The sequence below is a fragment of the Lycorma delicatula genome, chromosome 4 (assembly GCF_047948215.1).
Source record: "Lycorma delicatula isolate Av1 chromosome 4, ASM4794821v1, whole genome shotgun sequence".
NCBI classification, from domain to species: domain Eukaryota; kingdom Metazoa; phylum Arthropoda; class Insecta; order Hemiptera; family Fulgoridae; genus Lycorma; species Lycorma delicatula.
In genome coordinates this window covers 78,400,718-78,544,896 of record NC_134458.1, presented here as the reverse complement: position 1 = coordinate 78,544,896, position 144,179 = coordinate 78,400,718, and positions in this window count along the sequence as shown.

Sequence of the window (144,179 nt, the reverse complement as noted above, 5' to 3'; positions counted from 1 at the left end):
CTGTATGGGGCTCAGCTTTGGGCCGGCGTGACCAGATACGCTAAACACCGAGGCAAGCTCGACGCGATGCATAGAAGGTGCTGTTTAAGAATTATAGCTGCATACAGAACAGTTTCGAAAGAAGCGGCCAAGGTCCTGGCAGCGGTTATGCCGATCGATTTGACCTTGGGAACAAGGGCTTTTGCACCACAGGGATAAAAACAGTATATCATCTCAGATTGCAGAGGAGCCAATGGAGGTCTGGCAAGAGCATGGGACCAAGAGAATAAAGATCGGTGGACCCATAGTGTCATTGGCGATATCAAGAGCTGGTGCAGGAGAACGCATCGCTCGCTGGGATACAGCTTAACACAGTTGCTAGCGGACCATAGCGGTTACATCGGGCCTGGCTCCGATGCAACCGCGTAGATATGCTGAGGTGGTCAGCCAGTCCTCTAAGAAACCTGAACTTACAGATCATATCTGCAGAGATTCGGCCTGTATCACGCGGACCTCTGTCCTTAGTGAGCAGGAGACACGCTTTCACTTCATTTCTGCTATCCGTGTGTCGGCAGCAAGCGCAGGTAGATGTTGGATGCCCTGGGATTGGAAGACATGTTCCAGCCGGAAGATACGCAGCGCATTATGATGAAGGAAGCCGACGAATAGAATGCAGTCGAAAATTACGTGAAGATGGTGATAGATAAGCTGCATGCAAGTGAGGAGTTCCGCCAGTGAATGAGGCGTCGGAGGGTGTCGGGCTGGACAGGTCCGCGGCTGAGCGCCTAGAGGGCCCCAAGCATGTCCAGATCGTCCTAGTGCGGTGAGGTCGCGGGCACTCCGCATACCGGTATCTGACGGCGTCACTCTGCCGTTCAGAATTAATGCTTTATGAGCGGTCTCAGAGAGGGGAAGAAGAAAAGAGCCAACCATGGAAACAGAATAAAATTGGTAGTACTATCACAATAAAATATTTTAATAAGAATTGTCACCATGTACTACCATGATTTACAAGGAAGGTTTTAATTTTAATTACAAAGCATGAGATGATATAATAGATGTGTAATTTGTAATTTTAAACTGCTGATGATGAAGTGAATACCAGTGATGGCTAGTAACTATAATTAGTGGGGGTGCCGCTCCAGAAAGTTTTTTCTGGTACTTTTCAAGGCCAGTTAACGCTTTCAGTAAAATATAGGAACCGAAAAAAAGAATCAAATAGAATAGCTGGAAGCAATACGTATATTAAGATGTGTGTAGGGCGTTTTACGTAAAATCGTTACATATTAATAAATTTCTTTAAAATATAAACAACCTTTTGCCAGTAACTCCTGCAAACCTTTGCTCATTAAAGTTGATATACTTCGAAGACTTTGCAATTAAAGCATACTATATTGCTAAAAAAACTATACTGCCAAAAACTAAGAAACTAGTTGCTTAGTTTTTGTTGACAGTTTCCAAGATGTCCGCAAGGTAGTGGATTCCTTCTTTTCCAGTACTCCGAATTGTGACTATGAGATTCTAATAAATAATTTAAAAAAAAGCTATTTCAATATGAAATTAAGTGCGACTCCGAAAGTGCAAACTGTTATTTATCACGTAGCTCAATCCGGTAAGAGAAGTAATAATGGACATGGTTTCCGCAGCGAACAAGCAATGAAGAGTGTACATTATGATGTTCAAATGACGTGGAATAAATATACAGTGTTTTCTACTAACGCAGGCTATGGAAAACAGTTGTTAAAAGCTGTACAAGGATATAACAGTGTGCAAGTTTAAAATTGTAACTTTGTAAAAATTAGTGATATTAATTATTTTAGTGTTTTTATCTAAATATAAAATATTTCACACAAGATTATAAGATTGTTAGTTCATAAAGAAAAAAAAATACTGAAAATTCATTAAATCCTACAATATCAAGGGAAATACAAAAAAATACATATTTTTAATAGTTTAAAACGATTTTCTTAAAAAGTTGACGTGTAAAAGATTTTAATTTTTTTTTGGAAATTACTTCCGATGAACTCCCAAATCATATCAAGGAAAAAAATCGCTGGTGGTTGTTAGGTATATTTAAAGTTAGTTCAGGCCATAGGTGGAAACAGAATAAAATTGGTAGAACTACTACCACAATCAAATATTTTAATAAGAATCGTCACCATGTACTACCATGATGTACAAGGAAGGTTTTAATTTTAATTACAAAGCATGAGATGATATAATAGATGTGTAATTTGTAATTCTAAACTGCCGATGATCAAGTGAATACCAGTGGTGACTAGTAGCTAGTGGGGGTGCCGAGTTCGGACTGGCTTCCGCATTTGGTGGTCAAGGTGGCGATCCGGGATCAGCCGGAGGTCTTTCTGGAGGTGTTCAATACTTGTCTTATGGAAGATGCCTTTCCCGAGAGATGAAGTGGCGTATATAGTACCAGTGGCTGGTACTTGTGCAACAACCGGGAAGGGTCAGGCGCCCCCCTCTTCTTACCGGCCGCCGGCCAAGATGCTGGAGTGCATGCTCCAGCATAGAATATCCCAAGCAGTATGGGAGGGGGGCAGGCTCTCTGCAATCCATTATGGCTTTCGCAGGGGAAGGTCCACCATGAATGATGTAGCTGCTGTATGCGATGTGGCTGGGAGGGCCGTGAGAATTGGCCGGCGGGCAATGTGCGCCTTCGTTACTCTAGACGTGAGAAATGCAACCCACCGGGTTGGTCTATGGTTAACGCGTCTTCCCAAATCAGCTGATTTGGAAGTGGAAATTTACAGCGTTCAAGTCCTAGGAAATCCAGATATTTTTACATGGATTTGAATACTAGATCGTGGATACCGGTGTTCTTTGGTGGTTGGAGTTGAATTAATCACACATCTCAGGAATGGTCGAACTGAGAATATGCAAGACTAACACATCATTTACACTCATACATATCCTCATTCATTCTCTGAAGAATTATCTAAACTGTAGTTACCGGAGGCTAAACAGGAAAAAGAATAAAGAAGAAGAAGACGTGAGAAATGCAATTAAATGCGTTTCTCACGTCGCCATAATGCTGTCCTTAAGAGGATCACGAAATTCCCTCGTGTTTGCGTCGGATAATCCGATCTTACCACACAAGACGTTTGCTGGAGTACCGGGTACTAGCAGGAATAGTTGAGCGGATCTGTCAAAGAGGTGTGCCCCACGGGTCAGTCCTTGGGCCAACTCTCTGGAACCTGCTAAACGACGGGATATTCCGCCGGGCGTGACGATGGGGAATTATGCTGACGATCTCGCCTTGGAGGTCGAGACGAGGTGGTGCGGCGACAAACGACTGTATGGCTGGAGTAGGGCTGACGCTTGGCCCAGAGAAGAAGGAGGTGGTGGCTATATCCTCCGCAAAGAGACCGACATTGAAAATAACGCTACAGAACAGAAGGATCCTTTCGAGGCTGGCAATCAAACACCTCGGAATGTGGATCGACGCTAGGCTACGATTTGGCACGCATGCCGTATAAGCTACCAAAAAATCGGAGAGGATTATGGGACTAATTGCCGGCCTCCTTCTTAATAGCGGTAGACCGACGCAGCACCAGAGGAGACTGCTGCCCAGAGTGAGATGTAACACCCTGCTGTATGGGGCTCAGCTTTGGGCCGGCGTGACCAGATACGCTAAACACCGAGGCAAGCTCGACGCGATGCATAGAAGGTGCTGTTTAAGAATTATAGCTGCATACAGAACAGTTTCGAAAGAAGCGGCCGAGTCCTGGCAGCGGTTATGCCGATCGATTTGACCTTGGGAACAAGGGCTTTTGCACCACAGGGATAAAAACAGTATATCATCTCAGATTGCAGAGGAGCCAATGGAGGTCTGGCAAGAGCATGGAACCAAGAGAATAAAGATCGGTGGACCCATAGTGTCATTGGCGATATCAAGAGCTGGTGCAGGAGAACGCATCGCTCGCTGGGATACAGCTTAACACAGTTGCTAGCGGACCATAGCGGTTACATCGGGCCTGGCTTCGATGCAACCGCGTAGATATGCTGAGGTGGTCAGCCAGTCCTCTAAGAAACCTGAACTTACAGATCATATCTGCAGAGATTCGGCCTGTATCACGCGGACCTCTGTCCTTAGTGAGCAGGAGACACGCTTTCACTTCATTTCTGCTATCCGTGTGTCGGCAGCAAGCGCAGGTAGATGTTGGATGCCCTGGGATTGGAAGACATGTTCCGGCCGGAAGATACGCAGCGCATTATGATGAAGGAAGCCGACGAATAGAATGCAGTCGAAAATTACGTGAAGATGGTGATAGATAAGCTGCATGCAAGTGAGGAGTTCCGCCAGTGAATGAGGCGTCGGAGGGTGTCGGGCTGGACAGGTCCGCGGCTGAGCGCCTAGAGGGCCCCAAGCATGTCCAGATCGTCTTAGTGCGGTGAGGTCGCGGGCACTCCGCATACCGGTATCTGACGGCGTCACTCTGCCGTTCAGAATTAATGCTTTATGAGCGGTCTCTGAGAGGGGAAGAAGAAAAGAGCCAACCATGGAAACAGAATAAAATTGGTAGTACTATCACAATAAAATATTTTAATAAGAATTGTCACCATGTACTACCATGATTTACAAGGAAGGTTTTAATTTTAATTACAAAGCATGAGATGATATAATAGATGTGTAATTTGTAATTTTAAACTGCTGATGATGAAGTGAATACCAGTGATGGCTAGTAACTATAATTAGTGGGGGTGCCGCTCCAGAAAGTTTTTTCTGGTACTTTTCAAGGCCAGTTAACGCTTTCAGTAAAATATAGGAACCGAAAAAAAGAATCAAATAGAATAGCTGGAAGCAATACGTATATTAAGATGTGTGTAGGGCGTTTTACGTAAAATCGTTACATATTAATAAATTTCTTTAAAATATAAACAACCTTTTGCCAGTAACTCCTGCAAACCTTTGCTCATTAAAGTTGATATACTTCGAAGACTTTGCAATTAAAGCATACTATATTGCTAAAAAAACTATACTGCCAAAAACTAAGAAACTAGTTGCTTAGTTTTTGTTGACAGTTTCCAAGATGTCCGCAAGGTAGTGGATTCCTTCTTTTCCAGTACTCCGAATTGTGACTATGAGATTCTAATAAATAATTTAAAAAAAAGCTATTTCAATATGAAATTAAGTGCGACTCCGAAAGTGCAAACTGTTATTTATCACGTAGCTCAATCCGGTAAGAGAAGTAATAATGGACATGGTTTCCGCAGCGAACAAGCAATGAAGAGTGTACATTATGATGTTCAAATGACGTGGAATAAATATATAGTGTTTTCTACTAACGCAGGCTATGGAAAACAGTTGTTAAAAGCTGTACAAGGATACAACAGTGTGCAAGTTTAAAATTGGAACTTTGTAAAAATTAGTGATATTAATTATTTTAGTGTTTTTATCTAAATATAAAATATTTCACACAAGATTATAAGATTGTTAGTTCATAAAGAACAAAAAATACTGAAAATTCATTAAATCCTACAATATCAAGGGAAATACAAAAAAATACATATTTTAATAGTTTAAAACGATTTTCTTAAAAAGTTGACGTGTAAAAGATTTTAATTTTTTTTTGGAAATTACTTCCGATGAACTCCCAAATCATATCAAGGAAAAAAATCGCTGGTGGTTGTTAGGTATATTTAAAGTTAGTTCAGGCCATAGGTGGAAACAGAATAAAATTGGTAGAACTACTACCACAATCAAATATTTTAATAAGAATCGTCACCATGTACTACCATGATGTACAAGGAAGGTTTTAATTTTAATTACAAAGCATGAGATGATATAATAGATGTGTAATTTGTAATTCTAAACTGCCGATGATCAAGTGAATACCAGTGGTGACTAGTAGCTAGTGGGGTGCCGAGTTCGGACTGGCTTCCGCATTTGGTGGTCAAGGTGGCGATCCGGGTTCAGCCGGAGGTCTTTCTGGAGGTGTTCAATACTTGTCTTATGTAAGATGCCTTTCCCGAGAGATGAAGTGGCGTATATAGTACCAGTGGCTGGTACTTGTGCAACAACCGGGAAGGGTCAGGCGCCCCCCTCTTCTTACCGGCCGCCGGTCAAGATGCTGGAGTGCATGCTCCAGCATAGAATATCCCAAGCAGTATGGGAGGAGGGCAGGCTCTCTGCAATCCATTATGGCTTTCGCAGGGGAAGGTCCACCATGAATGATGTAGCTGCTGTATGCGATGTGGCTGGGAGGGCCGTGAGAATTGGCCGGCGGGCAATGTGCGCCTTCGTTACTCTAGACGTGAGAAATGCAACCCACCGGGTTGGTCTATGGTTAACGCGTCTTCCCAAATCAGCTGATTTGGAAGTGGAAATTTACAGCGTTCAAGTCCTAGGAAATCCAGATATTTTTACATGGATTTGAATACTAGATCGTGGATACCGGTGTTCTTTGGTGGTTGGAGTTGAATTAATCACACATCTCAGGAATGGTCGAACTGAGAATATGCAAGACTAACACATCATTTACACTCATACATATCCTCATTCATTCTCTGAAGAATTATCTAAACTGTAGTTACCGGAGGCTAAACAGGAAAAAGAATAAAGAAGAAGAAGACGTGAGAAATGCAATTAAATGCGTTTCTCACGTCGCCATAATGCTGTCCTTAAGAGGATCACGAAATTCCCTCGTGTTTGCGTCGGATAATCCGATCTTACCACACAAGACGTTTGCTGGAGTACCGGGTACTAGCAGGAATAGTTGAGCGGATCTGTCAAAGAGGTGTGCCCCACGGGTCAGTCCTTGGGCCAACTCTCTGGAACCTGCTAAACGACGGGATATTCCGCCGGGCGTGACGATGGGGAATTATGCTGACGATCTCGCCTTGGAGGTCGAGACGAGGTGGTGCGGCGACAAACGACTGTATGGCTGGAGTAGGGCTGACGCTTGGCCCAGAGAAGAAGGAGGTGGTGGCTATATCCTCCGCAAAGAGACCGACATTGAAAATAACGCTACAGAACAGAAGGATCCTTTCGAGGCTGGCAATCAAACACCTCGGAATGTGGATCGACGCTAGGCTACGATTTGGCACGCATGCCGTATAAGCTACCAAAAAATCGGAGAGGATTATGGGACTAATTGCCGGCCTCCTTCTTAATAGCGGTAGACCGACGCAGCACCAGAGGAGACTGCTGCCCAGAGTGAGATGTAACACCCTGCTGTATGGGGCTCAGCTTTGGGCCGGCGTGACCAGATACGCTAAACACCGAGGCAAGCTCGACGCGATGCATAGAAGGTGCTGTTTAAGAATTATAGCTGCATACAGAACAGTTTCGAAAGAAGCGGCCGAGGTCCTGGCAGCGGTTATGCCGATCGATTTGACCTTGGGAACAAGGGCTTTTGCACCACAGGGATAAAAACAGTATATCATCTCAGATTGCAGAGGAGCCAATGGAGGTCTGGCAAGAGCATGGGACCAAGAGAATAAAGATCGGTGGACCCATAGTGTCATTGGCGATATCAAGAGCTGGTGCAGGAGAACGCATCGCTCGCTGGGATACAGCTTAACACAGTTGCTAGCGGACCATAGCGGTTACATCGGGCCTGGCTTCGATGCAACCGCGTAGATATGCTGAGGTGGTCAGCCAGTCCTCTAAGAAACCTGAACTTACAGATCATATCTGCAGAGATTCGGCCTGTATCACGCGGACCTCTGTCCTTAGTGAGCAGGAGACACGCTTTCACTTCATTTCTGCTATCCGTGTGTCGGCAGCAAGCGCAGGTAGATGTTGGATGCCCTGGGATTGGAAGACATGTTCCGGCCGGAAGATACGCAGCGCATTATGATGAAGGAAGCCGACGAATAGAATGCAGTCGAAAATTACGTGAAGATGGTGATAGATAAGCTGCATGCAAGTGAGGAGTTCCGCCAGTGAATGAGGCGTCGGAGGGTGTCGGGCTGGACAGGTCCGCGGCTGAGCGCCTAGAGGGCCCCAAGCATGTCCAGATCGTCCTAGTGCGGTGAGGTCGCGGGCACTCCGCATACCGGTATGTGACGGCGTCACTCTCCCGTTCAGAATTAATGCTTTATGAGCGGTCTCTGAGAGGGGAAGAAGAAAAGAGCCAACCATGGAAACAGAATAAAATTGGTAGTACTATCACAATAAAATATTTTAATAAGAATTGTCACCATGTACTACCATGATTTACAAGGAAGGTTTTAATTTTAATTACAAAGCATGAGATGATATAATAGATGTGTAATTTGTAATTTTAAACTGCTGATGATGAAGTGAATACCAGTGATGGCTAGTAACTATAATTAGTGGGGGTGCCGCTCCAGAAAGTTTTTTCTGGTACTTTTCAAGGCCAGTTAACGCTTTCAGTAAAATATAGGAACCGAAAAAAAGAATCAAATAGAATAGCTGGAAGCAATACGTATATTAAGATGTGTGTAGGGCGTTTTACGTAAAATCGTTACATATTAATAAATTTCTTTAAAATATAAACAACCTTTTGCCAGTAACTCCTGCAAACCTTTGCTCATTAAAGTTGATATACTTCGAAGACTTTGCAATTAAAGCATACTATATTGCTAAAAAAACTATACTGCCAAAAACTAAGAAACTAGTTGCTTAGTTTTTGTTGACAGTTTCCAAGATGTCCGCAAGGTAGTGGATTCCTTCTTTTCCAGTACTCCGAATTGTGACTATGAGATTCTAATAAATAATTTAAAAAAAAGCTATTTCAATATGAAATTAAGTGCGACTCCGAAAGTGCAAACTGTTATTTATCACGTAGCTCAATCCGGTAAGAGAAGTAATAATGGACATGGTTTCCGCAGCGAACAAGCAATGAAGAGTGTACATTATGATGTTCAAATGACGTGGAATAAATATATAGTGTTTTCTACTAACGCAGGCTATGGAAAACAGTTGTTAAAAGCTGTACAAGGATACAACAGTGTGCAAGTTTAAAATTGGAACTTTGTAAAAATTAGTGATATTAATTATTTTAGTGTTTTTATCTAAATATTAAATATTTCACACAAGATTATAAGATTGTTAGTTCATAAAGAACAAAAAATACTGAAAATTCATTAAATCCTACAATATCAAGGGAAATACAAAAAAATACATATTTTAATAGTTTAAAACGATTTTCTTAAAAAGTTGACGTGTAAAAGATTTTAATTTTTTTTTGGAAATTACTTCCGATGAACTCCCAAATCATATCAAGGAAAAAAATCGCTGGTGGTTGTTAGGTATATTTAAAGTTAGTTCAGGCCATAGGTGGAAACAGAATAAAATTGGTAGAACTACTACCACAATCAAATATTTTAATAAGAATCGTCACCATGTACTACCATGATGTACAAGGAAGGTTTTAATTTTAATTACAAAGCATGAGATGATATAATAGATGTGTAATTTGTAATTCTAAACTGCCGATGACCAAGTGAATACCAGTGGTGACTAGTAGCTAGTGGGGTGCCGAGTTCGGACTGGCTTCCGCATTTGGTGGTCAAGGTGGCGATCCGGGTTCAGCCGGAGGTCTTTCTGGAGGTGTTCAATACTTGTCTTATGGAAGATGCCTTTCCCGAGAGATGAAGTGGCGTATATAGTACCAGTGGCTGGTACTTGTGCAACAACCGGGAAGGGTCAGGCGCCCCCCTCTTCTTACCGGCCGCCGGTCAAGATGCTGGAGTGCATGCTCCAGCATAGAATATCCCAAGCAGTATGGGAGGAGGGCAGGCTCTCTGCAATCCATTATGGCTTTCGCAGGGGAAGGTCCACCATGAATGATGTAGCTGCTGTATGCGATGTGGCTGGGAGGGCCGTGAGAATTGGCCGGCGGGCAATGTGCGCCTTCGTTACTCTAGACGTGAGAAATGCAACCCACCGGGTTGGTCTATGGTTAACGCGTCTTCCCAAATCAGCTGATTTGGAAGTGGAAATTTACAGCGTTCAAGTCCTAGGAAATCCAGATATTTTTACATGGATTTGAATACTAGATCGTGGATACCGGTGTTCTTTGGTGGTTGGAGTTGAATTAATCACACATCTCAGGAATGGTCGAACTGAGAATATGCAAGACTAACACATCATTTACACTCATACATATCCTCATTCATTCTCTGAAGAATTATCTAAACTGTAGTTACCGGAGGCTAAACAGGAAAAAGAATAAAGAAGAAGAAGACGTGAGAAATGCAATTAAATGCGTTTCTCACGTCGCCATAATGCTGTCCTTAAGAGGATCACGAAATTCCCTCGTGTTTGCGTCGGATAATCCGATCTTACCACACAAGACGTTTGCTGGAGTACCGGGTACTAGCAGGAATAGTTGAGCGGATCTGTCAAAGAGGTGTGCCCCACGGGTCAGTCCTTGGGCCAACTCTCTGGAACCTGCTAAACGACGGGATATTCCGCCGGGCGTGACGATGGGGAATTATGCTCACGATCTCGCCTTGGAGGTCGAGACGAGGTGGTGCGGCGACAAACGACTGTATGGCTGGAGTAGGGCTGACGCTTGGCCCAGAGAAGAAGGAGGTGGTGGCTATATCCTCCGCAAAGAGACCGACATTGAAAATAACGCTACAGAACAGAAGGATCCTTTCGAGGCTGGCAATCAAACACCTCGGAATGTGGATCGACGCTAGGCTACGATTTGGCACGCATGCCGTATAAGCTACCAAAAAATCGGAGAGGATTATGGGACTAATTGCCGGCCTCCTTCTTAATAGCGGTAGACCGACGCAGCACCAGAGGAGACTGCTGCCCAGAGTGAGATGTAACACCCTGCTGTATGGGGCTCAGCTTTGGGCCGGCGTGACCAGATACGCTAAACACCGAGGCAAGCTCGACGCGATGCATAGAAGGTGCTGTTTAAGAATTATAGCTGCATACAGAACAGTTTCGAAAGAAGCGGCCGAGGTCCTGGCAGCGGTTATGCCGATCGATTTGACCTTGGGAACAAGGGCTTTTGCACCACAGGGATAAAAACAGTATATCATCTCAGATTGCAGAGGAGCCAATGGAGGTCTGGCAAGAGCATGGGACCAAGAGAATAAAGATCGGTGGACCCATAGTGTCATTGGCGATATCAAGAGCTGGTGCAGGAGAACGCATCGCTCGCTGGGATACAGCTTAACACAGTTGCTAGCGGACCATAGCGGTTACATCGGGCCTGGCTTCGATGCAACCGCGTAGATATGCTGAGGTGGTCAGCCAGTCCTCTAAGAAACCTGAACTTACAGATCATATCTGCAGAGATTCGGCCTGTATCACGCGGACCTCTGTCCTTAGTGAGCAGGAGACACGCTTTCACTTCATTTCTGCTATCCGTGTGTCGGCAGCAAGCGCAGGTAGATGTTGGATGCCCTGGGATTGGAAGACATGTTCCGGCCGGAAGATACGCAGCGCATTATGATGAAGGAAGCCGACGAATAGAATGCAGTCGAAAATTACGTGAAGATGGTGATAGATAAGCTGCATGCAAGTGAGGAGTTCCGCCAGTGAATGAGGCGTCGGAGGGTGTCGGGCTGGACAGGTCCGCGGCTGAGCGCCTAGAGGGCCCCAAGCATGTCCAGATCGTCCTAGTGCGGTGAGGTCGCGGGCACTCCGCATACCGGTATGTGACGGCGTCACTCTCCCGTTCAGAATTAATGCTTTATGAGCGGTCTCTGAGAGGGGAAGAAGAAAAGAGCCAACCATGGAAACAGAATAAAATTGGTAGTACTATCACAATAAAATATTTTAATAAGAATTGTCACCATGTACTACCATGATTTACAAGGAAGGTTTTAATTTTAATTACAAAGCATGAGATGATATAATAGATGTGTAATTTGTAATTTTAAACTGCTGATGATGAAGTGAATACCAGTGATGGCTAGTAACTATAATTAGTGGGGGTGCCGCTCCAGAAAGTTTTTTCTGGTACTTTTCAAGGCCAGTTAACGCTTTCAGTAAAATATAGGAACCGAAAAAAAGAATCAAATAGAATAGCTGGAAGCAATACGTATATTAAGATGTGTGTAGGGCGTTTTACGTAAAATCGTTACATATTAATAAATTTCTTTAAAATATAAACAACCTTTTGCCAGTAACTCCTGCAAACCTTTGCTCATTAAAGTTGATATACTTCGAAGACTTTGCAATTAAAGCATACTATATTGCTAAAAAAACTATACTGCCAAAAACTAAGAAACTAGTTGCTTAGTTTTTGTTGACAGTTTCCAAGATGTCCGCAAGGTAGTGGATTCCTTCTTTTCCAGTACTCCGAATTGTGACTATGAGATTCTAATAAATAATTTAAAAAAAAGCTATTTCAATATGAAATTAAGTGCGACTCCGAAAGTGCAAACTGTTATTTATCACGTAGCTCAATCCGGTAAGAGAAGTAATAATGGACATGGTTTCCGCAGCGAACAAGCAATGAAGAGTGTACATTATGATGTTCAAATGACGTGGAATAAATATATAGTGTTTTCTACTAACGCAGGCTATGGAAAACAGTTGTTAAAAGCTGTACAAGGATACAACAGTGTGCAAGTTTAAAATTGGAACTTTGTAAAAATTAGTGATATTAATTATTTTAGTGTTTTTATCTAAATATAAAATATTTCACACAAGATTATAAGATTGTTAGTTCATAAAGAACAAAAAATACTGAAAATTCATTAAATCCTACAATATCAAGGGAAATACAAAAAAATACATATTTTAATAGTTTAAAACGATTTTCTTAAAAAGTTGACGTGTAAAAGATTTTAATTTTTTTTTGGAAATTACTTCCGATGAACTCCCAAATCATATCAAGGAAAAAAATCGCTGGTGGTTGTTAGGTATATTTAAAGTTAGTTCAGGCCATAGGTGGAAACAGAATAAAATTGGTAGAACTACTACCACAATCAAATATTTTAATAAGAATCGTCACCATGTACTACCATGATGTACAAGGAAGGTTTTAATTTTAATTACAAAGCATGAGATGATATAATAGATGTGTAATTTGTAATTCTAAACTGCCGATGATCAAGTGAATACCAGTGGTGACTAGTAGCTAGTGGGGTGCCGAGTTCGGACTGGCTTCCGCATTTGGTGGTCAAGGTGGCGATCCGGGTTCAGCCGGAGGTCTTTCTGGAGGTGTTCAATACTTGTCTTATGGAAGATGCCTTTCCCGAGAGATGAAGTGGCGTATATAGTACCAGTGGCTGGTACTTGTGCAACAACCGGGAAGGGTCAGGCGCCCCCCTCTTCTTACCGGCCGCCGGTCAAGATGCTGGAGTGCATGCTCCAGCATAGAATATCCCAAGCAGTATGGGAGGAGGGCAGGCTCTCTGCAATGCATTATGGCTTTCGCAGGGGAAGGTCCACCATGAATGATGTAGCTGCTGTATGCGATGTGGCTGGGAGGGCCGTGAGAATTGGCCGGCGGGCAATGTGCGCCTTCGTTACTCTAGACGTGAGAAATGCAACCCACCGGGTTGGTCTATGGTTAACGCGTCTTCCCAAATCAGCTGATTTGGAAGTGGAAATTTACAGCGTTCAAGTCCTAGGAAATCCAGATATTTTTACATGGATTTGAATACTAGATCGTGGATACCGGTGTTCTTTGGTGGTTGGAGTTGAATTAATCACACATCTCAGGAATGGTCGAACTGAGAATATGCAAGACTAACACATCATTTACACTCATACATATCCTCATTCATTCTCTGAAGAATTATCTAAACTGTAGTTACCGGAGGCTAAACAGGAAAAAGAATAAAGAAGAAGAAGACGTGAGAAATGCAATTAAATGCGTTTCTCACGTCGCCATAATGCTGTCCTTAAGAGGATCACGAAATTCCCTCGTGTTTGCGTCGGATAATCCGATCTTACCACACAAGACGTTTGCTGGAGTACCGGGTACTAGCAGGAATAGTTGAGCGGATCTGTCAAAGAGGTGTGCCCCACGGGTCAGTCCTTGGGCCAACTCTCTGGAACCTGCTAAACGACGGGATATTCCGCCGGGCGTGACGATGGGGAATTATGCTGACGATCTCGCCTTGGAGGTCGAGACGAGGTGGTGCGGCGACAAACGACTGTATGGCTGGAGTAGGGCTGACGCTTGGCCCAGAGAAGAAGGAGGTGGTGGCTATATCCTCCGCAAAGAGACCGACATTGAAAATAACGCTACAGAACAGAAGGATCCTTTCGAGGCTGGCAATCAAACACCTCGGAATGTGGATCGACGCTAGGCTACGATTTGGCACGCATGCCGTATAAGCTACCAAAAAATCGGAGAGGATTATGGGACTAATTGCCGGCCTCCTTCTTAATAGCGGTAGACCGACGCAGCACCAGAGGAGACTGCTGCCCAGAGTGAGATGTAACACCCTGCTGTATGGGGCTCAGCTTTGGGCCGGCGTGACCAGATACGCTAAACACCGAGGCAAGCTCGACGCGATGCATAGAAGGTGCTGTTTAAGAATTATAGCTGCATACAGAACAGTTTCGAAAGAAGCGGCCGAGGTCCTGGCAGCGGTTATGCCGATCGATTTGACCTTGGGAACAAGGGCTTTTGCACCACAGGGATAAAAACAGTATATCATCTCAGATTGCAGAGGAGCCAATGGAGGTCTGGCAAGAGCATGGGACCAAGAGAATAAAGATCGGTGGACCCATAGTGTCATTGGCGATATCAAGAGCTGGTGCAGGAGAACGCATCGCTCGCTGGGATACAGCTTAACACAGTTGCTAGCGGACCATAGCGGTTACATCGGGCCTGGCTTCGATGCAACCGCGTAGATATGCTGAGGTGGTCAGCCAGTCCTCTAAGAAACCTGAACTTACAGATCATATCTGCAGAGATTCGGCCTGTATCACGCGGACCTCTGTCCTTAGTGAGCAGGAGACACGCTTTCACTTCATTTCTGCTATCCGTGTGTCGGCAGCAAGCGCAGGTAGATGTTGGATGCCCTGGGATTGGAAGACATGTTCCGGCCGGAAGATACGCAGCGCATTATGATGAAGGAAGCCGACGAATAGAATGCAGTCGAAAATTACGTGAAGATGGTGATAGATAAGCTGCATGCAAGTGAGGAGTTCCGCCAGTGAATGAGGCGTCGGAGGGTGTCGGGCTGGACAGGTCCGCGGCTGAGCGCCTAGAGGGCCCCAAGCATGTCCAGATCGTCCTAGTGCGGTGAGGTCGCGGGCACTCCGCATACCGGTATGTGACGGCGTCACTCTCCCGTTCAGAATTAATGCTTTATGAGCGGTCTCTGAGAGGGGAAGAAGAAAAGAGCCAACCATGGAAACAGAATAAAATTGGTAGTACTATCACAATAAAATATTTTAATAAGAATTGTCACCATGTACTACCATGATTTACAAGGAAGGTTTTAATTTTAATTACAAAGCATGAGATGATATAATAGATGTGTAATTTGTAATTTTAAACTGCTGATGATGAAGTGAATACCAGTGATGGCTAGTAACTATAATTAGTGGGGGTGCCGCTCCAGAAAGTTTTTTCTGGTACTTTTCAAGGCCAGTTAACGCTTTCAGTAAAATATAGGAACCGAAAAAAAGAATCAAATAGAATAGCTGGAAGCAATACGTATATTAAGATGTGTGTAGGGCGTTTTACGTAAAATCGTTACATATTAATAAATTTCTTTAAAATATAAACAACCTTTTGCCAGTAACTCCTGCAAACCTTTGCTCATTAAAGTTGATATACTTCGAAGACTTTGCAATTAAAGCATACTATATTGCTAAAAAAACTATACTGCCAAAAACTAAGAAACTAGTTGCTTAGTTTTTGTTGACAGTTTCCAAGATGTCCGCAAGGTAGTGGATTCCTTCTTTTCCAGTACTCCGAATTGTGACTATGAGATTCTAATAAATAATTTAAAAAAAAGCTATTTCAATATGAAATTAAGTGCGACTCCGAAAGTGCAAACTGTTATTTATCACGTAGCTCAATCCGGTAAGAGAAGTAATAATGGACATGGTTTCCGCAGCGAACAAGCAATGAAGAGTGTACATTATGATGTTCAAATGACGTGGAATAAATATATAGTGTTTTCTACTAACGCAGGCTATGGAAAACAGTTGTTAAAAGCTGTACAAGGATACAACAGTGTGCAAGTTTAAAATTGGAACTTTGTAAAAATTAGTGATATTAATTATTTTAGTGTTTTTATCTAAATATAAAATATTTCACACAAGATTATAAGATTGTTAGTTCATAAAGAACAAAAAATACTGAAAATTCATTAAATCCTACAATATCAAGGGAAATACAAAAAAATACATATTTTAATAGTTTAAAACGATTTTCTTAAAAAGTTGACGTGTAAAAGATTTTAATTTTTTTTTGGAAATTACTTCCGATGAACTCCCAAATCATATCAAGGAAAAAAATCGCTGGTGGTTGTTAGGTATATTTAAAGTTAGTTCAGGCCATAGGTGGAAACAGAATAAAATTGGTAGAACTACTACCACAATCAAATATTTTAATAAGAATCGTCACCATGTACTACCATGATGTACAAGGAAGGTTTTAATTTTAATTACAAAGCATGAGATGATATAATAGATGTGTAATTTGTAATTCTAAACTGCCGATGATCAAGTGAATACCAGTGGTGACTAGTAGCTAGTGGGGTGCCGAGTTCGGACTGGCTTCCGCATTTGGTGGTCAAGGTGGCGATCCGGGTTCAGCCGGAGGTCTTTCTGGAGGTGTTCAATACTTGTCTTATGTAAGATGCCTTTCCCGAGAGATGAAGTGGCGTATATAGTACCAGTGGCTGGTACTTGTGCAACAACCGGGAAGGGTCAGGCGCCCCCCTCTTCTTACCGGCCGCCGGTCAAGATGCTGGAGTGCATGCTCCAGCATAGAATATCCCAAGCAGTATGGGAGGAGGGCAGGCTCTCTGCAATCCATTATGGCTTTCGCAGGGGAAGGTCCACCATGAATGATGTAGCTGCTGTATGCGATGTGGCTGGGAGGGCCGTGAGAATTGGCCGGCGGGCAATGTGCGCCTTCGTTACTCTAGACGTGAGAAATGCAACCCACCGGGTTGGTCTATGGTTAACGCGTCTTCCCAAATCAGCTGATTTGGAAGTGGAAATTTACAGCGTTCAAGTCCTAGGAAATCCAGATATTTTTACATGGATTTGAATACTAGATCGTGGATACCGGTGTTCTTTGGTGGTTGGAGTTGAATTAATCACACATCTCAGGAATGGTCGAACTGAGAATATGCAAGACTAACACATCATTTACACTCATACATATCCTCATTCATTCTCTGAAGAATTATCTAAACTGTAGTTACCGGAGGCTAAACAGGAAAAAGAATAAAGAAGAAGAAGACGTGAGAAATGCAATTAAATGCGTTTCTCACGTCGCCATAATGCTGTCCTTAAGAGGATCACGAAATTCCCTCGTGTTTGCGTCGGATAATCCGATCTTACCACACAAGACGTTTGCTGGAGTACCGGGTACTAGCAGGAATAGTTGAGCGGATCTGTCAAAGAGGTGTGCCCCACGGGTCAGTCCTTGGGCCAACTCTCTGGAACCTGCTAAACGACGGGATATTCCGCCGGGCGTGACGATGGGGAATTATGCTCACGATCTCGCCTTGGAGGTCGAGACGAGGTGGTGCGGCGACAAACGACTGTATGGCTGGAGTAGGGCTGACGCTTGGCCCAGAGAAGAAGGAGGTGGTGGCTATATCCTCCGCAAAGAGACCGACATTGAAAATAACGCTACAGAACAGAAGGATCCTTTCGAGGCTGGCAATCAAACACCTCGGAATGTGGATCGACGCTAGGCTACGATTTGGCACGCATGCCGTATAAGCTACCAAAAAATCGGAGAGGATTATGGGACTAATTGCCGGCCTCCTTCTTAATAGCGGTAGACCGACGCAGCACCAGAGGAGACTGCTGCCCAGAGTGAGATGTAACACCCTGCTGTATGGGGCTCAGCTTTGGGCCGGCGTGACCAGATACGCTAAACACCGAGGCAAGCTCGACGCGATGCATAGAAGGTGCTGTTTAAGAATTATAGCTGCATACAGAACAGTTTCGAAAGAAGCGGCCGAGGTACTGGCAGCGGTTATGCCGATCGATTTGACCTTGGGAACAAGGGCTTTTGCACCACAGGGATAAAAACAGTATATCATCTCAGATTGCAGAGGAGCCAATGGAGGTCTGGCAAGAGCATGGGACCAAGAGAATAAAGATCGGTGGACCCATAGTGTCATTGGCGATATCAAGAGCTGGTGCAGGAGAACGCATCGCTCGCTGGGATACAGCTTAACACAGTTGCTAGCGGACCATAGCGGTTACATCGGGCCTGGCTTCGATGCAACCGCGTAGATATGCTGAGGTGGTCAGCCAGTCCTCTAAGAAACCTGAACTTACAGATCATATCTGCAGAGATTCGGCCTGTATCACGCGGACCTCTGTCCTTAGTGAGCAGGAGACACGCTTTCACTTCATTTCTGCTATCCGTGTGTCGGCAGCAAGCGCAGGTAGATGTTGGATGCCCTGGGATTGGAAGACATGTTCCGGCCGGAAGATACGCAGCGCATTATGATGAAGGAAGCCGACGAATAGAATGCAGTCGAAAATTACGTGAAGATGGTGATAGATAAGCTGCATGCAAGTGAGGAGTTCCGCCAGTGAATGAGGCGTCGGAGGGTGTCGGGCTGGACAGGTCCGCGGCTGAGCGCCTAGAGGGCCCCAAGCATGTCCAGATCGTCCTAGTGCGGTGAGGTCGCGGGCACTCCGCATACCGGTATGTGACGGCGTCACTCTCCCGTTCAGAATTAATGCTTTATGAGCGGTCTCTGAGAGGGGAAGAAGAAAAGAGCCAACCATGGAAACAGAATAAAATTGGTAGTACTATCACAATAAAATATTTTAATAAGAATTGTCACCATGTACTACCATGATTTACAAGGAAGGTTTTAATTTTAATTACAAAGCATGAGATGATATAATAGATGTGTAATTTGTAATTTTAAACTGCTGATGATGAAGTGAATACCAGTGATGGCTAGTAACTATAATTAGTGGGGGTGCCGCTCCAGAAAGTTTTTTCTGGTACTTTTCAAGGCCAGTTAACGCTTTCAGTAAAATATAGGAACCGAAAAAAAGAATCAAATAGAATAGCTGGAAGCAATACGTATATTAAGATGTGTGTAGGGCGTTTTACGTAAAATCGTTACATATTAATAAATTTCTTTAAAATATAAACAACCTTTTGCCAGTAACTCCTGCAAACCTTTGCTCATTAAAGTTGATATACTTCGAAGACTTTGCAATTAAAGCATACTATATTGCTAAAAAAACTATACTGCCAAAAACTAAGAAACTAGTTGCTTAGTTTTTGTTGACAGTTTCCAAGATGTCCGCAAGGTAGTGGATTCCTTCTTTTCCAGTACTCCGAATTGTGACTATGAGATTCTAATAAATAATTTAAAAAAAAGCTATTTCAATATGAAATTAAGTGCGACTCCGAAAGTGCAAACTGTTATTTATCACGTAGCTCAATCCGGTAAGAGAAGTAATAATGGACATGGTTTCCGCAGCGAACAAGCAATGAAGAGTGTACATTATGATGTTCAAATGACGTGGAATAAATATATAGTGTTTTCTACTAACGCAGGCTATGGAAAACAGTTGTTAAAAGCTGTACAAGGATACAACAGTGTGCAAGTTTAAAATTGGAACTTTGTAAAAATTAGTGATATTAATTATTTTAGTGTTTTTATCTAAATATAAAATATTTCACACAAGATTATAAGATTGTTAGTTCATAAAGAACAAAAAATACTGAAAATTCATTAAATCCTACAATATCAAGGGAAATACAAAAAAATACATATTTTAATAGTTTAAAACGATTTTCTTAAATAGTTGACGTGTAAAAGATTTTAATTTTTTTTTGGAAATTACTTCCGATGAACTCCCAAATCATATCAAGGAAAAAAATCGCTGGTGGTTGTTAGGTATATTTAAAGTTAGTTCAGGCCATAGGTGGAAACAGAATAAAATTGGTAGAACTACTACCACAATCAAATATTTTAATAAGAATCGTCACCATGTACTACCATGATGTACAAGGAAGGTTTTAATTTTAATTACAAAGCATGAGATGATATAATAGATGTGTAATTTGTAATTCTAAACTGCCGATGATCAAGTGAATACCAGTGGTGACTAGTAGCTAGTGGGGTGCCGAGTTCGGACTGGCTTCCGCATTTGGTGGTCAAGGTGGCGATCCGGGTTCAGCCGGAGGTCTTTCTGGAGGTGTTCAATACTTGTCTTATGTAAGATGCCTTTCCCGAGAGATGAAGTGGCGTATATAGTACCAGTGGCTGGTACTTGTGCAACAACCGGGAAGGGTCAGGCGCCCCCCTCTTCTTACCGGCCGCCGGTCAAGATGCTGGAGTGCATGCTCCAGCATAGAATATCCCAAGCAGTATGGGAGGAGGGCAGGCTCTCTGCAATCCATTATGGCTTTCGCAGGGGAAGGTCCACCATGAATGATGTAGCTGCTGTATGCGATGTGGCTGGGAGGGCCGTGAGAATTGGCCGGCGGGCAATGTGCGCCTTCGTTACTCTAGACGTGAGAAATGCAACCCACCGGGTTGGTCTATGGTTAACGCGTCTTCCCAAATCAGCTGATTTGGAAGTGGAAATTTACAGCGTTCAAGTCCTAGGAAATCCAGATATTTTTACATGGATTTGAATACTAGATCGTGGATACCGGTGTTCTTTGGTGGTTGGAGTTGAATTAATCACACATCTCAGGAATGGTCGAACTGAGAATATGCAAGACTAACACATCATTTGCACTCATACATATCCTCATTCATTCTCTGACGAATTATCTAAACTGTAGTTACCGGAGGCTAAACAGGAAAACGAATAAAGAAGAAGAAGACGTGAGAAATGCAATTAAATGCGTTTCTCACGTCGCCATAATGCTGTCCTTAAGAGGATCACGAAATTCCCTCGTGTTTGCGTCGGATAATCCGATCTTACCACACAAGACGTTTGCTGGAGTACCGGGTACTAGCAGGAATAGTTGAGCGGATCTGTCAAAGAGGTGTGCCCCACGGGTCAGTCCTTGGGCCAACTCTCTGGAACCTGCTAAACGACGGGATATTCCGCCGGGCGTGACGATGGGGAATTATGCTCACGATCTCGCCTTGGATGTCGAGACGAGGTGGTGCGGCGACAAACGACTGTATGGCTGGAGTAGGGCTGACGCTTGGCCCAGAGAAGAAGGAGGTGGTGGCTATATCCTCCGCAAAGAGACCGACATTGAAAATAACGCTACAGAACAGAAGGATCCTTTCGAGGCTGGCAATCAAACACCTCGGAATGTGGATCGACGCTAGGCTACGATTTGGCACGCATGCCGTATAAGCTACCAAAAAATCGGAGAGGATTATGGGACTAATTGCCGGCCTCCTTCTTAATAGCGGTAGACCGACGCAGCACCAGAGGAGACTGCTGCCCAGAGTGAGATGTAACACCCTGCTGTATGGGGCTCAGCTTTGGGCCGGCGTGACCAGATACGCTAAACACCGAGGCAAGCTCGACGCGATGCATAGAAGGTGCTGTTTAAGAATTATAGCTGCATACAGAACAGTTTCGAAAGAAGCGGCCGAGGTCCTGGCAGCGGTTATGCCGATCGATTTGACCTTGGGAACAAGGGCTTTTGCACCACAGGGATAAAAACAGTATATCATCTCAGATTGCAGAGGAGCCAATGGAGGTCTGGCAAGAGCATGGGACCAAGAGAATAAAGATCGGTGGACCCATAGTGTCATTGGCGATATCAAGAGCTGGTGCAGGAGAACGCATCGCTCGCTGGGATACAGCTTAACACAGTTGCTAGCGGACCATAGCGGTTACATCGGGCCTGGCTTCGATGCAACCGCGTAGATATGCTGAGGTGGTCAGCCAGTCCTCTAAGAAACCTGAACTTACAGATCATATCTGCAGAGATTCGGCCTGTATCACGCGGACCTCTGTCCTTAGTGAGCAGGAGACACGCTTTCACTTCATTTCTGCTATCCGTGTGTCGGCAGCAAGCGCAGGTAGATGTTGGATGCCCTGGGATTGGAAGACATGTTCCGGCCGGAAGATACGCAGCGCATTATGATGAAGGAAGCCGACGAATAGAATGCAGTCGAAAATTACGTGAAGATGGTGATAGATAAGCTGCATGCAAGTGAGGAGTTCCGCCAGTGAATGAGGCGTCGGAGGGTGTCGGGCTGGACAGGTCCGCGGCTGAGCGCCTAGAGGGCCCCAAGCATGTCCAGATCGTCCTAGTGCGGTGAGGTCGCGGGCACTCCGCATACCGGTATGTGACGGCGTCACTCTCCCGTTCAGAATTAATGCTTTATGAGCGGTCTCTGAGAGGGGAAGAAGAAAAGAGCCAACCATGGAAACAGAATAAAATTGGTAGTACTATCACAATAAAATATTTTAATAAGAATTGTCACCATGTACTACCATGATTTACAAGGAAGGTTTTAATTTTAATTACAAAGCATGAGATGATATAATAGATGTGTAATTTGTAATTTTAAACTGCTGATGATGAAGTGAATACCAGTGATGGCTAGTAACTATAATTAGTGGGGGTGCCGCTCCAGAAAGTTTTTTCTGGTACTTTTCAAGGCCAGTTAACGCTTTCAGTAAAATATAGGAACCGAAAAAAAGAATCAAATAGAATAGCTGGAAGCAATACGTATATTAAGATGTGTGCAGGGCGTTTTACGTAAAATCGTTACATATTAATAAATTTCTTTAAAATATAAACAACCTTTTGCCAGTAACTCCTGCAAACCTTTGCTCATTAAAGTTGATATACTTCGAAGACTTTGCAATTAAAGCATACTATATTGCTAAAAAAACTATACTGCCAAAAACTAAGAAACTAGTTGCTTAGTTTTTGTTGACAGTTTCCAAGATGTCCGCAAGGTAGTGGATTCCTTCTTTTCCAGTACTCCGAATTGTGACTATGAGATTCTAATAAATAATTTAAAAAAAAGCTATTTCAATATGAAATTAAGTGCGACTCCGAAAGTGCAAACTGTTATTTATCACGTAGCTCAATCCGGTAAGAGAAGTAATAATGGACATGGTTTCCGCAGCGAACAAGCAATGAAGAGTGTACATTATGATGTTCAAATGACGTGGAATAAATATATAGTGTTTTCTACTAACGCAGGCTATGGAAAACAGTTGTTAAAAGCTGTACAAGGATACAACAGTGTGCAAGTTTAAAATTGGAACTTTGTAAAAATTAGTGATATTAATTATTTTAGTGTTTTTATCTAAATATAAAATATTTCACACAAGATTATAAGATTGTTAGTTCATAAAGAACAAAAAATACTGAAAATTCATTAAATCCTACAATATCAAGGGAAATACAAAAAAATACATATTTTAATAGTTTAAAACGATTTTCTTAAAAAGTTGACGTGTAAAAGATTTTAATTTTTTTTTGGAAATTACTTCCGATGAACTCCCAAATCATATCAAGGAAAAAAATCGCTGGTGGTTGTTAGGTATATTTAAAGTTAGTTCAGGCCATAGGTGGAAACAGAATAAAATTGGTAGAACTACTACCACAATCAAATATTTTAATAAGAATCGTCACCATGTACTACCATGATGTACAAGGAAGGTTTTAATTTTAATTACAAAGCATGAGATGATATAATAGATGTGTAATTTGTAATTCTAAACTGCCGATGATCAAGTGAATACCAGTGGTGACTAGTAGCTAGTGGGGTGCCGAGTTCGGACTGGCTTCCGCATTTGGTGGTCAAGGTGGCGATCCGGGTTCAGCCGGAGGTCTTTCTGGAGGTGTTCAATACTTGTCTTATGTAAGATGCCTTTCCCGAGAGATGAAGTGGCGTATATAGTACCAGTGGCTGGTACTTGTGCAACAACCGGGAAGGGTCAGGCGCCCCCCTCTTCTTACCGGCCGCCGGTCAAGATGCTGGAGTGCATGCTCCAGCATAGAATATCCCAAGCAGTATGGGAGGAGGGCAGGCTCTCTGCAATCCATTATGGCTTTCGCAGGGGAAGGTCCACCATGAATGATGTAGCTGCTGTATGCGATGTGGCTGGGAGGGCCGTGAGAATTGGCCGGCGGGCAATGTGCGCCTTCGTTACTCTAGACGTGAGAAATGCAACCCACCGGGTTGGTCTATGGTTAACGCGTCTTCCCAAATCAGCTGATTTGGAAGTGGAAATTTACAGCGTTCAAGTCCTAGGAAATCCAGATATTTTTACATGGATTTGAATACTAGATCGTGGATACCGGTGTTCTTTGGTGGTTGGAGTTGAATTAATCACACATCTCAGGAATGGTCGAACTGAGAATATGCAAGACTAACACATCATTTACACTCATACATATCCTCATTCATTCTCTGAAGAATTATCTAAACTGTAGTTACCGGAGGCTAAACAGGAAAAAGAATAAAGAAGAAGAAGACGTGAGAAATGCAATTAAATGCGTTTCTCACGTCGCCATAATGCTGTCCTTAAGAGGATCACGAAATTCCCTCGTGTTTGCGTCGGATAATCCGATCTTACCACACAAGACGTTTGCTGGAGTACCGGGTACTAGCAGGAATAGTTGAGCGGATCTGTCAAAGAGGTGTGCCCCACGGGTCAGTCCTTGGGCCAACTCTCTGGAACCTGCTAAACGACGGGATATTCCGCCGGGCGTGACGATGGGGAATTATGCTCACGATCTCGCCTTGGAGGTCGAGACGAGGTGGTGCGGCGACAAACGACTGTATGGCTGGAGTAGGGCTGACGCTTGGCCCAGAGAAGAAGGAGGTGGTGGCTATATCCTCCGCAAAGAGACCGACATTGAAAATAACGCTACAGAACAGAAGGATCCTTTCGAGGCTGGCAATCAAACACCTCGGAATGTGGATCGACGCTAGGCTACGATTTGGCACGCATGCCGTATAAGCTACCAAAAAATCGGAGAGGATTATGGGACTAATTGCCGGCCTCCTTCTTAATAGCGGTAGACCGACGCAGCACCAGAGGAGACTGCTGCCCAGAGTGAGATGTAACACCCTGCTGTATGGGGCTCAGCTTTGGGCCGGCGTGACCAGATACGCTAAACACCGAGGCAAGCTCGACGCGATGCATAGAAGGTGCTGTTTAAGAATTATAGCTGCATACAGAACAGTTTCGAAAGAAGCGGCCGAGGTACTGGCAGCGGTTATGCCGATCGATTTGACCTTGGGAACAAGGGCTTTTGCACCACAGGGATAAAAACAGTATATCATCTCAGATTGCAGAGGAGCCAATGGAGGTCTGGCAAGAGCATGGGACCAAGAGAATAAAGATCGGTGGACCCATAGTGTCATTGGCGATATCAAGAGCTGGTGCAGGAGAACGCATCGCTCGCTGGGATACAGCTTAACACAGTTGCTAGCGGACCATAGCGGTTACATCGGGCCTGGCTTCGATGCAACCGCGTAGATATGCTGAGGTGGTCAGCCAGTCCTCTAAGAAACCTGAACTTACAGATCATATCTGCAGAGATTCGGCCTGTATCACGCGGACCTCTGTCCTTAGTGAGCAGGAGACACGCTTTCACTTCATTTCTGCTATCCGTGTGTCGGCAGCAAGCGCAGGTAGATGTTGGATGCCCTGGGATTGGAAGACATGTTCCGGCCGGAAGATACGCAGCGCATTATGATGAAGGAAGCCGACGAATAGAATGCAGTCGAAAATTACGTGAAGATGGTGATAGATAAGCTGCATGCAAGTGAGGAGTTCCGCCAGTGAATGAGGCGTCGGAGGGTGTCGGGCTGGACAGGTCCGCGGCTGAGCGCCTAGAGGGCCCCAAGCATGTCCAGATCGTCCTAGTGCGGTGAGGTCGCGGGCACTCCGCATACCGGTATGTGACGGCGTCACTCTCCCGTTCAGAATTAATGCTTTATGAGCGGTCTCTGAGAGGGGAAGAAGAAAAGAGCCAACCATGGAAACAGAATAAAATTGGTAGTACTATCACAATAAAATATTTTAATAAGAATTGTCACCATGTACTACCATGATTTACAAGGAAGGTTTTAATTTTAATTACAAAGCATGAGATGATATAATAGATGTGTAATTTGTAATTTTAAACTGCTGATGATGAAGTGAATACCAGTGATGGCTAGTAACTATAATTAGTGGGGGTGCCGCTCCAGAAAGTTTTTTCTGGTACTTTTCAAGGCCAGTTAACGCTTTCAGTAAAATATAGGAACCGAAAAAAAGAATCAAATAGAATAGCTGGAAGCAATACGTATATTAAGATGTGTGTAGGGCGTTTTACGTAAAATCGTTACATATTAATAAATTTCTTTAAAATATAAACAACCTTTTGCCAGTAACTCCTGCAAACCTTTGCTCATTAAAGTTGATATACTTCGAAGACTTTGCAATTAAAGCATACTATATTGCTAAAAAAATTATACTGCCAAAAACTAAGAAACTAGTTGCTTAGTTTTTGTTGACAGTTTCCAAGATGTCCGCAAGGTAGTGGATTCCTTCTTTTCCAGTACTCCGAATTGTGACTATGAGATTCTAATAAATAATTTAAAAAAAAGCTATTTCAATATGAAATTAAGTGCGACTCCGAAAGTGCAAACTGTTATTTATCACGTAGCTCAATCCGGTAAGAGAAGTAATAATGGACATGGTTTCCGCAGCGAACAAGCAATGAAGAGTGTACATTATGATGTTCAAATGACGTGGAATAAATATATAGTGTTTTCTACTAACGCAGGCTATGGAAAACAGTTGTTAAAAGCTGTACAAGGATACAACAGTGTGCAAGTTTAAAATTGGAACTTTGTAAAAATTAGTGATATTAATTATTTTAGTGTTTTTATCTAAATATAAAATATTTCACACAAGATTATAAGATTGTTAGTTCATAAAGAACAAAAAATACTGAAAATTCATTAAATCCTACAATATCAAGGGAAATACAAAAAAATACATATTTTAATAGTTTAAAACGATTTTCTTAAAAAGTTGACGTGTAAAAGATTTTAATTTTTTTTTGGAAATTACTTCCGATGAACTCCCAAATCATATCAAGGAAAAAAATCGCTGGTGGTTGTTAGGTATATTTAAAGTTAGTTCAGGCCATAGGTGGAAACAGAATAAAATTGGTAGAACTACTACCACAATCAAATATTTTAATAAGAATCGTCACCATGTACTACCATGATGTACAAGGAAGGTTTTAATTTTAATTACAAAGCATGAGATGATATAATAGATGTGTAATTTGTAATTCTAAACTGCCGATGATCAAGTGAATACCAGTGGTGACTAGTAGCTAGTGGGGTGCCGAGTTCGGACTGGCTTCCGCATTTGGTGGTCAAGGTGGCGATCCGGGTTCAGCCGGAGGTCTTTCTGGAGGTGTTCAATACTTGTCTTATGTAAGATGCCTTTCCCGAGAGATGAAGTGGCGTATATAGTACCAGTGGCTGGTACTTGTGCAACAACCGGGAAGGGTCAGGCGCCCCCCTCTTCTTACCGGCCGCCGGTCAAGATGCTGGAGTGCATGCTCCAGCATAGAATATCCCAAGCAGTATGGGAGGAGGGCAGGCTCTCTGCAATCCATTATGGCTTTCGCAGGGGAAGGTCCACCATGAATGATGTAGCTGCTGTATGCGATGTGGCTGGGAGGGCCGTGAGAATTGGCCGGCGGGCAATGTGCGCCTTCGTTACTCTAGACGTGAGAAATGCAACCCACCGGGTTGGTCTATGGTTAACGCGTCTTCCCAAATCAGCTGATTTGGAAGTGGAAATTTACAGCGTTCAAGTCCTAGGAAATCCAGATATTTTTACATGGATTTGAATACTAGATCGTGGATACCGGTGTTCTTTGGTGGTTGGAGTTGAATTAATCACACATCTCAGGAATGGTCGAACTGAGAATATGCAAGACTAACACATCATTTGCACTCATACATATCCTCATTCATTCTCTGACGAATTATCTAAACTGTAGTTACCGGAGGCTAAACAGGAAAACGAATAAAGAAGAAGAAGACGTGAGAAATGCAATTAAATGCGTTTCTCACGTCGCCATAATGCTGTCCTTAAGAGGATCACGAAATTCCCTCGTGTTTGCGTCGGATAATCCGATCTTACCACACAAGACGTTTGCTGGAGTACCGGGTACTAGCAGGAATAGTTGAGCGGATCTGTCAAAGAGGTGTGCCCCACGGGTCAGTCCTTGGGCCAACTCTCTGGAACCTGCTAAACGACGGGATATTCCGCCGGGCGTGACGATGGGGAATTATGCTCACGATCTCGCCTTGGATGTCGAGACGAGGTGGTGCGGCGACAAACGACTGTATGGCTGGAGTAGGGCTGACGCTTGGCCCAGAGAAGAAGGAGGTGGTGGCTATATCCTCCGCAAAGAGACCGACATTGAAAATAACGCTACAGAACAGAAGGATCCTTTCGAGGCTGGCAATCAAACACCTCGGAATGTGGATCGACGCTAGGCTACGATTTGGCACGCATGCCGTATAAGCTACCAAAAAATCGGAGAGGATTATGGGACTAATTGCCGGCCTCCTTCTTAATAGCGGTAGACCGACGCAGCACCAGAGGAGACTGCTGCCCAGAGTGAGATGTAACACCCTGCTGTATGGGGCTCAGCTTTGGGCCGGCGTGACCAGATACGCTAAACACCGAGGCAAGCTCGACGCGATGCATAGAAGGTGCTGTTTAAGAATTATAGCTGCATACAGAACAGTTTCGAAAGAAGCGGCCGAGGTCCTGGCAGCGGTTATGCCGATCGATTTGACCTTGGGAACAAGGGCTTTTGCACCACAGGGATAAAAACAGTATATCATCTCAGATTGCAGAGGAGCCAATGGAGGTCTGGCAAGAGCATGGGACCAAGAGAATAAAGATCGGTGGACCCATAGTGTCATTGGCGATATCAAGAGCTGGTGCAGGAGAACGCATCGCTCGCTGGGATACAGCTTAACACAGTTGCTAGCGGACCATAGCGGTTACATCGGGCCTGGCTTCGATGCAACCGCGTAGATATGCTGAGGTGGTCAGCCAGTCCTCTAAGAAACCTGAACTTACAGATCATATCTGCAGAGATTCGGCCTGTATCACGCGGACCTCTGTCCTTAGTGAGCAGGAGACACGCTTTCACTTCATTTCTGCTATCCGTGTGTCGGCAGCAAGCGCAGGTAGATGTTGGATGCCCTGGGATTGGAAGACATGTTCCGGCCGGAAGATACGCAGCGCATTATGATGAAGGAAGCCGACGAATAGAATGCAGTCGAAAATTACGTGAAGATGGTGATAGATAAGCTGCATGCAAGTGAGGAGTTCCGCCAGTGAATGAGGCGTCGGAGGGTGTCGGGCTGGACAGGTCCGCGGCTGAGCGCCTAGAGGGCCCCAAGCATGTCCAGATCGTCCTAGTGCGGTGAGGTCGCGGGCACTCCGCATACCGGTATGTGACGGCGTCACTCTCCCGTTCAGAATTAATGCTTTATGAGCGGTCTCTGAGAGGGGAAGAAGAAAAGAGCCAACCATGGAAACAGAATAAAATTGGTAGTACTATCACAATAAAATATTTTAATAAGAATTGTCACCATGTACTACCATGATTTACAAGGAAGGTTTTAATTTTAATTACAAAGCATGAGATGATATAATAGATGTGTAATTTGTAATTTTAAACTGCTGATGATGAAGTGAATACCAGTGATGGCTAGTAACTATAATTAGTGGGGGTGCCGCTCCAGAAAGTTTTTTCTGGTACTTTTCAAGGCCAGTTAACGCTTTCAGTAAAATATAGGAACCGAAAAAAAGAATCAAATAGAATAGCTGGAAGCAATACGTATATTAAGATGTGTGCAGGGCGTTTTACGTAAAATCGTTACATATTAATAAATTTCTTTAAAATATAAACAACCTTTTGCCAGTAACTCCTGCAAACCTTTGCTCATTAAAGTTGATATACTTCGAAGACTTTGCAATTAAAGCATACTATATTGCTAAAAAAACTATACTGCCAAAAACTAAGAAACTAGTTGCTTAGTTTTTGTTGACAGTTTCCAAGATGTCCGCAAGGTAGTGGATTCCTTCTTTTCCAGTACTCCGAATTGTGACTATGAGATTCTAATAAATAATTTAAAAAAAAGCTATTTCAATATGAAATTAAGTGCGACTCCGAAAGTGCAAACTGTTATTTATCACGTAGCTCAATCCGGTAAGAGAAGTAATAATGGACATGGTTTCCGCAGCGAACAAGCAATGAAGAGTGTACATTATGATGTTCAAATGACGTGGAATAAATATATAGTGTTTTCTACTAACGCAGGCTATGGAAAACAGTTGGTAAAAGCTGTACAAGGATACAACAGTGTGCAAGTTTAAAATTGGAACTTTGTAAAAATTAGTGATATTAATTATTTTAGTGTTTTTATCTAAATATTAAATATTTCACACAAGATTATAAGATTGTTAGTTCATAAAGAACAAAAAATACTGAAAATTCATTAAATCCTACAATATCAAGGGAAATACAAAAAAATACATATTTTAATAGTTTAAAACGATTTTCTTAAAAAGTTGACGTGTAAAAGATTTTAATTTTTTTTTGGAAATTACTTCCGATGAACTCCCAAATCATATCAAGGAAAAAAATCGCTGGTGGTTGTTAGGTATATTTAAAGTTAGTTCAGGCCATAGGTGGAAACAGAATAAAATTGGTAGAACTACTACCACAATCAAATATTTTAATAAGAATCGTCACCATGTACTACCATGATGTACAAGGAAGGTTTTAATTTTAATTACAAAGCATGAGATGATATAATAGATGTGTAATTTGTAATTCTAAACTGCCGATGATCAAGTGAATACCAGTGGTGACTAGTAGCTAGTGGGGTGCCGAGTTCGGACTGGCTTCCGCATTTGGTGGTCAAGGTGGCGATCCGGGTTCAGCCGGAGGTCTTTCTGGAGGTGTTCAATACTTGTCTTATGTAAGATGCCTTTCCCGAGAGATGAAGTGGCGTATATAGTACCAGTGGCTGGTACTTGTGCAACAACCGGGAAGGGTCAGGCGCCCCCCTCTTCTTACCGGCCGCCGGCCAAGATGCTGGAGTGCATGCTCCAGCATAGAATATCCCAAGCAGTATGGGAGGGGGGCAGGCTCTCTGCAATCCATTATGGCTTTCGCAGGGGAAGGTCCACCATGAATGATGTAGCTGCTGTATGCGATGTGGCTGGGAGGGCCGTGAGAATTGGCCGGCGGGCAATGTTGTTAAGCACCCCAAGGCAACCAGCCTGCGCCTGTTAAGACATAGCATGGTCGCCTTGCAGTGCCGTGGCAGCAGTCTCTGCCCACCCTAACTGCCTCCTTACGGAGGATCTCCCGCCGGGGTCTTCTTCTCCGTCGGCCCTGCCGTGTTTGCCATGAGGCGGGAGATCGCCGCTAAGAGGCGCTCACCTTTCGCAAAAGGCTCCTCGACGTGGGGCCCGAATGAACGATTGCTGTCCGTCCACCCAGACCCCAAGGTATTTCGCCTTCCGCACCATTCTGATCTCTTCGCCGTCGATAGCCTAGCCAGACGAATATCTCGCAGTGGCCGCCTCCCGGCGAAGACGACAGCCTCTGACTTCTCTGGGGCTATCGACAGCCCGTGCGCAGCCATCCAAAAGTGAACTTGTCTTAGCGCCTCGTTCCCCTTTGTCTCGATCTCCCGCTCCGTCGCTCCTTTTATCAGCAGGGCCAGGTCATCCGCGAAGCCGACGACCTCTACCCCCTCGGGATACTGCTGCCGCAGCACTCCATCGTATGCGATGTTCCACAATAGCGGTCCCAAAACAGAACCCTGGGGGACCCCCGCTCTCATGTGGAACATCCGCTGTCCGGCATCAGTATCAGCGTACACTCTCCGGTCGCTCAAGTACTCCTTCATTATCCGTTGGAGCTGACCGGAGACACCTCTCTCCTCCAACGCCTGCCCGATGACCTCCCAAGGCAGGCTGTTGAAGGCGTTGCGTACGTCGAGCAACACCAGGGCCGGAATCTCCCTCGTCCTTCACGTTCCTCCTGCGGCATTGTCGACGAAATCCATCACGTCGCGTACTGCGTGGACCGCCGATTTTCCCTTTCGGAATCCGTATTGGCGGGGGGATAGCCCACCACCCGCCAATACTTCCGCCGTCAGCCGGCCCTCGACGATCCGTTCATAGACCTTGCCCAGTGTGCTAAGCAAGCACACTGGCCTGAATGCTCCGGGATCGTCCAGAGCGCGACCCGGCTTCGGCAGCAGAACCAGCCGCGCGACCTTCCAACACGCCGGAAAGGCGCCCCGCACGAAGGCACTGTTCAAGCAGTCCAGTACCAAGAGCGGGAACGCCTCCACAACCATGCGAGCCACTGCCCCCGGCACCCCATCCGGGCCCGGGCTCTTCTTGGTGTTAACTTTCGCAGCGGCTCCCTGAAGTTCTGGAAGGGAGATCCGTCTAACGTCGTCCATTGGCGCCACTCTCCACTCCACCGCAGGTAAACTGGGGAAGAGCGAGTCGACTATACCGCCGATCCTGTCGCTGGCTATGACCGGCAGCCTCCTCCCCAGCCTCTTGGTGACAAGCTTATATGCTTGCCCCCAAGGGTCATCTTGAAGCTGGGCGAGGAGTCTCTTCCACGCCTCGCTCTTCTCCTTCCGGATCTCCCGTTTCAGCCGGTTCCTCTCAGTTTTAAGGTCGCGCGCCAGATCCTCGACGTCGTCCCTCTCCCTTGCTTTACTCCTGTTTAGGCGACGCCTCAGACGCTGAATCCCTGCTCTCATCTCCCCGATCGCCGCGGTCCACCAGTACACTCGCTGCCGTGGGCTCCTCCCTGATGTTAATTCTGCTGTGCAGGCTTGCTGAACCGCCTCCATTAACCCAGCAGGGTCCGTTGGATAAACGTCTGCAAAACGGTTCGCAAGCCGCCGTCGTAGCCTCGGCAGTCGGCGCTCGTCGACAAGCCACATCCCCTGCCTCTCAACTGGTTGCGGGCCACCCAACTCGATCCACATTCCCCTGTGGTCGCTGCCCAGCTCCTCATTCAGCACCTCGCAGACCACCACTCGTTGAGCCGCCGTGTCCGATATGTAGACGTGGTCAAGGACTGACCCTCTGTTACCCCTCCAAAAGGTGGGGGTATCGTCGTTCAGGCTGATCAACCCGAGCGAGGCGGTTAGCTCTGCCAACTCCTCTCCCCGCTCGTCCGTCACTGCTCCTCCGACTTCGGCGACCTTCGCATTGAAGTCCCCCACTACGAGGGCGGGAACCCCAGCCCTCCTGATGTCGTCTCCAAGGTCGTTAAGGAACTCCACGTAGCCCTCCCACGTGGAGTTGGGGGAGATATAGCAACAGTATACATACATCTCCCCCACCCTTTCCCTAACGAACCCGTCTCCCGTGTGTTGATGGGAGACCGCGAATCTACCTGTGAGGTCCTTCAATGCCGTGTCCTCCCGCCGGTCGATCAGCCATCCCTTGTCCCTGACCACTCTTCCATTTGGCTCCGCCACCAGGGCGAAGTCCGCGCCTTTCTGCGAGGCAGCTTCCCACAGGAGATCGTGGACCAGTCCGCTCCGATTAGCATTAATGTAGAGGAGCTTCATTTTTTGTTGTTTGCTCCTCCACACTGCCGATCTCCCAGGCTATGCCCGAACTGTCCACACTTGCTGCAGGTTGGTTTCTCGCTGCAGTTCCGGCGTAAGTGGCCCGCTCCTCCGCAGTTGAAGCAGGACTTCGAACGATCCGGCCCCTTGCAGTCCGCTGCCCTGTGTCCCTGTTCCCCGCAGCGAAAGCACCAGGGTACGTCCTCCCACTGGAACACACGACACGACTGCCACCCGACGCGCAGCTTCCCTCGGGCGACGAGCTCCTCAGCTGCCCCTCTGGCGAGGACCACCGTTGCATTTTGGGCCTGCCCGTATGCCGGCCGCAACGAGGACACTCTGGTTGCCCAATGATCGTCCGTGGGCAACGCGTCCTTGACTGCTTGCAGTAGCTCTTCCTTCGTTACCTCGCAGTCAAGGCCCTTAACGGTGACCGCCCGCGGCCGGTTTCCTCTTCCTCCCGGGGTGATTTTAACCCCCTGGAGGCGCCCTTGAATACATTCGGAGAGGGCCTTAGCCTCTCCCGCCGTGTCAGTAACCTTGATTTCAAGGCCCTCCCCTTTCCCTTTCTTGGCGGAGACTACTGCCCCCGCAAGTTCACTTCCGGTCCCCGCCTTAACCTCTCGGAGCAGCTGAGCGTACGACAGTCCCTCCTTTTGGATGACGACTGTCTTCGTCGGTGTCGCCGGTTTAGATGGTATGTTAGCCGTCCTCCTGCGGCCTGGTTCCTCCTTGGCTGCATAGATGACCCGATGCACGCCGTCCCTCCTCGCCATGTACTCCTGAAGGCGCCGCACACAGCTCATCCCTTTTCCGGCAACCATCGCCACCGGAATCGCTCCACCTGCGACGCCCTCTATCTTCTGCAGGCCCTCGACGACGTGTCGAGCCATCTCTCCCATCGGCAACTCCAGGTCCACTGCCAAGACGAACGTCTCACTCAGAGTCCCATTCGCCTCCCCGAGCAAGACTTCCGCCCCCACCGAGTCCCGAAGTACACTCCCTGGCGTGACTTTGCGGTCGTTGAGCATCTTGCATATGCGCGGCGCCCTGTCGCATACGCCTCGCGCAAAGTCACCCTTTTTATTGCCGCCCAAGTCCAGCACCACGGCGACTCGCTGACCGGCTTCCTCCTCCGGAAACCCCTCCTTCACCTCGGTGAACCGGAAGCATTTCCCGGGCCATTTCCTGGAGACAAGGCCCGGAAGCTGCTCCGGTGCGACTCCCGTCTCCAGTTGCGCCTCAATCTCCTCTCCAGAGGCCTCAGCAACGTCCATGACACCCACCTCCGGCTCCGTCTGGGTTGCCATCTCGTTCGTTTCCTTGACAAGCAGGCCGTCCACCCTGTCCATTACAGCATCAACCTGCTTGTCGAGAATCCAAGCTGCCTCCTTGATTTCGCGCTTGGTGTTGGTATTTTCGCGAATCAAGGCCAACAGCTTATTCACCTCGTTCCTTAGATCCAAAAGATCTGGGTGCGACGCCCTTTGGCCCTCCTCCGCAGAGTCGTCGCTACCTGCACTCCGTATCCTCTTCCTCGGCATGCCGACGTGAAGTAGAGAAGGAGTCAGTAAAAAGAATGGAAGAGTAAGGGAAAAAAAAGAAAGAAATGCCTCTAGCGGGCGAACCGAAGGTGGGAGAAAAAAAGTGCGGGGAAAGAAAATGTTCTATATAAGAAGGGCAAACTTTTTGGGGGAGAGGGGCAGAAAAAAAAATTTTGGTCCGGGGGGGTGACAAAAATGCTCCCCGTGAAACTTGAGGGGGGGGGGTTCGGGGGGGGGGTCCGGCCTAGACCCAAAAGGGTTTGGGGCTAGGTGTCCCCTAGCCGGAGATATAGGGTAGGAAAGTTTACCCTATATAACTTCACTTGAAAAAAACTTAGAAAAATTTCGGCCACGTGTTTTCTTAAAAACTAAAAAACCCTATAACTAACTTTAAAATGGTCCAATCGCCATGAAATTTGAAACAGACACTTATCTAACACTATTCTAAAAGATCACGGTCTCAGATATCCTAAAAACTACGCTAAAAACTATATATAAATGCACACTGTTCTGGCGCCACGCGGCCACCGTATTTCAGACTAAAATGTTAATAACTCCACTATTTCTTATCCGATTTAAAAAATTTAAACACACATACACTCAGATTACTCCCAATTTTAATATTTAACACACAAAAAAACACAAGCACCCAGATTTCGCACAGAATTTAACATCAACACCAGAGCACATAAATGGCGTCTACACTGCTTCGAGATCCGTACTCGACTCGCCTTCGTTACTCTAGACGTGAGAAATGCAACCCACCGGGTTGGTCTATGGTTAACGCGTCTTCCCAAATCAGCTGATTTGGAAGTGGAAATTTACAGCGTTCAAGTCCTAGGAAATCCAGATATTTTTACATGGATTTGAATACTAGATCGTGGATACCGGTGTTCTTTGGTGGTTGGAGTTGAATTAATCACACATCTCAGGAATGGTCGAACTGAGAATATGCAAGACTAACACATCATTTACACTCATACATATCCTCATTCATTCATTCTCTGAAGAATTATCTAAACTGTAGTTACCGGAGGCTAAACAGGAAAAAGAATAAAGAAGAAGAAGACGTGAGAAATGCAATTAAATGCGTTTCTCACGTCGCCATAATGCTGTCCTTAAGAGGATCACGAAATTCCCTCGTGTTTGCGTCGGATAATCCGATCTTACCACACAAGACGTTTGCTGGAGTACCGGGTACTAGCAGGAATAGTTGAGCGGATCTGTCAAAGAGGTGTGCCCCACGGGTCAGTCCTTGGGCCAACTCTCTGGAACCTGCTAAACGACGGGATATTCCGCCGGGCGTGACGATGGGGAATTATGCTGACGATCTCGCCTTGGAGGTCGAGACGAGGTGGTGCGGCGACAAACGACTGTATGGCTGGAGTAGGGCTGACGCTTGGCCCAGAGAAGAAGGAGGTGGTGGCTATATCCTCCGCAAAGAGACCGACATTGAAAATAACGCTACAGAACAGAAGGATCCTTTCGAGGAAACACCTCGGAATGTGGATCGACGCTAGGCTACGATTTGGCACGCATGCCGTATAAGCTACCAAAAAATCGGAGAGGACTATGGGACTAATTGCCGGCCTCCTTCTTAATAGCGGTAGACCGACGCAGCACCAGAGGAGACTGCTGCCCAGAGTGAGATGTAACACCCTGCTGTATGGGGCTCAGCTTTGGGCCGGCGTGACCAGATACGCTAAACACCGAGGCAAGCTCGACGCGATGCATAGAAGGTGCTGTTTAAGAATTATAGCTGCATACAGAACAGTTTCGAAAGAAGCGGCCGAGGTCCTGGCAGCGGTTATGCCGATCGATTTGACCTTGGGAACAAGGGCTTTTGCACCACAGGGATAAAAACAGTATATCATCTCAGATTGCAGAGGAGCCAATGGAGGTCTGGCAAGAGCATGGGACCAAGAGAATAAAGATCGGTGGACCCATAGTGTCATTGGCGATACCAAGAGCTGGTGCAGGAGAACGCATCGCTCGCTGGGATACAGCTTAACACAGTTGCTAGCGGACCATAGCGGTTACATCGGGCCTGGCTCCGATGCAACCGCGTAGATATGCTGAGGTGGTCAGCCAGTCCTCTAAGAAACCTGAACTTACAGATCATATCTGCAGAGATTCGGCCTGTATCACGCGGACCTCTGTCCTTAGTGAGCAGGAGACACGCTTTCACTTCATTTCTGCTATCCGTGTGTCGGCAGCAAGCGCAGGTAGATGTTGGATGCCCTGGGATTGGAAGACATGTTCCGGCCGGAAGATACGCAGCGCATTATGATGAAGGAAGCCGACGAATAGAATGCAGTCGAAAATTACGTGAAGATGGTGATAGATAAGCTGCATGCAAGTGAGGAGTTCCGCCAGTGAATGAGGCGTCGGAGGGTGTCGGGCTGGACAGGTCCGCGGCTGAGCGCCTAGAGGGCCCCAAGCATGTCCAGATCGTCCTAGTGCGGTGAGGTCGCGGGCACTCCGCATACCGGTATGTGACGGCGTCACTCTCCCGTTCAGAATTAATGCTTTATGAGCGGTCTCAGAGAGGGGAAGAAGAAAAGAGCCAACCATGGAAACAGAATAAAATTGGTAGTACTATCACAATAAAATATTTTAATAAGAATTGTCACCATGTACTACCATGATTTACAAGGAAGGTTTTAATTTTAATTACAAAGCATGAGATGATATAATAGATGTGTAATTTGTAATTTTAAACTGCTGATGATGAAGTGAATACCAGTGATGGCTAGTAACTATAATTAGTGGGGGTGCCGCTCCAGAAAGTTTTTTCTGGTACTTTTCAAGGCCAGTTAACGCTTTCAGTAAAATATAGGAACCGAAAAAAAGAATCAAATAGAATAGCTGGAAGCAATACGTATATTAAGATGTGTGTAGGGCGTTTTACGTAAAATCGTTACATATTAATAAATTTCTTTAAAATATAAACAACCTTTTGCCAGTAACTCCTGCAAACCTTTGCTCATTAAAGTTGATATACTTCGAAGACTTTGCAATTAAAGCATACTATATTGCTAAAAAAACTATACTGCCAAAAACTAAGAAACTAGTTGCTTAGTTTTTGTTGACAGTTTCCAAGATGTCCGCAAGGTAGTGGATTCCTTCTTTTCCAGTACTCCGAATTGTGACTATGAGATTCTAATAAATAATTTAAAAAAAAGCTATTTCAATATGAAATTAAGTGCGACTCCGAAAGTGCAAACTGTTATTTATCACGTAGCTCAATCCGGTAAGAGAAGTAATAATGGACATGGTTTCCGCAGCGAACAAGCAATGAAGAGTGTACATTATGATGTTCAAATAACGTGGAATAAATATATAGTGTTTTCTACTAACGCAGGCTATGGAAAACAGTTGTTAAAAGCTGTACAAGGATACAACAGTGTGCAAGTTTAAAATTGGAACTTTGTAAAAATTAGTGATATTAATTATTTTAGTGTTTTTATCTAAATATAAAATATTTCACACAAGATTATAAGATTGTTAGTTCATAAAGAACAAAAAATACTGAAAATTCATTAAATCCTACAATATCAAGGGAAATACAAAAAAATACATATTTTAATAGTTTAAAACGATTTTCTTAAAAAGTTGACGTGTAAAAGATTTTAATTTTTTTTTGGAAATTACTTCCGATGAACTCCCAAATCATATCAAGGAAAAAAATCGCTGGTGGTTGTTAGGTATATTTAAAGTTAGTTCAGGCCATAGGTGGAAACAGAATAAAATTGGTAGAACTACTACCACAATCAAATATTTTAATAAGAATCGTCACCATGTACTACCATGATGTACAAGGAAGGTTTTAATTTTAATTACAAAGCATGAGATGATATAATAGATGTGTAATTTGTAATTCTAAACTGCCGATGATCAAGTGAATACCAGTGGTGACTAGTAGCTAGTGGGGTGCCGAGTTCGGACTGGCTTCCGCATTTGGTGGTCAAGGTGGCGATCCGGGTTCAGCCGGAGGTCTTTCTGGAGGTGTTCAATACTTGTCTTATGTAAGATGCCTTTCCCGAGAGATGAAGTGGCGTATATAGTACCAGTGGCTGGTACTTGTGCAACAACCGGGAAGGGTCAGGCGCCCCCCTCTTCTTACCGGCCGCCGGTCAAGATGCTGGAGTGCATGCTCCAGCATAGAATATCCCAAGCAGTATGGGAGGAGGGCAGGCTCTCTGCAATCCATTATGGCTTTCGCAGGGGAAGGTCCACCATGAATGATGTAGCTGCTGTATGCGATGTGGCTGGGAGGGCCGTGAGAATTGGCCGGCGGGCAATGTGCGCCTTCGTTACTCTAGACGTGAGAAATGCAACCCACCGGGTTGGTCTATGGTTAACGCGTCTTCCCAAATCAGCTGATTTGGAAGTGGAAATTTACAGCGTTCAAGTCCTAGGAAATCCAGATATTTTTACATGGATTTGAATACTAGATCGTGGATACCGGTGTTCTTTGGTGGTTGGAGTTGAATTAATCACACATCTCAGGAATGGTCGAACTGAGAATATGCAAGACTAACACATCATTTACACTCATACATATCCTCATTCATTCTCTGAAGAATTATCTAAACTGTAGTTACCGGAGGCTAAACAGGAAAAAGAATAAAGAAGAAGAAGACGTGAGAAATGCAATTAAATGCGTTTCTCACGTCGCCATAATGCTGTCCTTAAGAGGATCACGAAATTCCCTCGTGTTTGCGTCGGATAATCCGATCTTACCACACAAGACGTTTGCTGGAGTACCGGGTACTAGCAGGAATAGTTGAGCGGATCTGTCAAAGAGGTGTGCCCCACGGGTCAGTCCTTGGGCCAACTCTCTGGAACCTGCTAAACGACGGGATATTCCGCCGGGCGTGACGATGGGGAATTATGCTGACGATCTCGCCTTGGAGGTCGAGACGAGGTGGTGCGGCGACAAACGACTGTATGGCTGGAGTAGGGCTGACGCTTGGCCCAGAGAAGAAGGAGGTGGTGGCTATATCCTCCGCAAAGAGACCGACATTGAAAATAACGCTACAGAACAGAAGGATCCTTTCGAGGCTGGCAATCAAACACCTCGGAATGTGGATCGACGCTAGGCTACGATTTGGCACGCATGCCGTATAAGCTACCAAAAAATCGGAGAGGATTATGGGACTAATTGCCGGCCTCCTTCTTAATAGCGGTAGACCGACGCAGCACCAGAGGAGACTGCTGCCCAGAGTGAGATGTAACACCCTGCTGTATGGGGCTCAGCTTTGGGCCGGCGTGACCAGATACGCTAAACACCGAGGCAAGCTCGACGCGATGCATAGAAGGTGCTGTTTAAGAATTATAGCTGCATACAGAACAGTTTCGAAAGAAGCGGCCGAGTCCTGGCAGCGGTTATGCCGATCGATTTGACCTTGGGAACAAGGGCTTTTGCACCACAGGGATAAAAACAGTATATCATCTCAGATTGCAGAGGAGCCAATGGAGGTCTGGCAAGAGCATGGGACCAAGAGAATAAAGATCGGTGGACCCATAGTGTCATTGGCGATATCAAGAGCTGGTGCAGGAGAACGCATCGCTCGCTGGGATACAGCTTAACACAGTTGCTAGCGGACCATAGCGGTTACATCGGGCCTGGCTTCGATGCAACCGCGTAGATATGCTGAGGTGGTCAGCCAGTCCTCTAAGAAACCTGAACTTACAGATCATATCTGCAGAGATTCGGCCTGTATCACGCGGACCTCTGTCCTTAGTGAGCAGGAGACACGCTTTCACTTCATTTCTGCTATCCGTGTGTCGGCAGCAAGCGCAGGTAGATGTTGGATGCCCTGGGATTGGAAGACATGTTCCGGCCGGAAGATACGCAGCGCATTATGATGAAGGAAGCCGACGAATAGAATGCAGTCGAAAATTACGTGAAGATGGTGATAGATAAGCTGCATGCAAGTGAGGAGTTCCGCCAGTGAATGAGGCGTCGGAGGGTGTCGGGCTGGACAGGTCCGCGGCTGAGCGCCTAGAGGGCCCCAAGCATGTCCAGATCGTCCTAGTGCGGTGAGGTCGCGGGCACTCCGCATACCGGTATCTGACGGCGTCACTCTGCCGTTCAGAATTAATGCTTTATGAGCGGTCTCTGAGAGGGGAAGAAGAAAAGAGCCAACCATGGAAACAGAATAAAATTGGTAGTACTATCACAATAAAATATTTTAATAAGAATTGTCACCATGTACTACCATGATTTACAAGGAAGGTTTTAATTTTAATTACAAAGCATGAGATGATATAATAGATGTGTAATTTGTAATTTTAAACTGCTGATGATGAAGTGAATACCAGTGATGGCTAGTAACTATAATTAGTGGGGGTGCCGCTCCAGAAAGTTTTTTCTGGTACTTTTCAAGGCCAGTTAACGCTTTCAGTAAAATATAGGAACCGAAAAAAAGAATCAAATAGAATAGCTGGAAGCAATACGTATATTAAGATGTGTGTAGGGCGTTTTACGTAAAATCGTTACATATTAATAAATTTCTTTAAAATATAAACAACCTTTTGCCAGTAACTCCTGCAAACCTTTGCTCATTAAAGTTGATATACTTCGAAGACTTTGCAATTAAAGCATACTATATTGCTAAAAAAACTATACTGCCAAAAACTAAGAAACTAGTTGCTTAGATTTTGTTGACAGTTTCCAAGATGTCCGCAAGGTAGTGGATTCCTTCTTTTCCAGTACTCCGAATTGTGACTATGAGATTCTAATAAATAATTTAAAAAAAAGCTATTTCAATATGAAATTAAGTGCGACTCCGAAAGTGCAAACTGTTATTTATCACGTAGCTCAATCCGGTAAGAGAAGTAATAATGGACATGGTTTCCGCAGCGAACAAGCAATGAAGAGTGTACATTATGATGTTCAAATGACGTGGAATAAATATATAGTGTTTTCTACTAACGCAGGCTATGGAAAACAGTTGTTAAAAGCTGTACAAGGATACAACAGTGTGCAAGTTTAAAATTGGAACTTTGTAAAAATTAGTGATATTAATTATTTTAGTGTTTTTATCTAAATATAAAATATTTCACACAAGATTATAAGATTGTTAGTTCATAAAGAACAAAAAATACTGAAAATTCATTAAATCCTACAATATCAAGGGAAATACAAAAAAATACATATTTTAATAGTTTAAAACGATTTTCTTAAAAAGTTGACGTGTAAAAGATTTTAATTTTTTTTTGGAAATTACTTCCGATGAACTCCCAAATCATATCAAGGAAAAAAATCGCTGGTGGTTGTTAGGTATATTTAAAGTTAGTTCAGGCCATAGGTGGAAACAGAATAAAATTGGTAGAACTACTACCACAATCAAATATTTTAATAAGAATCGTCACCATGTACTACCATGATGTACAAGGAAGGTTTTAATTTTAATTACAAAGCATGAGATGATATAATAGATGTGTAATTTGTAATTCTAAACTGCCGATGATCAAGTGAATACCAGTGGTGACTAGTAGCTAGTGGGGTGCCGAGTTCGGACTGGCTTCCGCATTTGGTGGTCAAGGTGGCGATCCGGGTTCAGCCGGAGGTCTTTCTGGAGGTGTTCAATACTTGTCTTATGTAAGATGCCTTTCCCGAGAGATGAAGTGGCGTATATAGTACCAGTGGCTGGTACTTGTGCAACAACCGGGAAGGGTCAGGCGCCCCCCTCTTCTTACCGGCCGCCGGTCAAGATGCTGGAGTGCATGCTCCAGCATAGAATATCCCAAGCAGTATGGGAGGAGGGCAGGCTCTCTGCAATCCATTATGGCTTTCGCAGGGGAAGGTCCACCATGAATGATGTAGCTGCTGTATGCGATGTGGCTGGGAGGGCCGTGAGAATTGGCCGGCGGGCAATGTGCGCCTTCGTTACTCTAGACGTGAGAAATGCAACCCACCGGGTTGGTCTATGGTTAACGCGTCTTCCCAAATCAGCTGATTTGGAAGTGGAAATTTACAGCGTTCAAGTCCTAGGAAATCCAGATATTTTTACATGGATTTGAATACTAGATCGTGGATACCGGTGTTCTTTGGTGGTTGGAGTTGAATTAATCACACATCTCAGGAATGGTCGAACTGAGAATATGCAAGACTAACACATCATTTACACTCATACATATCCTCATTCATTCTCTGAAGAATTATCTAAACTGTAGTTACCGGAGGCTAAACAGGAAAAAGAATAAAGAAGAAGAAGACGTGAGAAATGCAATTAAATGCGTTTCTCACGTCGCCATAATGCTGTCCTTAAGAGGATCACGAAATTCCCTCGTGTTTGCGTCGGATAATCCGATCTTACCACACAAGACGTTTGCTGGAGTACCGGGTACTAGCAGGAATAGTTGAGCGGATCTGTCAAAGAGGTGTGCCCCACGGGTCAGTCCTTGGGCCAACTCTCTGGAACCTGCTAAACGACGGGATATTCCGCCGGGCGTGACGATGGGGAATTATGCTGACGATCTCGCCTTGGAGGTCGAGACGAGGTGGTGCGGCGACAAACGACTGTATGGCTGGAGTAGGGCTGACGCTTGGCCCAGAGAAGAAGGAGGTGGTGGCTATATCCTCCGCAAAGAGACCGACATTGAAAATAACGCTACAGAACAGAAGGATCCTTTCGAGGCTGGCAATCAAACACCTCGGAATGTGGATCGACGCTAGGCTACGATTTGGCACGCATGCCGTATAAGCTACCAAAAAATCGGAGAGGATTATGGGACTAATTGCCGGCCTCCTTCTTAATAGCGGTAGACCGACGCAGCACCAGAGGAGACTGCTGCCCAGAGTGAGATGTAACACCCTGCTGTATGGGGCTCAGCTTTGGGCCGGCGTGACCAGATACGCTAAACACCGAGGCAAGCTCGACGCGATGCATAGAAGGTGCTGTTTAAGAATTATAGCTGCATACAGAACAGTTTCGAAAGAAGCGGCCGAGTCCTGGCAGCGGTTATGCCGATCGATTTGACCTTGGGAACAAGGGCTTTTGCACCACAGGGATAAAAACAGTATATCATCTCAGATTGCAGAGGAGCCAATGGAGGTCTGGCAAGAGCATGGGACCAAGAGAATAAAGATCGGTGGACCCATAGTGTCATTGGCGATATCAAGAGCTGGTGCAGGAGAACGCATCGCTCGCTGGGATACAGCTTAACACAGTTGCTAGCGGACCATAGCGGTTACATCGGGCCTGGCTTCGATGCAACCGCGTAGATATGCTGAGGTGGTCAGCCAGTCCTCTAAGAAACCTGAACTTACAGATCATATCTGCAGAGATTCGGCCTGTATCACGCGGACCTCTGTCCTTAGTGAGCAGGAGACACGCTTTCACTTCATTTCTGCTATCCGTGTGTCGGCAGCAAGCGCAGGTAGATGTTGGATGCCCTGGGATTGGAAGACATGTTCCGGCCGGAAGATACGCAGCGCATTATGATGAAGGAAGCCGACGAATAGAATGCAGTCGAAAATTACGTGAAGATGGTGATAGATAAGCTGCATGCAAGTGAGGAGTTCCGCCAGTGAATGAGGCGTCGGAGGGTGTCGGGCTGGACAGGTCCGCGGCTGAGCGCCTAGAGGGCCCCAAGCATGTCCAGATCGTCCTAGTGCGGTGAGGTCGCGGGCACTCCGCATACCGGTATCTGACGGCGTCACTCTGCCGTTCAGAATTAATGCTTTATGAGCGGTCTCTGAGAGGGGAAGAAGAAAAGAGCCAACCATGGAAACAGAATAAAATTGGTAGTACTATCACAATAAAATATTTTAATAAGAATTGTCACCATGTACTACCATGATTTACAAGGAAGGTTTTAATTTTAATTACAAAGCATGAGATGATATAATAGATGTGTAATTTGTAATTTTAAACTGCTGATGATGAAGTGAATACCAGTGATGGCTAGTAACTATAATTAGTGGGGGTGCCGCTCCAGAAAGTTTTTTCTGGTACTTTTCAAGGCCAGTTAACGCTTTCAGTAAAATATAGGAACCGAAAAAAAGAATCAAATAGAATAGCTGGAAGCAATACGTATATTAAGATGTGTGTAGGGCGTTTTACGTAAAATCGTTACATATTAATAAATTTCTTTAAAATATAAACAACCTTTTGCCAGTAACTCCTGCAAACCTTTGCTCATTAAAGTTGATATACTTCGAAGACTTTGCAATTAAAGCATACTATATTGCTAAAAAAACTATACTGCCAAAAACTAAGAAACTAGTTGCTTAGTTTTTGTTGACAGTTTCCAAGATGTCCGCAAGGTAGTGGATTCCTTCTTTTCCAGTACTCCGAATTGTGACTATGAGATTCTAATAAATAATTTAAAAAAAAGCTATTTCAATATGAAATTAAGTGCGACTCCGAAAGTGCAAACTGTTATTTATCACGTAGCTCAATCCGGTAAGAGAAGTAATAATGGACATGGTTTCCGCAGCGAACAAGCAATGAAGAGTGTACATTATGATGTTCAAATGACGTGGAATAAATATATAGTGTTTTCTACTAACGCAGGCTATGGAAAACAGTTGTTAAAAGCTGTACAAGGATACAACAGTGTGCAAGTTTAAAATTGGAACTTTGTAAAAATTAGTGATATTAATTATTTTAGTGTTTTTATCTAAATATAAAATATTTCACACAAGATTATAAGATTGTTAGTTCATAAAGAACAAAAAATACTGAAAATTCATTAAATCCTACAATATCAAGGGAAATACAAAAAAATACATATTTTAATAGTTTAAAACGATTTTCTTAAAAAGTTGACGTGTAAAAGATTTTAATTTTTTTTTGGAAATTACTTCCGATGAACTCCCAAATCATATCAAGGAAAAAAATCGCTGGTGGTTGTTAGGTATATTTAAAGTTAGTTCAGGCCATAGGTGGAAACAGAATAAAATTGGTAGAACTACTACCACAATCAAATATTTTAATAAGAATCGTCACCATGTACTACCATGATGTACAAGGAAGGTTTTAATTTTAATTACAAAGCATGAGATGATATAATAGATGTGTAATTTGTAATTCTAAACTGCCGATGATCAAGTGAATACCAGTGGTGACTAGTAGCTAGTGGGGTGCCGAGTTCGGACTGGCTTCCGCATTTGGTGGTCAAGGTGGCGATCCGGGTTCAGCCGGAGGTCTTTCTGGAGGTGTTCAATACTTGTCTTATGTAAGATGCCTTTCCCGAGAGATGAAGTGGCGTATATAGTACCAGTGGCTGGTACTTGTGCAACAACCGGGAAGGGTCAGGCGCCCCCCTCTTCTTACCGGCCGCCGGTCAAGATGCTGGAGTGCATGCTCCAGCATAGAATATCCCAAGCAGTATGGGAGGAGGGCAGGCTCTCTGCAATCCATTATGGCTTTCGCAGGGGAAGGTCCACCATGAATGATGTAGCTGCTGTATGCGATGTGGCTGGGAGGGCCGTGAGAATTGGCCGGCGGGCAATGTGCGCCTTCGTTACTCTAGACGTGAGAAATGCAACCCACCGGGTTGGTCTATGGTTAACGCGTCTTCCCAAATCAGCTGATTTGGAAGTGGAAATTTACAGCGTTCAAGTCCTAGGAAATCCAGATATTTTTACATGGATTTGAATACTAGATCGTGGATACCGGTGTTCTTTGGTGGTTGGAGTTGAATTAATCACACATCTCAGGAATGGTCGAACTGAGAATATGCAAGACTAACACATCATTTACACTCATACATATCCTCATTCATTCTCTGAAGAATTATCTAAACTGTAGTTACCGGAGGCTAAACAGGAAAAAGAATAAAGAAGAAGAAGACGTGAGAAATGCAATTAAATGCGTTTCTCACGTCGCCATAATGCTGTCCTTAAGAGGATCACGAAATTCCCTCGTGTTTGCGTCGGATAATCCGATCTTACCACACAAGACGTTTGCTGGAGTACCGGGTACTAGCAGGAATAGTTGAGCGGATCTGTCAAAGAGGTGTGCCCCACGGGTCAGTCCTTGGGCCAACTCTCTGGAACCTGCTAAACGACGGGATATTCCGCCGGGCGTGACGATGGGGAATTATGCTGACGATCTCGCCTTGGAGGTCGAGACGAGGTGGTGCGGCGACAAACGACTGTATGGCTGGAGTAGGGCTGACGCTTGGCCCAGAGAAGAAGGAGGTGGTGGCTATATCCTCCGCAAAGAGACCGACATTGAAAATAACGCTACAGAACAGAAGGATCCTTTCGAGGCTGGCAATCAAACACCTCGGAATGTGGATCGACGCTAGGCTACGATTTGGCACGCATGCCGTATAAGCTACCAAAAAATCGGAGAGGATTATGGGACTAATTGCCGGCCTCCTTCTTAATAGCGGTAGACCGACGCAGCACCAGAGGAGACTGCTGCCCAGAGTGAGATGTAACACCCTGCTGTATGGGGCTCAGCTTTGGGCCGGCGTGACCAGATACGCTAAACACCGAGGCAAGCTCGACGCGATGCATAGAAGGTGCTGTTTAAGAATTATAGCTGCATACAGAACAGTTTCGAAAGAAGCGGCCGAGTCCTGGCAGCGGTTATGCCGATCGATTTGACCTTGGGAACAAGGGCTTTTGCACCACAGGGATAAAAACAGTATATCATCTCAGATTGCAGAGGAGCCAATGGAGGTCTGGCAAGAGCATGGGACCAAGAGAATAAAGATCGGTGGACCCATAGTGTCATTGGCGATATCAAGAGCTGGTGCAGGAGAACGCATCGCTCGCTGGGATACAGCTTAACACAGTTGCTAGCGGACCATAGCGGTTACATCGGGCCTGGCTTCGATGCAACCGCGTAGATATGCTGAGGTGGTCAGCCAGTCCTCTAAGAAACCTGAACTTACAGATCATATCTGCAGAGATTCGGCCTGTATCACGCGGACCTCTGTCCTTAGTGAGCAGGAGACACGCTTTCACTTCATTTCTGCTATCCGTGTGTCGGCAGCAAGCGCAGGTAGATGTTGGATGCCCTGGGATTGGAAGACATGTTCCGGCCGGAAGATACGCAGCGCATTATGATGAAGGAAGCCGACGAATAGAATGCAGTCGAAAATTACGTGAAGATGGTGATAGATAAGCTGCATGCAAGTGAGGAGTTCCGCCAGTGAATGAGGCGTCGGAGGGTGTCGGGCTGGACAGGTCCGCGGCTGAGCGCCTAGAGGGCCCCAAGCATGTCCAGATCGTCCTAGTGCGGTGAGGTCGCGGGCACTCCGCATACCGGTATCTGACGGCGTCACTCTGCCGTTCAGAATTAATGCTTTATGAGCGGTCTCTGAGAGGGGAAGAAGAAAAGAGCCAACCATGGAAACAGAATAAAATTGGTAGTACTATCACAATAAAATATTTTAATAAGAATTGTCACCATGTACTACCATGATTTACAAGGAAGGTTTTAATTTTAATTACAAAGCATGAGATGATATAATAGATGTGTAATTTGTAATTTTAAACTGCTGATGATGAAGTGAATACCAGTGATGGCTAGTAACTATAATTAGTGGGGGTGCCGCTCCAGAAAGTTTTTTCTGGTACTTTTCAAGGCCAGTTAACGCTTTCAGTAAAATATAGGAACCGAAAAAAAGAATCAAATAGAATAGCTGGAAGCAATACGTATATTAAGATGTGTGTAGGGCGTTTTACGTAAAATCGTTACATATTAATAAATTTCTTTAAAATATAAACAACCTTTTGCCAGTAACTCCTGCAAACCTTTGCTCATTAAAGTTGATATACTTCGAAGACTTTGCAATTAAAGCATACTATATTGCTAAAAAAACTATACTGCCAAAAACTAAGAAACTAGTTGCTTAGTTTTTGTTGACAGTTTCCAAGATGTCCGCAAGGTAGTGGATTCCTTCTTTTCCAGTACTCCGAATTGTGACTATGAGATTCTAATAAATAATTTAAAAAAAAGCTATTTCAATATGAAATTAAGTGCGACTCCGAAAGTGCAAACTGTTATTTATCACGTAGCTCAATCCGGTAAGAGAAGTAATAATGGACATGGTTTCCGCAGCGAACAAGCAATGAAGAGTGTACATTATGATGTTCAAATGACGTGGAATAAATATATAGTGTTTTCTACTAACGCAGGCTATGGAAAACAGTTGTTAAAAGCTGTACAAGGATACAACAGTGTGCAAGTTTAAAATTGGAACTTTGTAAAAATTAGTGATATTAATTATTTTAGTGTTTTTATCTAAATATAAAATATTTCACACAAGATTATAAGATTGTTAGTTCATAAAGAACAAAAAATACTGAAAATTCATTAAATCCTACAATATCAAGGGAAATACAAAAAAATACATATTTTAATAGTTTAAAACGATTTTCTTAAAAAGTTGACGTGTAAAAGATTTTAATTTTTTTTTGGAAATTACTTCCGATGAACTCCCAAATCATATCAAGGAAAAAAATCGCTGGTGGTTGTTAGGTATATTTAAAGTTAGTTCAGGCCATAGGTGGAAACAGAATAAAATTGGTAGAACTACTACCACAATCAAATATTTTAATAAGAATCGTCACCATGTACTACCATGATGTACAAGGAAGGTTTTAATTTTAATTACAAAGCATGAGATGATATAATAGATGTGTAATTTGTAATTCTAAACTGCCGATGATCAAGTGAATACCAGTGGTGACTAGTAGCTAGTGGGGTGCCGAGTTCGGACTGGCTTCCGCATTTGGTGGTCAAGGTGGCGATCCGGGTTCAGCCGGAGGTCTTTCTGGAGGTGTTCAATACTTGTCTTATGTAAGATGCCTTTCCCGAGAGATGAAGTGGCGTATATAGTACCAGTGGCTGGTACTTGTGCAACAACCGGGAAGGGTCAGGCGCCCCCCTCTTCTTACCGGCCGCCGGTCAAGATGCTGGAGTGCATGCTCCAGCATAGAATATCCCAAGCAGTATGGGAGGAGGGCAGGCTCTCTGCAATCCATTATGGCTTTCGCAGGGGAAGGTCCACCATGAATGATGTAGCTGCTGTATGCGATGTGGCTGGGAGGGCCGTGAGAATTGGCCGGCGGGCAATGTGCGCCTTCGTTACTCTAGACGTGAGAAATGCAACCCACCGGGTTGGTCTATGGTTAACGCGTCTTCCCAAATCAGCTGATTTGGAAGTGGAAATTTACAGCGTTCAAGTCCTAGGAAATCCAGATATTTTTACATGGATTTGAATACTAGATCGTGGATACCGGTGTTCTTTGGTGGTTGGAGTTGAATTAATCACACATCTCAGGAATGGTCGAACTGAGAATATGCAAGACTAACACATCATTTACACTCATACATATCCTCATTCATTCTCTGAAGAATTATCTAAACTGTAGTTACCGGAGGCTAAACAGGAAAAAGAATAAAGAAGAAGAAGACGTGAGAAATGCAATTAAATGCGTTTCTCACGTCGCCATAATGCTGTCCTTAAGAGGATCACGAAATTCCCTCGTGTTTGCGTCGGATAATCCGATCTTACCACACAAGACGTTTGCTGGAGTACCGGGTACTAGCAGGAATAGTTGAGCGGATCTGTCAAAGAGGTGTGCCCCACGGGTCAGTCCTTGGGCCAACTCTCTGGAACCTGCTAAACGACGGGATATTCCGCCGGGCGTGACGATGGGGAATTATGCTGACGATCTCGCCTTGGAGGTCGAGACGAGGTGGTGCGGCGACAAACGACTGTATGGCTGGAGTAGGGCTGACGCTTGGCCCAGAGAAGAAGGAGGTGGTGGCTATATCCTCCGCAAAGAGACCGACATTGAAAATAACGCTACAGAACAGAAGGATCCTTTCGAGGCTGGCAATCAAACACCTCGGAATGTGGATCGACGCTAGGCTACGATTTGGCACGCATGCCGTATAAGCTACCAAAAAATCGGAGAGGATTATGGGACTAATTGCCGGCCTCCTTCTTAATAGCGGTAGACCGACGCAGCACCAGAGGAGACTGCTGCCCAGAGTGAGATGTAACACCCTGCTGTATGGGGCTCAGCTTTGGGCCGGCGTGACCAGATACGCTAAACACCGAGGCAAGCTCGACGCGATGCATAGAAGGTGCTGTTTAAGAATTATAGCTGCATACAGAACAGTTTCGAAAGAAGCGGCCGAGTCCTGGCAGCGGTTATGCCGATCGATTTGACCTTGGGAACAAGGGCTTTTGCACCACAGGGATAAAAACAGTATATCATCTCAGATTGCAGAGGAGCCAATGGAGGTCTGGCAAGAGCATGGGACCAAGAGAATAAAGATCGGTGGACCCATAGTGTCATTGGCGATATCAAGAGCTGGTGCAGGAGAACGCATCGCTCGCTGGGATACAGCTTAACACAGTTGCTAGCGGACCATAGCGGTTACATCGGGCCTGGCTTCGATGCAACCGCGTAGATATGCTGAGGTGGTCAGCCAGTCCTCTAAGAAACCTGAACTTACAGATCATATCTGCAGAGATTCGGCCTGTATCACGCGGACCTCTGTCCTTAGTGAGCAGGAGACACGCTTTCACTTCATTTCTGCTATCCGTGTGTCGGCAGCAAGCGCAGGTAGATGTTGGATGCCCTGGGATTGGAAGACATGTTCCGGCCGGAAGATACGCAGCGCATTATGATGAAGGAAGCCGACGAATAGAATGCAGTCGAAAATTACGTGAAGATGGTGATAGATAAGCTGCATGCAAGTGAGGAGTTCCGCCAGTGAATGAGGCGTCGGAGGGTGTCGGGCTGGACAGGTCCGCGGCTGAGCGCCTAGAGGGCCCCAAGCATGTCCAGATCGTCCTAGTGCGGTGAGGTCGCGGGCACTCCGCATACCGGTATCTGACGGCGTCACTCTGCCGTTCAGAATTAATGCTTTATGAGCGGTCTCTGAGAGGGGAAGAAGAAAAGAGCCAACCATGGAAACAGAATAAAATTGGTAGTACTATCACAATAAAATATTTTAATAAGAATTGTCACCATGTACTACCATGATTTACAAGGAAGGTTTTAATTTTAATTACAAAGCATGAGATGATATAATAGATGTGTAATTTGTAATTTTAAACTGCTGATGATGAAGTGAATACCAGTGATGGCTAGTAACTATAATTAGTGGGGGTGCCGCTCCAGAAAGTTTTTTCTGGTACTTTTCAAGGCCAGTTAACGCTTTCAGTAAAATATAGGAACCGAAAAAAAGAATCAAATAGAATAGCTGGAAGCAATACGTATATTAAGATGTGTGTAGGGCGTTTTACGTAAAATCGTTACATATTAATAAATTTCTTTAAAATATAAACAACCTTTTGCCAGTAACTCCTGCAAACCTTTGCTCATTAAAGTTGATATACTTCGAAGACTTTGCAATTAAAGCATACTATATTGCTAAAAAAACTATACTGCCAAAAACTAAGAAACTAGTTGCTTAGTTTTTGTTGACAGTTTCCAAGATGTCCGCAAGGTAGTGGATTCCTTCTTTTCCAGTACTCCGAATTGTGACTATGAGATTCTAATAAATAATTTAAAAAAAAGCTATTTCAATATGAAATTAAGTGCGACTCCGAAAGTGCAAACTGTTATTTATCACGTAGCTCAATCCGGTAAGAGAAGTAATAATGGACATGGTTTCCGCAGCGAACAAGCAATGAAGAGTGTACATTATGATGTTCAAATGACGTGGAATAAATATATAGTGTTTTCTACTAACGCAGGCTATGGAAAACAGTTGTTAAAAGCTGTACAAGGATACAACAGTGTGCAAGTTTAAAATTGGAACTTTGTAAAAATTAGTGATATTAATTATTTTAGTGTTTTTATCTAAATATAAAATATTTCACACAAGATTATAAGATTGTTAGTTCATAAAGAACAAAAAATACTGAAAATTCATTAAATCCTACAATATCAAGGGAAATACAAAAAAATACATATTTTAATAGTTTAAAACGATTTTCTTAAAAAGTTGACGTGTAAAAGATTTTAATTTTTTTTTGGAAATTACTTCCGATGAACTCCCAAATCATATCAAGGAAAAAAATCGCTGGTGGTTGTTAGGTATATTTAAAGTTAGTTCAGGCCATAGGTGGAAACAGAATAAAATTGGTAGAACTACTACCACAATCAAATATTTTAATAAGAATCGTCACCATGTACTACCATGATGTACAAGGAAGGTTTTAATTTTAATTACAAAGCATGAGATGATATAATAGATGTGTAATTTGTAATTCTAAACTGCCGATGATCAAGTGAATACCAGTGGTGACTAGTAGCTAGTGGGGTGCCGAGTTCGGACTGGCTTCCGCATTTGGTGGTCAAGGTGGCGATCCGGGTTCAGCCGGAGGTCTTTCTGGAGGTGTTCAATACTTGTCTTATGTAAGATGCCTTTCCCGAGAGATGAAGTGGCGTATATAGTACCAGTGGCTGGTACTTGTGCAACAACCGGGAAGGGTCAGGCGCCCCCCTCTTCTTACCGGCCGCCGGTCAAGATGCTGGAGTGCATGCTCCAGCATAGAATATCCCAAGCAGTATGGGAGGAGGGCAGGCTCTCTGCAATCCATTATGGCTTTCGCAGGGGAAGGTCCACCATGAATGATGTAGCTGCTGTATGCGATGTGGCTGGGAGGGCCGTGAGAATTGGCCGGCGGGCAATGTGCGCCTTCGTTACTCTAGACGTGAGAAATGCAACCCACCGGGTTGGTCTATGGTTAACGCGTCTTCCCAAATCAGCTGATTTGGAAGTGGAAATTTACAGCGTTCAAGTCCTAGGAAATCCAGATATTTTTACATGGATTTGAATACTAGATCGTGGATACCGGTGTTCTTTGGTGGTTGGAGTTGAATTAATCACACATCTCAGGAATGGTCGAACTGAGAATATGCAAGACTAACACATCATTTACACTCATACATATCCTCATTCATTCTCTGAAGAATTATCTAAACTGTAGTTACCGGAGGCTAAACAGGAAAAAGAATAAAGAAGAAGAAGACGTGAGAAATGCAATTAAATGCGTTTCTCACGTCGCCATAATGCTGTCCTTAAGAGGATCACGAAATTCCCTCGTGTTTGCGTCGGATAATCCGATCTTACCACACAAGACGTTTGCTGGAGTACCGGGTACTAGCAGGAATAGTTGAGCGGATCTGTCAAAGAGGTGTGCCCCACGGGTCAGTCCTTGGGCCAACTCTCTGGAACCTGCTAAACGACGGGATATTCCGCCGGGCGTGACGATGGGGAATTATGCTCACGATCTCGCCTTGGAGGTCGAGACGAGGTGGTGCGGCGACAAACGACTGTATGGCTGGAGTAGGGCTGACGCTTGGCCCAGAGAAGAAGGAGGTGGTGGCTATATCCTCCGCAAAGAGACCGACATTGAAAATAACGCTACAGAACAGAAGGATCCTTTCGAGGCTGGCAATCAAACACCTCGGAATGTGGATCGACGCTAGGCTACGATTTGGCACGCATGCCGTATAAGCTACCAAAAAATCGGAGAGGATTATGGGACTAATTGCCGGCCTCCTTCTTAATAGCGGTAGACCGACGCAGCACCAGAGGAGACTGCTGCCCAGAGTGAGATGTAACACCCTGCTGTATGGGGCTCAGCTTTGGGCCGGCGTGACCAGATACGCTAAACACCGAGGCAAGCTCGACGCGATGCATAGAAGGTGCTGTTTAAGAATTATAGCTGCATACAGAACAGTTTCGAAAGAAGCGGCCGAGTCCTGGCAGCGGTTATGCCGATCGATTTGACCTTGGGAACAAGGGCTTTTGCACCACAGGGATAAAAACAGTATATCATCTCAGATTGCAGAGGAGCCAATGGAGGTCTGGCAAGAGCATGGGACCAAGAGAATAAAGATCGGTGGACCCATAGTGTCATTGGCGATATCAAGAGCTGGTGCAGGAGAACGCATCGCTCGCTGGGATACAGCTTAACACAGTTGCTAGCGGACCATAGCGGTTACATCGGGCCTGGCTTCGATGCAACCGCGTAGATATGCTGAGGTGGTCAGCCAGTCCTCTAAGAAACCTGAACTTACAGATCATATCTGCAGAGATTCGGCCTGTATCACGCGGACCTCTGTCCTTAGTGAGCAGGAGACACGCTTTCACTTCATTTCTGCTATCCGTGTGTCGGCAGCAAGCGCAGGTAGATGTTGGATGCCCTGGGATTGGAAGACATGTTCCGGCCGGAAGATACGCAGCGCATTATGATGAAGGAAGCCGACGAATAGAATGCAGTCGAAAATTACGTGAAGATGGTGATAGATAAGCTGCATGCAAGTGAGGAGTTCCGCCAGTGAATGAGGCGTCGGAGGGTGTCGGGCTGGACAGGTCCGCGGCTGAGCGCCTAGAGGGCCCCAAGCATGTCCAGATCGTCCTAGTGCGGTGAGGTCGCGGGCACTCCGCATACCGGTATCTGACGGCGTCACTCTGCCGTTCAGAATTAATGCTTTATGAGCGGTCTCTGAGAGGGGAAGAAGAAAAGAGCCAACCATGGAAACAGAATAAAATTGGTAGTACTATCACAATAAAATATTTTAATAAGAATTGTCACCATGTACTACCATGATTTACAAGGAAGGTTTTAATTTTAATTACAAAGCATGAGATGATATAATAGATGTGTAATTTGTAATTTTAAACTGCTGATGATGAAGTGAATACCAGTGATGGCTAGTAACTATAATTAGTGGGGGTGCCGCTCCAGAAAGTTTTTTCTGGTACTTTTCAAGGCCAGTTAACGCTTTCAGTAAAATATAGGAACCGAAAAAAAGAATCAAATAAGAATAGCTGGAAGCAATACGTATATTAAGATGTGTGTAGGGCGTTTTACGTAAAATCGTTACATATTAATAAATTTCTTTAAAATATAAACAACCTTTTGCCAGTAACTCCTGCAAACCTTTGCTCATTAAAGTTGATATACTTCGAAGACTTTGCAATTAAAGCATACTATATTGCTAAAAAAACTATACTGCCAAAAACTAAGAAACTAGTTGCTTAGTTTTTGTTGACAGTTTCCAAGATGTCCGCAAGGTAGTGGATTCCTTCTTTTCCAGTACTCCGAATTGTGACTATGAGATTCTAATAAATAATTTAAAAAAAAGCTATTTCAATATGAAATTAAGTGCGACTCCGAAAGTGCAAACTGTTATTTATCACGTAGCTCAATCCGGTAAGAGAAGTAATAATGGACATGGTTTCCGCAGCGAACAAGCAATGAAGAGTGTACATTATGATGTTCAAATGACGTGGAATAAATATATAGTGTTTTCTACTAACGCAGGCTATGGAAAACAGTTGTTAAAAGCTGTACAAGGATACAACAGTGTGCAAGTTTAAAATTGGAACTTTGTAAAAATTAGTGATATTAATTATTTTAGTGTTTTTATCTAAATATAAAATATTTCACACAAGATTATAAGATTGTTAGTTCATAAAGAACAAAAAATACTGAAAATTCATTAAATCCTACAATATCAAGGGAAATACAAAAAAATACATATTTTAATAGTTTAAAACGATTTTCTTAAAAAGTTGACGTGTAAAAGATTTTAATTTTTTTTTGGAAATTACTTCCGATGAACTCCCAAATCATATCAAGGAAAAAAATCGCTGGTGGTTGTTAGGTATATTTAAAGTTAGTTCAGGCCATAGGTGGAAACAGAATAAAATTGGTAGAACTACTACCACAATCAAATATTTTAATAAGAATCGTCACCATGTACTACCATGATGTACAAGGAAGGTTTTAATTTTAATTACAAAGCATGAGATGATATAATAGATGTGTAATTTGTAATTCTAAACTGCCGATGATCAAGTGAATACCAGTGGTGACTAGTAGCTAGTGGGGTGCCGAGTTCGGACTGGCTTCCGCTTTTGGTGGTCAAGGTGGCGATCCGGGTTCAGCCGGAGGTCTTTCTGGAGGTGTTCAATACTTGTCTTATGTAAGATGCCTCTCCCGAGAGATGAAGTGGCGTATATAGTACCAGTGGCTGGTACTTGTGCAACAACCGGGAAGGGTCAGGCGCCCCCCTCTTCTTACCGGCCGCCGGTCAAGATGCTGGAGTGCATGCTCCAGCATAGAATATCCCAAGCAGTATGGGAGGAGGGCAGGCAGGCTCTCTGCAATCCATTATGGCTTTCGCAGGGGAAGGTCCACCATGAATGCTGTAGCTGCTGTATGCGATGTGGCTGGGAGGGCCGTGAGAATTGGCCGGCGGGCAATGTGCGCCTTCGTTACTCTAGACGTGAGAAATGCAACCCACCGGGTTGGTCTATGGTTAACGCGTCTTCCCAAATCAGCTGATTTGGAAGTGGAAATTTACAGCGTTCAAGTCCTAGGAAATCCAGATATTTTTACATGGATTTGAATACTAGATCGTGGATACCGGTGTTCTTTGGTGGTTGGAGTTGAATTAATCACACATCTCAGGAATGGTCGAACTGAGAATATGCAAGACTAACACATCATTTGCACTCATACATATCCTCATTCATTCTCTGAAGAATTATCTAAACTGTAGTTACCGGAGGCTAAACAGGAAAAAGAATAAAGAAGAAGAAGACGTGAGAAATGCAATTAAATGCGTTTCTCACGTCGCCATAATGCTGTCCTTAAGAGGATCACGAAATTCCCTCGTGTTTGCGTCGGATAATCCGATCTTACCACACAAGACGTTTGCTGGAGTACCGGGTACTAGCAGGAATAGTTGAGCGGATCTGTCAAAGAGGTGTGCCCCACGGGTCAGTCCTTGGGCCAACTCTCTGGAACCTGCTAAACGACGGGATATTCCGCCGGGCGTGACGATGGGGAATTATGCTGACGATCTCGCCTTGGAGGTCGAGACGAGGTGGTGCGGCGACAAACGACTGTATGGCTGGAGTAGGGCTGACGCTTGGCCCAGAGAAGAAGGAGGTGGTGGCTATATCCTCCGCAAAGAGACCGACATTGAAAATAACGCTACAGAACAGAAGGATCCTTTCGAGGCTGGCAATCAAACACCTCGGAATGTGGATCGACGCTAGGCTACGATTTGGCACGCATGCCGTATAAGCTACCAAAAAATCGGAGAGGATTATGGGACTAATTGCCGGCCTCCTTCTTAATAGCGGTAGACCGACGCAGCACCAGAGGAGACTGCTGCCCAGAGTGAGATGTAACACCCTGCTGTATGGGGCTCAGCTTTGGGCCGGCGTGACCAGATACGCTAAACACCGAGGCAAGCTCGACGCGATGCATAGAAGGTGCTGTTTAAGAATTATAGCTGCATACAGAACAGTTTCGAAAGAAGCGGCCGAGTCCTGGCAGCGGTTATGCCGATCGATTTGACCTTGGGAACAAGGGCTTTTGCACCACAGGGATAAAAACAGTATATCATCTCAGATTGCAGAGGAGCCAATGGAGGTCTGGCAAGAGCATGGGACCAAGAGAATAAAGATCGGTGGACCCATAGTGTCATTGGCGATATCAAGAGCTGGTGCAGGAGAACGCATCGCTCGCTGGGATACAGCTTAACACAGTTGCTAGCGGACCATAGCGGTTACATCGGGCCTGGCTTCGATGCAACCGCGTAGATATGCTGAGGTGGTCAGCCAGTCCTCTAAGAAACCTGAACTTACAGATCATATCTGCAGAGATTCGGCCTGTATCACGCGGACCTCTGTCCTTAGTGAGCAGGAGACACGCTTTCACTTCATTTCTGCTATCCGTGTGTCGGCAGCAAGCGCAGGTAGATGTTGGATGCCCTGGGATTGGAAGACATGTTCCGGCCGGAAGATACGCAGCGCATTATGATGAAGGAAGCCGACGAATAGAATGCAGTCGAAAATTACGTGAAGATGGTGATAGATAAGCTGCATGCAAGTGAGGAGTTCCGCCAGTGAATGAGGCGTCGGAGGGTGTCGGGCTGGACAGGTCCGCGGCTGAGCGCCTAGAGGGCCCCAAGCATGTCCAGATCGTCCTAGTGCGGTGAGGTCGCGGGCACTCCGCATACCGGTATCTGACGGCGTCACTCTGCCGTTCAGAATTAATGCTTTATGAGCGGTCTCTGAGAGGGGAAGAAGAAAAGAGCCAACCATGGAAACAGAATAAAATTGGTAGTACTATCACAATAAAATATTTTAATAAGAATTGTCACCATGTACTACCATGATTTACAAGGAAGGTTTTAATTTTAATTACAAAGCATGAGATGATATAATAGATGTGTAATTTGTAATTTTAAACTGCTGATGATGAAGTGAATACCAGTGATGGCTAGTAACTATAATTAGTGGGGGTGCCGCTCCAGAAAGTTTTTTCTGGTACTTTTCAAGGCCAGTTAACGCTTTCAGTAAAATATAGGAACCGAAAAAAAGAATCAAATAAGAATAGCTGGAAGCAATACGTATATTAAGATGTGTGTAGGGCGTTTTACGTAAAATCGTTACATATTAATAAATTTCTTTAAAATATAAACAACCTTTTGCCAGTAACTCCTGCAAACCTTTGCTCATTAAAGTTGATATACTTCGAAGACTTTGCAATTAAAGCATACTATATTGCTAAAAAAACTATACTGCCAAAAACTAAGAAACTAGTTGCTTAGTTTTTGTTGACAGTTTCCAAGATGTCCGCAAGGTAGTGGATTCCTTCTTTTCCAGTACTCCGAATTGTGACTATGAGATTCTAATAAATAATTTAAAAAAAAGCTATTTCAATATGAAATTAAGTGCGACTCCGAAAGTGCAAACTGTTATTTATCACGTAGCTCAATCCGGTAAGAGAAGTAATAATGGACATGGTTTCCGCAGCGAACAAGCAATGAAGAGTGTACATTATGATGTTCAAATGACGTGGAATAAATATATAGTGTTTTCTACTAACGCAGGCTATGGAAAACAGTTGTTAAAAGCTGTACAAGGATACAACAGTGTGCAAGTTTAAAATTGGAACTTTGTAAAAATTAGTGATATTAATTATTTTAGTGTTTTTATCTAAATATAAAATATTTCACACAAGATTATAAGATTGTTAGTTCATAAAGAACAAAAAATACTGAAAATTCATTAAATCCTACAATATCAAGGGAAATACAAAAAAATACATATTTTAATAGTTTAAAACGATTTTCTTAAAAAGTTGACGTGTAAAAGATTTTAATTTTTTTTTGGAAATTACTTCCGATGAACTCCCAAATCATATCAAGGAAAAAAATCGCTGGTGGTTGTTAGGTATATTTAAAGTTAGTTCAGGCCATAGGTGGAAACAGAATAAAATTGGTAGAACTACTACCACAATCAAATATTTTAATAAGAATCGTCACCATGTACTACCATGATGTACAAGGAAGGTTTTAATTTTAATTACAAAGCATGAGATGATATAATAGATGTGTAATTTGTAATTCTAAACTGCCGATGATCAAGTGAATACCAGTGGTGACTAGTAGCTAGTGGGGTGCCGAGTTCGGACTGGCTTCCGCTTTTGGTGGTCAAGGTGGCGATCCGGGTTCAGCCGGAGGTCTTTCTGGAGGTGTTCAATACTTGTCTTATGTAAGATGCCTCTCCCGAGAGATGAAGTGGCGTATATAGTACCAGTGGCTGGTACTTGTGCAACAACCGGGAAGGGTCAGGCGCCCCCCTCTTCTTACCGGCCGCCGGTCAAGATGCTGGAGTGCATGCTCCAGCATAGAATATCCCAAGCAGTATGGGAGGAGGGCAGGCAGGCTCTCTGCAATCCATTATGGCTTTCGCAGGGGAAGGTCCACCATGAATGCTGTAGCTGCTGTATGCGATGTGGCTGGGAGGGCCGTGAGAATTGGCCGGCGGGCAATGTGCGCCTTCGTTACTCTAGACGTGAGAAATGCAACCCACCGGGTTGGTCTATGGTTAACGCGTCTTCCCAAATCAGCTGATTTGGAAGTGGAAATTTACAGCGTTCAAGTCCTAGGAAATCCAGATATTTTTACATGGATTTGAATACTAGATCGTGGATACCGGTGTTCTTTGGTGGTTGGAGTTGAATTAATCACACATCTCAGGAATGGTCGAACTGAGAATATGCAAGACTAACACATCATTTGCACTCATACATATCCTCATTCATTCTCTGAAGAATTATCTAAACTGTAGTTACCGGAGGCTAAACAGGAAAAAGAATAAAGAAGAAGAAGACGTGAGAAATGCAATTAAATGCGTTTCTCACGTCGCCATAATGCTGTCCTTAAGAGGATCACGAAATTCCCTCGTGTTTGCGTCGGATAATCCGATCTTACCACACAAGACGTTTGCTGGAGTACCGGGTACTAGCAGGAATAGTTGAGCGGATCTGTCAAAGAGGTGTGCCCCACGGGTCAGTCCTTGGGCCAACTCTCTGGAACCTGCTAAACGACGGGATATTCCGCCGGGCGTGACGATGGGGAATTATGCTGACGATCTCGCCTTGGAGGTTGAGACGAGGTGGTGCGGCGACAAACGACTGTATGGCTGGAGTAGGGCTGACGCTTGGCCCAGAGAAGAAGGAGGTGGTGGCTATATCCTCCGCAAAGAGACCGACATTGAAAATAACGCTACAGAACAGAAGGATCCTTTCGAGGCTGGCAATCAAACACCTCGGAATGTGGATCGACGCTAGGCTACGATTTGGCACGCATGCCGTATAAGCTACCAAAAAATCGGAGAGGATTATGGGACTAATTGCCGGCCTCCTTCTTAATAGCGGTAGACCGACGCAGCACCAGAGGAGACTGCTGCCCAGAGTGAGATGTAACACCCTGCTGTATGGGGCTTAGCTTTGGGCCGGCGTGACCAGATACGCTAAACACCGAGGCAAGCTCGACGCGATGCATAGAAGGTGCTGTTTAAGAATTATAGCTGCATACAGAACAGTTTCGAAAGAAGCGGCCGAGGTCCTGGCAGCGGTTATGCCGATCGATTTGACCTTGGGAACAAGGGCTTTTGCACCACAGGGATAAAAACAGTATATCATCTCAGATTGCAGAGGAGCCAATGGAGGTCTGGCAAGAGCATGGGACCAAGAGAATAAAGATCGGTGGACCCATAGTGTCATTGGCGATATCAAGAGCTGGTGCAGGAGAACGCATCGCTCGCTGGGATACAGCTTAACACAGTTGCTAGCGGACCATAGCGGTTACATCGGGCCTGGCTTCGATGCAACCGCGTAGATATGCTGAGGTGGTCAGCCAGTCCTCTAAGAAACCTGAACTTACAGATCATATCTGCAGAGATTCGGCCTGTATCACGCGGACCTCTGTCCTTAGTGAGCAGGAGACACGCTTTCACTTCATTTCTGCTATCCGTGTGTCGGCAGCAAGCGCAGGTAGATGTTGGATGCCCTGGGATTGGAAGACATGTTCCGGCCGGAAGATACGCAGCGCATTATGATGAAGGAAGCCGACGAATAGAATGCAGTCGAAAATTACGTGAAGATGGTGATAGATAAGCTGCATGCAAGTGAGGAGTTCCGCCAGTGAATGAGGCGTCGGAGGGTGTCGGGCTGGACAGGTCCGCGGCTGAGCGCCTAGAGGGCCCCAAGCATGTCCAGATCGTCCTAGTGCGGTGAGGTCGCGGGCACTCCGCATACCGGTATCTGACGGCGTCACTCTGCCGTTCAGAATTAATGCTTTATGAGCGGTCTCTGAGAGGGGAAGAAGAAAAGAGCCAACCATGGAAACAGAATAAAATTGGTAGTACTATCACAATAAAATATTTTAATAAGAATTGTCACCATGTACTACCATGATTTACAAGGAAGGTTTTAATTTTAATTACAAAGCATGAGATGATATAATAGATGTGTAATTTGTAATTTTAAACTGCTGATGATGAAGTGAATACCAGTGATGGCTAGTAACTATAATTAGTGGGGGTGCCGCTCCAGAAAGTTTTTTCTGGTACTTTTCAAGGCCAGTTAACGCTTTCAGTAAAATATAGGAACCGAAAAAAAGAATCAAATAAGAATAGCTGGAAGCAATACGTATATTAAGATGTGTGTAGGGCGTTTTACGTAAAATCGTTACATATTAATAAATTTCTTTAAAATATAAACAACCTTTTGCCAGTAACTCCTGCAAACCTTTGCTCATTAAAGTTGATATACTTCGAAGACTTTGCAATTAAAGCATACTATATTGCTAAAAAAACTATACTGCCAAAAACTAAGAAACTAGTTGCTTAGTTTTTGTTGACAGTTTCCAAGATGTCCGCAAGGTAGTGGATTCCTTCTTTTCCAGTACTCCGAATTGTGACTATGAGATTCTAATAAATAATTTAAAAAAAAGCTATTTCAATATGAAATTAAGTGCGACTCCGAAAGTGCAAACTGTTATTTATCACGTAGCTCAATCCGGTAAGAGAAGTAATAATGGACATGGTTTCCGCAGCGAACAAGCAATGAAGAGTGTACATTATGATGTTCAAATGACGTGGAATAAATATATAGTGTTTTCTACTAACGCAGGCTATGGAAAACAGTTGTTAAAAGCTGTACAAGGATACAACAGTGTGCAAGTTTAAAATTGGAACTTTGTAAAAATTAGTGATATTAATTATTTTAGTGTTTTTATCTAAATATAAAATATTTCACACAAGATTATAAGATTGTTAGTTCATAAAGAACAAAAAATACTGAAAATTCATTAAATCCTACAATATCAAGGGAAATACAAAAAAATACATATTTTAATAGTTTAAAACGATTTTCTTAAAAAGTTGACGTGTAAAAGATTTTAATTTTTTTTTGGAAATTACTTCCGATGAACTCCCAAATCATATCAAGGAAAAAAATCGCTGGTGGTTGTTAGGTATATTTAAAGTTAGTTCAGGCCATAGGTGGAAACAGAATAAAATTGGTAGAACTACTACCACAATCAAATATTTTAATAAGAATCGTCACCATGTACTACCATGATGTACAAGGAAGGTTTTAATTTTAATTACAAAGCATGAGATGATATAATAGATGTGTAATTTGTAATTCTAAACTGCCGATGATCAAGTGAATACCAGTGGTGACTAGTAGCTAGTGGGGTGCCGAGTTCGGACTGGCTTCCGCTTTTGGTGGTCAAGGTGGCGATCCGGGTTCAGCCGGAGGTCTTTCTGGAGGTGTTCAATACTTGTCTTATGTAAGATGCCTCTCCCGAGAGATGAAGTGGCGTATATAGTACCAGTGGCTGGTACTTGTGCAACAACCGGGAAGGGTCAGGCGCCCCCCTCTTCTTACCGGCCGCCGGTCAAGATGCTGGAGTGCATGCTCCAGCATAGAATATCCCAAGCAGTATGGGAGGAGGGCAGGCAGGCTCTCTGCAATCCATTATGGCTTTCGCAGGGGAAGGTCCACCATGAATGCTGTAGCTGCTCTATGCGATGTGGCTGGGAGGGCCGTGAGAATTGGCCGGCGGGCAATGTGCGCCTTCGTTACTCTAGACGTGAGAAATGCAACCCACCGGGTTGGTCTATGGTTAACGCGTCTTCCCAAATCAGCTGATTTGGAAGTGGAAATTTACAGCGTTCAAGTCCTAGGAAATCCAGATATTTTTACATGGATTTGAATACTAGATCGTGGATACCGGTGTTCTTTGGTGGTTGGAGTTGAATTAATCACACATCTCAGGAATGGTCGAACTGAGAATATGCAAGACTAACACATCATTTGCACTCATACATATCCTCATTCATTCTCTGAAGAATTATCTAAACTGTAGTTACCGGAGGCTAAACAGGAAAAAGAATAAAGAAGAAGAAGACGTGAGAAATGCAATTAAATGCGTTTCTCACGTCGCCATAATGCTGTCCTTAAGAGGATCACGAAATTCCCTCGTGTTTGCGTCGGATAATCCGATCTTACCACACAAGACGTTTGCTGGAGTACCGGGTACTAGCAGGAATAGTTGAGCGGATCTGTCAAAGAGGTGTGCCCCACGGGTCAGTCCTTGGGCCAACTCTCTGGAACCTGCTAAACGACGGGATATTCCGCCGGGCGTGACGATGGGGAATTATGCTGACGATCTCGCCTTGGAGGTCGAGACGAGGTGGTGCGGCGACAAACGACTGTATGGCTGGAGTAGGGCTGACGCTTGGCCCAGAGAAGAAGGAGGTGGTGGCTATATCCTCCGCAAAGAGACCGACATTGAAAATAACGCTACAGAACAGAAGGATCCTTTCGAGGCTGGCAATCAAACACCTCGGAATGTGGATCGACGCTAGGCTACGATTTGGCACGCATGCCGTATAAGCTACCAAAAAATCGGAGAGGATTATGGGACTAATTGCCGGCCTCCTTCTTAATAGCGGTAGACCGACGCAGCACCAGAGGAGACTGCTGCCCAGAGTGAGATGTAACACCCTGCTGTATGGGGCTTAGCTTTGGGCCGGCGTGACCAGATACGCTAAACACCGAGGCAAGCTCGACGCGATGCATAGAAGGTGCTGTTTAAGAATTATAGCTGCATACAGAACAGTTTCGAAAGAAGCGGCCGAGGTCCTGGCAGCGGTTATGCCGATCGATTTGACCTTGGGAACAAGGGCTTTTGCACCACAGGGATAAAAACAGTATATCATCTCAGATTGCAGAGGAGCCAATGGAGGTCTGGCAAGAGCATGGGACCAAGAGAATAAAGATCGGTGGACCCATAGTGTCATTGGCGATATCAAGAGCTGGTGCAGGAGAACGCATCGCTCGCTGGGATACAGCTTAACACAGTTGCTAGCGGACCATAGCGGTTACATCGGGCCTGGCTTCGATGCAACCGCGTAGATATGCTGAGGTGGTCAGCCAGTCCTCTAAGAAACCTGAACTTACAGATCATATCTGCAGAGATTCGGCCTGTATCACGCGGACCTCTGTCCTTAGTGAGCAGGAGACACGCTTTCACTTCATTTCTGCTATCCGTGTGTCGGCAGCAAGCGCAGGTAGATGTTGGATGCCCTGGGATTGGAAGACATGTTCCGGCCGGAAGATACGCAGCGCATTATGATGAAGGAAGCCGACGAATAGAATGCAGTCGAAAATTACGTGAAGATGGTGATAGATAAGCTGCATGCAAGTGAGGAGTTCCGCCAGTGAATGAGGCGTCGGAGGGTGTCGGGCTGGACAGGTCCGCGGCTGAGCGCCTAGAGGGCCCCAAGCATGTCCAGATCGTCCTAGTGCGGTGAGGTCGCGGGCACTCCGCATACCGGTATCTGACGGCGTCACTCTGCCGTTCAGAATTAATGCTTTATGAGCGGTCTCTGAGAGGGGAAGAAGAAAAGAGCCAACCATGGAAACAGAATAAAATTGGTAGTACTATCACAATAAAATATTTTAATAAGAATTGTCACCATGTACTACCATGATTTACAAGGAAGGTTTTAATTTTAATTACAAAGCATGAGATGATATAATAGATGTGTAATTTGTAATTTTAAACTGCTGATGATGAAGTGAATACCAGTGATGGCTAGTAACTATAATTAGTGGGGGTGCCGCTCCAGAAAGTTTTTTCTGGTACTTTTCAAGGCCAGTTAACGCTTTCAGTAAAATATAGGAACCGAAAAAAAGAATCAAATAAGAATAGCTGGAAGCAATACGTATATTAAGATGTGTGTAGGGCGTTTTACGTAAAATCGTTACATATTAATAAATTTCTTTAAAATATAAACAACCTTTTGCCAGTAACTCCTGCAAACCTTTGCTCATTAAAGTTGATATACTTCGAAGACTTTGCAATTAAAGCATACTATATTGCTAAAAAAACTATACTGCCAAAAACTAAGAAACTAGTTGCTTAGTTTTTGTTGACAGTTTCCAAGATGTCCGCAAGGTAGTGGATTCCTTCTTTTCCAGTACTCCGAATTGTGACTATGAGATTCTAATAAATAATTTAAAAAAAAGCTATTTCAATATGAAATTAAGTGCGACTCCGAAAGTGCAAACTGTTATTTATCACGTAGCTCAATCCGGTAAGAGAAGTAATAATGGACATGGTTTCCGCAGCGAACAAGCAATGAAGAGTGTACATTATGATGTTCAAATGACGTGGAATAAATATATAGTGTTTTCTACTAACGCAGGCTATGGAAAACAGTTGTTAAAAGCTGTACAAGGATACAACAGTGTGCAAGTTTAAAATTGGAACTTTGTAAAAATTAGTGATATTAATTATTTTAGTGTTTTTATCTAAATATAAAATATTTCACACAAGATTATAAGATTGTTAGTTCATAAAGAACAAAAAATACTGAAAATTCATTAAATCCTACAATATCAAGGGAAATACAAAAAAATACATATTTTAATAGTTTAAAACGATTTTCTTAAAAAGTTGACGTGTAAAAGATTTTAATTTTTTTTTGGAAATTACTTCCGATGAACTCCCAAATCATATCAAGGAAAAAAATCGCTGGTGGTTGTTAGGTATATTTAAAGTTAGTTCAGGCCATAGGTGGAAACAGAATAAAATTGGTAGAACTACTACCACAATCAAATATTTTAATAAGAATCGTCACCATGTACTACCATGATGTACAAGGAAGGTTTTAATTTTAATTACAAAGCATGAGATGATATAATAGATGTGTAATTTGTAATTCTAAACTGCCGATGATCAAGTGAATACCAGTGGTGACTAGTAGCTAGTGGGGTGCCGAGTTCGGACTGGCTTCCGCTTTTGGTGGTCAAGGTGGCGATCCGGGTTCAGCCGGAGGTCTTTCTGGAGGTGTTCAATACTTGTCTTATGTAAGATGCCTCTCCCGAGAGATGAAGTGGCGTATATAGTACCAGTGGCTGGTACTTGTGCAACAACCGGGAAGGGTCAGGCGCCCCCCTCTTCTTACCGGCCGCCGGTCAAGATGCTGGAGTGCATGCTCCAGCATAGAATATCCCAAGCAGTATGGGAGGAGGGCAGGCAGGCTCTCTGCAATCCATTATGGCTTTCGCAGGGGAAGGTCCACCATGAATGCTGTAGCTGCTGTATGCGATGTGGCTGGGAGGGCCGTGAGAATTGGCCGGCGGGCAATGTGCGCCTTCGTTACTCTAGACGTGAGAAATGCAACCCACCGGGTTGGTCTATGGTTAACGCGTCTTCCCAAATCAGCTGATTTGGAAGTGGAAATTTACAGCGTTCAAGTCCTAGGAAATCCAGATATTTTTACATGGATTTGAATACTAGATCGTGGATACCGGTGTTCTTTGGTGGTTGGAGTTGAATTAATCACACATCTCAGGAATGGTCGAACTGAGAATATGCAAGACTAACACATCATTTGCACTCATACATATCCTCATTCATTCTCTGAAGAATTATCTAAACTGTAGTTACCGGAGGCTAAACAGGAAAAAGAATAAAGAAGAAGAAGACGTGAGAAATGCAATTAAATGCGTTTCTCACGTCGCCATAATGCTGTCCTTAAGAGGATCACGAAATTCCCTCGTGTTTGCGTCGGATAATCCGATCTTACCACACAAGACGTTTGCTGGAGTACCGGGTACTAGCAGGAATAGTTGAGCGGATCTGTCAAAGAGGTGTGCCCCACGGGTCAGTCCTTGGGCCAACTCTCTGGAACCTGCTAAACGACGGGATATTCCGCCGGGCGTGACGATGGGGAATTATGCTGACGATCTCGCCTTGGAGGTCGAGACGAGGTGGTGCGGCGACAAACGACTGTATGGCTGGAGTAGGGCTGACGCTTGGCCCAGAGAAGAAGGAGGTGGTGGCTATATCCTCCGCAAAGAGACCGACATTGAAAATAACGCTACAGAACAGAAGGATCCTTTCGAGGCTGGCAATCAAACACCTCGGAATGTGGATCGACGCTAGGCTACGATTTGGCACGCATGCCGTATAAGCTACCAAAAAATCGGAGAGGATTATGGGACTAATTGCCGGCCTCCTTCTTAATAGCGGTAGACCGACGCAGCACCAGAGGAGACTGCTGCCCAGAGTGAGATGTAACACCCTGCTGTATGGGGCTTAGCTTTGGGCCGGCGTGACCAGATACGCTAAACACCGAGGCAAGCTCGACGCGATGCATAGAAGGTGCTGTTTAAGAATTATAGCTGCATACAGAACAGTTTCGAAAGAAGCGGCCGAGGTCCTGGCAGCGGTTATGCCGATCGATTTGACCTTGGGAACAAGGGCTTTTGCACCACAGGGATAAAAACAGTATATCATCTCAGATTGCAGAGGAGCCAATGGAGGTCTGGCAAGAGCATGGGACCAAGAGAATAAAGATCGGTGGACCCATAGTGTCATTGGCGATATCAAGAGCTGGTGCAGGAGAACGCATCGCTCGCTGGGATACAGCTTAACACAGTTGCTAGCGGACCATAGCGGTTACATCGGGCCTGGCTTCGATGCAACCGCGTAGATATGCTGAGGTGGTCAGCCAGTCCTCTAAGAAACCTGAACTTACAGATCATATCTGCAGAGATTCGGCCTGTATCACGCGGACCTCTGTCCTTAGTGAGCAGGAGACACGCTTTCACTTCATTTCTGCTATCCGTGTGTCGGCAGCAAGCGCAGGTAGATGTTGGATGCCCTGGGATTGGAAGACATGTTCCGGCCGGAAGATACGCAGCGCATTATGATGAAGGAAGCCGACGAATAGAATGCAGTCGAAAATTACGTGAAGATGGTGATAGATAAGCTGCATGCAAGTGAGGAGTTCCGCCAGTGAATGAGGCGTCGGAGGGTGTCGGGCTGGACAGGTCCGCGGCTGAGCGCCTAGAGGGCCCCAAGCATGTCCAGATCGTCCTAGTGCGGTGAGGTCGCGGGCACTCCGCATACCGGTATCTGACGGCGTCACTCTGCCGTTCAGAATTAATGCTTTATGAGCGGTCTCTGAGAGGGGAAGAAGAAAAGAGCCAACCATGGAAACAGAATAAAATTGGTAGTACTATCACAATAAAATATTTTAATAAGAATTGTCACCATGTACTACCATGATTTACAAGGAAGGTTTTAATTTTAATTACAAAGCATGAGATGATATAATAGATGTGTAATTTGTAATTTTAAACTGCTGATGATGAAGTGAATACCAGTGATGGCTAGTAACTATAATTAGTGGGGGTGCCGCTCCAGAAAGTTTTTTCTGGTACTTTTCAAGGCCAGTTAACGCTTTCAGTAAAATATAGGAACCGAAAAAAAGAATCAAATAAGAATAGCTGGAAGCAATACGTATATTAAGATGTGTGTAGGGCGTTTTACGTAAAATCGTTACATATTAATAAATTTCTTTAAAATATAAACAACCTTTTGCCAGTAACTCCTGCAAACCTTTGCTCATTAAAGTTGATATACTTCGAAGACTTTGCAATTAAAGCATACTATATTGCTAAAAAAACTATACTGCCAAAAACTAAGAAACTAGTTGCTTAGTTTTTGTTGACAGTTTCCAAGATGTCCGCAAGGTAGTGGATTCCTTCTTTTCCAGTACTCCGAATTGTGACTATGAGATTCTAATAAATAATTTAAAAAAAAGCTATTTCAATATGAAATTAAGTGCGACTCCGAAAGTGCAAACTGTTATTTATCACGTAGCTCAATCCGGTAAGAGAAGTAATAATGGACATGGTTTCCGCAGCGAACAAGCAATGAAGAGTGTACATTATGATGTTCAAATGACGTGGAATAAATATATAGTGTTTTCTACTAACGCAGGCTATGGAAAACAGTTGTTAAAAGCTGTACAAGGATACAACAGTGTGCAAGTTTAAAATTGGAACTTTGTAAAAATTAGTGATATTAATTATTTTAGTGTTTTTATCTAAATATAAAATATTTCACACAAGATTATAAGATTGTTAGTTCATAAAGAACAAAAAATACTGAAAATTCATTAAATCCTACAATATCAAGGGAAATACAAAAAAATACATATTTTAATAGTTTAAAACGATTTTCTTAAAAAGTTGACGTGTAAAAGATTTTAATTTTTTTTTGGAAATTACTTCCGATGAACTCCCAAATCATATCAAGGAAAAAAATCGCTGGTGGTTGTTAGGTATATTTAAAGTTAGTTCAGGCCATAGGTGGAAACAGAATAAAATTGGTAGAACTACTACCACAATCAAATATTTTAATAAGAATCGTCACCATGTACTACCATGATGTACAAGGAAGGTTTTAATTTTAATTACAAAGCATGAGATGATATAATAGATGTGTAATTTGTAATTCTAAACTGCCGATGATCAAGTGAATACCAGTGGTGACTAGTAGCTAGTGGGGTGCCGAGTTCGGACTGGCTTCCGCATTTGGTGGTCAAGGTGGCGATCCGGGTTCAGCCGGAGGTCTTTCTGGAGGTGTTCAATACTTGTCTTATGTAAGATGCCTTTCCCGAGAGATGAAGTGGCGTATATAGTACCAGTGGCTGGTACTTGTGCAACAACCGGGAAGGGTCAGGCGCCCCCCTCTTCTTACCGGCCGCCGGTCAAGATGCTGGAGTGCATGCTCCAGCATAGAATATCCCAAGCAGTATGGGAGGAGGGCAGGCTCTCTGCAATCCATTATGGCTTTCGCAGGGGAAGGTCCACCATGAATGATGTAGCTGCTGTATGCGATGTGGCTGGGAGGGCCGTGAGAATTGGCCGGCGGGCAATGTGCGCCTTCGTTACTCTAGACGTGAGAAATGCAACCCACCGGGTTGGTCTATGGTTAACGCGTCTTCCCAAATCAGCTGATTTGGAAGTGGAAATTTACAGCGTTCAAGTCCTAGGAAATCCAGATATTTTTACATGGATTTGAATACTAGATCGTGGATACCGGTGTTCTTTGGTGGTTGGAGTTGAATTAATCGCACATCTCAGGAATGGTCGAACTGAGAATATGCAAGACTAACACATCATTTACACTCATACATATCCTCATTCATTCTCTGAAGAATTATCTAAACTGTAGTTACCGGAGGCTAAACAGGAAAAAGAATAAAGAAGAAGAAGACGTGAGAAATGCAATTAAATGCGTTTCTCACGTCGCCATAATGCTGTCCTTAAGAGGATCACGAAATTCCCTCGTGTTTGCGTCGGATAATCCGATCTTACCACACAAGACGTTTGCTGGAGTACCGGGTACTAGCAGGAATAGTTGAGCGGATCTGTCAAAGAGGTGTGCCCCACGGGTCAGTCCTTGGGCCAACTCTCTGGAACCTGCTAAACGACGGGATATTCCGCCGGGCGTGACGATGGGGAATTATGCTGACGATCTCGCCTTGGAGGTCGAGACGAGGTGGTGCGGCGACAAACGACTGTATGGCTGGAGTAGGGCTGACGCTTGGCCCAGAGAAGAAGGAGGTGGTGGCTATATCCTCCGCAAAGAGACCGACATTGAAAATAACGCTACAGAACAGAAGGATCCTTTCGAGGCTGGCAATCAAACACCTCGGAATGTGGATCGACGCTAGGCTACGATTTGGCACGCATGCCGTATAAGCTACCAAAAAATCGGAGAGGATTATGGGACTAATTGCCGGCCTCCTTCTTAATAGCGGTAGACCGACGCAGCACCAGAGGAGACTGCTGCCCAGAGTGAGATGTAACACCCTGCTGTATGGGGCTCAGCTTTGGGCCGGCGTGACCAGATACGCTAAACACCGAGGCAAGCTCGACGCGATGCATAGAAGGTGCTGTTTAAGAATTATAGCTGCATACAGAACAGTTTCGAAAGAAGCGGCCGAGTCCTGGCAGCGGTTATGCCGATCGATTTGACCTTGGGAACAAGGGCTTTTGCACCACAGGGATAAAAACAGTATATCATCTCAGATTGCAGAGGAGCCAATGGAGGTCTGGCAAGAGCATGGAACCAAGATAATAAAGATCGGTGGACCCATAGTGTCATTGGCGATATCAAGAGCTGGTGCAGGAGAACGCATCGCTCGCTGGGATACAGCTTAACACAGTTGCTAGCGGACCATAGCGGTTACATCGGGCCTGGCTTCGATGCAACCGCGTAGATATGCTGAGGTGGTCAGCCAGTCCTCTAAGAAACCTGAACTTACAGATCATATCTGCAGAGATTCGGCCTGTATCACGCGGACCTCTGTCCTTAGTGAGCAGGAGACACGCTTTCACTTCATTTCTGCTATCCGTGTGTCGGCAGCAAGCGCAGGTAGATGTTGGATGCCCTGGGATTGGAAGACATGTTCCGGCCGGAAGATACGCAGCGCATTATGATGAAGGAAGCCGACGAATAGAATGCAGTCGAAAATTACGTGAAGATGGTGATAGATAAGCTGCATGCAAGTGAGGAGTTCCGCCAGTGAATGAGGCGTCGGAGGGTGTCGGGCTGGACAGGTCCGCGGCTGAGCGCCTAGAGGGCCCCAAGCATGTCCAGATCGTCCTAGTGCGGTGAGGTCGCGGGCACTCCGCATACCGGTATCTGACGGCGTCACTCTGCCGTTCAGAATTAATGCTTTATGAGCGGTCTCTGAGAGGGGAAGAAGAAAAGAGCCAACCATGGAAACAGAATAAAATTGGTAGTACTATCACAATAAAATATTTTAATAAGAATTGTCACCATGTACTACCATGATTTACAAGGAAGGTTTTAATTTTAATTACAAAGCATGAGATGATATAATAGATGTGTAATTTGTAATTTTAAACTGCTGATGATGAAGTGAATACCAGTGATGGCTAGTAACTATAATTAGTGGGGGTGCCGCTCCAGAAAGTTTTTTCTGGTACTTTTCAAGGCCAGTTAACGCTTTCAGTAAAATATAGGAACCGAAAAAAAGAATCAAATAAGAATAGCTGGAAGCAATACGTATATTAAGATGTGTGTAGGGCGTTTTACGTAAAATCGTTACATATTAATAAATTTCTTTAAAATATAAACAACCTTTTGCCAGTAACTCCTGCAAACCTTTGCTCATTAAAGTTGATATACTTCGAAGACTTTGCAATTAAAGCATACTATATTGCTAAAAAAACTATACTGCCAAAAACTAAGAAACTAGTTGCTTAGTTTTTGTTGACAGTTTCCAAGATGTCCGCAAGGTAGTGGATTCCTTCTTTTCCAGTACTCCGAATTGTGACTATGAGATTCTAATAAATAATTTAAAAAAAAGCTATTTCAATATGAAATTAAGTGCGACTCCGAAAGTGCAAACTGTTATTTATCACGTAGCTCAATCCGGTAAGAGAAGTAATAATGGACATGGTTTCCGCAGCGAACAAGCAATGAAGAGTGTACATTATGATGTTCAAATGACGTGGAATAAATATATAGTGTTTTCTACTAACGCAGGCTATGGAAAACAGTTGTTAAAAGCTGTACAAGGATACAACAGTGTGCAAGTTTAAAATTGGAACTTTGTAAAAATTAGTGATATTAATTATTTTAGTGTTTTTATCTAAATATAAAATATTTCACACAAGATTATAAGATTGTTAGTTCATAAAGAACAAAAAATACTGAAAATTCATTAAATCCTACAATATCAAGGGAAATACAAAAAAATACATATTTTAATAGTTTAAAACGATTTTCTTAAAAAGTTGACGTGTAAAAGATTTTAATTTTTTTTTGGAAATTACTTCCGATGAACTCCCAAATCATATCAAGGAAAAAAATCGCTGGTGGTTGTTAGGTATATTTAAAGTTAGTTCAGGCCATAGGTGGAAACAGAATAAAATTGGTAGAACTACTACCACAATCAAATATTTTAATAAGAATCGTCACCATGTACTACCATGATGTACAAGGAAGGTTTTAATTTTAATTACAAAGCATGAGATGATATAATAGATGTGTAATTTGTAATTCTAAACTGCCGATGATCAAGTGAATACCAGTGGTGACTAGTAGCTAGTGGGGTGCCGAGTTCGGACTGGCTTCCGCATTTGGTGGTCAAGGTGGCGATCCGGGTTCAGCCGGAGGTCTTTCTGGAGGTGTTCAATACTTGTCTTATGTAAGATGCCTTTCCCGAGAGATGAAGTGGCGTATATAGTACCAGTGGCTGGTACTTGTGCAACAACCGGGAAGGGTCAGGCGCCCCCCTCTTCTTACCGGCCGCCGGTCAAGATGCTGGAGTGCATGCTCCAGCATAGAATATCCCAAGCAGTATGGGAGGAGGGCAGGCTCTCTGCAATCCATTATGGCTTTCGCAGGGGAAGGTCCACCATGAATGATGTAGCTGCTGTATGCGATGTGGCTGGGAGGGCCGTGAGAATTGGCCGGCGGGCAATGTGCGCCTTCGTTACTCTAGACGTGAGAAATGCAACCCACCGGGTTGGTCTATGGTTAACGCGTCTTCCCAAATCAGCTGATTTGGAAGTGGAAATTTACAGCGTTCAAGTCCTAGGAAATCCAGATATTTTTACATGGATTTGAATACTAGATCGTGGATACCGGTGTTCTTTGGTGGTTGGAGTTGAATTAATCGCACATCTCAGGAATGGTCGAACTGAGAATATGCAAGACTAACACATCATTTACACTCATACATATCCTCATTCATTCTCTGAAGAATTATCTAAACTGTAGTTACCGGAGGCTAAACAGGAAAAAGAATAAAGAAGAAGAAGACGTGAGAAATGCAATTAAATGCGTTTCTCACGTCGCCATAATGCTGTCCTTAAGAGGATCACGAAATTCCCTCGTGTTTGCGTCGGATAATCCGATCTTACCACACAAGACGTTTGCTGGAGTACCGGGTACTAGCAGGAATAGTTGAGCGGATCTGTCAAAGAGGTGTGCCCCACGGGTCAGTCCTTGGGCCAACTCTCTGGAACCTGCTAAACGACGGGATATTCCGCCGGGCGTGACGATGGGGAATTATGCTGACGATCTCGCCTTGGAGGTCGAGACGAGGTGGTGCGGCGACAAACGACTGTATGGCTGGAGTAGGGCTGACGCTTGGCCCAGAGAAGAAGGAGGTGGTGGCTATATCCTCCGCAAAGAGACCGACATTGAAAATAACGCTACAGAACAGAAGGATCCTTTCGAGGCTGGCAATCAAACACCTCGGAATGTGGATCGACGCTAGGCTACGATTTGGCACGCATGCCGTATAAGCTACCAAAAAATCGGAGAGGATTATGGGACTAATTGCCGGCCTCCTTCTTAATAGCGGTAGACCGACGCAGCACCAGAGGAGACTGCTGCCCAGAGTGAGATGTAACACCCTGCTGTATGGGGCTCAGCTTTGGGCCGGCGTGACCAGATACGCTAAACACCGAGGCAAGCTCGACGCGATGCATAGAAGGTGCTGTTTAAGAATTATAGCTGCATACAGAACAGTTTCGAAAGAAGCGGCCGAGGTCCTGGCAGCGGTTATGCCGATCGATTTGACCTTGGGAACAAGGGCTTTTGCACCACAGGGATAAAAACAGTATATCATCTCAGATTGCAGAGGAGCCAATGGAGGTCTGGCAAGAGCATGGGACCAAGAGAATAAAGATCGGTGGACCCATAGTGTCATTGGCGATATCAAGAGCTGGTGCAGGAGAACGCATCGCTCGCTGGGATACAGCTTAACACAGTTGCTAGCGGACCATAGCGGTTACATCGGGCCTGGCTTCGATGCAACCGCGTAGATATGCTGAGGTGGTCAGCCAGTCCTCTAAGAAACCTGAACTTACAGATCATATCTGCAGAGATTCGGCCTGTATCACGCGGACCTCTGTCCTTAGTGAGCAGGAGACACGCTTTCACTTCATTTCTGCTATCCGTGTGTCGGCAGCAAGCGCAGGTAGATGTTGGATGCCCTGGGATTGGAAGACATGTTCCGGCCGGAAGATACGCAGCGCATTATGATGAAGGAAGCCGACGAATAGAATGCAGTCGAAAATTACGTGAAGATGGTGATAGATAAGCTGCATGCAAGTGAGGAGTTCCGCCAGTGAATGAGGCGTCGGAGGGTGTCGGGCTGGACAGGTCCGCGGCTGAGCGCCTAGAGGGCCCCAAGCATGTCCAGATCGTCCTAGTGCGGTGAGGTCGCGGGCACTCCGCATACCGGTATGTGACGGCGTCACTCTCCCGTTCAGAATTAATGCTTTATGAGCGGTCTCTGAGAGGGGAAGAAGAAAAGAGCCAACCATGGAAACAGAATAAAATTGGTAGTACTATCACAATAAAATATTTTAATAAGAATTGTCACCATGTACTACCATGATTTACAAGGAAGGTTTTAATTTTAATTACAAAGCATGAGATGATATAATAGATGTGTAATTTGTAATTTTAAACTGCTGATGATGAAGTGAATACCAGTGATGGCTAGTAACTATAATTAGTGGGGGTGCCGCTCCAGAAAGTTTTTTCTGGTACTTTTCAAGGCCAGTTAACGCTTTCAGTAAAATATAGGAACCGAAAAAAAGAATCAAATAGAATAGCTGGAAGCAATACGTATATTAAGATGTGTGTAGGGCGTTTTACGTAAAATCGTTACATATTAATAAATTTCTTTAAAATATAAGCAACCTTTTGCCAGTAACTCCTGCAAACCTTTGCTCATTAAAGTTGATATACTTCGAAGACTTTGCAATTAAAGCATACTATATTGCTAAAAAAACTATACTGCCAAAAACTAAGAAACTAGTTGCTTAGTTTTTGTTGACAGTTTCCAAGATGTCCGCAAGGTAGTGGATTCCTTCTTTTCCAGTACTCCGAATTGTGACTATGAGATTCTAATAAATAATTTAAAAAAAAGCTATTTCAATATGAAATTAAGTGCGACTCCGAAAGTGCAAACTGTTATTTATCACGTAGCTCAATCCGGTAAGAGAAGTAATAATGGACATGGTTTCCGCAGCGAACAAGCAATGAAGAGTGTACATTATGATGTTCAAATGACGTGGAATAAATATATAGTGTTTTCTACTAACGCAGGCTATGGAAAACAGTTGTTAAAAGCTGTACAAGGATACAACAGTGTGCAAGTTTAAAATTGGAACTTTGTAAAAATTAGTGATATTAATTATTTTAGTGTTTTTATCTAAATATTAAATATTTCACACAAGATTATAAGATTGTTAGTTCATAAAGAACAAAAAATACTGAAAATTCATTAAATCCTACAATATCAAGGGAAATACAAAAAAATACATATTTTAATAGTTTAAAACGATTTTCTTAAAAAGTTGACGTGTAAAAGATTTTAATTTTTTTTTGGAAATTACTTCCGATGAACTCCCAAATCATATCAAGGAAAAAAATCGCTGGTGGTTGTTAGGTATATTTAAAGTTAGTTCAGGCCATAGGTGGAAACAGAATAAAATTGGTAGAACTACTACCACAATCAAATATTTTAATAAGAATCGTCACCATGTACTACCATGATGTACAAGGAAGGTTTTAATTTTAATTACAAAGCATGAGATGATATAATAGATGTGTAATTTGTAATTCTAAACTGCCGATGACCAAGTGAATACCAGTGGTGACTAGTAGCTAGTGGGGTGCCGAGTTCGGACTGGCTTCCGCATTTGGTGGTCAAGGTGGCGATCCGGGTTCAGCCGGAGGTCTTTCTGGAGGTGTTCAATACTTGTCTTATGGAAGATGCCTTTCCCGAGAGATGAAGTGGCGTATATAGTACCAGTGGCTGGTACTTGTGCAACAACCGGGAAGGGTCAGGCGCCCCCCTCTTCTTACCGGCCGCCGGTCAAGATGCTGGAGTGCATGCTCCAGCATAGAATATCCCAAGCAGTATGGGAGGAGGGCAGGCTCTCTGCAATCCATTATGGCTTTCGCAGGGGAAGGTCCACCATGAATGATGTAGCTGCTGTATGCGATGTGGCTGGGAGGGCCGTGAGAATTGGCCGGCGGGCAATGTGCGCCTTCGTTACTCTAGACGTGAGAAATGCAACCCACCGGGTTGGTCTATGGTTAACGCGTCTTCCCAAATCAGCTGATTTGGAAGTGGAAATTTACAGCGTTCAAGTCCTAGGAAATCCAGATATTTTTACATGGATTTGAATACTAGATCGTGGATACCGGTGTTCTTTGGTGGTTGGAGTTGAATTAATCACACATCTCAGGAATGGTCGAACTGAGAATATGCAAGACTAACACATCATTTACACTCATACATATCCTCATTCATTCTCTGAAGAATTATCTAAACTGTAGTTACCGGAGGCTAAACAGGAAAAAGAATAAAGAAGAAGAAGACGTGAGAAATGCAATTAAATGCGTTTCTCACGTCGCCATAATGCTGTCCTTAAGAGGATCACGAAATTCCCTCGTGTTTGCGTCGGATAATCCGATCTTACCACACAAGACGTTTGCTGGAGTACCGGGTACTAGCAGGAATAGTTGAGCGGATCTGTCAAAGAGGTGTGCCCCACGGGTCAGTCCTTGGGCCAACTCTCTGGAACCTGCTAAACGACGGGATATTCCGCCGGGCGTGACGATGGGGAATTATGCTGACGATCTCGCCTTGGAGGTCGAGACGAGGTGGTGCGGCGACAAACGACTGTATGGCTGGAGTAGGGCTGACGCTTGGCCCAGAGAAGAAGGAGGTGGTGGCTATATCCTCCGCAAAGAGACCGACATTGAAAATAACGCTACAGAACAGAAGGATCCTTTCGAGGCTGGCAATCAAACACCTCGGAATGTGGATCGACGCTAGGCTACGATTTGGCACGCATGCCGTATAAGCTACCAAAAAATCGGAGAGGATTATGGGACTAATTGCCGGCCTCCTTCTTAATAGCGGTAGACCGACGCAGCACCAGAGGAGACTGCTGCCCAGAGTGAGATGTAACACCCTGCTGTATGGGGCTCAGCTTTGGGCCGGCGTGACCAGATACGCTAAACACCGAGGCAAGCTCGACGCGATGCATAGAAGGTGCTGTTTAAGAATTATAGCTGCATACAGAACAGTTTCGAAAGAAGCGGCCGAGGTCCTGGCAGCGGTTATGCCGATCGATTTGACCTTGGGAACAAGGGCTTTTGCACCACAGGGATAAAAACAGTATATCATCTCAGATTGCAGAGGAGCCAATGGAGGTCTGGCAAGAGCATGGGACCAAGAGAATAAAGATCGGTGGACCCATAGTGTCATTGGCGATATCAAGAGCTGGTGCAGGAGAACGCATCGCTCGCTGGGATACAGCTTAACACAGTTGCTAGCGGACCATAGCGGTTACATCGGGCCTGGCTTCGATGCAACCGCGTAGATATGCTGAGGTGGTCAGCCAGTCCTCTAAGAAACCTGAACTTACAGATCATATCTGCAGAGATTCGGCCTGTATCACGCGGACCTCTGTCCTTAGTGAGCAGGAGACACGCTTTCACTTCATTTCTGCTATCCGTGTGTCGGCAGCAAGCGCAGGTAGATGTTGGATGCCCTGGGATTGGAAGACATGTTCCGGCCGGAAGATACGCAGCGCATTATGATGAAGGAAGCCGACGAATAGAATGCAGTCGAAAATTACGTGAAGATGGTGATAGATAAGCTGCATGCAAGTGAGGAGTTCCGCCAGTGAATGAGGCGTCGGAGGGTGTCGGGCTGGACAGGTCCGCGGCTGAGCGCCTAGAGGGCCCCAAGCATGTCCAGATCGTCCTAGTGCGGTGAGGTCGCGGGCACTCCGCATACCGGTATGTGACGGCGTCACTCTCCCGTTCAGAATTAATGCTTTATGAGCGGTCTCTGAGAGGGGAAGAAGAAAAGAGCCAACCATGGAAACAGAATAAAATTGGTAGTACTATCACAATAAAATATTTTAATAAGAATTGTCACCATGTACTACCATGATTTACAAGGAAGGTTTTAATTTTAATTACAAAGCATGAGATGATATAATAGATGTGTAATTTGTAATTTTAAACTGCTGATGATGAAGTGAATACCAGTGATGGCTAGTAACTATAATTAGTGGGGGTGCCGCTCCAGAAAGTTTTTTCTGGTACTTTTCAAGGCCAGTTAACGCTTTCAGTAAAATATAGGAACCGAAAAAAAGAATCAAATAGAATAGCTGGAAGCAATACGTATATTAAGATGTGTGTAGGGCGTTTTACGTAAAATCGTTACATATTAATAAATTTCTTTAAAATATAAACAACCTTTTGCCAGTAACTCCTGCAAACCTTTGCTCATTAAAGTTGATATACTTCGAAGACTTTGCAATTAAAGCATACTATATTGCTAAAAAAACTATACTGCCAAAAACTAAGAAACTAGTTGCTTAGTTTTTGTTGACAGTTTCCAAGATGTCCGCAAGGTAGTGGATTCCTTCTTTTCCAGTACTCCGAATTGTGACTATGAGATTCTAATAAATAATTTAAAAAAAAGCTATTTCAATATGAAATTAAGTGCGACTCCGAAAGTGCAAACTGTTATTTATCACGTAGCTCAATCCGGTAAGAGAAGTAATAATGGACATGGTTTCCGCAGCGAACAAGCAATGAAGAGTGTACATTATGATGTTCAAATGACGTGGAATAAATATATAGTGTTTTCTACTAACGCAGGCTATGGAAAACAGTTGTTAAAAGCTGTACAAGGATACAACAGTGTGCAAGTTTAAAATTGGAACTTTGTAAAAATTAGTGATATTAATTATTTTAGTGTTTTTATCTAAATATAAAATATTTCACACAAGATTATAAGATTGTTAGTTCATAAAGAACAAAAAATACTGAAAATTCATTAAATCCTACAATATCAAGGGAAATACAAAAAAATACATATTTTAATAGTTTAAAACGATTTTCTTAAAAAGTTGACGTGTAAAAGATTTTAATTTTTTTTTGGAAATTACTTCCGATGAACTCCCAAATCATATCAAGGAAAAAAATCGCTGGTGGTTGTTAGGTATATTTAAAGTTAGTTCAGGCCATAGGTGGAAACAGAATAAAATTGGTAGAACTACTACCACAATCAAATATTTTAATAAGAATCGTCACCATGTACTACCATGATGTACAAGGAAGGTTTTAATTTTAATTACAAAGCATGAGATGATATAATAGATGTGTAATTTGTAATTCTAAACTGCCGATGATCAAGTGAATACCAGTGGTGACTAGTAGCTAGTGGGGTGCCGAGTTCGGACTGGCTTCCGCATTTGGTGGTCAAGGTGGCGATCCGGGTTCAGCCGGAGGTCTTTCTGGAGGTGTTCAATACTTGTCTTATGGAAGATGCCTTTCCCGAGAGATGAAGTGGCGTATATAGTACCAGTGGCTGGTACTTGTGCAACAACCGGGAAGGGTCAGGCGCCCCCCTCTTCTTACCGGCCGCCGGTCAAGATGCTGGAGTGCATGCTCCAGCATAGAATATCCCAAGCAGTATGGGAGGAGGGCAGGCTCTCTGCAATGCATTATGGCTTTCGCAGGGGAAGGTCCACCATGAATGATGTAGCTGCTGTATGCGATGTGGCTGGGAGGGCCGTGAGAATTGGCCGGCGGGCAATGTGCGCCTTCGTTACTCTAGACGTGAGAAATGCAACCCACCGGGTTGGTCTATGGTTAACGCGTCTTCCCAAATCAGCTGATTTGGAAGTGGAAATTTACAGCGTTCAAGTCCTAGGAAATCCAGATATTTTTACATGGATTTGAATACTAGATCGTGGATACCGGTGTTCTTTGGTGGTTGGAGTTGAATTAATCACACATCTCAGGAATGGTCGAACTGAGAATATGCAAGACTAACACATCATTTACACTCATACATATCCTCATTCATTCTCTGAAGAATTATCTAAACTGTAGTTACCGGAGGCTAAACAGGAAAAAGAATAAAGAAGAAGAAGACGTGAGAAATGCAATTAAATGCGTTTCTCACGTCGCCATAATGCTGTCCTTAAGAGGATCACGAAATTCCCTCGTGTTTGCGTCGGATAATCCGATCTTACCACACAAGACGTTTGCTGGAGTACCGGGTACTAGCAGGAATAGTTGAGCGGATCTGTCAAAGAGGTGTGCCCCACGGGTCAGTCCTTGGGCCAACTCTCTGGAACCTGCTAAACGACGGGATATTCCGCCGGGCGTGACGATGGGGAATTATGCTGACGATCTCGCCTTGGAGGTCGAGACGAGGTGGTGCGGCGACAAACGACTGTATGGCTGGAGTAGGGCTGACGCTTGGCCCAGAGAAGAAGGAGGTGGTGGCTATATCCTCCGCAAAGAGACCGACATTGAAAATAACGCTACAGAACAGAAGGATCCTTTCGAGGCTGGCAATCAAACACCTCGGAATGTGGATCGACGCTAGGCTACGATTTGGCACGCATGCCGTATAAGCTACCAAAAAATCGGAGAGGATTATGGGACTAATTGCCGGCCTCCTTCTTAATAGCGGTAGACCGACGCAGCACCAGAGGAGACTGCTGCCCAGAGTGAGATGTAACACCCTGCTGTATGGGGCTCAGCTTTGGGCCGGCGTGACCAGATACGCTAAACACCGAGGCAAGCTCGACGCGATGCATAGAAGGTGCTGTTTAAGAATTATAGCTGCATACAGAACAGTTTCGAAAGAAGCGGCCGAGGTCCTGGCAGCGGTTATGCCGATCGATTTGACCTTGGGAACCAGGGCTTTTGCACCACAGGGATAAAAACAGTATATCATCTCAGATTGCAGAGGAGCCAATGGAGGTCTGGCAAGAGCATGGGACCAAGAGAATAAAGATCGGTGGACCCATAGTGTCATTGGCGATATCAAGAGCTGGTGCAGGAGAACGCATCGCTCGCTGGGATACAGCTTAACACAGTTGCTAGCGGACCATAGCGGTTACATCGGGCCTGGCTTCGATGCAACCGCGTAGATATGCTGAGGTGGTCAGCCAGTCCTCTAAGAAACCTGAACTTACAGATCATATCTGCAGAGATTCGGCCTGTATCACGCGGACCTCTGTCCTTAGTGAGCAGGAGACACGCTTTCACTTCATTTCTGCTATCCGTGTGTCGGCAGCAAGCGCAGGTAGATGTTGGATGCCCTGGGATTGGAAGACATGTTCCGGCCGGAAGATACGCAGCGCATTATGATGAAGGAAGCCGACGAATAGAATGCAGTCGAAAATTACGTGAAGATGGTGATAGATAAGCTGCATGCAAGTGAGGAGTTCCGCCAGTGAATGAGGCGTCGGAGGGTGTCGGGCTGGACAGGTCCGCGGCTGAGCGCCTAGAGGGCCCCAAGCATGTCCAGATCGTCCTAGTGCGGTGAGGTCGCGGGCACTCCGCATACCGGTATGTGACGGCGTCACTCTCCCGTTCAGAATTAATGCTTTATGAGCGGTCTCTGAGAGGGGAAGAAGAAAAGAGCCAACCATGGAAACAGAATAAAATTGGTAGTACTATCACAATAAAATATTTTAATAAGAATTGTCACCATGTACTACCATGATTTACAAGGAAGGTTTTAATTTTAATTACAAAGCATGAGATGATATAATAGATGTGTAATTTGTAATTTTAAACTGCTGATGATGAAGTGAATACCAGTGATGGCTAGTAACTATAATTAGTGGGGGTGCCGCTCCAGAAAGTTTTTTCTGGTACTTTTCAAGGCCAGTTAACGCTTTCAGTAAAATATAGGAACCGAAAAAAAGAATCAAATAGAATAGCTGGAAGCAATACGTATATTAAGATGTGTGTAGGGCGTTTTACGTAAAATCGTTACATATTAATAAATTTCTTTAAAATATAAACAACCTTTTGCCAGTAACTCCTGCAAACCTTTGCTCATTAAAGTTGATATACTTCGAAGACTTTGCAATTAAAGCATACTATATTGCTAAAAAAACTATACTGCCAAAAACTAAGAAACTAGTTGCTTAGTTTTTGTTGACAGTTTCCAAGATGTCCGCAAGGTAGTGGATTCCTTCTTTTCCAGTACTCCGAATTGTGACTATGAGATTCTAATAAATAATTTAAAAAAAAGCTATTTCAATATGAAATTAAGTGCGACTCCGAAAGTGCAAACTGTTATTTATCACGTAGCTCAATCCGGTAAGAGAAGTAATAATGGACATGGTTTCCGCAGCGAACAAGCAATGAAGAGTGTACATTATGATGTTCAAATGACGTGGAATAAATATATAGTGTTTTCTACTAACGCAGGCTATGGAAAACAGTTGTTAAAAGCTGTACAAGGATACAACAGTGTGCAAGTTTAAAATTGGAACTTTGTAAAAATTAGTGATATTAATTATTTTAGTGTTTGTATCTAAATATAAAATATTTCACACAAGATTATAAGATTGTTAGTTCATAAAGAACAAAAAATACTGAAAATTCATTAAATCCTACAATATCAAGGGAAATACAAAAAAATACATATTTTAATAGTTTAAAACGATTTTCTTAAAAAGTTGACGTGTAAAAGATTTTAATTTTTTTTTGGAAATTACTTCCGATGAACTCCCAAATCATATCAAGGAAAAAAATCGCTGGTGGTTGTTAGGTATATTTAAAGTTAGTTCAGGCCATAGGTGGAAACAGAATAAAATTGGTAGAACTACTACCACAATCAAATATTTTAATAAGAATCGTCACCATGTACTACCATGATGTACAAGGAAGGTTTTAATTTTAATTACAAAGCATGAGATGATATAATAGATGTGTAATTTGTAATTCTAAACTGCCGATGATCAAGTGAATACCAGTGGTGACTAGTAGCTAGTGGGGTGCCGAGTTCGGACTGGCTTCCGCATTTGGTGGTCAAGGTGGCGATCCGGGTTCAGCCGGAGGTCTTTCTGGAGGTGTTCAATACTTGTCTTATGTAAGATGCCTTTCCCGAGAGATGAAGTGGCGTATATAGTACCAGTGGCTGGTACTTGTGCAACAACCGGGAAGGGTCAGGCGCCCCCCTCTTCTTACCGGCCGCCGGTCAAGATGCTGGAGTGCATGCTCCAGCATAGAATATCCCAAGCAGTATGGGAGGAGGGCAGGCTCTCTGCAATCCATTATGGCTTTCGCAGGGGAAGGTCCACCATGAATGATGTAGCTGCTGTATGCGATGTGGCTGGGAGGGCCGTGAGAATTGGCCGGCGGGCAATGTGCGCCTTCGTTACTCTAGACGTGAGAAATGCAACCCACCGGGTTGGTCTATGGTTAACGCGTCTTCCCAAATCAGCTGATTTGGAAGTGGAAATTTACAGCGTTCAAGTCCTAGGAAATCCAGATATTTTTACATGGATTTGAATACTAGATCGTGGATACCGGTGTTCTTTGGTGGTTGGAGTTGAATTAATCACACATCTCAGGAATGGTCGAACTGAGAATATGCAAGACTAACACATCATTTACACTCATACATATCCTCATTCATTCTCTGAAGAATTATCTAAACTGTAGTTACCGGAGGCTAAACAGGAAAAAGAATAAAGAAGAAGAAGACGTGAGAAATGCAATTAAATGCGTTTCTCACGTCGCCATAATGCTGTCCTTAAGAGGATCACGAAATTCCCTCGTGTTTGCGTCGGATAATCCGATCTTACCACACAAGACGTTTGCTGGAGTACCGGGTACTAGCAGGAATAGTTGAGCGGATCTGTCAAAGAGGTGTGCCCCACGGGTCAGTCCTTGGGCCAACTCTCTGGAACCTGCTAAACGACGGGATATTCCGCCGGGCGTGACGATGGGGAATTATGCTCACGATCTCGCCTTGGAGGTCGAGACGAGGTGGTGCGGCGACAAACGACTGTATGGCTGGAGTAGGGCTGACGCTTGGCCCAGAGAAGAAGGAGGTGGTGGCTATATCCTCCGCAAAGAGACCGACATTGAAAATAACGCTACAGAACAGAAGGATCCTTTCGAGGCTGGCAATCAAACACCTCGGAATGTGGATCGACGCTAGGCTACGATTTGGCACGCATGCCGTATAAGCTACCAAAAAATCGGAGAGGATTATGGGACTAATTGCCGGCCTCCTTCTTAATAGCGGTAGACCGACGCAGCACCAGAGGAGACTGCTGCCCAGAGTGAGATGTAACACCCTGCTGTATGGGGCTCAGCTTTGGGCCGGCGTGACCAGATACGCTAAACACCGAGGCAAGCTCGACGCGATGCATAGAAGGTGCTGTTTAAGAATTATAGCTGCATACAGAACAGTTTCGAAAGAAGCGGCCGAGGTACTGGCAGCGGTTATGCCGATCGATTTGACCTTGGGAACAAGGGCTTTTGCACCACAGGGATAAAAACAGTATATCATCTCAGATTGCAGAGGAGCCAATGGAGGTCTGGCAAGAGCATGGGACCAAGAGAATAAAGATCGGTGGACCCATAGTGTCATTGGCGATATCAAGAGCTGGTGCAGGAGAACGCATCGCTCGCTGGGATACAGCTTAACACAGTTGCTAGCGGACCATAGCGGTTACATCGGGCCTGGCTTCGATGCAACCGCGTAGATATGCTGAGGTGGTCAGCCAGTCCTCTAAGAAACCTGAACTTACAGATCATATCTGCAGAGATTCGGCCTGTATCACGCGGACCTCTGTCCTTAGTGAGCAGGAGACACGCTTTCACTTCATTTCTGCTATCCGTGTGTCGGCAGCAAGCGCAGGTAGATGTTGGATGCCCTGGGATTGGAAGACATGTTCCGGCCGGAAGATACGCAGCGCATTATGATGAAGGAAGCCGACGAATAGAATGCAGTCGAAAATTACGTGAAGATGGTGATAGATAAGCTGCATGCAAGTGAGGAGTTCCGCCAGTGAATGAGGCGTCGGAGGGTGTCGGGCTGGACAGGTCCGCGGCTGAGCGCCTAGAGGGCCCCAAGCATGTCCAGATCGTCCTAGTGCGGTGAGGTCGCGGGCACTCCGCATACCGGTATGTGACGGCGTCACTCTCCCGTTCAGAATTAATGCTTTATGAGCGGTCTCTGAGAGGGGAAGAAGAAAAGAGCCAACCATGGAAACAGAATAAAATTGGTAGTACTATCACAATAAAATATTTTAATAAGAATTGTCACCATGTACTACCATGATTTACAAGGAAGGTTTTAATTTTAATTACAAAGCATGAGATGATATAATAGATGTGTAATTTGTAATTTTAAACTGCTGATGATGAAGTGAATACCAGTGATGGCTAGTAACTATAATTAGTGGGGGTGCAGCTTCAGAAAGTTTTTTCTGGTACTTTTCAAGGCCAGTTAACGCTTTCAGTAAAATATAGGAACCGAAAAAAAGAATCAAATAGAATAGCTGGAAGCAATACGTATATTAAGATGTGTGTAGGGCGTTTTACGTAAAATCGTTACATATTAATAAATTTCTTTAAAATATAAACAACCTTTTGCCAGTAACTCCTGCAAACCTTTGCTCATTAAAGTTGATATACTTCGAAGACTTTGCAATTAAAGCATACTATATTGCTAAAAAAACTATACTGCCAAAAACTAAGAAACTAGTTGCTTAGTTTTTGTTGACAGTTTCCAAGATGTCCGCAAGGTAGTGGATTCCTTCTTTTCCAGTACTCCGAATTGTGACTATGAGATTCTAATAAATAATTTAAAAAAAAGCTATTTCAATATGAAATTAAGTGCGACTCCGAAAGTGCAAACTGTTATTTATCACGTAGCTCAATCCGGTAAGAGAAGTAATAATGGACATGGTTTCCGCAGCGAACAAGCAATGAAGAGTGTACATTATGATGTTCAAATGACGTGGAATAAATATATAGTGTTTTCTACTAACGCAGGCTATGGAAAACAGTTGTTAAAAGCTGTACAAGGATACAACAGTGTGCAAGTTTAAAATTGGAACTTTGTAAAAATTAGTGATATTAATTATTTTAGTGTTTTTATCTAAATATAAAATATTTCACACAAGATTATAAGATTGTTAGTTCATAAAGAACAAAAAATACTGAAAATTCATTAAATCCTACAATATCAAGGGAAATACAAAAAAATACATATTTTAATAGTTTAAAACGATTTTCTTAAAAAGTTGACGTGTAAAAGATTTTAATTTTTTTTTGGAAATTACTTCCGATGAACTCCCAAATCATATCAAGGAAAAAAATCGCTGGTGGTTGTTAGGTATATTTAAAGTTAGTTCAGGCCATAGGTGGAAACAGAATAAAATTGGTAGAACTACTACCACAATCAAATATTTTAATAAGAATCGTCACCATGTACTACCATGATGTACAAGGAAGGTTTTAATTTTAATTACAAAGCATGAGATGATATAATAGATGTGTAATTTGTAATTCTAAACTGCCGATGATCAAGTGAATACCAGTGGTGACTAGTAGCTAGTGGGGTGCCGAGTTCGGACTGGCTTCCGCATTTGGTGGTCAAGGTGGCGATCCGGGTTCAGCCGGAGGTCTTTCTGGAGGTGTTCAATACTTGTCTTATGTAAGATGCCTTTCCCGAGAGATGAAGTGGCGTATATAGTACCAGTGGCTGGTACTTGTGCAACAACCGGGAAGGGTCAGGCGCCCCCCTCTTCTTACCGGCCGCCGGTCAAGATGCTGGAGTGCATGCTCCAGCATAGAATATCCCAAGCAGTATGGGAGGAGGGCAGGCTCTCTGCAATCCATTATGGCTTTCGCAGGGGAAGGTCCACCATGAATGATGTAGCTGCTGTATGCGATGTGGCTGGGAGGGCCGTGAGAATTGGCCGGCGGGCAATGTGCGCCTTCGTTACTCTAGACGTGAGAAATGCAACCCACCGGGTTGGTCTATGGTTAACGCGTCTTCCCAAATCAGCTGATTTGGAAGTGGAAATTTACAGCGTTCAAGTCCTAGGAAATCCAGATATTTTTACATGGATTTGAATACTAGATCGTGGATACCGGTGTTCTTTGGTGGTTGGAGTTGAATTAATCACACATCTCAGGAATGGTCGAACTGAGAATATGCAAGACTAACACATCATTTGCACTCATACATATCCTCATTCATTCTCTGACGAATTATCTAAACTGTAGTTACCGGAGGCTAAACAGGAAAACGAATAAAGAAGAAGAAGACGTGAGAAATGCAATTAAATGCGTTTCTCACGTCGCCATAATGCTGTCCTTAAGAGGATCACGAAATTCCCTCGTGTTTGCGTCGGATAATCCGATCTTACCACACAAGACGTTTGCTGGAGTACCGGGTACTAGCAGGAATAGTTGAGCGGATCTGTCAAAGAGGTGTGCCCCACGGGTCAGTCCTTGGGCCAACTCTCTGGAACCTGCTAAACGACGGGATATTCCGCCGGGCGTGACGATGGGGAATTATGCTCACGATCTCGCCTTGGATGTCGAGACGAGGTGGTGCGGCGACAAACGACTGTATGGCTGGAGTAGGGCTGACGCTTGGCCCAGAGAAGAAGGAGGTGGTGGCTATATCCTCCGCAAAGAGACCGACATTGAAAATAACGCTACAGAACAGAAGGATCCTTTCGAGGCTGGCAATCAAACACCTCGGAATGTGGATCGACGCTAGGCTACGATTTGGCACGCATGCCGTATAAGCTACCAAAAAATCGGAGAGGATTATGGGACTAATTGCCGGCCTCCTTCTTAATAGCGGTAGACCGACGCAGCACCAGAGGAGACTGCTGCCCAGAGTGAGATGTAACACCCTGCTGTATGGGGCTCAGCTTTGGGCCGGCGTGACCAGATACGCTAAACACCGAGGCAAGCTCGACGCGATGCATAGAAGGTGCTGTTTAAGAATTATAGCTGCATACAGAACAGTTTCGAAAGAAGCGGCCGAGGTCCTGGCAGCGGTTATGCCGATCGATTTGACCTTGGGAACAAGGGCTTTTGCACCACAGGGATAAAAACAGTATATCATCTCAGATTGCAGAGGAGCCAATGGAGGTCTGGCAAGAGCATGGGACCAAGAGAATAAAGATCGGTGGACCCATAGTGTCATTGGCGATATCAAGAGCTGGTGCAGGAGAACGCATCGCTCGCTGGGATACAGCTTAACACAGTTGCTAGCGGACCATAGCGGTTACATCGGGCCTGGCTTCGATGCAACCGCGTAGATATGCTGAGGTGGTCAGCCAGTCCTCTAAGAAACCTGAACTTACAGATCATATCTGCAGAGATTCGGCCTGTATCACGCGGACCTCTGTCCTTAGTGAGCAGGAGACACGCTTTCACTTCATTTCTGCTATCCGTGTGTCGGCAGCAAGCGCAGGTAGATGTTGGATGCCCTGGGATTGGAAGACATGTTCCGGCCGGAAGATACGCAGCGCATTATGATGAAGGAAGCCGACGAATAGAATGCAGTCGAAAATTACGTGAAGATGGTGATAGATAAGCTGCATGCAAGTGAGGAGTTCCGCCAGTGAATGAGGCGTCGGAGGGTGTCGGGCTGGACAGGTCCGCGGCTGAGCGCCTAGAGGGCCCCAAGCATGTCCAGATCGTCCTAGTGCGGTGAGGTCGCGGGCACTCCGCATACCGGTATGTGACGGCGTCACTCTCCCGTTCAGAATTAATGCTTTATGAGCGGTCTCTGAGAGGGGAAGAAGAAAAGAGCCAACCATGGAAACAGAATAAAATTGGTAGTACTATCACAATAAAATATTTTAATAAGAATTGTCACCATGTACTACCATGATTTACAAGGAAGGTTTTAATTTTAATTACAAAGCATGAGATGATATAATAGATGTGTAATTTGTAATTTTAAACTGCTGATGATGAAGTGAATACCAGTGATGGCTAGTAACTATAATTAGTGGGGGTGCCGCTCCAGAAAGTTTTTTCTGGTACTTTTCAAGGCCAGTTAACGCTTTCAGTAAAATATAGGAACCGAAAAAAAGAATCAAATAGAATAGCTGGAAGCAATACGTATATTAAGATGTGTGCAGGGCGTTTTACGTAAAATCGTTACATATTAATAAATTTCTTTAAAATATAAACAACCTTTTGCCAGTAACTCCTGCAAACCTTTGCTCATTAAAGTTGATATACTTCGAAGACTTTGCAATTAAAGCATACTATATTGCTAAAAAAACTATACTGCCAAAAACTAAGAAACTAGTTGCTTAGTTTTTGTTGACAGTTTCCAAGATGTCCGCAAGGTAGTGGATTCCTTCTTTTCCAGTACTCCGAATTGTGACTATGAGATTCTAATAAATAATTTAAAAAAAAGCTATTTCAATATGAAATTAAGTGCGACTCCGAAAGTGCAAACTGTTATTTATCACGTAGCTCAATCCGGTAAGAGAAGTAATAATGGACATGGTTTCCGCAGCGAACAAGCAATGAAGAGTGTACATTATGATGTTCAAATGACGTGGAATAAATATATAGTGTTTTCTACTAACGCAGGCTATGGAAAACAGTTGTTAAAAGCTGTACAAGGATACAACAGTGTGCAAGTTTAAAATTGGAACTTTGTAAAAATTAGTGATATTAATTATTTTAGTGTTTTTATCTAAATATAAAATATTTCACACAAGATTATAAGATTGTTAGTTCATAAAGAACAAAAAATACTGAAAATTCATTAAATCCTACAATATCAAGGGAAATACAAAAAAATACATATTTTAATAGTTTAAAACGATTTTCTTAAAAAGTTGACGTGTAAAAGATTTTAATTTTTTTTTGGAAATTACTTCCGATGAACTCCCAAATCATATCAAGGAAAAAAATCGCTGGTGGTTGTTAGGTATATTTAAAGTTAGTTCAGGCCATAGGTGGAAACAGAATAAAATTGGTAGAACTACTACCACAATCAAATATTTTAATAAGAATCGTCACCATGTACTACCATGATGTACAAGGAAGGTTTTAATTTTAATTACAAAGCATGAGATGATATAATAGATGTGTAATTTGTAATTCTAAACTGCCGATGATCAAGTGAATACCAGTGGTGACTAGTAGCTAGTGGGGTGCCGAGTTCGGACTGGCTTCCGCATTTGGTGGTCAAGGTGGCGATCCGGGTTCAGCCGGAGGTCTTTCTGGAGGTGTTCAATACTTGTCTTATGTAAGATGCCTTTCCCGAGAGATGAAGTGGCGTATATAGTACCAGTGGCTGGTACTTGTGCAACAACCGGGAAGGGTCAGGCGCCCCCCTCTTCTTACCGGCCGCCGGTCAAGATGCTGGAGTGCATGCTCCAGCATAGAATATCCCAAGCAGTATGGGAGGAGGGCAGGCTCTCTGCAATCCATTATGGCTTTCGCAGGGGAAGGTCCACCATGAATGATGTAGCTGCTGTATGCGATGTGGCTGGGAGGGCCGTGAGAATTGGCCGGCGGGCAATGTGCGCCTTCGTTACTCTAGACGTGAGAAATGCAACCCACCGGGTTGGTCTATGGTTAACGCGTCTTCCCAAATCAGCTGATTTGGAAGTGGAAATTTACAGCGTTCAAGTCCTAGGAAATCCAGATATTTTTACATGGATTTGAATACTAGATCGTGGATACCGGTGTTCTTTGGTGGTTGGAGTTGAATTAATCACACATCTCAGGAATGGTCGAACTGAGAATATGCAAGACTAACACATCATTTACACTCATACATATCCTCATTCATTCTCTGAAGAATTATCTAAACTGTAGTTACCGGAGGCTAAACAGGAAAAAGAATAAAGAAGAAGAAGACGTGAGAAATGCAATTAAATGCGTTTCTCACGTCGCCATAATGCTGTCCTTAAGAGGATCACGAAATTCCCTCGTGTTTGCGTCGGATAATCCGATCTTACCACACAAGACGTTTGCTGGAGTACCGGGTACTAGCAGGAATAGTTGAGCGGATCTGTCAAAGAGGTGTGCCCCACGGGTCAGTCCTTGGGCCAACTCTCTGGAACCTGCTAAACGACGGGATATTCCGCCGGGCGTGACGATGGGGAATTATGCTCACGATCTCGCCTTGGAGGTCGAGACGAGGTGGTGCGGCGACAAACGACTGTATGGCTGGAGTAGGGCTGACGCTTGGCCCAGAGAAGAAGGAGGTGGTGGCTATATCCTCCGCAAAGAGACCGACATTGAAAATAACGCTACAGAACAGAAGGATCCTTTCGAGGCTGGCAATCAAACACCTCGGAATGTGGATCGACGCTAGGCTACGATTTGGCACGCATGCCGTATAAGCTACCAAAAAATCGGAGAGGATTATGGGACTAATTGCCGGCCTCCTTCTTAATAGCGGTAGACCGACGCAGCACCAGAGGAGACTGCTGCCCAGAGTGAGATGTAACACCCTGCTGTATGGGGCTCAGCTTTGGGCCGGCGTGACCAGATACGCTAAACACCGAGGCAAGCTCGACGCGATGCATAGAAGGTGCTGTTTAAGAATTATAGCTGCATACAGAACAGTTTCGAAAGAAGCGGCCGAGGTACTGGCAGCGGTTATGCCGATCGATTTGACCTTGGGAACAAGGGCTTTTGCACCACAGGGATAAAAACAGTATATCATCTCAGATTGCAGAGGAGCCAATGGAGGTCTGGCAAGAGCATGGGACCAAGAGAATAAAGATCGGTGGACCCATAGTGTCATTGGCGATATCAAGAGCTGGTGCAGGAGAACGCATCGCTCGCTGGGATACAGCTTAACACAGTTGCTAGCGGACCATAGCGGTTACATCGGGCCTGGCTTCGATGCAACCGCGTAGATATGCTGAGGTGGTCAGCCAGTCCTCTAAGAAACCTGAACTTACAGATCATATCTGCAGAGATTCGGCCTGTATCACGCGGACCTCTGTCCTTAGTGAGCAGGAGACACGCTTTCACTTCATTTCTGCTATCCGTGTGTCGGCAGCAAGCGCAGGTAGATGTTGGATGCCCTGGGATTGGAAGACATGTTCCGGCCGGAAGATACGCAGCGCATTATGATGAAGGAAGCCGACGAATAGAATGCAGTCGAAAATTACGTGAAGATGGTGATAGATAAGCTGCATGCAAGTGAGGAGTTCCGCCAGTGAATGAGGCGTCGGAGGGTGTCGGGCTGGACAGGTCCGCGGCTGAGCGCCTAGAGGGCCCCAAGCATGTCCAGATCGTCCTAGTGCGGTGAGGTCGCGGGCACTCCGCATACCGGTATGTGACGGCGTCACTCTCCCGTTCAGAATTAATGCTTTATGAGCGGTCTCTGAGAGGGGAAGAAGAAAAGAGCCAACCATGGAAACAGAATAAAATTGGTAGTACTATCACAATAAAATATTTTAATAAGAATTGTCACCATGTACTACCATGATTTACAAGGAAGGTTTTAATTTTAATTACAAAGCATGAGATGATATAATAGATGTGTAATTTGTAATTTTAAACTGCTGATGATGAAGTGAATACCAGTGATGGCTAGTAACTATAATTAGTGGGGGTGCCGCTCCAGAAAGTTTTTTCTGGTACTTTTCAAGGCCAGTTAACGCTTTCAGTAAAATATAGGAACCGAAAAAAAGAATCAAATAGAATAGCTGGAAGCAATACGTATATTAAGATGTGTGTAGGGCGTTTTACGTAAAATCGTTACATATTAATAAATTTCTTTAAAATATAAACAACCTTTTGCCAGTAACTCCTGCAAACCTTTGCTCATTAAAGTTGATATACTTCGAAGACTTTGCAATTAAAGCATACTATATTGCTAAAAAAACTATACTGCCAAAAACTAAGAAACTAGTTGCTTAGTTTTTGTTGACAGTTTCCAAGATGTCCGCAAGGTAGTGGATTCCTTCTTTTCCAGTACTCCGAATTGTGACTATGAGATTCTAATAAATAATTTAAAAAAAAGCTATTTCAATATGAAATTAAGTGCGACTCCGAAAGTGCAAACTGTTATTTATCACGTAGCTCAATCCGGTAAGAGAAGTAATAATGGACATGGTTTCCGCAGCGAACAAGCAATGAAGAGTGTACATTATGATGTTCAAATGACGTGGAATAAATATATAGTGTTTTCTACTAACGCAGGCTATGGAAAACAGTTGTTAAAAGCTGTACAAGGATACAACAGTGTGCAAGTTTAAAATTGGAACTTTGTAAAAATTAGTGATATTAATTATTTTAGTGTTTTTATCTAAATATAAAATATTTCACACAAGATTATAAGATTGTTAGTTCATAAAGAACAAAAAATACTGAAAATTCATTAAATCCTACAATATCAAGGGAAATACAAAAAAATACATATTTTAATAGTTTAAAACGATTTTCTTAAAAAGTTGACGTGTAAAAGATTTTAATTTTTTTTTGGAAATTACTTCCGATGAACTCCCAAATCATATCAAGGAAAAAAATCGCTGGTGGTTGTTAGGTATATTTAAAGTTAGTTCAGGCCATAGGTGGAAACAGAATAAAATTGGTAGAACTACTACCACAATCAAATATTTTAATAAGAATCGTCACCATGTACTACCATGATGTACAAGGAAGGTTTTAATTTTAATTACAAAGCATGAGATGATATAATAGATGTGTAATTTGTAATTCTAAACTGCCGATGATCAAGTGAATACCAGTGGTGACTAGTAGCTAGTGGGGTGCCGAGTTCGGACTGGCTTCCGCATTTGGTGGTCAAGGTGGCGATCCGGGTTCAGCCGGAGGTCTTTCTGGAGGTGTTCAATACTTGTCTTATGTAAGATGCCTTTCCCGAGAGATGAAGTGGCGTATATAGTACCAGTGGCTGGTACTTGTGCAACAACCGGGAAGGGTCAGGCGCCCCCCTCTTCTTACCGGCCGCCGGTCAAGATGCTGGAGTGCATGCTCCAGCATAGAATATCCCAAGCAGTATGGGAGGAGGGCAGGCTCTCTGCAATCCATTATGGCTTTCGCAGGGGAAGGTCCACCATGAATGATGTAGCTGCTGTATGCGATGTGGCTGGGAGGGCCGTGAGAATTGGCCGGCGGGCAATGTGCGCCTTCGTTACTCTAGACGTGAGAAATGCAACCCACCGGGTTGGTCTATGGTTAACGCGTCTTCCCAAATCAGCTGATTTGGAAGTGGAAATTTACAGCGTTCAAGTCCTAGGAAATCCAGATATTTTTACATGGATTTGAATACTAGATCGTGGATACCGGTGTTCTTTGGTGGTTGGAGTTGAATTAATCACACATCTCAGGAATGGTCGAACTGAGAATATGCAAGACTAACACATCATTTGCACTCATACATATCCTCATTCATTCTCTGACGAATTATCTAAACTGTAGTTACCGGAGGCTAAACAGGAAAACGAATAAAGAAGAAGAAGACGTGAGAAATGCAATTAAATGCGTTTCTCACGTCGCCATAATGCTGTCCTTAAGAGGATCACGAAATTCCCTCGTGTTTGCGTCGGATAATCCGATCTTACCACACAAGACGTTTGCTGGAGTACCGGGTACTAGCAGGAATAGTTGAGCGGATCTGTCAAAGAGGTGTGCCCCACGGGTCAGTCCTTGGGCCAACTCTCTGGAACCTGCTAAACGACGGGATATTCCGCCGGGCGTGACGATGGGGAATTATGCTCACGATCTCGCCTTGGATGTCGAGACGAGGTGGTGCGGCGACAAACGACTGTATGGCTGGAGTAGGGCTGACGCTTGGCCCAGAGAAGAAGGAGGTGGTGGCTATATCCTCCGCAAAGAGACCGACATTGAAAATAACGCTACAGAACAGAAGGATCCTTTCGAGGCTGGCAATCAAACACCTCGGAATGTGGATCGACGCTAGGCTACGATTTGGCACGCATGCCGTATAAGCTACCAAAAAATCGGAGAGGATTATGGGACTAATTGCCGGCCTCCTTCTTAATAGCGGTAGACCGACGCAGCACCAGAGGAGACTGCTGCCCAGAGTGAGATGTAACACCCTGCTGTATGGGGCTCAGCTTTGGGCCGGCGTGACCAGATACGCTAAACACCGAGGCAAGCTCGACGCGATGCATAGAAGGTGCTGTTTAAGAATTATAGCTGCATACAGAACAGTTTCGAAAGAAGCGGCCGAGGTCCTGGCAGCGGTTATGCCGATCGATTTGACCTTGGGAACAAGGGCTTTTGCACCACAGGGATAAAAACAGTATATCATCTCAGATTGCAGAGGAGCCAATGGAGGTCTGGCAAGAGCATGGGACCAAGAGAATAAAGATCGGTGGACCCATAGTGTCATTGGCGATATCAAGAGCTGGTGCAGGAGAACGCATCGCTCGCTGGGATACAGCTTAACACAGTTGCTAGCGGACCATAGCGGTTACATCGGGCCTGGCTTCGATGCAACCGCGTAGATATGCTGAGGTGGTCAGCCAGTCCTCTAAGAAACCTGAACTTACAGATCATATCTGCAGAGATTCGGCCTGTATCACGCGGACCTCTGTCCTTAGTGAGCAGGAGACACGCTTTCACTTCATTTCTGCTATCCGTGTGTCGGCAGCAAGCGCAGGTAGATGTTGGATGCCCTGGGATTGGAAGACATGTTCCGGCCGGAAGATACGCAGCGCATTATGATGAAGGAAGCCGACGAATAGAATGCAGTCGAAAATTACGTGAAGATGGTGATAGATAAGCTGCATGCAAGTGAGGAGTTCCGCCAGTGAATGAGGCGTCGGAGGGTGTCGGGCTGGACAGGTCCGCGGCTGAGCGCCTAGAGGGCCCCAAGCATGTCCAGATCGTCCTAGTGCGGTGAGGTCGCGGGCACTCCGCATACCGGTATGTGACGGCGTCACTCTCCCGTTCAGAATTAATGCTTTATGAGCGGTCTCTGAGAGGGGAAGAAGAAAAGAGCCAACCATGGAAACAGAATAAAATTGGTAGTACTATCACAATAAAATATTTTAATAAGAATTGTCACCATGTACTACCATGATTTACAAGGAAGGTTTTAATTTTAATTACAAAGCATGAGATGATATAATAGATGTGTAATTTGTAATTTTAAACTGCTGATGATGAAGTGAATACCAGTGATGGCTAGTAACTATAATTAGTGGGGGTGCCGCTCCAGAAAGTTTTTTCTGGTACTTTTCAAGGCCAGTTAACGCTTTCAGTAAAATATAGGAACCGAAAAAAAGAATCAAATAGAATAGCTGGAAGCAATACGTATATTAAGATGTGTGCAGGGCGTTTTACGTAAAATCGTTACATATTAATAAATTTCTTTAAAATATAAACAACCTTTTGCCAGTAACTCCTGCAAACCTTTGCTCATTAAAGTTGATATACTTCGAAGACTTTGCAATTAAAGCATACTATATTGCTAAAAAAACTATACTGCCAAAAACTAAGAAACTAGTTGCTTCGTTTTTGTTGACAGTTTCCAAGATGTCCGCAAGGTAGTGGATTCCTTCTTTTCCAGTACTCCGAATTGTGACTATGAGATTCTAATAAATAATTTAAAAAAAAGCTATTTCAATATGAAATTAAGTGCGACTCCGAAAGTGCAAACTGTTATTTATCACGTAGCTCAATCCGGTAAGAGAAGTAATAATGGACATGGTTTCCGCAGCGAACAAGCAATGAAGAGTGTACATTATGATGTTCAAATGACGTGGAATAAATATATAGTGTTTTCTACTAACGCAGGCTATGGAAAACAGTTGTTAAAAGCTGTACAAGGATACAACAGTGTGCAAGTTTAAAATTGGAACTTTGTAAAAATTAGTGATATTAATTATTTTAGTGTTTTTATCTAAATATTAAATATTTCACACAAGATTATAAGATTGTTAGTTCATAAAGAACAAAAAATACTGAAAATTCATTAAATCCTACAATATCAAGGGAAATACAAAAAAATACATATTTTAATAGTTTAAAACGATTTTCTTAAAAAGTTGACGTGTAAAAGATTTTAATTTTTTTTTGGAAATTACTTCCGATGAACTCCCAAATCATATCAAGGAAAAAAATCGCTGGTGGTTGTTAGGTATATTTAAAGTTAGTTCAGGCCATAGGTGGAAACAGAATAAAATTGGTAGAACTACTACCACAATCAAATATTTTAATAAGAATCGTCACCATGTACTACCATGATGTACAAGGAAGGTTTTAATTTTAATTACAAAGCATGAGATGATATAATAGATGTGTAATTTGTAATTCTAAACTGCCGATGATCAAGTGAATACCAGTGGTGACTAGTAGCTAGTGGGGTGCCGAGTTCGGACTGGCTTCCGCATTTGGTGGTCAAGGTGGCGATCCGGGTTCAGCCGGAGGTCTTTCTGGAGGTGTTCAATACTTGTCTTATGTAAGATGCCTTTCCCGAGAGATGAAGTGGCGTATATAGTACCAGTGGCTGGTACTTGTGCAACAACCGGGAAGGGTCAGGCGCCCCCCTCTTCTTACCGGCCGCCGGTCAAGATGCTGGAGTGCATGCTCCAGCATAGAATATCCCAAGCAGTATGGGAGGAGGGCAGGCTCTCTGCAATCCATTATGGCTTTCGCAGGGGAAGGTCCACCATGAATGATGTAGCTGCTGTATGCGATGTGGCTGGGAGGGCCGTGAGAATTGGCCGGCGGGCAATGTGCGCCTTCGTTACTCTAGACGTGAGAAATGCAACCCACCGGGTTGGTCTATGGTTAACGCGTCTTCCCAAATCAGCTGATTTGGAAGTGGAAATTTACAGCGTTCAAGTCCTAGGAAATCCAGATATTTTTACATGGATTTGAATACTAGATCGTGGATACCGGTGTTCTTTGGTGGTTGGAGTTGAATTAATCACACATCTCAGGAATGGTCGAACTGAGAATATGCAAGACTAACACATCATTTACACTCATACATATCCTCATTCATTCATTCTCTGAAGAATTATCTAAACTGTAGTTACCGGAGGCTAAACAGGAAAAAGAATAAAGAAGAAGAAGACGTGAGAAATGCAATTAAATGCGTTTCTCACGTCGCCATAATGCTGTCCTTAAGAGGATCACGAAATTCCCTCGTGTTTGCGTCGGATAATCCGATCTTACCACACAAGACGTTTGCTGGAGTACCGGGTACTAGCAGGAATAGTTGAGCGGATCTGTCAAAGAGGTGTGCCCCACGGGTCAGTCCTTGGGCCAACTCTCTGGAACCTGCTAAACGACGGGATATTCCGCCGGGCGTGACGATGGGGAATTATGCTGACGATCTCGCCTTGGAGGTCGAGACGAGGTGGTGCGGCGACAAACGACTGTATGGCTGGAGTAGGGCTGACGCTTGGCCCAGAGAAGAAGGAGGTGGTGGCTATATCCTCCGCAAAGAGACCGACATTGAAAATAACGCTACAGAACAGAAGGATCCTTTCGAGGCTGGCAATCAAACACCTCGGAATGTGGATCGACGCTAGGCTACGATTTGGCACGCATGCCGTATAAGCTACCAAAAAATCGGAGAGGACTATGGGACTAATTGCCGGCCTCCTTCTTAATAGCGGTAGACCGACGCAGCACCAGAGGAGACTGCTGCCCAGAGTGAGATGTAACACCCTGCTGTATGGGGCTCAGCTTTGGGCCGGCGTGACCAGATACGCTAAACACCGAGGCAAGCTCGACGCGATGCATAGAAGGTGCTGTTTAAGAATTATAGCTGCATACAGAACAGTTTCGAAAGAAGCGGCCAAGGTCCTGGCAGCGGTTATGCCGATCGATTTGACCTTGGGAACAAGGGCTTTTGCACCACAGGGATAAAAACAGTATATCATCTCAGATTGCAGAGGAGCCAATGGAGGTCTGGCAAGAGCATGGGACCAAGAGAATAAAGATCGGTGGACCCATAGTGTCATTGGCGATATCAAGAGCTGGTGCAGGAGAACGCATCGCTCGCTGGGATACAGCTTAACACAGTTGCTAGCGGACCATAGCGGTTACATCGGGCCTGGCTCCGATGCAACCGCGTAGATATGCTGAGGTGGTCAGCCAGTCCTCTAAGAAACCTGAACTTACAGATCATATCTGCAGAGATTCGGCCTGTATCACGCGGACCTCTGTCCTTAGTGAGCAGGAGACACGCTTTCACTTCATTTCTGCTATCCGTGTGTCGGCAGCAAGCGCAGGTAGATGTTGGATGCCCTGGGATTGGAAGACATGTTCCAGCCGGAAGATACGCAGCGCATTATGATGAAGGAAGCCGACGAATAGAATGCAGTCGAAAATTACGTGAAGATGGTGATAGATAAGCTGCATGCAAGTGAGGAGTTCCGCCAGTGAATGAGGCGTCGGAGGGTGTCGGGCTGGACAGGTCCGCGGCTGAGCGCCTAGAGGGCCCCAAGCATGTCCAGATCGTCCTAGTGCGGTGAGGTCGCGGGCACTCCGCATACCGGTATCTGACGGCGTCACTCTGCCGTTCAGAATTAATGCTTTATGAGCGGTCTCAGAGAGGGGAAGAAGAAAAGAGCCAACCATGGAAACAGAATAAAATTGGTAGTACTATCACAATAAAATATTTTAATAAGAATTGTCACCATGTACTACCATGATTTACAAGGAAGGTTTTAATTTTAATTACAAAGCATGAGATGATATAATAGATGTGTAATTTGTAATTTTAAACTGCTGATGATGAAGTGAATACCAGTGATGGCTAGTAACTATAATTAGTGGGGGTGCCGCTCCAGAAAGTTTTTTCTGGTACTTTTCAAGGCCAGTTAACGCTTTCAGTAAAATATAGGAACCGAAAAAAAGAATCAAATAGAATAGCTGGAAGCAATACGTATATTAAGATGTGTGTAGGGCGTTTTACGTAAAATCGTTACATATTAATAAATTTCTTTAAAATATAAACAACCTTTTGCCAGTAACTCCTGCAAACCTTTGCTCATTAAAGTTGATATACTTCGAAGACTTTGCAATTAAAGCATACTATATTGCTAAAAAAACTATACTGCCAAAAACTAAGAAACTAGTTGCTTAGTTTTTGTTGACAGTTTCCAAGATGTCCGCAAGGTAGTGGATTCCTTCTTTTCCAGTACTCCGAATTGTGACTATGAGATTCTAATAAATAATTTAAAAAAAAGCTATTTCAATATGAAATTAAGTGCGACTCCGAAAGTGCAAACTGTTATTTATCACGTAGCTCAATCCGGTAAGAGAAGTAATAATGGACATGGTTTCCGCAGCGAACAAGCAATGAAGAGTGTACATTATGATGTTCAAATGACGTGGAATAAATATACAGTGTTTTCTACTAACGCAGGCTATGGAAAACAGTTGTTAAAAGCTGTACAAGGATATAACAGTGTGCAAGTTTAAAATTGTAACTTTGTAAAAATTAGTGATATTAATTATTTTAGTGTTTTTATCTAAATATAAAATATTTCACACAAGATTATAAGATTGTTAGTTCATAAAGAAAAAAAAATACTGAAAATTCATTAAATCCTACAATATCAAGGGAAATACAAAAAAATACATATTTTTAATAGTTTAAAACGATTTTCTTAAAAAGTTGACGTGTAAAAGATTTTAATTTTTTTTTGGAAATTACTTCCGATGAACTCCCAAATCATATCAAGGAAAAAAATCGCTGGTGGTTGTTAGGTATATTTAAAGTTAGTTCAGGCCATAGGTGGAAACAGAATAAAATTGGTAGAACTACTACCACAATCAAATATTTTAATAAGAATCGTCACCATGTACTACCATGATGTACAAGGAAGGTTTTAATTTTAATTACAAAGCATGAGATGATATAATAGATGTGTAATTTGTAATTCTAAACTGCCGATGATCAAGTGAATACCAGTGGTGACTAGTAGCTAGTGGGGGTGCCGAGTTCGGACTGGCTTCCGCATTTGGTGGTCAAGGTGGCGATCCGGGATCAGCCGGAGGTCTTTCTGGAGGTGTTCAATACTTGTCTTATGGAAGATGCCTTTCCCGAGAGATGAAGTGGCGTATATAGTACCAGTGGCTGGTACTTGTGCAACAACCGGGAAGGGTCAGGCGCCCCCCTCTTCTTACCGGCCGCCGGCCAAGATGCTGGAGTGCATGCTCCAGCATAGAATATCCCAAGCAGTATGGGAGGGGGGCAGGCTCTCTGCAATCCATTATGGCTTTCGCAGGGGAAGGTCCACCATGAATGATGTAGCTGCTGTATGCGATGTGGCTGGGAGGGCCGTGAGAATTGGCCGGCGGGCAATGTGCGCCTTCGTTACTCTAGACGTGAGAAATGCAACCCACCGGGTTGGTCTATGGTTAACGCGTCTTCCCAAATCAGCTGATTTGGAAGTGGAAATTTACAGCGTTCAAGTCCTAGGAAATCCAGATATTTTTACATGGATTTGAATACTAGATCGTGGATACCGGTGTTCTTTGGTGGTTGGAGTTGAATTAATCACACATCTCAGGAATGGTCGAACTGAGAATATGCAAGACTAACACATCATTTACACTCATACATATCCTCATTCATTCTCTGAAGAATTATCTAAACTGTAGTTACCGGAGGCTAAACAGGAAAAAGAATAAAGAAGAAGAAGACGTGAGAAATGCAATTAAATGCGTTTCTCACGTCGCCATAATGCTGTCCTTAAGAGGATCACGAAATTCCCTCGTGTTTGCGTCGGATAATCCGATCTTACCACACAAGACGTTTGCTGGAGTACCGGGTACTAGCAGGAATAGTTGAGCGGATCTGTCAAAGAGGTGTGCCCCACGGGTCAGTCCTTGGGCCAACTCTCTGGAACCTGCTAAACGACGGGATATTCCGCCGGGCGTGACGATGGGGAATTATGCTGACGATCTCGCCTTGGAGGTCGAGACGAGGTGGTGCGGCGACAAACGACTGTATGGCTGGAGTAGGGCTGACGCTTGGCCCAGAGAAGAAGGAGGTGGTGGCTATATCCTCCGCAAAGAGACCGACATTGAAAATAACGCTACAGAACAGAAGGATCCTTTCGAGGCTGGCAATCAAACACCTCGGAATGTGGATCGACGCTAGGCTACGATTTGGCACGCATGCCGTATAAGCTACCAAAAAATCGGAGAGGATTATGGGACTAATTGCCGGCCTCCTTCTTAATAGCGGTAGACCGACGCAGCACCAGAGGAGACTGCTGCCCAGAGTGAGATGTAACACCCTGCTGTATGGGGCTCAGCTTTGGGCCGGCGTGACCAGATACGCTAAACACCGAGGCAAGCTCGACGCGATGCATAGAAGGTGCTGTTTAAGAATTATAGCTGCATACAGAACAGTTTCGAAAGAAGCGGCCGAGTCCTGGCAGCGGTTATGCCGATCGATTTGACCTTGGGAACAAGGGCTTTTGCACCACAGGGATAAAAACAGTATATCATCTCAGATTGCAGAGGAGCCAATGGAGGTCTGGCAAGAGCATGGAACCAAGAGAATAAAGATCGGTGGACCCATAGTGTCATTGGCGATATCAAGAGCTGGTGCAGGAGAACGCATCGCTCGCTGGGATACAGCTTAACACAGTTGCTAGCGGACCATAGCGGTTACATCGGGCCTGGCTTCGATGCAACCGCGTAGATATGCTGAGGTGGTCAGCCAGTCCTCTAAGAAACCTGAACTTACAGATCATATCTGCAGAGATTCGGCCTGTATCACGCGGACCTCTGTCCTTAGTGAGCAGGAGACACGCTTTCACTTCATTTCTGCTATCCGTGTGTCGGCAGCAAGCGCAGGTAGATGTTGGATGCCCTGGGATTGGAAGACATGTTCCGGCCGGAAGATACGCAGCGCATTATGATGAAGGAAGCCGACGAATAGAATGCAGTCGAAAATTACGTGAAGATGGTGATAGATAAGCTGCATGCAAGTGAGGAGTTCCGCCAGTGAATGAGGCGTCGGAGGGTGTCGGGCTGGACAGGTCCGCGGCTGAGCGCCTAGAGGGCCCCAAGCATGTCCAGATCGTCTTAGTGCGGTGAGGTCGCGGGCACTCCGCATACCGGTATCTGACGGCGTCACTCTGCCGTTCAGAATTAATGCTTTATGAGCGGTCTCTGAGAGGGGAAGAAGAAAAGAGCCAACCATGGAAACAGAATAAAATTGGTAGTACTATCACAATAAAATATTTTAATAAGAATTGTCACCATGTACTACCATGATTTACAAGGAAGGTTTTAATTTTAATTACAAAGCATGAGATGATATAATAGATGTGTAATTTGTAATTTTAAACTGCTGATGATGAAGTGAATACCAGTGATGGCTAGTAACTATAATTAGTGGGGGTGCCGCTCCAGAAAGTTTTTTCTGGTACTTTTCAAGGCCAGTTAACGCTTTCAGTAAAATATAGGAACCGAAAAAAAGAATCAAATAGAATAGCTGGAAGCAATACGTATATTAAGATGTGTGTAGGGCGTTTTACGTAAAATCGTTACATATTAATAAATTTCTTTAAAATATAAACAACCTTTTGCCAGTAACTCCTGCAAACCTTTGCTCATTAAAGTTGATATACTTCGAAGACTTTGCAATTAAAGCATACTATATTGCTAAAAAAACTATACTGCCAAAAACTAAGAAACTAGTTGCTTAGTTTTTGTTGACAGTTTCCAAGATGTCCGCAAGGTAGTGGATTCCTTCTTTTCCAGTACTCCGAATTGTGACTATGAGATTCTAATAAATAATTTAAAAAAAAGCTATTTCAATATGAAATTAAGTGCGACTCCGAAAGTGCAAACTGTTATTTATCACGTAGCTCAATCCGGTAAGAGAAGTAATAATGGACATGGTTTCCGCAGCGAACAAGCAATGAAGAGTGTACATTATGATGTTCAAATGACGTGGAATAAATATATAGTGTTTTCTACTAACGCAGGCTATGGAAAACAGTTGTTAAAAGCTGTACAAGGATACAACAGTGTGCAAGTTTAAAATTGGAACTTTGTAAAAATTAGTGATATTAATTATTTTAGTGTTTTTATCTAAATATAAAATATTTCACACAAGATTATAAGATTGTTAGTTCATAAAGAACAAAAAATACTGAAAATTCATTAAATCCTACAATATCAAGGGAAATACAAAAAAATACATATTTTAATAGTTTAAAACGATTTTCTTAAAAAGTTGACGTGTAAAAGATTTTAATTTTTTTTTGGAAATTACTTCCGATGAACTCCCAAATCATATCAAGGAAAAAAATCGCTGGTGGTTGTTAGGTATATTTAAAGTTAGTTCAGGCCATAGGTGGAAACAGAATAAAATTGGTAGAACTACTACCACAATCAAATATTTTAATAAGAATCGTCACCATGTACTACCATGATGTACAAGGAAGGTTTTAATTTTAATTACAAAGCATGAGATGATATAATAGATGTGTAATTTGTAATTCTAAACTGCCGATGATCAAGTGAATACCAGTGGTGACTAGTAGCTAGTGGGGTGCCGAGTTCGGACTGGCTTCCGCATTTGGTGGTCAAGGTGGCGATCCGGGTTCAGCCGGAGGTCTTTCTGGAGGTGTTCAATACTTGTCTTATGTAAGATGCCTTTCCCGAGAGATGAAGTGGCGTATATAGTACCAGTGGCTGGTACTTGTGCAACAACCGGGAAGGGTCAGGCGCCCCCCTCTTCTTACCGGCCGCCGGTCAAGATGCTGGAGTGCATGCTCCAGCATAGAATATCCCAAGCAGTATGGGAGGAGGGCAGGCTCTCTGCAATCCATTATGGCTTTCGCAGGGGAAGGTCCACCATGAATGATGTAGCTGCTGTATGCGATGTGGCTGGGAGGGCCGTGAGAATTGGCCGGCGGGCAATGTGCGCCTTCGTTACTCTAGACGTGAGAAATGCAACCCACCGGGTTGGTCTATGGTTAACGCGTCTTCCCAAATCAGCTGATTTGGAAGTGGAAATTTACAGCGTTCAAGTCCTAGGAAATCCAGATATTTTTACATGGATTTGAATACTAGATCGTGGATACCGGTGTTCTTTGGTGGTTGGAGTTGAATTAATCACACATCTCAGGAATGGTCGAACTGAGAATATGCAAGACTAACACATCATTTACACTCATACATATCCTCATTCATTCTCTGAAGAATTATCTAAACTGTAGTTACCGGAGGCTAAACAGGAAAAAGAATAAAGAAGAAGAAGACGTGAGAAATGCAATTAAATGCGTTTCTCACGTCGCCATAATGCTGTCCTTAAGAGGATCACGAAATTCCCTCGTGTTTGCGTCGGATAATCCGATCTTACCACACAAGACGTTTGCTGGAGTACCGGGTACTAGCAGGAATAGTTGAGCGGATCTGTCAAAGAGGTGTGCCCCACGGGTCAGTCCTTGGGCCAACTCTCTGGAACCTGCTAAACGACGGGATATTCCGCCGGGCGTGACGATGGGGAATTATGCTGACGATCTCGCCTTGGAGGTCGAGACGAGGTGGTGCGGCGACAAACGACTGTATGGCTGGAGTAGGGCTGACGCTTGGCCCAGAGAAGAAGGAGGTGGTGGCTATATCCTCCGCAAAGAGACCGACATTGAAAATAACGCTACAGAACAGAAGGATCCTTTCGAGGCTGGCAATCAAACACCTCGGAATGTGGATCGACGCTAGGCTACGATTTGGCACGCATGCCGTATAAGCTACCAAAAAATCGGAGAGGATTATGGGACTAATTGCCGGCCTCCTTCTTAATAGCGGTAGACCGACGCAGCACCAGAGGAGACTGCTGCCCAGAGTGAGATGTAACACCCTGCTGTATGGGGCTCAGCTTTGGGCCGGCGTGACCAGATACGCTAAACACCGAGGCAAGCTCGACGCGATGCATAGAAGGTGCTGTTTAAGAATTATAGCTGCATACAGAACAGTTTCGAAAGAAGCGGCCGAGGTCCTGGCAGCGGTTATGCCGATCGATTTGACCTTGGGAACAAGGGCTTTTGCACCACAGGGATAAAAACAGTATATCATCTCAGATTGCAGAGGAGCCAATGGAGGTCTGGCAAGAGCATGGGACCAAGAGAATAAAGATCGGTGGACCCATAGTGTCATTGGCGATATCAAGAGCTGGTGCAGGAGAACGCATCGCTCGCTGGGATACAGCTTAACACAGTTGCTAGCGGACCATAGCGGTTACATCGGGCCTGGCTTCGATGCAACCGCGTAGATATGCTGAGGTGGTCAGCCAGTCCTCTAAGAAACCTGAACTTACAGATCATATCTGCAGAGATTCGGCCTGTATCACGCGGACCTCTGTCCTTAGTGAGCAGGAGACACGCTTTCACTTCATTTCTGCTATCCGTGTGTCGGCAGCAAGCGCAGGTAGATGTTGGATGCCCTGGGATTGGAAGACATGTTCCGGCCGGAAGATACGCAGCGCATTATGATGAAGGAAGCCGACGAATAGAATGCAGTCGAAAATTACGTGAAGATGGTGATAGATAAGCTGCATGCAAGTGAGGAGTTCCGCCAGTGAATGAGGCGTCGGAGGGTGTCGGGCTGGACAGGTCCGCGGCTGAGCGCCTAGAGGGCCCCAAGCATGTCCAGATCGTCCTAGTGCGGTGAGGTCGCGGGCACTCCGCATACCGGTATGTGACGGCGTCACTCTCCCGTTCAGAATTAATGCTTTATGAGCGGTCTCTGAGAGGGGAAGAAGAAAAGAGCCAACCATGGAAACAGAATAAAATTGGTAGTACTATCACAATAAAATATTTTAATAAGAATTGTCACCATGTACTACCATGATTTACAAGGAAGGTTTTAATTTTAATTACAAAGCATGAGATGATATAATAGATGTGTAATTTGTAATTTTAAACTGCTGATGATGAAGTGAATACCAGTGATGGCTAGTAACTATAATTAGTGGGGGTGCCGCTCCAGAAAGTTTTTTCTGGTACTTTTCAAGGCCAGTTAACGCTTTCAGTAAAATATAGGAACCGAAAAAAAGAATCAAATAGAATAGCTGGAAGCAATACGTATATTAAGATGTGTGTAGGGCGTTTTACGTAAAATCGTTACATATTAATAAATTTCTTTAAAATATAAACAACCTTTTGCCAGTAACTCCTGCAAACCTTTGCTCATTAAAGTTGATATACTTCGAAGACTTTGCAATTAAAGCATACTATATTGCTAAAAAAACTATACTGCCAAAAACTAAGAAACTAGTTGCTTAGTTTTTGTTGACAGTTTCCAAGATGTCCGCAAGGTAGTGGATTCCTTCTTTTCCAGTACTCCGAATTGTGACTATGAGATTCTAATAAATAATTTAAAAAAAAGCTATTTCAATATGAAATTAAGTGCGACTCCGAAAGTGCAAACTGTTATTTATCACGTAGCTCAATCCGGTAAGAGAAGTAATAATGGACATGGTTTCCGCAGCGAACAAGCAATGAAGAGTGTACATTATGATGTTCAAATGACGTGGAATAAATATATAGTGTTTTCTACTAACGCAGGCTATGGAAAACAGTTGTTAAAAGCTGTACAAGGATACAACAGTGTGCAAGTTTAAAATTGGAACTTTGTAAAAATTAGTGATATTAATTATTTTAGTGTTTTTATCTAAATATTAAATATTTCACACAAGATTATAAGATTGTTAGTTCATAAAGAACAAAAAATACTGAAAATTCATTAAATCCTACAATATCAAGGGAAATACAAAAAAATACATATTTTAATAGTTTAAAACGATTTTCTTAAAAAGTTGACGTGTAAAAGATTTTAATTTTTTTTTGGAAATTACTTCCGATGAACTCCCAAATCATATCAAGGAAAAAAATCGCTGGTGGTTGTTAGGTATATTTAAAGTTAGTTCAGGCCATAGGTGGAAACAGAATAAAATTGGTAGAACTACTACCACAATCAAATATTTTAATAAGAATCGTCACCATGTACTACCATGATGTACAAGGAAGGTTTTAATTTTAATTACAAAGCATGAGATGATATAATAGATGTGTAATTTGTAATTCTAAACTGCCGATGACCAAGTGAATACCAGTGGTGACTAGTAGCTAGTGGGGTGCCGAGTTCGGACTGGCTTCCGCATTTGGTGGTCAAGGTGGCGATCCGGGTTCAGCCGGAGGTCTTTCTGGAGGTGTTCAATACTTGTCTTATGGAAGATGCCTTTCCCGAGAGATGAAGTGGCGTATATAGTACCAGTGGCTGGTACTTGTGCAACAACCGGGAAGGGTCAGGCGCCCCCCTCTTCTTACCGGCCGCCGGTCAAGATGCTGGAGTGCATGCTCCAGCATAGAATATCCCAAGCAGTATGGGAGGAGGGCAGGCTCTCTGCAATCCATTATGGCTTTCGCAGGGGAAGGTCCACCATGAATGATGTAGCTGCTGTATGCGATGTGGCTGGGAGGGCCGTGAGAATTGGCCGGCGGGCAATGTGCGCCTTCGTTACTCTAGACGTGAGAAATGCAACCCACCGGGTTGGTCTATGGTTAACGCGTCTTCCCAAATCAGCTGATTTGGAAGTGGAAATTTACAGCGTTCAAGTCCTAGGAAATCCAGATATTTTTACATGGATTTGAATACTAGATCGTGGATACCGGTGTTCTTTGGTGGTTGGAGTTGAATTAATCACACATCTCAGGAATGGTCGAACTGAGAATATGCAAGACTAACACATCATTTACACTCATACATATCCTCATTCATTCTCTGAAGAATTATCTAAACTGTAGTTACCGGAGGCTAAACAGGAAAAAGAATAAAGAAGAAGAAGACGTGAGAAATGCAATTAAATGCGTTTCTCACGTCGCCATAATGCTGTCCTTAAGAGGATCACGAAATTCCCTCGTGTTTGCGTCGGATAATCCGATCTTACCACACAAGACGTTTGCTGGAGTACCGGGTACTAGCAGGAATAGTTGAGCGGATCTGTCAAAGAGGTGTGCCCCACGGGTCAGTCCTTGGGCCAACTCTCTGGAACCTGCTAAACGACGGGATATTCCGCCGGGCGTGACGATGGGGAATTATGCTGACGATCTCGCCTTGGAGGTCGAGACGAGGTGGTGCGGCGACAAACGACTGTATGGCTGGAGTAGGGCTGACGCTTGGCCCAGAGAAGAAGGAGGTGGTGGCTATATCCTCCGCAAAGAGACCGACATTGAAAATAACGCTACAGAACAGAAGGATCCTTTCGAGGCTGGCAATCAAACACCTCGGAATGTGGATCGACGCTAGGCTACGATTTGGCACGCATGCCGTATAAGCTACCAAAAAATCGGAGAGGATTATGGGACTAATTGCCGGCCTCCTTCTTAATAGCGGTAGACCGACGCAGCACCAGAGGAGACTGCTGCCCAGAGTGAGATGTAACACCCTGCTGTATGGGGCTCAGCTTTGGGCCGGCGTGACCAGATACGCTAAACACCGAGGCAAGCTCGACGCGATGCATAGAAGGTGCTGTTTAAGAATTATAGCTGCATACAGAACAGTTTCGAAAGAAGCGGCCGAGGTCCTGGCAGCGGTTATGCCGATCGATTTGACCTTGGGAACAAGGGCTTTTGCACCACAGGGATAAAAACAGTATATCATCTCAGATTGCAGAGGAGCCAATGGAGGTCTGGCAAGAGCATGGGACCAAGAGAATAAAGATCGGTGGACCCATAGTGTCATTGGCGATATCAAGAGCTGGTGCAGGAGAACGCATCGCTCGCTGGGATACAGCTTAACACAGTTGCTAGCGGACCATAGCGGTTACATCGGGCCTGGCTTCGATGCAACCGCGTAGATATGCTGAGGTGGTCAGCCAGTCCTCTAAGAAACCTGAACTTACAGATCATATCTGCAGAGATTCGGCCTGTATCACGCGGACCTCTGTCCTTAGTGAGCAGGAGACACGCTTTCACTTCATTTCTGCTATCCGTGTGTCGGCAGCAAGCGCAGGTAGATGTTGGATGCCCTGGGATTGGAAGACATGTTCCGGCCGGAAGATACGCAGCGCATTATGATGAAGGAAGCCGACGAATAGAATGCAGTCGAAAATTACGTGAAGATGGTGATAGATAAGCTGCATGCAAGTGAGGAGTTCCGCCAGTGAATGAGGCGTCGGAGGGTGTCGGGCTGGACAGGTCCGCGGCTGAGCGCCTAGAGGGCCCCAAGCATGTCCAGATCGTCCTAGTGCGGTGAGGTCGCGGGCACTCCGCATACCGGTATGTGACGGCGTCACTCTCCCGTTCAGAATTAATGCTTTATGAGCGGTCTCTGAGAGGGGAAGAAGAAAAGAGCCAACCATGGAAACAGAATAAAATTGGTAGTACTATCACAATAAAATATTTTAATAAGAATTGTCACCATGTACTACCATGATTTACAAGGAAGGTTTTAATTTTAATTACAAAGCATGAGATGATATAATAGATGTGTAATTTGTAATTTTAAACTGCTGATGATGAAGTGAATACCAGTGATGGCTAGTAACTATAATTAGTGGGGGTGCCGCTCCAGAAAGTTTTTTCTGGTACTTTTCAAGGCCAGTTAACGCTTTCAGTAAAATATAGGAACCGAAAAAAAGAATCAAATAGAATAGCTGGAAGCAATACGTATATTAAGATGTGTGTAGGGCGTTTTACGTAAAATCGTTACATATTAATAAATTTCTTTAAAATATAAACAACCTTTTGCCAGTAACTCCTGCAAACCTTTGCTCATTAAAGTTGATATACTTCGAAGACTTTGCAATTAAAGCATACTATATTGCTAAAAAAACTATACTGCCAAAAACTAAGAAACTAGTTGCTTAGTTTTTGTTGACAGTTTCCAAGATGTCCGCAAGGTAGTGGATTCCTTCTTTTCCAGTACTCCGAATTGTGACTATGAGATTCTAATAAATAATTTAAAAAAAAGCTATTTCAATATGAAATTAAGTGCGACTCCGAAAGTGCAAACTGTTATTTATCACGTAGCTCAATCCGGTAAGAGAAGTAATAATGGACATGGTTTCCGCAGCGAACAAGCAATGAAGAGTGTACATTATGATGTTCAAATGACGTGGAATAAATATATAGTGTTTTCTACTAACGCAGGCTATGGAAAACAGTTGTTAAAAGCTGTACAAGGATACAACAGTGTGCAAGTTTAAAATTGGAACTTTGTAAAAATTAGTGATATTAATTATTTTAGTGTTTTTATCTAAATATAAAATATTTCACACAAGATTATAAGATTGTTAGTTCATAAAGAACAAAAAATACTGAAAATTCATTAAATCCTACAATATCAAGGGAAATACAAAAAAATACATATTTTAATAGTTTAAAACGATTTTCTTAAAAAGTTGACGTGTAAAAGATTTTAATTTTTTTTTGGAAATTACTTCCGATGAACTCCCAAATCATATCAAGGAAAAAAATCGCTGGTGGTTGTTAGGTATATTTAAAGTTAGTTCAGGCCATAGGTGGAAACAGAATAAAATTGGTAGAACTACTACCACAATCAAATATTTTAATAAGAATCGTCACCATGTACTACCATGATGTACAAGGAAGGTTTTAATTTTAATTACAAAGCATGAGATGATATAATAGATGTGTAATTTGTAATTCTAAACTGCCGATGATCAAGTGAATACCAGTGGTGACTAGTAGCTAGTGGGGTGCCGAGTTCGGACTGGCTTCCGCATTTGGTGGTCAAGGTGGCGATCCGGGTTCAGCCGGAGGTCTTTCTGGAGGTGTTCAATACTTGTCTTATGGAAGATGCCTTTCCCGAGAGATGAAGTGGCGTATATAGTACCAGTGGCTGGTACTTGTGCAACAACCGGGAAGGGTCAGGCGCCCCCCTCTTCTTACCGGCCGCCGGTCAAGATGCTGGAGTGCATGCTCCAGCATAGAATATCCCAAGCAGTATGGGAGGAGGGCAGGCTCTCTGCAATGCATTATGGCTTTCGCAGGGGAAGGTCCACCATGAATGATGTAGCTGCTGTATGCGATGTGGCTGGGAGGGCCGTGAGAATTGGCCGGCGGGCAATGTGCGCCTTCGTTACTCTAGACGTGAGAAATGCAACCCACCGGGTTGGTCTATGGTTAACGCGTCTTCCCAAATCAGCTGATTTGGAAGTGGAAATTTACAGCGTTCAAGTCCTAGGAAATCCAGATATTTTTACATGGATTTGAATACTAGATCGTGGATACCGGTGTTCTTTGGTGGTTGGAGTTGAATTAATCACACATCTCAGGAATGGTCGAACTGAGAATATGCAAGACTAACACATCATTTACACTCATACATATCCTCATTCATTCTCTGAAGAATTATCTAAACTGTAGTTACCGGAGGCTAAACAGGAAAAAGAATAAAGAAGAAGAAGACGTGAGAAATGCAATTAAATGCGTTTCTCACGTCGCCATAATGCTGTCCTTAAGAGGATCACGAAATTCCCTCGTGTTTGCGTCGGATAATCCGATCTTACCACACAAGACGTTTGCTGGAGTACCGGGTACTAGCAGGAATAGTTGAGCGGATCTGTCAAAGAGGTGTGCCCCACGGGTCAGTCCTTGGGCCAACTCTCTGGAACCTGCTAAACGACGGGATATTCCGCCGGGCGTGACGATGGGGAATTATGCTGACGATCTCGCCTTGGAGGTCGAGACGAGGTGGTGCGGCGACAAACGACTGTATGGCTGGAGTAGGGCTGACGCTTGGCCCAGAGAAGAAGGAGGTGGTGGCTATATCCTCCGCAAAGAGACCGACATTGAAAATAACGCTACAGAACAGAAGGATCCTTTCGAGGCTGGCAATCAAACACCTCGGAATGTGGATCGACGCTAGGCTACGATTTGGCACGCATGCCGTATAAGCTACCAAAAAATCGGAGAGGATTATGGGACTAATTGCCGGCCTCCTTCTTAATAGCGGTAGACCGACGCAGCACCAGAGGAGACTGCTGCCCAGAGTGAGATGTAACACCCTGCTGTATGGGGCTCAGCTTTGGGCCGGCGTGACCAGATACGCTAAACACCGAGGCAAGCTCGACGCGATGCATAGAAGGTGCTGTTTAAGAATTATAGCTGCATACAGAACAGTTTCGAAAGAAGCGGCCGAGGTCCTGGCAGCGGTTATGCCGATCGATTTGACCTTGGGAACCAGGGCTTTTGCACCACAGGGATAAAAACAGTATATCATCTCAGATTGCAGAGGAGCCAATGGAGGTCTGGCAAGAGCATGGGACCAAGAGAATAAAGATCGGTGGACCCATAGTGTCATTGGCGATATCAAGAGCTGGTGCAGGAGAACGCATCGCTCGCTGGGATACAGCTTAACACAGTTGCTAGCGGACCATAGCGGTTACATCGGGCCTGGCTTCGATGCAACCGCGTAGATATGCTGAGGTGGTCAGCCAGTCCTCTAAGAAACCTGAACTTACAGATCATATCTGCAGAGATTCGGCCTGTATCACGCGGACCTCTGTCCTTAGTGAGCAGGAGACACGCTTTCACTTCATTTCTGCTATCCGTGTGTCGGCAGCAAGCGCAGGTAGATGTTGGATGCCCTGGGATTGGAAGACATGTTCCGGCCGGAAGATACGCAGCGCATTATGATGAAGGAAGCCGACGAATAGAATGCAGTCGAAAATTACGTGAAGATGGTGATAGATAAGCTGCATGCAAGTGAGGAGTTCCGCCAGTGAATGAGGCGTCGGAGGGTGTCGGGCTGGACAGGTCCGCGGCTGAGCGCCTAGAGGGCCCCAAGCATGTCCAGATCGTCCTAGTGCGGTGAGGTCGCGGGCACTCCGCATACCGGTATGTGACGGCGTCACTCTCCCGTTCAGAATTAATGCTTTATGAGCGGTCTCTGAGAGGGGAAGAAGAAAAGAGCCAACCATGGAAACAGAATAAAATTGGTAGTACTATCACAATAAAATATTTTAATAAGAATTGTCACCATGTACTACCATGATTTACAAGGAAGGTTTTAATTTTAATTACAAAGCATGAGATGATATAATAGATGTGTAATTTGTAATTTTAAACTGCTGATGATGAAGTGAATACCAGTGATGGCTAGTAACTATAATTAGTGGGGGTGCCGCTCCAGAAAGTTTTTTCTGGTACTTTTCAAGGCCAGTTAACGCTTTCAGTAAAATATAGGAACCGAAAAAAAGAATCAAATAGAATAGCTGGAAGCAATACGTATATTAAGATGTGTGTAGGGCGTTTTACGTAAAATCGTTACATATTAATAAATTTCTTTAAAATATAAACAACCTTTTGCCAGTAACTCCTGCAAACCTTTGCTCATTAAAGTTGATATACTTCGAAGACTTTGCAATTAAAGCATACTATATTGCTAAAAAAACTATACTGCCAAAAACTAAGAAACTAGTTGCTTAGTTTTTGTTGACAGTTTCCAAGATGTCCGCAAGGTAGTGGATTCCTTCTTTTCCAGTACTCCGAATTGTGACTATGAGATTCTAATAAATAATTTAAAAAAAAGCTATTTCAATATGAAATTAAGTGCGACTCCGAAAGTGCAAACTGTTATTTATCACGTAGCTCAATCCGGTAAGAGAAGTAATAATGGACATGGTTTCCGCAGCGAACAAGCAATGAAGAGTGTACATTATGATGTTCAAATGACGTGGAATAAATATATAGTGTTTTCTACTAACGCAGGCTATGGAAAACAGTTGTTAAAAGCTGTACAAGGATACAACAGTGTGCAAGTTTAAAATTGGAACTTTGTAAAAATTAGTGATATTAATTATTTTAGTGTTTTTATCTAAATATAAAATATTTCACACAAGATTATAAGATTGTTAGTTCATAAAGAACAAAAAATACTGAAAATTCATTAAATCCTACAATATCAAGGGAAATACAAAAAAATACATATTTTAATAGTTTAAAACGATTTTCTTAAAAAGTTGACGTGTAAAAGATTTTAATTTTTTTTTGGAAATTACTTCCGATGAACTCCCAAATCATATCAAGGAAAAAAATCGCTGGTGGTTGTTAGGTATATTTAAAGTTAGTTCAGGCCATAGGTGGAAACAGAATAAAATTGGTAGAACTACTACCACAATCAAATATTTTAATAAGAATCGTCACCATGTACTACCATGATGTACAAGGAAGGTTTTAATTTTAATTACAAAGCATGAGATGATATAATAGATGTGTAATTTGTAATTCTAAACTGCCGATGATCAAGTGAATACCAGTGGTGACTAGTAGCTAGTGGGGTGCCGAGTTCGGACTGGCTTCCGCATTTGGTGGTCAAGGTGGCGATCCGGGTTCAGCCGGAGGTCTTTCTGGAGGTGTTCAATACTTGTCTTATGTAAGATGCCTTTCCCGAGAGATGAAGTGGCGTATATAGTACCAGTGGCTGGTACTTGTGCAACAACCGGGAAGGGTCAGGCGCCCCCCTCTTCTTACCGGCCGCCGGTCAAGATGCTGGAGTGCATGCTCCAGCATAGAATATCCCAAGCAGTATGGGAGGAGGGCAGGCTCTCTGCAATCCATTATGGCTTTCGCAGGGGAAGGTCCACCATGAATGATGTAGCTGCTGTATGCGATGTGGCTGGGAGGGCCGTGAGAATTGGCCGGCGGGCAATGTGCGCCTTCGTTACTCTAGACGTGAGAAATGCAACCCACCGGGTTGGTCTATGGTTAACGCGTCTTCCCAAATCAGCTGATTTGGAAGTGGAAATTTACAGCGTTCAAGTCCTAGGAAATCCAGATATTTTTACATGGATTTGAATACTAGATCGTGGATACCGGTGTTCTTTGGTGGTTGGAGTTGAATTAATCACACATCTCAGGAATGGTCGAACTGAGAATATGCAAGACTAACACATCATTTACACTCATACATATCCTCATTCATTCTCTGAAGAATTATCTAAACTGTAGTTACCGGAGGCTAAACAGGAAAAAGAATAAAGAAGAAGAAGACGTGAGAAATGCAATTAAATGCGTTTCTCACGTCGCCATAATGCTGTCCTTAAGAGGATCACGAAATTCCCTCGTGTTTGCGTCGGATAATCCGATCTTACCACACAAGACGTTTGCTGGAGTACCGGGTACTAGCAGGAATAGTTGAGCGGATCTGTCAAAGAGGTGTGCCCCACGGGTCAGTCCTTGGGCCAACTCTCTGGAACCTGCTAAACGACGGGATATTCCGCCGGGCGTGACGATGGGGAATTATGCTCACGATCTCGCCTTGGAGGTCGAGACGAGGTGGTGCGGCGACAAACGACTGTATGGCTGGAGTAGGGCTGACGCTTGGCCCAGAGAAGAAGGAGGTGGTGGCTATATCCTCCGCAAAGAGACCGACATTGAAAATAACGCTACAGAACAGAAGGATCCTTTCGAGGCTGGCAATCAAACACCTCGGAATGTGGATCGACGCTAGGCTACGATTTGGCACGCATGCCGTATAAGCTACCAAAAAATCGGAGAGGATTATGGGACTAATTGCCGGCCTCCTTCTTAATAGCGGTAGACCGACGCAGCACCAGAGGAGACTGCTGCCCAGAGTGAGATGTAACACCCTGCTGTATGGGGCTCAGCTTTGGGCCGGCGTGACCAGATACGCTAAACACCGAGGCAAGCTCGACGCGATGCATAGAAGGTGCTGTTTAAGAATTATAGCTGCATACAGAACAGTTTCGAAAGAAGCGGCCGAGGTACTGGCAGCGGTTATGCCGATCGATTTGACCTTGGGAACAAGGGCTTTTGCACCACAGGGATGAAAACAGTATATCATCTCAGATTGCAGAGGAGCCAATGGAGGTCTGGCAAGAGCATGGGACCAAGAGAATAAAGATCGGTGGACCCATAGTGTCATTGGCGATATCAAGAGCTGGTGCAGGAGAACGCATCGCTCGCTGGGATACAGCTTAACACAGTTGCTAGCGGACCATAGCGGTTACATCGGGCCTGGCTTCGATGCAACCGCGTAGATATGCTGAGGTGGTCAGCCAGTCCTCTAAGAAACCTGAACTTACAGATCATATCTGCAGAGATTCGGCCTGTATCACGCGGACCTCTGTCCTTAGTGAGCAGGAGACACGCTTTCACTTCATTTCTGCTATCCGTGTGTCGGCAGCAAGCGCAGGTAGATGTTGGATGCCCTGGGATTGGAAGACATGTTCCGGCCGGAAGATACGCAGCGCATTATGATGAAGGAAGCCGACGAATAGAATGCAGTCGAAAATTACGTGAAGATGGTGATAGATAAGCTGCATGCAAGTGAGGAGTTCCGCCAGTGAATGAGGCGTCGGAGGGTGTCGGGCTGGACAGGTCCGCGGCTGAGCGCCTAGAGGGCCCCAAGCATGTCCAGATCGTCCTAGTGCGGTGAGGTCGCGGGCACTCCGCATACCGGTATGTGACGGCGTCACTCTCCCGTTCAGAATTAATGCTTTATGAGCGGTCTCTGAGAGGGGAAGAAGAAAAGAGCCAACCATGGAAACAGAATAAAATTGGTAGTACTATCACAATAAAATATTTTAATAAGAATTGTCACCATGTACTACCATGATTTACAAGGAAGGTTTTAATTTTAATTACAAAGCATGAGATGATATAATAGATGTGTAATTTGTAATTTTAAACTGCTGATGATGAAGTGAATACCAGTGATGGCTAGTAACTATAATTAGTGGGGGTGCCGCTCCAGAAAGTTTTTTCTGGTACTTTTCAAGGCCAGTTAACGCTTTCAGTAAAATATAGGAACCGAAAAAAAGAATCAAATAGAATAGCTGGAAGCAATACGTATATTAAGATGTGTGTAGGGCGTTTTACGTAAAATCGTTACATATTAATAAATTTCTTTAAAATATAAACAACCTTTTGCCAGTAACTCCTGCAAACCTTTGCTCATTAAAGTTGATATACTTCGAAGACTTTGCAATTAAAGCATACTATATTGCTAAAAAAACTATACTGCCAAAAACTAAGAAACTAGTTGCTTAGTTTTTGTTGACAGTTTCCAAGATGTCCGCAAGGTAGTGGATTCCTTCTTTTCCAGTACTCCGAATTGTGACTATGAGATTCTAATAAATAATTTAAAAAAAAGCTATTTCAATATGAAATTAAGTGCGACTCCGAAAGTGCAAACTGTTATTTATCACGTAGCTCAATCCGGTAAGAGAAGTAATAATGGACATGGTTTCCGCAGCGAACAAGCAATGAAGAGTGTACATTATGATGTTCAAATGACGTGGAATAAATATATAGTGTTTTCTACTAACGCAGGCTATGGAAAACAGTTGTTAAAAGCTGTACAAGGATACAACAGTGTGCAAGTTTAAAATTGGAACTTTGTAAAAATTAGTGATATTAATTATTTTAGTGTTTTTATCTAAATATAAAATATTTCACACAAGATTATAAGATTGTTAGTTCATAAAGAACAAAAAATACTGAAAATTCATTAAATCCTACAATATCAAGGGAAATACAAAAAAATACATATTTTAATAGTTTAAAACGATTTTCTTAAAAAGTTGACGTGTAAAAGATTTTAATTTTTTTTTGGAAATTACTTCCGATGAACTCCCAAATCATATCAAGGAAAAAAATCGCTGGTGGTTGTTAGGTATATTTAAAGTTAGTTCAGGCCATAGGTGGAAACAGAATAAAATTGGTAGAACTACTACCACAATCAAATATTTTAATAAGAATCGTCACCATGTACTACCATGATGTACAAGGAAGGTTTTAATTTTAATTACAAAGCATGAGATGATATAATAGATGTGTAATTTGTAATTCTAAACTGCCGATGATCAAGTGAATACCAGTGGTGACTAGTAGCTAGTGGGGTGCCGAGTTCGGACTGGCTTCCGCATTTGGTGGTCAAGGTGGCGATCCGGGTTCAGCCGGAGGTCTTTCTGGAGGTGTTCAATACTTGTCTTATGTAAGATGCCTTTCCCGAGAGATGAAGTGGCGTATATAGTACCAGTGGCTGGTACTTGTGCAACAACCGGGAAGGGTCAGGCGCCCCCCTCTTCTTACCGGCCGCCGGTCAAGATGCTGGAGTGCATGCTCCAGCATAGAATATCCCAAGCAGTATGGGAGGAGGGCAGGCTCTCTGCAATCCATTATGGCTTTCGCAGGGGAAGGTCCACCATGAATGATGTAGCTGCTGTATGCGATGTGGCTGGGAGGGCCGTGAGAATTGGCCGGCGGGCAATGTGCGCCTTCGTTACTCTAGACGTGAGAAATGCAACCCACCGGGTTGGTCTATGGTTAACGCGTCTTCCCAAATCAGCTGATTTGGAAGTGGAAATTTACAGCGTTCAAGTCCTAGGAAATCCAGATATTTTTACATGGATTTGAATACTAGATCGTGGATACCGGTGTTCTTTGGTGGTTGGAGTTGAATTAATCACACATCTCAGGAATGGTCGAACTGAGAATATGCAAGACTAACACATCATTTGCACTCATACATATCCTCATTCATTCTCTGACGAATTATCTAAACTGTAGTTACCGGAGGCTAAACAGGAAAACGAATAAAGAAGAAGAAGACGTGAGAAATGCAATTAAATGCGTTTCTCACGTCGCCATAATGCTGTCCTTAAGAGGATCACGAAATTCCCTCGTGTTTGCGTCGGATAATCCGATCTTACCACACAAGACGTTTGCTGGAGTACCGGGTACTAGCAGGAATAGTTGAGCGGATCTGTCAAAGAGGTGTGCCCCACGGGTCAGTCCTTGGGCCAACTCTCTGGAACCTGCTAAACGACGGGATATTCCGCCGGGCGTGACGATGGGGAATTATGCTCACGATCTCGCCTTGGATGTCGAGACGAGGTGGTGCGGCGACAAACGACTGTATGGCTGGAGTAGGGCTGACGCTTGGCCCAGAGAAGAAGGAGGTGGTGGCTATATCCTCCGCAAAGAGACCGACATTGAAAATAACGCTACAGAACAGAAGGATCCTTTCGAGGCTGGCAATCAAACACCTCGGAATGTGGATCGACGCTAGGCTACGATTTGGCACGCATGCCGTATAAGCTACCAAAAAATCGGAGAGGATTATGGGACTAATTGCCGGCCTCCTTCTTAATAGCGGTAGACCGACGCAGCACCAGAGGAGACTGCTGCCCAGAGTGAGATGTAACACCCTGCTGTATGGGGCTCAGCTTTGGGCCGGCGTGACCAGATACGCTAAACACCGAGGCAAGCTCGACGCGATGCATAGAAGGTGCTGTTTAAGAATTATAGCTGCATACAGAACAGTTTCGAAAGAAGCGGCCGAGGTCCTGGCAGCGGTTATGCCGATCGATTTGACCTTGGGAACAAGGGCTTTTGCACCACAGGGATAAAAACAGTATATCATCTCAGATTGCAGAGGAGCCAATGGAGGTCTGGCAAGAGCATGGGACCAAGAGAATAAAGATCGGTGGACCCATAGTGTCATTGGCGATATCAAGAGCTGGTGCAGGAGAACGCATCGCTCGCTGGGATACAGCTTAACACAGTTGCTAGCGGACCATAGCGGTTACATCGGGCCTGGCTTCGATGCAACCGCGTAGATATGCTGAGGTGGTCAGCCAGTCCTCTAAGAAACCTGAACTTACAGATCATATCTGCAGAGATTCGGCCTGTATCACGCGGACCTCTGTCCTTAGTGAGCAGGAGACACGCTTTCACTTCATTTCTGCTATCCGTGTGTCGGCAGCAAGCGCAGGTAGATGTTGGATGCCCTGGGATTGGAAGACATGTTCCGGCCGGAAGATACGCAGCGCATTATGATGAAGGAAGCCGACGAATAGAATGCAGTCGAAAATTACGTGAAGATGGTGATAGATAAGCTGCATGCAAGTGAGGAGTTCCGCCAGTGAATGAGGCGTCGGAGGGTGTCGGGCTGGACAGGTCCGCGGCTGAGCGCCTAGAGGGCCCCAAGCATGTCCAGATCGTCCTAGTGCGGTGAGGTCGCGGGCACTCCGCATACCGGTATGTGACGGCGTCACTCTCCCGTTCAGAATTAATGCTTTATGAGCGGTCTCTGAGAGGGGAAGAAGAAAAGAGCCAACCATGGAAACAGAATAAAATTGGTAGTACTATCACAATAAAATATTTTAATAAGAATTGTCACCATGTACTACCATGATTTACAAGGAAGGTTTTAATTTTAATTACAAAGCATGAGATGATATAATAGATGTGTAATTTGTAATTTTAAACTGCTGATGATGAAGTGAATACCAGTGATGGCTAGTAACTATAATTAGTGGGGGTGCCGCTCCAGAAAGTTTTTTCTGGTACTTTTCAAGGCCAGTTAACGCTTTCAGTAAAATATAGGAACCGAAAAAAAGAATCAAATAGAATAGCTGGAAGCAATACGTATATTAAGATGTGTGCAGGGCGTTTTACGTAAAATCGTTACATATTAATAAATTTCTTTAAAATATAAACAACCTTTTGCCAGTAACTCCTGCAAACCTTTGCTCATTAAAGTTGATATACTTCGAAGACTTTGCAATTAAAGCATACTATATTGCTAAAAAAACTATACTGCCAAAAACTAAGAAACTAGTTGCTTAGTTTTTGTTGACAGTTTCCAAGATGTCCGCAAGGTAGTGGATTCCTTCTTTTCCAGTACTCCGAATTGTGACTATGAGATTCTAATAAATAATTTAAAAAAAAGCTATTTCAATATGAAATTAAGTGCGACTCCGAAAGTGCAAACTGTTATTTATCACGTAGCTCAATCCGGTAAGAGAAGTAATAATGGACATGGTTTCCGCAGCGAACAAGCAATGAAGAGTGTACATTATGATGTTCAAATGACGTGGAATAAATATATAGTGTTTTCTACTAACGCAGGCTATGGAAAACAGTTGTTAAAAGCTGTACAAGGATACAACAGTGTGCAAGTTTAAAATTGGAACTTTGTAAAAATTAGTGATATTAATTATTTTAGTGTTTTTATCTAAATATAAAATATTTCACACAAGATTATAAGATTGTTAGTTCATAAAGAACAAAAAATACTGAAAATTCATTAAATCCTACAATATCAAGGGAAATACAAAAAAATACATATTTTAATAGTTTAAAACGATTTTCTTAAAAAGTTGACGTGTAAAAGATTTTAATTTTTTTTTGGAAATTACTTCCGATGAACTCCCAAATCATATCAAGGAAAAAAATCGCTGGTGGTTGTTAGGTATATTTAAAGTTAGTTCAGGCCATAGGTGGAAACAGAATAAAATTGGTAGAACTACTACCACAATCAAATATTTTAATAAGAATCGTCACCATGTACTACCATGATGTACAAGGAAGGTTTTAATTTTAATTACAAAGCATGAGATGATATAATAGATGTGTAATTTGTAATTCTAAACTGCCGATGATCAAGTGAATACCAGTGGTGACTAGTAGCTAGTGGGGTGCCGAGTTCGGACTGGCTTCCGCATTTGGTGGTCAAGGTGGCGATCCGGGTTCAGCCGGAGGTCTTTCTGGAGGTGTTCAATACTTGTCTTATGTAAGATGCCTTTCCCGAGAGATGAAGTGGCGTATATAGTACCAGTGGCTGGTACTTGTGCAACAACCGGGAAGGGTCAGGCGCCCCCCTCTTCTTACCGGCCGCCGGTCAAGATGCTGGAGTGCATGCTCCAGCATAGAATATCCCAAGCAGTATGGGAGGAGGGCAGGCTCTCTGCAATCCATTATGGCTTTCGCAGGGGAAGGTCCACCATGAATGATGTAGCTGCTGTATGCGATGTGGCTGGGAGGGCCGTGAGAATTGGCCGGCGGGCAATGTGCGCCTTCGTTACTCTAGACGTGAGAAATGCAACCCACCGGGTTGGTCTATGGTTAACGCGTCTTCCCAAATCAGCTGATTTGGAAGTGGAAATTTACAGCGTTCAAGTCCTAGGAAATCCAGATATTTTTACATGGATTTGAATACTAGATCGTGGATACCGGTGTTCTTTGGTGGTTGGAGTTGAATTAATCACACATCTCAGGAATGGTCGAACTGAGAATATGCAAGACTAACACATCATTTACACTCATACATATCCTCATTCATTCTCTGAAGAATTATCTAAACTGTAGTTACCGGAGGCTAAACAGGAAAAAGAATAAAGAAGAAGAAGACGTGAGAAATGCAATTAAATGCGTTTCTCACGTCGCCATAATGCTGTCCTTAAGAGGATCACGAAATTCCCTCGTGTTTGCGTCGGATAATCCGATCTTACCACACAAGACGTTTGCTGGAGTACCGGGTACTAGCAGGAATAGTTGAGCGGATCTGTCAAAGAGGTGTGCCCCACGGGTCAGTCCTTGGGCCAACTCTCTGGAACCTGCTAAACGACGGGATATTCCGCCGGGCGTGACGATGGGGAATTATGCTCACGATCTCGCCTTGGAGGTCGAGACGAGGTGGTGCGGCGACAAACGACTGTATGGCTGGAGTAGGGCTGACGCTTGGCCCAGAGAAGAAGGAGGTGGTGGCTATATCCTCCGCAAAGAGACCGACATTGAAAATAACGCTACAGAACAGAAGGATCCTTTCGAGGCTGGCAATCAAACACCTCGGAATGTGGATCGACGCTAGGCTACGATTTGGCACGCATGCCGTATAAGCTACCAAAAAATCGGAGAGGATTATGGGACTAATTGCCGGCCTCCTTCTTAATAGCGGTAGACCGACGCAGCACCAGAGGAGACTGCTGCCCAGAGTGAGATGTAACACCCTGCTGTATGGGGCTCAGCTTTGGGCCGGCGTGACCAGATACGCTAAACACCGAGGCAAGCTCGACGCGATGCATAGAAGGTGCTGTTTAAGAATTATAGCTGCATACAGAACAGTTTCGAAAGAAGCGGCCGAGGTACTGGCAGCGGTTATGCCGATCGATTTGACCTTGGGAACAAGGGCTTTTGCACCACAGGGATAAAAACAGTATATCATCTCAGATTGCAGAGGAGCCAATGGAGGTCTGGCAAGAGCATGGGACCAAGAGAATAAAGATCGGTGGACCCATAGTGTCATTGGCGATATCAAGAGCTGGTGCAGGAGAACGCATCGCTCGCTGGGATACAGCTTAACACAGTTGCTAGCGGACCATAGCGGTTACATCGGGCCTGGCTTCGATGCAACCGCGTAGATATGCTGAGGTGGTCAGCCAGTCCTCTAAGAAACCTGAACTTACAGATCATATCTGCAGAGATTCGGCCTGTATCACGCGGACCTCTGTCCTTAGTGAGCAGGAGACACGCTTTCACTTCATTTCTGCTATCCGTGTGTCGGCAGCAAGCGCAGGTAGATGTTGGATGCCCTGGGATTGGAAGACATGTTCCGGCCGGAAGATACGCAGCGCATTATGATGAAGGAAGCCGACGAATAGAATGCAGTCGAAAATTACGTGAAGATGGTGATAGATAAGCTGCATGCAAGTGAGGAGTTCCGCCAGTGAATGAGGCGTCGGAGGGTGTCGGGCTGGACAGGTCCGCGGCTGAGCGCCTAGAGGGCCCCAAGCATGTCCAGATCGTCCTAGTGCGGTGAGGTCGCGGGCACTCCGCATACCGGTATGTGACGGCGTCACTCTCCCGTTCAGAATTAATGCTTTATGAGCGGTCTCTGAGAGGGGAAGAAGAAAAGAGCCAACCATGGAAACAGAATAAAATTGGTAGTACTATCACAATAAAATATTTTAATAAGAATTGTCACCATGTACTACCATGATTTACAAGGAAGGTTTTAATTTTAATTACAAAGCATGAGATGATATAATAGATGTGTAATTTGTAATTTTAAACTGCTGATGATGAAGTGAATACCAGTGATGGCTAGTAACTATAATTAGTGGGGGTGCCGCTCCAGAAAGTTTTTTCTGGTACTTTTCAAGGCCAGTTAACGCTTTCAGTAAAATATAGGAACCGAAAAAAAGAATCAAATAGAATAGCTGGAAGCAATACGTATATTAAGATGTGTGTAGGGCGTTTTACGTAAAATCGTTACATATTAATAAATTTCTTTAAAATATAAACAACCTTTTGCCAGTAACTCCTGCAAACCTTTGCTCATTAAAGTTGATATACTTCGAAGACTTTGCAATTAAAGCATACTATATTGCTAAAAAAACTATACTGCCAAAAACTAAGAAACTAGTTGCTTAGTTTTTGTTGACAGTTTCCAAGATGTCCGCAAGGTAGTGGATTCCTTCTTTTCCAGTACTCCGAATTGTGACTATGAGATTCTAATAAATAATTTAAAAAAAAGCTATTTCAATATGAAATTAAGTGCGACTCCGAAAGTGCAAACTGTTATTTATCACGTAGCTCAATCCGGTAAGAGAAGTAATAATGGACATGGTTTCCGCAGCGAACAAGCAATGAAGAGTGTACATTATGATGTTCAAATGACGTGGAATAAATATATAGTGTTTTCTACTAACGCAGGCTATGGAAAACAGTTGTTAAAAGCTGTACAAGGATACAACAGTGTGCAAGTTTAAAATTGGAACTTTGTAAAAATTAGTGATATTAATTATTTTAGTGTTTTTATCTAAATATAAAATATTTCACACAAGATTATAAGATTGTTAGTTCATAAAGAACAAAAAATACTGAAAATTCATTAAATCCTACAATATCAAGGGAAATACAAAAAAATACATATTTTAATAGTTTAAAACGATTTTCTTAAAAAGTTGACGTGTAAAAGATTTTAATTTTTTTTTGGAAATTACTTCCGATGAACTCCCAAATCATATCAAGGAAAAAAATCGCTGGTGGTTGTTAGGTATATTTAAAGTTAGTTCAGGCCATAGGTGGAAACAGAATAAAATTGGTAGAACTACTACCACAATCAAATATTTTAATAAGAATCGTCACCATGTACTACCATGATGTACAAGGAAGGTTTTAATTTTAATTACAAAGCATGAGATGATATAATAGATGTGTAATTTGTAATTCTAAACTGCCGATGATCAAGTGAATACCAGTGGTGACTAGTAGCTAGTGGGGTGCCGAGTTCGGACTGGCTTCCGCATTTGGTGGTCAAGGTGGCGATCCGGGTTCAGCCGGAGGTCTTTCTGGAGGTGTTCAATACTTGTCTTATGTAAGATGCCTTTCCCGAGAGATGAAGTGGCGTATATAGTACCAGTGGCTGGTACTTGTGCAACAACCGGGAAGGGTCAGGCGCCCCCCTCTTCTTACCGGCCGCCGGTCAAGATGCTGGAGTGCATGCTCCAGCATAGAATATCCCAAGCAGTATGGGAGGAGGGCAGGCTCTCTGCAATCCATTATGGCTTTCGCAGGGGAAGGTCCACCATGAATGATGTAGCTGCTGTATGCGATGTGGCTGGGAGGGCCGTGAGAATTGGCCGGCGGGCAATGTGCGCCTTCGTTACTCTAGACGTGAGAAATGCAACCCACCGGGTTGGTCTATGGTTAACGCGTCTTCCCAAATCAGCTGATTTGGAAGTGGAAATTTACAGCGTTCAAGTCCTAGGAAATCCAGATATTTTTACATGGATTTGAATACTAGATCGTGGATACCGGTGTTCTTTGGTGGTTGGAGTTGAATTAATCACACATCTCAGGAATGGTCGAACTGAGAATATGCAAGACTAACACATCATTTGCACTCATACATATCCTCATTCATTCTCTGACGAATTATCTAAACTGTAGTTACCGGAGGCTAAACAGGAAAACGAATAAAGAAGAAGAAGACGTGAGAAATGCAATTAAATGCGTTTCTCACGTCGCCATAATGCTGTCCTTAAGAGGATCACGAAATTCCCTCGTGTTTGCGTCGGATAATCCGATCTTACCACACAAGACGTTTGCTGGAGTACCGGGTACTAGCAGGAATAGTTGAGCGGATCTGTCAAAGAGGTGTGCCCCACGGGTCAGTCCTTGGGCCAACTCTCTGGAACCTGCTAAACGACGGGATATTCCGCCGGGCGTGACGATGGGGAATTATGCTGACGATCTCGCCTTGGAGGTCGAGACGAGGTGGTGCGGCGACAAACGACTGTATGGCTGGAGTAGGGCTGACGCTTGGCCCAGAGAAGAAGGAGGTGGTGGCTATATCCTCCGCAAAGAGACCGACATTGAAAATAACGCTACAGAACAGAAGGATCCTTTCGAGGCTGGCAATCAAACACCTCGGAATGTGGATCGACGCTAGGCTACGATTTGGCACGCATGCCGTATAAGCTACCAAAAAATCGGAGAGGACTATGGGACTAATTGCCGGCCTCCTTCTTAATAGCGGTAGACCGACGCAGCACCAGAGGAGACTGCTGCCCAGAGTGAGATGTAACACCCTGCTGTATGGGGCTCAGCTTTGGGCCGGCGTGACCAGATACGCTAAACACCGAGGCAAGCTCGACGCGATGCATAGAAGGTGCTGTTTAAGAATTATAGCTGCATACAGAACAGTTTCGAAAGAAGCGGCCAAGGTCCTGGCAGCGGTTATGCCGATCGATTTGACCTTGGGAACAAGGGCTTTTGCACCACAGGGATAAAAACAGTATATCATCTCAGATTGCAGAGGAGCCAATGGAGGTCTGGCAAGAGCATGGGACCAAGAGAATAAAGATCGGTGGACCCATAGTGTCATTGGCGATATCAAGAGCTGGTGCAGGAGAACGCATCGCTCGCTGGGATACAGCTTAACACAGTTGCTAGCGGACCATAGCGGTTACATCGGGCCTGGCTCCGATGCAACCGCGTAGATATGCTGAGGTGGTCAGCCAGTCCTCTAAGAAACCTGAACTTACAGATCATATCTGCAGAGATTCGGCCTGTATCACGCGGACCTCTGTCCTTAGTGAGCAGGAGACACGCTTTCACTTCATTTCTGCTATCCGTGTGTCGGCAGCAAGCGCAGGTAGATGTTGGATGCCCTGGGATTGGAAGACATGTTCCAGCCGGAAGATACGCAGCGCATTATGATGAAGGAAGCCGACGAATAGAATGCAGTCGAAAATTACGTGAAGATGGTGATAGATAAGCTGCATGCAAGTGAGGAGTTCCGCCAGTGAATGAGGCGTCGGAGGGTGTCGGGCTGGACAGGTCCGCGGCTGAGCGCCTAGAGGGCCCCAAGCATGTCCAGATCGTCCTAGTGCGGTGAGGTCGCGGGCACTCCGCATACCGGTATCTGACGGCGTCACTCTGCCGTTCAGAATTAATGCTTTATGAGCGGTCTCAGAGAGGGGAAGAAGAAAAGAGCCAACCATGGAAACAGAATAAAATTGGTAGTACTATCACAATAAAATATTTTAATAAGAATTGTCACCATGTACTACCATGATTTACAAGGAAGGTTTTAATTTTAATTACAAAGCATGAGATGATATAATAGATGTGTAATTTGTAATTTTAAACTGCTGATGATGAAGTGAATACCAGTGATGGCTAGTAACTATAATTAGTGGGGGTGCCGCTCCAGAAAGTTTTTTCTGGTACTTTTCAAGGCCAGTTAACGCTTTCAGTAAAATATAGGAACCGAAAAAAAGAATCAAATAGAATAGCTGGAAGCAATACGTATATTAAGATGTGTGTAGGGCGTTTTACGTAAAATCGTTACATATTAATAAATTTCTTTAAAATATAAACAACCTTTTGCCAGTAACTCCTGCAAACCTTTGCTCATTAAAGTTGATATACTTCGAAGACTTTGCAATTAAAGCATACTATATTGCTAAAAAAACTATACTGCCAAAAACTAAGAAACTAGTTGCTTAGTTTTTGTTGACAGTTTCCAAGATGTCCGCAAGGTAGTGGATTCCTTCTTTTCCAGTACTCCGAATTGTGACTATGAGATTCTAATAAATAATTTAAAAAAAAGCTATTTCAATATGAAATTAAGTGCGACTCCGAAAGTGCAAACTGTTATTTATCACGTAGCTCAATCCGGTAAGAGAAGTAATAATGGACATGGTTTCCGCAGCGAACAAGCAATGAAGAGTGTACATTATGATGTTCAAATGACGTGGAATAAATATACAGTGTTTTCTACTAACGCAGGCTATGGAAAACAGTTGTTAAAAGCTGTACAAGGATATAACAGTGTGCAAGTTTAAAATTGTAACTTTGTAAAAATTAGTGATATTAATTATTTTAGTGTTTTTATCTAAATATAAAATATTTCACACAAGATTATAAGATTGTTAGTTCATAAAGAAAAAAAAATACTGAAAATTCATTAAATCCTACAATATCAAGGGAAATACAAAAAAATACATATTTTTAATAGTTTAAAACGATTTTCTTAAAAAGTTGACGTGTAAAAGATTTTAATTTTTTTTTGGAAATTACTTCCGATGAACTCCCAAATCATATCAAGGAAAAAAATCGCTGGTGGTTGTTAGGTATATTTAAAGTTAGTTCAGGCCATAGGTGGAAACAGAATAAAATTGGTAGAACTACTACCACAATCAAATATTTTAATAAGAATCGTCACCATGTACTACCATGATGTACAAGGAAGGTTTTAATTTTAATTACAAAGCATGAGATGATATAATAGATGTGTAATTTGTAATTCTAAACTGCCGATGATCAAGTGAATACCAGTGGTGACTAGTAGCTAGTGGGGGTGCCGAGTTCGGACTGGCTTCCGCATTTGGTGGTCAAGGTGGCGATCCGGGATCAGCCGGAGGTCTTTCTGGAGGTGTTCAATACTTGTCTTATGGAAGATGCCTTTCCCGAGAGATGAAGTGGCGTATATAGTACCAGTGGCTGGTACTTGTGCAACAACCGGGAAGGGTCAGGCGCCCCCCTCTTCTTACCGGCCGCCGGCCAAGATGCTGGAGTGCATGCTCCAGCATAGAATATCCCAAGCAGTATGGGAGGGGGGCAGGCTCTCTGCAATCCATTATGGCTTTCGCAGGGGAAGGTCCACCATGAATGATGTAGCTGCTGTATGCGATGTGGCTGGGAGGGCCGTGAGAATTGGCCGGCGGGCAATGTTGTTAAGCACCCCAAGGCAACCAGCCTGCGCCTGTTAAGACATAGCATGGTCGCCTTGCAGTGCCGTGGCAGCAGTCTCTGCCCACCCTAACTGCCTCCTTACGGAGGATCTCCCGCCGGGGTCTTCTTCTCCGTCGGCCCTGCCGTGTTTGCCATGAGGCGGGAGATCGCCGCTAAGAGGCGCTCACCTTTCGCAAAAGGCTCCTCGACGTGGGGCCCGAATGAACGATTGCTGTCCGTCCACCCAGACCCCAAGGTATTTCGCCTTCCGCACCATTCTGATCTCTTCGCCGTCGATAGCCAGACGAATATCTCGCAGTGGCCGCCTCCCGGCGAAGACGACAGCCTCTGACTTCTCTGGGGCTATCGACAGCCCGTGCGCAGCCATCCAAAAGTGAACTTGTCTTAGCGCCTCGTTCCCCTTTGTCTCGATCTCCCGCTCCGTCGCTCCTTTTATCAGCAGGGCCAGGTCATCCGCGAAGCCGACAACCTCTACCCCCTCGGGATACTGCTGCCGCAGCACTCCATCGTATGCGATGTTCCACAATAGCGGTCCCAAAACAGAACCCTGGGGGACCCCCGCTCTCATGTGGAACATCCGCTGTCCGGCATCAGTATCAGCGTACACTCTCCGGTCGCTCAAGTACTCCTTCATTATCCGTTGGAGCTGACCGGAGACACCTCTCTCCTCCAACGCCTGCCCGATGACCTCCCAAGGCAGGCTGTTGAAGGCGTTGCGTACGTCGAGCAACACCAGGGCCGGAATCTCCCTCGTCCTTCACGTTCCTCCTGCGGCATTGTCGACGAAATCCATCACGTCGCGTACTGCGTGGACCGCCGATTTTCCCTTTCGGAATCCGTATTGGCGGGGGGATAGCCCACCACCCGCCAATACTTCCGCCGTCAGCCGGCCCTCGACGATCCGTTCATAGACCTTGCCCAGTGTGCTAAGCAAGCACACTGGCCTGAATGCTCCGGGATCGTCCAGAGCGCGACCCGGCTTCGGCAGCAGAACCAGCCGCGCGACCTTCCAACACGCCGGAAAGGCGCCCCGCACGAAGGCACTGTTCAAGCAGTCCAGTACCAAGAGCGGGAACGCCTCCACAACCATGCGAGCCACTGCCCCCGGCACCCCATCCGGGCCCGGGCTCTTCTTGGTGTTAACTTTCGCAGCGGCTCCCTGAAGTTCTGGAAGGGAGATCCGTCTAACGTCGTCCATTGGCGCCACTCTCCACTCCACCGCAGGTAAACTGGGGAAGAGCGAGTCGACTATACCGCCGATCCTGTCGCTGGCTATGACCGGCAGCCTCCTCCCCAGCCTCTTGGTGACAAGCTTATATGCTTGCCCCCAAGGGTCATCTTGAAGCTGGGCGAGGAGTCTCTTCCACGCCTCGCTCTTCTCCTTCCGGATCTCCCGTTTCAGCCGGTTCCTCTCAGTTTTAAGGTCGCGCGCCAGATCCTCGACGTCGTCCCTCTCCCTTGCTTTACTCCTGTTTAGGCGACGCCTCAGACGCTGAATCCCTGCTCTCATCTCCCCGATCGCCGCGGTCCACCAGTACACTCGCTGCCGTGGGCTCCTCCCTGATGTTAATTCTGCTGTGCAGGCTTGCTGAACCGCCTCCATTAACCCAGCAGGGTCCGTTGGATAAACGTCTGCAAAACGGTTCGCAAGCCGCCGTCGTAGCCTCGGCAGTCGGCGCTCGTCGACAAGCCACATCCCCTGCCTCTCAACTGGTTGCGGGCCACCCAACTCGATCCACATTCCCCTGTGGTCGCTGCCCAGCTCCTCATTCAGCACCTCGCAGACCACCACTCGTTGAGCCGCCGTGTCCGATATGTAGACGTGGTCAAGGACTGACCCTCTGTTACCCCTCCAAAAGGTGGGGGTATCGTCGTTCAGGCTGATCAACCCGAGCGAGGCGGTTAGCTCTGCCAACTCCTCTCCCCGCTCGTCCGTCACTGCTCCTCCGACTTCGGCGACCTTCGCATTGAAGTCCCCCACTACGAGGGCGGGAACCCCAGCCCTCCTGATGTCGTCTCCAAGGTCGTTAAGGAACTCCACGTAGCCCTCCCACGTGGAGTTGGGGGAGATATAGCAACAGTATACATACATCTCCCCCACCCTTTCCCTAACGAACCCGTCTCCCGTGTGTTGATGGGAGACCGCGAATCTACCTGTGAGGTCCTTCAATGCCGTGTCCTCCCGCCGGTCGATCAGCCATCCCTTGTCCCTGACCACTCTTCCATTTGGCTCCGCCACCAGGGCGAAGTCCGCGCCTTTCTGCGAGGCAGCTTCCCACAGGAGATCGTGGACCAGTCCGCTCCGATTAGCATTAATGTAGAGGAGCTTCATTTTTTGTTGTTTGCTCCTCCACACTGCCGATCTCCCAGGCTATGCCCGAACTGTCCACACTTGCTGCAGGTTGGTTTCTCGCTGCAGTTCCGGCGTAAGTGGCCCGCTCCTCCGCAGTTGAAGCAGGACTTCGAACGATCCGGCCCCTTGCAGTCCGCTGCCCTGTGTCCCTGTTCCCCGCAGCGAAAGCACCAGGGTACGTCCTCCCACTGGAACACACGACACGACTGCCACCCGACGCGCAGCTTCCCTCGGGCGACGAGCTCCTCAGCTGCCCCTCTGGCGAGGACCACCGTTGCATTTTGGGCCTGCCCGTATGCCGGCCGCAACGAGGACACTCTGGTTGCCCAATGATCGTCCGTGGGCAACGCGTCCTTGACTGCTTGCAGTAGCTCTTCCTTCGTTACCTCGCAGTCAAGGCCCTTAACGGTGACCGCCCGCGGCCGGTTTCCTCTTCCTCCCGGGGTGATTTTAACCCCCTGGAGGCGCCCTTGAATACATTCGGAGAGGGCCTTAGCCTCTCCCGCCGTGTCAGTAACCTTGATTTCAAGGCCCTCCCCTTTCCCTTTCTTGGCGGAGACTACTGCCCCCGCAAGTTCACTTCCGGTCCCCGCCTTAACCTCTCGGAGCAGCTGAGCGTACGACAGTCCCTCCTTTTGGATGACGACTGTCTTCGTCGGTGTCGCCGGTTTAGATGGTATGTTAGCCGTCCTCCTGCGGCCTGGTTCCTCCTTGGCTGCATAGATGACCCGATGCACGCCGTCCCTCCTCGCCATGTACTCCTGAAGGCGCCGCACACAGCTCATCCCTTTTCCGGCAACCATCGCCACCGGAATCGCTCCACCTGCGACGCCCTCTATCTTCTGCAGGCCCTCGACGACGTGTCGAGCCATCTCTCCCATCGGCAACTCCAGGTCCACTGCCAAGACGAACGTCTCACTCAGAGTCCCATTCGCCTCCCCGAGCAAGACTTCCGCCCCCACCGAGTCCCGAAGTACACTCCCTGGCGTGACTTTGCGGTCGTTGAGCATCTTGCATATGCGCGGCGCCCTGTCGCATACGCCTCGCGCAAAGTCACCCTTTTTATTGCCGCCCAAGTCCAGCACCACGGCGACTCGCTGACCGGCTTCCTCCTCCGGAAACCCCTCCTTCACCTCGGTGAACCGGAAGCATTTCCCGGGCCATTTCCTGGAGACAAGGCCCGGAAGCTGCTCCGGTGCGACTCCCGTCTCCAGTTGCGCCTCAATCTCCTCTCCAGAGGCCTCAGCAACGTCCATGACACCCACCTCCGGCTCCGTCTGGGTTGCCATCTCGTTCGTTTCCTTGACAAGCAGGCCGTCCACCCTGTCCATTACAGCATCAACCTGCTTGTCGAGAATCCAAGCTGCCTCCTTGATTTCGCGCTTGGTGTTGGTATTTTCGCGAATCAAGGCCAACAGCTTATTCACCTCGTTCCTTAGATCCAAAAGATCTGGGTGCGACGCCCTTTGGCCCTCCTCCGCAGAGTCGTCGCTACCTGCACTCCGTATCCTCTTCCTCGGCATGCCGACGTGAAGTAGAGAAGGAGTCAGTAAAAAGAATGGAAGAGTAAGGGAAAAAAAAGAAAGAAATGCCTCTAGCGGGCGAACCGAAGGAGGGAGAAAAAAAGTGCGGGGAAAGAAAATGTTCTATATAAGAAGGGCAAACTTTTTGGGGGAGAGGGGCAGAAAAAAAAATTTTGGTCCGGGGGGGGTGACAAAAATGCTCCCCGTGAAACTTGGGGGGGGGGTCGGGTGGGGGGTCCGGCCTAGACCCAAAAGGGTTTGGGGCTAGGTGTCCCCTAGCCGGAGATATAGGGTAGGAAAGTTTACCCTATATAACTTCACTTGAAAAAAACTTAGAAAAATTTCGGCCACGTGTTTTCTTAAAAACTAAAAAACCCTATAACTAACTTTAAAATGGTCCAATCGCCATGAAATGTGAAACAGACACTTATCTAACACTATTCTAAAAGATCACGGTCTCAGATATCCTAAAAACTACGCTAAAAACTATATATAAATGCACAGTGTTTTGGCGCCACGCGGCCACCGTATTTCAGACTAAAATGTTAATAACTCCACTATTTCTTATCCGATTTAAAAAATTTAAACACACATACACTCAGATTACTCCCAATTTTAATATTTAACACACAAAAAAACACAAACACCCAGATTTCGCACAGAATTTAACATCAACACCAGAGCACATAAATGGCGTCTACACTGCTTCGAGATCCGTACTCGACTCGCCTTCGTTACTCTAGACGTGAGAAATGCAACCCACCGGGTTGGTCTATGGTTAACGCGTCTTCCCAAATCAGCTGATTTAGAAGTGGAAATTTACAGCGTTCAAGTCCTAGGAAATCCAGATATTTTTACATGGATTTGAATACTAGATCGTGGATACCGGTGTTCTTTGGTGGTTGGAGTTGAATTAATCACACATCTCAGGAATGGTCGAACTGAGAATATGCAAGACTAACACATCATTTACACTCATACATATCCTCATTCATTCATTCTCTGAAGAATTATCTAAACTGTAGTTACCGGAGGCTAAACAGGAAAAAGAATAAAGAAGAAGAAGACGTGAGAAATGCAATTAAATGCGTTTCTCACGTCGCCATAATGCTGTCCTTAAGAGGATCACGAAATTCCCTCGTGTTTGCGTCGGATAATCCGATCTTACCACACAAGACGTTTGCTGGAGTACCGGGTACTAGCAGGAATAGTTGAGCGGATCTGTCAAAGAGGTGTGCCCCACGGGTCAGTCTTTGGGCCAACTCTCTGGAACCTGCTAAACGACGGGATATTCCGCCGGGCGTGACGATGGGGAATTATGCTGACGATCTCGCCTTGGAGGTCGAGACGAGGTGGTGCGGCGACAAACGACTGTATGGCTGGAGTAGGGCTGACGCTTGGCCCAGAGAAGAAGGAGGTGGTGGCTATATCCTCCGCAAAGAGACCGACATTGAAAATAACGCTACAGAACAGAAGGATCCTTTCGAGGAAACACCTCGGAATGTGGATCGACGCTAGGCTACGATTTGGCACGCATGCCGTATAAGCTACCAAAAAATCGGAGAGGACTATGGGACTAATTGCCGGCCTCCTTCTTAATAGCGGTAGACCGACGCAGCACCAGAGGAGACTGCTGCCCAGAGTGAGATGTAACACCCTGCTGTATGGGGCTCAGCTTTGGGCCGGCGTGACCAGATACGCTAAACACCGAGGCAAGCTCGACGCGATGCATAGAAGGTGCTGTTTAAGAATTATAGCTGCATACAGAACAGTTTCGAAAGAAGCGGCCAAGGTCCTGGCAGCGGTTATGCCGATCGATTTGACCTTGGGAACAAGGGCTTTTGCACCACAGGGATAAAAACAGTATATCATCTCAGATTGCAGAGGAGCCAATGGAGGTCTGGCAAGAGCATGGGACCAAGAGAATAAAGATCGGTGGACCCATAGTGTCATTGGCGATATCAAGAGCTGGTGCAGGAGAACGCATCGCTCGCTGGGATACAGCTTAACACAGTTGCTAGCGGACCATAGCGGTTACATCGGGCCTGGCTCCGATGCAACCGCGTAGATATGCTGAGGTGGTCAGCCAGTCCTCTAAGAAACCTGAACTTACAGATCATATCTGCAGAGATTCGGCCTGTATCACGCGGACCTCTGTCCTTAGTGAGCAGGAGACACGCTTTCACTTCATTTCTGCTATCCGTGTGTCGGCAGCAAGCGCAGGTAGATGTTGGATGCCCTGGGATTGGAAGACATGTTCCAGCCGGAAGATACGCAGCGCATTATGATGAAGGAAGCCGACGAATAGAATGCAGTCGAAAATTACGTGAAGATGGTGATAGATAAGCTGCATGCAAGTGAGGAGTTCCGCCAGTGAATGAGGCGTCGGAGGGTGTCGGGCTGGACAGGTCCGCGGCTGAGCGCCTAGAGGGCCCCAAGCATGTCCAGATCGTCCTAGTGCGGTGAGGTCGCGGGCACTCCGCATACCGGTATCTGACGGCGTCACTCTGCCGTTCAGAATTAATGCTTTATGAGCGGTCTCAGAGAGGGGAAGAAGAAAAGAGCCAACCATGGAAACAGAATAAAATTGGTAGTACTATCACAATAAAATATTTTAATAAGAATTGTCACCATGTACTACCATGATTTACAAGGAAGGTTTTAATTTTAATTACAAAGCATGAGATGATATAATAGATGTGTAATTTGTAATTTTAAACTGCTGATGATGAAGTGAATACCAGTGATGGCTAGTAACTATAATTAGTGGGGGTGCCGCTCCAGAAAGTTTTTTCTGGTACTTTTCAAGGCCAGTTAACGCTTTCAGTAAAATATAGGAACCGAAAAAAAGAATCAAATAGAATAGCTGGAAGCAATACGTATATTAAGATGTGTGTAGGGCGTTTTACGTAAAATCGTTACATATTAATAAATTTCTTTAAAATATAAACAACCTTTTGCCAGTAACTCCTGCAAACCTTTGCTCATTAAAGTTGATATACTTCGAAGACTTTGCAATTAAAGCATACTATATTGCTAAAAAAACTATACTGCCAAAAACTAAGAAACTAGTTGCTTAGTTTTTGTTGACAGTTTCCAAGATGTCCGCAAGGTAGTGGATTCCTTCTTTTCCAGTACTCCGAATTGTGACTATGAGATTCTAATAAATAATTTAAAAAAAAGCTATTTCAATATGAAATTAAGTGCGACTCCGAAAGTGCAAACTGTTATTTATCACGTAGCTCAATCCGGTAAGAGAAGTAATAATGGACATGGTTTCCGCAGCGAACAAGCAATGAAGAGTGTACATTATGATGTTCAAATGACGTGGAATAAATATATAGTGTTTTCTACTAACGCAGGCTATGGAAAACAGTTGTTAAAAGCTGTACAAGGATATAACAGTGTGCAAGTTTAAAATTGTAACTTTGTAAAAATTAGTGATATTAATTATTTTAGTGTTTTTATCTAAATATAAAATATTTCACACAAGATTATAAGATTGTTAGTTCATAAAGAACAAAAAATACTGAAAATTCATTAAATCCTACAATATCAAGGGAAATACAAAAAAATACATATTTTAATAGTTTAAAACGATTTTCTTAAAAAGTTGACGTGTAAAAGATTTTAATTTTTTTTTGGAAATTACTTCCGATGAACTCCCAAATCATATCAAGGAAAAAAATCGCTGGTGGTTGTTAGGTATATTTAAAGTTAGTTCAGGCCATAGGTGGAAACAGAATAAAATTGGTAGAACTACTACCACAATCAAATATTTTAATAAGAATCGTCACCATGTACTACCATGATGTACAAGGAAGGTTTTAATTTTAATTACAAAGCATGAGATGATATAATAGATGTGTAATTTGTAATTCTAAACTGCCGATGATCAAGTGAATACCAGTGGTGACTAGTAGCTAGTGGGGTGCCGAGTTCGGACTGGCTTCCGCATTTGGTGGTCAAGGTGGCGATCCGGGTTCAGCCGGAGGTCTTTCTGGAGGTGTTCAATACTTGTCTTATGGAAGATGCCTTTCCCAAGAGATGAAGTGGCGTATATAGTACCAGTGGCTGGTACTTGTGCAACAACCGGGAAGGGTCAGGCGCCCCCCTCTTCTTACCGGCCGCCGGTCAAGATGCTGGAGTGCATGCTCCAGCATAGAATATCCCAAGCAGTATGGGAGGAGGGCAGGCTCTCTGCAATCCATTATGGCTTTCGCAGGGGAAGGTCCACCATGAATGATGTAGCTGCTGTATGCGATGTGGCTGGGAGGGCCGTGAGAATTGGCCGGCGGGCAATGTGCGCCTTCGTTACTCTAGACGTGAGAAATGCAACCCACCGGGTTGGTCTATGGTTAACGCGTCTTCCCAAATCAGCTGATTTGGAAGTGGAAATTTACAGCGTTCAAGTCCTAGGAAATCCAGATATTTTTACATGGATTTGAATACTAGATCGTGGATACCGGTGTTCTTTGGTGGTTGGAGTTGAATTAATCACACATCTCAGGAATGGTCGAACTGAGAATATGCAAGACTAACACATCATTTACACTCATACATATCCTCATTCATTCTCTGAAGAATTATCTAAACTGTAGTTACCGGAGGCTAAACAGGAAAAAGAATAAAGAAGAAGAAGACGTGAGAAATGCAATTAAATGCGTTTCTCACGTCGCCATAATGCTGTCCTTAAGAGGATCACGAAATTCCCTCGTGTTTGCGTCGGATAATCCGATCTTACCACACAAGACGTTTGCTGGAGTACCGGGTACTAGCAGGAATAGTTGAGCGGATCTGTCAAAGAGGTGTGCCCCACGGGTCAGTCCTTGGGCCAACTCTCTGGAACCTGCTAAACGACGGGATATTCCGCCGGGCGTGACGATGGGGAATTATGCTGACGATCTCGCCTTGGAGGTCGAGACGAGGTGGTGCGGCGACAAACGACTGTATGGCTGGAGTAGGGCTGACGCTTGGCCCAGAGAAGGAGGTGGTGGCTATATCCTCCGCAAAGAGACCGACATTGAAAATAACGCTACAGAACAGAAGGATCCTTTCGAGGCTGGCAATCAAACACCTCGGAATGTGGATCGACGCTAGGCTACGATTTGGCACGCATGCCGTATAAGCTACCAAAAAATCGGAGAGGACTATAGGACTAATTGCCGGCCTCCATCCTAATAGCGGTAGACCGACGCAGCACCAGAGGAGACTGCTGCCCAGAGTGAGATGTAACACCCTGCTGTATGGGGCTCAGCTTTGGGCCGGCGTGACCAGATACGCTAAACACAGAGGCAAGCTCGACGCGATGCATAGAAGGTGCTGTTTAAGAATTATAGCTGCATACAGAACAGTTTCGAAAGAAGCGGCCAAGGTCCTGGCAGCGGTTATGCCGATCGATTTGACCTTGGGAACAAGGGCTTTTGCACCACAGGGATAAAAACAGTATATCATCTCAGATTGCAGAGGAGCCAATGGAGGTCTGGCAAGAGCATGGGACCAAGAGAATAAAGATCGGTGGACCCATAGTGTCATTGGCGATATCAAGAGCTGGTGCAGGAGAACGCATCGCTCGCTGGGATACAGCTTAACACAGTTGCTAGCGGACCATAGCGGTTACATCGGGCCTGGCTCCGATGCAACCGCGTAGATATGCTGAGGTGGTCAGCCAGTCCTCTAAGAAACCTGAACTTACAGATCATATCTGCAGAGATTCGGCCTGTATCACGCAGACCTCTGTCCTTAGTGAGCAGGAGACACGCTTTCACTTCATTTCTGCTATCCGTGTGTCGGCAGCAAGCGCAGGTAGATGTTGGATGCCCTGGGATTTGAAGACATGTTCCGGCCGGAAGATACGCAGCGCATTATGATGAAGGAAGCCGACGAATAGAATGCAGTCGAAAATTACGTGAAGATGGTGATAGATAAGCTGCATGCAAGTGAGGAGTTCCGCCAGTGAATGAGGCGTCGGAGGGTGTCGGGCTGGACAGGTCCGCTGCTGAGCGCCTAGAGGGCCCCAAGCATGTCCAGATCGTCCTAGTGCGGTGAGGTCGCGGGCACTCCGCATACCGGTATGTGACGGCGTCACTCTCCCGTTCAGAATTAATGCTTTATGAGCGGTCTCTGAGAGGGGAAGAAGAAAAGAGCCAACCATGGAAACAGAATAAAATTGGTAGTACTATCACAATAAAATATTTTAATAAGAATTGTCACCATGTACTACCATGATTTACAAGGAAGGTTTTAATTTTAATTACAAAGCATGAGATGATATAATAGATGTGTAATTTGTAATTTTAAACTGCTGATGATGAAGTGAATACCAGTGATGGCTAGTAACTATAATTAGTGGGGGTGCCGCTCCAGAAAGTTTTTTCTGGTACTTTTCAAGGCCAGTTAACGCTTTCAGTAAAATATAGGAACCGAAAAAAAGAATCAAATAGAATAGCTGGAAGCAATACGTATATTAAGATGTGTGTAGGGCGTTTTACGTAAAATCGTTACATATTAATAAGTTTCTTTCAAATATAAACAACCTTTTGCCAGTAACTCCTGCAAACCTTTGCTCATTAAAGTTGATATACTTCGAAGACTTTGCAATTAAAGCATACTATATTGCTAAAAAAACTATACTGCCAAAAACTAAGAAACTAGTTGCTTAGTTTTTGTTGACAGTTTCCAAGATGTCCGCAAGGTAGTGGATTCCTTCTTTTCCAGTACTCCGAATTGTGACTATGAGATTCTAATAAATAATTTAAAAAAAAGCTATTTCAATATGAAATTAAGTGCGACTCCGAAAGTGCAAACTGTTATTTATCACGTAGCTCAATCCGGTAAGAGAAGTAATAATGGACATGGTTTCCGCAGCGAACAAGCAATGAAGAGTGTACATTATGATGTTCAAATGACGTGGAATAAATATATAGTGTTTTCTACTAACGCAGGCTATGGAAAACAGTTGTTAAAAGCTGTACAAGGATATAACAGTGTGCAAGTTTAAAATTGTAACTTTGTAAAAATTAGTGATATTAATTATTTTAGTGTTTTTATCTAAATATAAAATATTTCACACAAGATTATAAGATTGTTAGTTCATAAAGAACAAAAAATACTGAAAATTCATTAAATCCTACAATATCAAGGGAAATACAAAAAAATACATATTTTAATAGTTTAAAACGATTTTCTTAAAAAGTTGACGTGTAAAAGATTTTAATTTTTTTTTGGAAATTACTTCCGATGAACTCCCAAATCATATCAAGGAAAAAAATCGCTGGTGGTTGTTAGGTATATTTAAAGTTAGTTCAGGCCATAGGTGGAAACAGAATAAAATTGGTAGAACTACTACCACAATCAAATATTTTAATAAGAATCGTCACCATGTACTACCATGATGTACAAGGAAGGTTTTAATTTTAATTACAAAGCATGAGATGATATAATAGATGTGTAATTTGTAATTCTAAACTGCCGATGATCAAGTGAATACCAGTGGTGACTAGTAGCTAGTGGGGT